At 39.8% G+C, this 144179-nt stretch overlaps 3 protein-coding genes across 5 annotated transcripts in view; 2 read left to right on the plus strand and 1 right to left on the minus strand.

Moving 5' to 3' along the window:
• The window catches only part of IFIT2 (interferon induced protein with tetratricopeptide repeats 2), a 7338-nt gene extending 4383 nt beyond the window's left edge, over positions 1-2955 (minus strand). Inside the window, exon 1 of the mRNA XM_003903975.4 lies at positions 2752-2955. Coding sequence (XP_003904024.2) covers positions 2752-2756 — 5 coding nt within the window. The 5' untranslated portion in view covers positions 2757-2955. The remainder of the gene's footprint in view (positions 1-2751) is intronic.
• Positions 2956-39957: 37002 nt separating this feature from the next.
• Positions 39958-77551, plus strand: LIPA (lipase A, lysosomal acid type). 3 transcript variants are annotated; one of them, XM_009214939.2, is made up of 10 exons: positions 39958-40274; positions 44032-44143; positions 45881-45998; positions 63624-63822; positions 65022-65131; positions 67104-67240; positions 68488-68634; positions 69741-69812; positions 75094-75165; positions 76054-77551. In XM_009214939.2, the coding sequence occupies exons 2-10, from the start codon at positions 44033-44035 to the stop codon at positions 76285-76287; spliced, it is 1200 nt and encodes a 399-aa protein (XP_009213203.2). In that variant the 5' UTR covers positions 39958-40274; position 44032; the 3' UTR covers positions 76288-77551. The 3 variants fall into 3 exon arrangements, with proteins under 3 accessions (XP_009213203.2, XP_009213204.2, XP_017818585.2); XM_009214940.3 differs by having other exon boundaries at positions 40108-40304; XM_017963096.3 differs by lacking the exon at positions 39958-40274 and adding an exon at positions 40372-40880.
• A 5368-nt stretch (positions 77552-82919) lies between these two features.
• Positions 82920-84296, plus strand: CH25H (cholesterol 25-hydroxylase). The gene has a single exon (XM_003903977.5). It carries the CDS (start codon positions 82942-82944, stop codon positions 83758-83760), a length of 819 nt encoding a protein of 272 aa, XP_003904026.1. The 5' UTR covers positions 82920-82941; the 3' UTR covers positions 83761-84296.
• Positions 84297-144179: the final 59883 nt, after the last annotated feature.

Below are 144179 nucleotides of genomic sequence, written 5' to 3' on the forward strand. Positions count from 1 at the left end.
TATGGCTTCTTATACAACCAATAGATATCTGGAATGTCATGCAATGTGGCAGGATCACTTTTGAAATATATGTCTAGATAGAAGATTATGTGACCTCTCTTTCTTTTTTTTTTTGAGACGGAGTCTCGTTCTGTCGCGCAGGCTGGAGTGCAGTGGCCGGATCTCGGCTCACTGCAAGCTCCGCCTCCCGGGTTTACGCCATTCTCCTGCCTCCGGAGCCGCTGGGACTACAGGCGCCTGCCACCGCGCCCGGCTAGTTTTTTGTATTTTGTAGTAGAGACGGGGTTTCACCGTGTTAACCAGGATGGTCTCGATCTCCTGACCTCGTGATCCGCCCGTCTCGGCCTCCCAAAGTGCTGGGATTACAGGCTTGAGCCACCGCACCCGGCCTATGTGACCCCTCTTTCTAACTGCCCCTCTCTCTCCTACTTTTTATACCACTCCTTCCCACTCCCATTTTGATTGGGAATCTTCCTGTAACCTCACTAAGAATAAAAACAGATCTGTTTGGACATGAGCTTTTCAACGGGAATGCTGCTGCCATTAGGATGCCTGATACCAAGTCAAGCACTCCCCAGGGCTCCCGCCCCTGGGGTTAGTTACATTAAGAGGCTTAGACAACCTGACTCTTTGCTAAGACCTATTTGGAGCTTTGAATGAAAGGCGGGTCCTTCCTACAAACTCCTGCGTATTTTCCATCCTATTTTTGTTTGTTTGTTTGTTTATTCTGCTTGGGATAGTTAAGTCTCCACTTGTTCCAAGAAACAGAGATGAGCAGGAATTGATTTAAAGTTCCTAGAGTGCCTCGCAGGACCATTGGTAGAACTGCAGTGACCCCAGGAGGATCAGAACAGGACACTGGGGAGCTCGGAAGGCTCAGACCCTGTGTTTTCTCCATGTGCATCCGTATCATACTCTCTACTGTACTGCATTCATTACAGAATATGGTGAGTCCTACAGAATACGGCCACTCTCAGATCCCAAGCATGTGCAGCACGCATCCTAACACCTGAAGACTCACTCTAGCTTCCTTGCTCCCTCTCAATTCCATTTCCAACTTCCATTTGAGTTTGACACTGAGTGTAACACATACACTCCTTAGCTCCTTTCTCATTTTACAAAAGAAACAGAGAGAGTAAATAGAATTGAGATTATCTCCACCATAGAAAACATAAAGTCCATTGTGCATTTGCAGGATAGAGACATTTAATATACACACTTATGTAAAATCCCTTTGAGCAGCCATTTAAAAGGCATCCAACTTCACTGCTTGATTTTGGGTTCTTATTTTCACTGTTAAGTTAGAGAAGTCGGTCTCAGACACTTGCTTCCTGGGCTCTGGCTTCTGAGGACCTATTCTCCTGATTCCTATAGAAGTTCCAGTTGTATACACAACAACAACAATTTCTTCCATTGCCTCTTATCTGGATAAAAGCAGCAGTGACATTATCAACCAGGCTCAGAACTAACGCTACCACCACAGTTTCTTGGAGCCGTCTCAGAATCACGGAGGAACCTTTTAGAAACACACATCCTCAGACTCCACCCCCTCCCACTAAATGAGAATCTCTGGGGAATTGACCCTAGAACTCTGTCCTTAATAAGCTGGCCAGGCAATTTTTATGCATGCTCAATTTTGAGAACCACTGTCTTAGAGCACAAGAGCAATGCCCAGTGAAAGTCACGATAGATAAAGAATAAGGTAAGCAAGAAGGAGGGATGGGTCTGTATCATAATGGGAAAAATTCTAAGACCATGCTAAAATTCTAACAAATAAGAAAAGGGTTCTATAGATTCTGGGTGACTACAAACAAAGAAATCTGTAAATATCACAAATCTTTTTTTTCTTTTTTCTTTTTTTTTAAATCAGGCAGAACATTTAAACTAGCAGGAAATAATATTGTTTCAAGAAGGGAAATCAGGGACCTCACAGAAGTAGGGCAAGGTGTCTCATAGGAAGTAAGCACTGGGGTTGGTAACACGGGATTCCAGAGCTCCCAGAATGAGGGTGAGGCAACCAGGTCCGGCCACCCCACCCTCAAACTGGAGAAAATAGTTCCCTTCCTACTCAATGAGCTAACACTTCCTCTCCAGGGCAGTCTCATGTTTTGGGGATAGAAGGGAATGTTAGAGGTGAGAACTATTTTCTCCAAGCACTCCATCTCTAATTCATACTCAGGAGGACTCTAATCAATCAGTAGCATTTTGGGGTGAAAGTATTTAAGTTTACCAGCCTTTGTGCAAATCTGAAATGAAAGACTACATTAAAAGTAAATTTCACCTTAGCAGGAAGTGGGGTTTGCTATTCTGTGTATATCTTTAACAGTATCTGTTGAAAAGAAACCTTTTGTTAAATAATTGTATTATGAGCCCCCAACTTAGTCCTTTCGAATATGAAACAAAAGAGGGACCGTACACAAGAGCAATGCCCCCAGACCCATCTTTAAGTGAAGCGCCGGGGGGATGAAACATCCCTCTCTGCTGCCTTCTTTCTCTGATTGCAACTCAGCTCCCCAGGCGAGCAGTTCCAGAGATGAATTTAGGAAGCTTGCCAGCGTGAAGCAGAAGATTGTTTAGGAGGGAACAAACCAGCATTGGTAAGACAGATTTACAACCGACAGAGGTAAAGGCATAGTAAGGCCGTAAACAAACACTAAAATGGAGCTGGCCCTCTGGGAGCATAGCTACTCAGGATTTGCATTGGACAAGATGACTCAACAGCACTATCGGATACGAAGGGAAAATCTTTACCTCATGGTTGCCGTGCAATTCTCAGCTGTTCGGCAGGGCTGCGGTTCAGGCAGCTGCACTTTTCAGAAATCTTCCTCTTCTGCCACCAGTAAATGCTGAAGAAACCTATATATACAACTGGCCTCTGGTTCCTTTCTGCTTGTTTCCCTTCAGCTGACGTCGCAAAAGGGAAAGTGAAACTAGAAAGTGAAATTGGCAGGACTCTTTACAGGGAAATGAGCACTCTTTTTCCTCGGGAGCTGAGTTGCGATCAGAGAAAGAAGGCAGCAGAAGAGGGATGTTTTATCCGCCTGGCGCTTCACTTAAAGATGGGTCTGGGGGCATTGCTCTTGTGCACGGTCCCTCTCTTATTTCATATTCGAAAGGACTAAGTTGGGGACTCGTAATACAATTATTTAACAAAAGGGTTCTTTTCAGCAGATACTGTTAAAGATATACACAGAATAGCAAACCCCATTTCCTGCTAAGGTGAATTTCACTTTTAATGTAGTCCTTCATCTCAGATTTGCACAAGGTCTGGTAAACTTAGATATTTTCACCCCAAAATGCTCTTGAGTAAGAGCCAAGCCCCGCTGGGTAGTGAGTTAGAAGAACTTCCTCTTTGTGGAATGTGTTGATGACATCACGGGAGCACAACTCGGAGAAGGACATATTTACAAAGTACTCTGCCTTGTGATTACCATATTAACACATCTTTGCTCTGCTTTATACCAATATGATCCACAGGCCACTGTAAGGAGCAGTTATCTAGCCTCGACAGGTCAGGGGATTTTAGTCTGAATCATTGCTGAATCTCCAGTCCCTGCAAAACTACCTGCACATTGCATGGTGTGACAAGCATTCCAAAAGTAGTCGTTGAATAAATGAATACATGATTAGAAGCATGGGTGGAGATGTCTGTCTATCTGGATTTGAAATCAGCCCCCACTTTTATGCTATGAAACTCTGGGGAAAATTATTGAACGTCTCTGCTTTGGTTTTGTAAATTGGGAATAATACCACTACTGGTTCATTGTGGTGTTAGGAGGATGAAATAAGAGAATACATGAAATGTCCTTAGAATAATGCCTGGCAGTAACAAGTAAATGTTAGTTTCTATTATAATTATTATCTAAAATCGTTAACCAAAGTGATCAGAAGGGAAACTTTCTTTTTTTCAGGCTGGAGTGCGGTGGAAAGATCCTGACTTACTACAACCTCCACTTCCCTAGTTCTCCTGTCTCAGCCACTCGAGTAGCTGGGATTACAGGCACGCACCACCATGCCTGGCTGATTTTTGTATTTTTAGTAGAGACGGAGTTCCACCATGTTGGCCAGGCTGGTCTCGAACGCCTGACCTCAGGTGATCTGCCTGTCTTGGCCTGCCAAAGTGCTGGGATTACAGGCGTGAGCCACTACGCCCAGCCAGAGGAAATTTCAATGTTTGCTTTTTCCAGAACTTTATCTCCCCTGACATTCAACAATCCGTCATGATCACTGACCTAAGCCAAACAATTCCTAACATCTCCTTATGTTCTTGGCTTCCACAAGCCGCACAATATTTTCCCCCTTTTTATTGATGTATAATAATTTACATATTTATGGGTTGCATGTGACTGTTACATGCAAAGAATGTTTAATGATCAAGTCAGGGTAATTGGGGTATGCATCACCTTCAGTGTTCATCATTTTTATGTGTTAATATCATTTCAAGTCCTCTCTTCTAGTTCCTTTAAAATATACATAATATTGTTGTTAAGTATAGTCACCCTAGTCTGCTATCAAACAGTAGAACTCATTTTTTCTATTTAACGATATGTTTGTACCCATAACCTCACTCTCATCTTCCCACCACTCCCCTTCCTAGGGGGGACATTATTCTATTCTCAGTGTCCATGAGATAAAGTTTTTCAGCTCCCACATTTGAGTGAGAACGTGTAGTATTTTGTCATTTTGTGCCTGGCTTACTGCATTTAATGTAATGGTCTCCAGTTCCAACTACATTGCAAATTACATGATTTCATTCCTCTTTAATGGCTGAATAATATTCCATTGTGTGTATAAATAATATTTTCTTTATCCATTTGTTCACTGATGAGTACCTATGTTGATTTTATATTTTGCTATTATGAATAGTGGTGTGATGAACATGTGAGTGCAGGTATCCTTTTGATTTACTGATTTACTCATTTTTTTTCCTTTGGATAGATACCCACTAGTGTGATTGCTGGGTCTCATGAAAATTCTATTTTTAGTTTTTTGACAGCTTTCCATACTGTTTTCCATAATGACTATACTAATTTACATTCCTACCAACGGTGTGTAAGAGTTCCCTTTCCCCGCATCATTGCCAGCATTTGTTATTATTATTTTTTTAATAATAGCCATACTAACCGGGATTAGATGATATCTCGTTGTGATTTTTTACATTTCCTTGGAGTTGAGTGATGTTGAGTATTTTTTTATATGCCTGTTGGTCACGTATACCAGAGCTCCTTTGTAGGTGACGAGATGCTTTTCCTTTGCCGTCTTTAACATTTTCTTTTTGTCACTGAATTTAGATAGTCTGATTATAATGTGCCATGGAGAAGACCTTTTTGCACTGTATCTGATTGGGGATTGCTGGACCTCCTGTATCTGGATGTCTAAATCTCTTACTAGACTTGGGAAGTTCTCATCTATTATTTCATTATATAGTTTTTCAAACCCTTTCAGTTTCTCTTTGTCTTTTGGGACACTGATAATTCATATATTTGGTCACCTTACAGTGTCCCATAGATCATGAAGACTTTGTTCATGCTTTTTAATTCTTTTTTTTTTTTTTATTTTTGTCTTATTGGGTTATTTCAAAAGACCTTTCTTCAAGTTCTGATGTTCTCTCTTCTGCTTGGTCTAGTCTATTGTTGAAACTTTTTGTATATTTTGTATTTCATTCAAATTCTTCAGTTTCAGAATTTCAGTCTGGTTATTTTTGTGATATCTATTTCTTTGGCACATTTCTCATTCATATCCTGAATTGTTTCTCTGATATCTGTGTATTGTTTGAATTGTATTGGATTTGGAATTCTCTTGTATCTTGCTGAGCTTCTTTAGTATTATATACATATATACATGTGTGTGTGTGTGTGTGTGTGTGTGTGTATATATATAAATATATATATATATATATTTTTTTGAGATGAAGTCTCACTCTGTCGCCCAGGCTGGAGTGCAGTGGTGCGATCTCTGCTCACTGCAACCTCTGACTCCCAGGTTCAAGTGATTCTCCTTCCTCAGCCTCCCAAGCTGGGATTACAGGCATGTGCCACCATGCCTAGCTAATTTTTGTAATTTTAGTAGAGACGGGGATTCACCGTGTTGGCCAGGCTGGTCTCGAACTCCTGACCTCAGGTGATCTGCCCACCTCGGCCTCCCAAAGTGCTGGGATTACAGGTGTGAGCCACCGTACTTAGTATCATAATTTTGAATTGTTTTTCCTGGGTTTCCTAGGTTTCTTTTTTATTGGGATCTGTTGCTGGGGAATTGTATTCCTTTGAAGGTATCATATTTCCTTGCTTTTACATGCTTCCTGTGTCCTTTCACTGATATCTGAGCATCTAGTATAATAGTCACTTCTTTCAGTTTTTGAATTTGCTTTTGTAGGGGAGGACTTTTTCCTGAAGATATATCAACTATATTGGTTGAGTAAGGCACTTTGACTTTGATTCTGAATGTACATGGTAGTGTAGTCTCTGTAAAATTTATTTGACTGTGATCAGTGATATATGTTATTTCCTTGAGTGTTTAGGGTGGGGTTATTAGTGGAGGCTATTGTGACATTTTACTGGGAACATGGTTGCCATGTGGGCCAGTCTTCAGTCCCCAGTGGTGGCAGCAGTGGGTTGAGGATGTCTGAACTTGGGCCCCAGAACAACATACACTGGCACTGGTGTTAGTGGGACCAAGTAGGCTAATTCCTGGGCCCCCAGATAGCTTGCTCAGATGCTGGTAGTTGCAGCAGTGGGCTAGGTGGGTGACTGGGTTCTCAAGTCCCTGGGCAACTGATGTGATCTAGACAATGGCAGTAGCCAACGGTGGGACAACTCCTTGGGTTCTGATAAGTGCACACTGATGTTGGCAGTGGCTGTGGTGCAGGGTTGCCACCTATAGCCCCAGACACACAGCTCTCAGGCTCTTTCATTCTCTATAACAGCAACCCCGCAGCACTGTACAGAGAGAGGAGAGACCCTGTTCTTTATGTGTGAGCCTAGGCACAGAGGCCATGCGTCCAGTGGGGGTGCAGTCACCACTCACAGCACCAGACAGGCAGCCCTCTGGTTTCCCTGCCCCAGCCTCTCTGGTAGTAGCACCAGTGGCTGTGCCTGCAGCAGTGTGTGGAGAGCAAGAAGGGGTTCCGCTCTCTACATGTAAGCCCAAGCACCAGTGGGAGGGTATCTTACTATCCACTTGTGAGGCCGAGTACAGAGTTTGTGGTGCTGCTAAGTGTAGGGTCACTTCTCACAGCCCCAAACAGGGGACTCTGGAAAGGACATGTTTTGGTTTCCTTTGTATCAGGGGCTGTCTTTTTGGCACATTGCACCATTCTTTCCCTGGGGCGTAGTACTCCCTGTGGGCTGGGGTGCTGCGGACCCTGTATTACCTTTGGGTCTAGCCAGTGCTATGTCACTGTAGCTCACTGGGTGGACACTGGGAAATATCACTGGGGGCTCCTGGGATATGGAGATATGGGGGCTGTGGTTCCCAGGATAGGACACAATTCCATGACTATAGTCTCACAATGGTGCCGCTTAGGTCTTGGGGAGCTGAGAGACCCAGGGTGAGTTTCCTGTCTCATGAAATACCCTTGTGGGGTCTCCAAATCACCACCCATACTGGTTCCAGAGTTTGTATGGGTAGAGAAACTCTCTCATGTTTCAGATTGCCGCAGTTTGCAGGAGGGATGTGGACTGCTGAAGTTCTCTCATTTGCCCTTTCCCTGAAATGCCACGGCCCTCTGGTCTCCTGGCCAATCTCAGCCAAGCTGGTCACTTGATTCCTGCTGCTTCTATGCCTCAGGTGTTTCCCATGACTTCTCTGTTGAATTCTAGTGTTCTCTCCTAGATGTTCTATTCGAGGTATAATTATCTATTCATAATTTTGGTTCTTCTTTCTAAAGAGGGTGGGTGTCTGATGTCTCTAGTCAGTCATCCTGAACCAGAATCCCCACCATATTTTAAATCCCTGCTTGTTGCCCTGGTATTTGGCATCCCCAAATCACAATGTACAGCTGTAGTGTTTTGGAATGATAGAAGAAATGTATTTTCCTTGATTTTTCCTTATTCATACCCTTAGTGACAAAGGGAATAATCATGTATATAGACCCAAAAGAAAATAATAGTACCTCAAAGATTGAGGTCAGAAAATTACACAAAGCACAGATAGAACACATTCTCCAGCAAAACTGAGGTTGTTAAGTAGGTTATTCAGTCTTGGGAAAGGTTATTTATCATATTTTTTTCCGCCTAGGGCGGGGAAGAGGTGATGCTTCCTGAGTCTCTACCCTTTGTTGATTGGGGTTGCAGTACACTTTGATTTGGAAACCCTTACTTTTGTGTCTTACTCAAGAGCTTCAAGTTCCTTTTCTATTTACAAGTTCCTCCTCCTCCGCTGCTCCTCCTCCTCCGCTGCTGCTGCTGCTGCTTCTTCTTCTTCTTTTCTTCTTCTTCTTCTTCTTCTTCTTCTTCTTCTTCTTCTTCTTCTTCTTCTTCTTCTTCTTCTTCTTCTTTTGACAGTCTTGCTCTGTTGCCAAGGCTGGACTACAGTGGTGAGATCTTGGCTCATTGCAACCTCTGTCTACTGGGTTCAAGCAGTTCTCGTGCTTCACCCTCTTAAGTAGCTGGCACTACAGCTACCAGGCCCAGCTAATTTTTGTATTTTTAGTAGAGATGGAGTATTGCCATGTTGACCTGGCTGGTCTTGAACTCCTAGCCTTAAGCGATCTGCTCGCCTTGGGAAGTACTCCCAAAGTGCTGGGATTATAGGCACGAGCCACAGCGCCTGGCTTCTATTTACAAGTTCTATTAGGTACTTATAGAAATATATGTTAGGTTTTTAAGAAATGCTGAAATAGGAAAGTAGAAATGCTGTGGGTTTGGTTTGATTTATTTTTTGGACTCAGTATTCAAGAAAACTATTGGACAGGAATTTAAAAATCTTATGAACAAAGGTACTGGTTGGGGAGAAGCATAGAGAAAGGTTTTTACCACTGTGCTTTGAAATAGTTGAGATACTGATTCACACTTCAGAAATTTGTATGGCTAGTGCCTGTATATAATGTTACCACAGCATGCATCAGCTGATTTAGTAGCTGGGCTAGTGTGAGACTGCATGCAATGTGATTGCAAAATAGCAACTGAAAAAGAAAACCAACTTTCTCCTGGTGTTATTTCTATTTTGAGAAAATGAAACTTACTAGAAAGAGTTCTGATTTCCCTGGTTGCTACAAATATATATGTGTCTTTTTCCTGGAATATAGGCCCTGTTCATATTTCCTAGGACAATAGGTTTCATTTATATATAATATAGATTTGCTTCCTGTTTCTGGAATGGGTTACATCAACTACAGATGGTATAACGCAATAATTCTCGTATTGCAACTGGCCACCAGCCGTATCAGCATCACCTGGAAACTTGTTAGAAGTGCAGATTCTTAGGCCCCATTGTAGACTGATAAAATCAGAAATTCCAGTGTGGGACCCAGAAATCTAGGTGTTGATATGCCTTCCAGATAATTATAATGCATGCTAAAGTCTGAGAACCAAATAATATATTGAATGTAGGCAAAAATACTTTTACTTCTATAAAATGAAACTCTATGCTTTTTCCTTGAGATTTTTTGTAAAAATCGACCCTCTTTTTGTTTCGAGTCTATGTTTAACTGTAGTTTTGTCCACCTAGAAGAGGTGGTGACTAGTTCAATAGTATTCACACTTATTAGAGGAATACTTAGGTAGACAGTGGGTTCTCTTGATCACCACAATGGGCTATAATTTGGAAACAGTGTGTTCCCACCTATATAACATTCTCTTCTGTACTCATTCACAAATATACATGTTTAAAATGATCTTCCAAGTGAACTTCAAAAATATTGATATGGTTAATAAAATAGCTCCCCATTCTTTTTTCCTTTCCTTTCCTTTCCTTTCCTTTCCTTTCCTTTCCTTTTCTCCTTTCCTTTTCCTTTTCCTTTCTTCCTTTTTTCAGGAAGTCTTGTTCTGTCACTCCAGATCTGAGTATGGCATCCAGAGCCTCACTGTAGCCTTCACCTCCCTCCCAGGCTCAAGTGATCTTCCCATCTCAGTCTCCTGAGTAGCTGGGATCACAGGTGAGTACCACTATACCCAGGTAATTTTTTATGTCTTGTCGAGATAGGGTCTCAATATGTTCCCCAGGCTGCTCTCAAACTCCCGGGCTCAACTGATCTTCCTGCTTCAGCCTCCCAAAGTGCTGGGATTACAGGCATAAGCCACAGCACTTGGCCAGCTCCCCATTCTTATTCTTTTTCAAAAATTAATTACACACCGTTTCTTCTTGCTGTGGTTTGAATATGTTCCCCAAAGTTAATGTGTTGGAAACTTGATCCCCAGTGTGGCAGTTTTGGGAGGTGGGACCTAATGGGAGGTATTTGGGTTATAGGGGCGTTGTCTCTTGAATAGATTAATGACATTATTGAGGGACTGAGTTCCATATAAAAGGATGACTACAACCTTCTCTTGCTCAGCCTCACCCGCTTTTTACCCTTCCATCATGGGATGACCAGTGAGAGGGCCCTGGCCACATGTGCCTCCTTGATTTTGGACTTTCCAGCTTCCAGAACCATGAGTCAATAAATGTCTGTTCATTATACATTACCCAATCTCCCAATCTACCAATCTGTGGTATTCTGTTACAGCAGAACAAAATGGACTAAGACATTTTTCAACATTAATTATTTAGATTGCAGTTGGGCAGTCTTTGAGTGGAAACTTGATGTGGGTAAATGACTTTACTTTTCCATAGTCCTATTCAGAAATAAGACCCCCCTAAATGAACTTCTGCTGGGACAATTTGTACCCTTATCCCTGTTAGAACACTAGGAGTGCTTGTTTCATTCATTCATTCACCATTCATTCATCAAGTCAATACTTACTGAGAATCTACTATGTGCTAGACACCATTCTAGGCACTTAAGATACGTCAGTACACAAAGATCTCTGTCCTCATGGAGCTTATATTCTATTAGGAGAGAGATGGCAATAAGCTTAACTGCTATGGACTGAATTGACTTCCCCACTGCTTTCCCAAAATTCATCATCGAAACACTAACCCTCAACATAACTTTGGAAATAGGGCCTGTGAGGAGGTAATTAAGTTTAAATGAGGTCTTAAGGGTGGGGCCCCTAATCTGATAACACTGATGTCTTCATACAAAGAAGAAAAAGAAGAGACCTCAGATCTCTCTCTCTCTCTCAGCGCACACAGAGGAAAGGCCATGTGAAGACAGAGAAAAGGCTGCCGTCTCCAGGCCAGGAAGAGAGGCCTCACCAGAAACCAAGTTGGACTTCTAGCATCTAGAACTGTGAGAAAACAGATTTCTGTTGCTTAAGCCACCTAGTCTGTGATTTTTCATTATGGCAGCCAATGCAGACTAATACAATAATAAATAAGTTAGACAATATGGGGTAAGTGAATGGGAAAAAAAGAGTAAGTGGGGGCAGTAAGAGGAATTACATATGGGTAGAGAAAAGGGGTCAGGATCTGACAGCTGCTGCTAAGTAATAGAGATGGAAACTGTGTTAGTCTGTTCTCATACTGCTAGAAAGATATTACCCGAGACTGGGTAATTTATGAGGGAAAGAAGTTTAACTGACTCACAGTTCCCCATAGCTGGAGAGGGATTAGGAAACTTGCAATCATGGCAGAAGGCAAAGGGGAAGCAAGGCCACTTCTTTACAAGGCGGCAGGAGGGAGTGAATGTAAGAAGGGGAAATGTCAGAGGCTTATAAAACCATCAGATCTCATGGTAACTCACTCACTATCATGAGAATAGCATAGGGGAAACCACCCCCATGATCCAATCCTCCCACTAGTTCCAGCCCTTGACATGTGGGGATTATGGGGATTATAATTTGAGATGAGATTTGGGTGGGGACACAAAGCCAAACCGTATTAGAAACCTTTCTGTGCCTCAATTTCTTCATTTTTAAAATGGCAATTGTGCCCAGGTACAGTGGCTCATGTCTGTAATCTCAGCACTTTGAGAGGCAGAGGCAGGAGAATTGCTTGAGGCCAGGAATTTGAAACCAGCCTGGGCAACATAGCAAGACCCTATCTCTACAAAATTGTTTTAAAAAATAGCCAGGCATGGTGTCATGAGCCTGTCCTCCTAGCTACCCAGGAGGATTGCTTTAGCCCAGAGTTTGAGGCTGCAGTGAACCAAGATTGCACCATTGTACTCCAGCCTGGGTGACAGAACGTGACTAGGTCTCTAAAAAAAGAAAAAGGAATTATGTTAGTACTTACCACATAGGGTTTTATGGAGATTAAGTGGACTACTATGTATAAAGCTCTGAGAACAGTGCTTGGCACATGGTAAATGCCAAATAAGTGTTAGTTATTACTACGTACTACTGCCACCACTACTTTTTACCATGTTTGAATACTACTTACTTCTAAGACCAGAGGTCACTCTACTGAAAGTGGTCTGTTCCTAATGTGGAGCTTTGACTATAGTATTATCAGGTATGGGTAACTGCAGCTGGGTTGCTATTTCAGATCCTCGTTTTCCTTTTATTCTCTTTGTTGGCCACAGTGAGAAACTGGGATGCTACTCCAGAAGAAGAAGAATTAGTGCCTCTGTACAAAGGGATCTTTGTGCTGCCAAAAGAGTAGAAAAGTTTATCCCAGAACCAAAAAATTTCAGAATTGTGGAAAAGCAAGGTTTGGAAACCTACTCAAAAGAGAAGAAATATTGCTATCATAGAATCCCTGAATTAGTATATGCCTAGCTGCTATAACAAAGAAGTTCAAAAACATAAATGACACTGTAAAAGAAGTTTATTTCTTGTTCACATAATTGTCCAAGGCTGCTGTTCCTGGGCACCTGGCAGTTCTCTTCCATGCAATGATCCAAGGACACAGAGTTCTTCCATCCTGTGACTCTACCATCCCCGAGAGCCTGGAAATTGAGAGTAAAGAGGGTACACCTGATTCTTAACCATCTTCACCTGGAAATGACATACATCACATTCACTCATATTCGATTTGGAAGAACTAGTTCACAGCCCACCTGGGGAAAAGTGAAGGTTAGTTCATGTAGCTGTGAAATAGGAAGCCCGCTTCCTGGTGACAACTTCATATTAAAGGGAAAACACTAATTTGGAAGGATCATGAGTTGTTTCCACCACAGTATCCTACTCTGGCCCTAAATAACCATGTATACCCTTCTTCCCAAACATAGAACATAATCAGACCTTTCCCAGGGGAGCCAACCCACAGTCAAGGAATCATTGCACTCAGCTCATGGTCAGGGATTTCTGAGCAAAGCGCTGTCCTACCTAAAGGTGTGTATGTTACTCCTTGTGGTCTGGTGCTTAAAAAAAAAAAATCAAAAAGCTAGTTAAGACTAGATAACTCATGTGTATCATGGTATCATGTGTATTGTGGTAGGTTAACTATAATAAATACTTTCAATTGAAAAAAGAAATGGAAGAATCTCAGAGGTCAGGAATCTATAGCAATGATGAAATTCTGCTGGATAGACATTTTGAAGATCCCCTTCCCTGCTAATGGCAGAAGTTTCTTAAGTAGACCCTGATTTTGCTATCTGATAAGAACTATCCAGCCATTGTTATTTTTTATTTTTTTTATTTTTTTGAGACAGAGTCTTGCTCTGTCACCCAGGCTGGAGGGCAGTGACATAATCTCAGCTCACTGCAACCTCTGCTTCCTGGGTTCAAGCTACTCTCCTGCCTCTACCTCCTGAGTAGCTGGGACTACAGGTGTGCACCACCATGCCCGGCTAATTTTTGTGTTTTTAGTAGAGGCAGGATTTTGTCATGTTGGCCAGGCTGGTCTTGAACTCCTGACCTCAAGTGGTCTGCTGCCTGACCTCCCAAAGTGCTGAGATTACAGGTGTCAGTCACCACACCTGGTCTGAGTCATTGCTCTTCATTCACCTGGCTCCATCCTCTGGGGAGGTTCTTTTTGACATTTAGTCTTTTATACTCATCCCTGCCACTAAGGGATGGGGATTTTGTTTTTACCTTGTTTATCCCAGAACCTGCTGTATTCAAATGGAAACATTGTCAATAGTATACCTTAAAAGAGAGCATTTATTCAAAAATAGATTTTATTTAAAACATTTCTTCAAAGACAGTATTTATTCAAAACATTGCAAAGAATGCCTCAAATATTTTTCAATGTTTGATTCTGAGAATAAAAAATTAAAAAATAGTTTATCATGAAAACATTGGTGAATAAAAGGGAGATGAAAAAGGTCATATAAAGGATGGTAAGGGTAGTCAGAGAAAATATGTGGAAATGTTTAAGTGTTATCTGCAAGTATATGACTTTCTGATATTTTTGAAATCAACAGCAGGGACAGCTCCACTTCTCTCATCAGCTGCTTCACCAGGTCCTTACAAACCAAGCTTCTAGGGTGTTTCAGTTTTCCATCAGACGCTGCACCCTCCTGTAGACTCCTTTTGTGCCTAGTAAAAGGATGCAGGCAGAGACCCTCCCTGCCCCCACCACTTACTCACTCAAGGCCAAGCACCACAGGCTAAAATTCCCCCACAATGACAGGGAAGATAAGTATTATTATGAGATAAAAGCCCTGGTCCCTGTCTTTCTGGAGTTTGTAATCTGATTGCAAAATTAAATTTACATACATCTAAAGAGATGGAGAGAGGAAAGCCCTTCAAAACTGAAGAGCATATGGAATGGTTGGAGCTACTCCTGCTTTATTGGTAAATGAGACAATGGAAGGGGGTGTGTGTTCTCAACCGGAGCACAGTAGCTCAATATTGTCATGCGAACTGCTATGAACCTGAGCACGATAGCATGGTATTGTACTGTGAACTGCTATAGTTAGGCATGCGCCTTTTCATTTGCTACACTCTTGTTTATCACATTACTTGACAAACACTGGGAGTCCAATAAAGGTTTTTTGCACAGAAAGTAAATTCCCTAACAGTGATAGCAAAACAAAACAAACGAACCAGAGCAGAGTATGATAGACAGAGGACAGTGGTCAGAGCAATCTTCTGGAGGAGACTAATTTTTCAGAAATACTCTTTTGAGATGGATGCAATTATGGATGAGCAAAAAGAGTTGGAGGGCATTTTGTGTGTGTGTGAAGAGGGGGAGTGGATGGCTGGTGGTAGAGATTTTCCAGGGGAGACACCTGGAAATAAACATTAGTCAATGATGTACATTGATTAGTGTGGCTTTATACACAGTAGGAAGTTTGTGGAATGGACACTAAGGTGTTCACAAACATTCTGATCTAACCAACTTTGCTTCCAATTTTGTTTTGCTGCTTACTTTGTTTGACTATATTATATATACCAACCCCCTAGTCATGGACCAGTACCTGTCTGTGGCCTCTTAGGAACTGGGCCGCACAGAAGGTGGTGAGTGGCCAGTAACTGAGCATTACCATCTGAGCTCCGCCTCCTGTCAGATCAGTGGCGGCATTAGGTTCTCACAGGAGTGCAAACCCTATTGTGAACTGCCCATGTGAGGGATGTAGGTTGTGCACTCCTTATGAAAATCTAACTAATGCTTGATGAAACAGTTTTCCAGCTGTATTTAACACCAGGCGAGGTAGTGGGAGGCGAAGGGAGAATGTACCCAGGAGACCCCTCCCCTGCCTTCTAGTGTCTCAAGGAACCTTTTCCTGCTTCATTTCCTGTTTGCCTGAGAGCACATTCAGGCAACGACTGGGGAGAGAGATTCTTCCTTTTGCTTTTTTCTTTGCTACACATTGATACCCTTAAATTTTTGGCATATGTTTTCTAATTATAAAAATAAAAATCTATATATTATAAACTCATCATTATAAACAAAATAAAAGTCTGAAGTTAAACTTCGATCATAATATCCTTTCATCACTCCCCATCCATGTTGTTTTGTAGCTGTGGTTTTCAATTCAATGATAAATCTTGGATATCTCTCCCAGTCAGTACTTATAATCTTGCTATTTTCTTCAAGGACAACATTTAATAGGCATATTTTAATGTTTAATTAACCTATTTTTGCTGGACATTTAAGTTATGTTCAGATTATCACTATTACAAACAATGCTGAAATGAATATCACTGTACGTCCGTCTTTGTACAATTGTCTGGGTTTTTCAATATGATGCATTCCAGAAATTAGAATTTCCGGGTCAAAGAAATTGACCAGATGCTTCACACCATGTCTTAAATCCTGGCCCCATTTTTTGTCCAAAATGGTATTGAGCTGCTATTTAATTCACACATGGCTACCATTTCCCACTTCCTTACTGAAGTACGGTGCTTATAGCCCAGATTTAGGCTAGAAAATTCCTCCTTGCACTGTCAATTCTGTTACCTCTCTGGGAGCGTGGGAAGGTCACTTTTTTTGTTTGTGGGTTTATATTTTCCTATTACTTTCTCAGGAAATGAATGGAGTTTTCTATCAATTGTTCTCTATCATCCCTTGTGGCTTGGCTCAAGGCCCTGCTCTCCAATCAAGGGTCATGACAAGAACTTTGTTCCTGCCAATACATTTGGAAATCTGGAATCCTTCCATAGATGCAAACCCCTTACACTCTTATCTTTCCCTATTTTCTGCCACCTGGTAGAAAGCAAATCCCTGAATGCATCTCCAAAACTCTCTTCCAGCCCTAGGACCACCCAAGGCCTCCCTCACACTCTTCATTTATCTGCTAATTCATTCTCTCTCTCATTTTCTAGAGAATAGTCCTCTTTGGCTGAACTGGTTGGAAATTAAACTCTCAATAAGGTGAGAGAGTAGGAATAAGAGGATATACCATACTATGGGCAGGGAGGGTGGTGGAAAGGCCAGGGTTCATTTCAGCTTTAAAGCACTGGAGCTCCAAATGGACACAAAGCATCACATAGAAACTCATGATCAGTGCAGCTTAGAATGCTTCTCATCTCCCTTTAGGGGTTATTCTATTTCTATTACTGTAGTCAAGAATGGTGGCTGTTTTTCTGGGGGCAGATCATTTGGTACTAACTGGTCTTTCACAGAAGCCATTTTCTCAAGTATGTTATACATTAGCTACGAGCAATTGTTGGTAAAAACCTCTTATCATTCTGTATGTTGCCATTATATATATGTCTCTGTGTGTGTGTACATATGAAAGAAGACTATATATTCTTTTTATCAAAATATATTTAGACCATCTACATTCTTTTAATTATACTATATATAAAAGTAATTTTATATTCTATATTTTAAAATATAAATATATGTAAATAAAATTACTATAACACATATGTAAGTAGCATATATTTTGTGTTCTTCCATTATTCCTTTTTTTAACCTAGAGTGAAGATTTTACATTTTTCACAATTCGATTATATTTTATGAGACTTCTTACTTTTCCAAAGCGTAAAGAACTATTTGGAGCCTGTGTTTGTAATTTTATATTTTTGATTAATATTCCAAACTCATATACCATTGCCAGGTCTTCCAGGTCTGAAGCAAAATACAGCAGCGTTTTAGTTGTGTGGCCCTGGGGAAATTGCTTAACCTCTCTTTGCCTCTGCTTCCTATCACGGATGTTTACTGTAAGGATTAAATCAGCTAAACCAAGAAAAGCCCCAAACTGCACGCTGTTAATATGTGTTACTGGACCCTTCTCCACACCTCCCTGCCACACTAAAGCAGAGAGAATTATCTCCTGAATCATGTTTACAGACCTTCTGGGCACAATGACTCAACTCCTATCTATTCTTGCCACAGGTTTTATCTCTTGGAGTCAATCCAGCCATGGAGATCACTGGTCTTGTGACTTATTTTTTCTCTTTCAGTATGAAATCATTAGAACTGAGACAATGAAAACATTCCTGTTATTACTTCCTGAGAGAAAGAAACTGAGTAACATGTTTTGGTAGAAATTGTTCTTCTTTCTCCTGCTGTGACCCTCTTGCTGGTCCCACCAGGGTTCTTGGTCCTGAGCCTGATTTATACCAGGAGCATAATCTGATGAAAAAGAGGGAAACTGAAGAAAAGAGGCAGGATTATATGACGGGTTCTCAAAATGGCAGTACATAATCCCTTATACCTCGCATTTATGTAGCCCTCTGTGTTTCCAAGTTACTTTTGTAATATAGGTAAGTGAGCATGAAACACTTAAAAAAAATACAAACAAAAACAAGAGAAGCATATTTACATAAGGAAAGAGTGCAGAGGGTTTCTTTTTTTTTTTTTTCTTTTTTTGAAAACAACAACAACAACAACAACAACGTAGAGTAAAAGTCACTAGATAAGTTCAAATACAGTAGTACTTTGTTTTCTTGGAAGATGATTGAAAGAAGGCACCTTACTGCCTCCAATCCAGTCATATCTCTAAACCCAATCATGACCAGCAGAGGTTGTTCTAAATTGTTTCCTCCAATATAGAGATAATTGCCAATAATTTTTCAGTGGTTGTTCTCTCTGTGTTCTCTGTATTTTTCTGAATGACTGAGGAAAAATTTAGGGAAGTTGAACTCAGAAAACATACTTTGTCCATCCAGCCATCCATTTATTTTTATGGATCCATCTTTATTCATTCATTAATTCACTCAGTCTATATTGAATTTCAACCATGTGTCAGACATGTTCCATGCCTCTAATGTTCTGCGTATAATGCAAGTAAAAATAAAGATAGCTTTATTTTTTGTAAAACTTTATTTACAAAAACAGGTGGCAGACTGGTTTAGGCCCATGAGCTGTAGTGTGTTTACCTTTGCTCTCTGGCCCTGTGAATTCTTCATGCTCACAGAGCATCTTGAAGAAATGAGGCCCAATAAAATACCTGGTTTTATTTCAAATCCGCCTTCTGGCTATAAATGACCAATAGCTCAAGAATATCTCAATGAATACCCACATATGCTGTCTGTCTTTACATTGGCTAAGTCCTTTGACCAGATTATGAGTAATGTCCTGTCAGTTGTGGCTTTCCTCTTTCCCTAGCAGGCTCCTCACAGTTCCCCACTTCACAATATTTTTCTCAGCACAACACTTTTCAGGGTGTCAACAATGTTCTTAACCATCAGCTCTGTTTCCTCAGAGCCTTTGTTGATGCTTTACAGAAGCCTAGGTAAATTGGGTTCCAGTCTCATGGTCTCCTGAGCTCCTGCTTCCCTGACACTGTGTTTATGCTGCTTGTGTTGATCCAGATGTGAAATTAACTTCCCAGTACCCCCAAAATAGTCACACATAGTGCTACAAATGCTTTCTCTTTCTCATCCAGCTCCCCCTACCTCTGACTCCATTTTTCCAGAGGACACCCAGCTCCTCCTCTCATCTTCCTCCTACAATGAGGGACAAAATGTTCCACTCTGACTCTAGAAAATGTATCAAGTTAATTTCTTTTATAAACAAAAAGAAAAATAAAAAAAGAATTCCTTATGCTTCCCTCCCCTCCACCAAAAGAGGAATTCTGATGTTAGCTGTTTAGTCTTCATTTCTGTGACAGGGCACAAGGTTGTAGCTAGTGTTTATAACTTCTTTCTTTTACCTGTCTTCAGAGTGACCAGACAACCTGCAGAATGGGAGAAACATTTTGCAATCTATGCATCTGACAAAGGCCTAATATCCAGCATCTGTAAGGAACTTAAACAAATTTATAAGAGAAAACAACTCCATTAAAAAGTGGGCAAAGGACATGAATAAACACTTCTCAAAAGAAGACATACATGCAGACAACAATCAAATGAAAAAAGTTCAACATTACTGTTCATTAGAGAAATGCAAATTAAAACCACAATGAAATATCGTCTCACACCAGTCAGAATGGCTGTTAATAAAAAGTCAAAAAATAATAGATGCTAGGGAGGTTGTAGAGAAAAAAGAACACTTTTACACTGTTGGTGGGAGAGTAAATTAGTTTAGCAATTGTGGAAGACAGACAGTGTGGTGATTCCTCAAAGACTTAAACACAGAAATACTATTCAACCCAACATTCCCATTACCAGGTATGTACCCAGAGGAATATAAATCATTCTATTATAAAGACACATGCGCATATATGTTCATTGCAGCACTATTCACAATAGAAAAGACATGGAATCAACCTAAATGCCCATCTATCATAGATTAGATAAAGAAAATGTGGTACACATACACTATAGAATACTACACAGCGATAAAAAGGAATGTGATCATGTCTTTTGCAGGGACAAGGATGGAGCTGGAGGCCATTATCCTTAGCAAACTAACACAGGAATAGAAAACCAAATACCACATGTTCTCACTTATAAGTGGGAGCTAAATGATGAGAACACATGGACGCATAGAGGGGAACAATGCACATTGGAGCTACTGGAGGGCAGGCAGTGGGAGGAGGGAGAGGATCAGGAACAATAACTAATGGGTACTAGGCTTAATACCTGGGTGATGAAATAGTCTGTACAACTAACCCCCATGACACACATTTACTTATGTAACAAACCTGAACATCGTGCACATGTGCCCCTGAACTTAAAACAAGTTTTTTTTTTTTTTTTTTTAATTTTCTTTTTTAAGACAGAGTCTCACTCTGTGTGCCCAGGCTGGAGTGCAGTGGTGCAATTTTGGCTCACTGAAGCCTCAACCTACCAGGCACAAGTGATCCTCCCACTCCAACCTCTTGAGTAGCTGAGACTACAGGTGCATGCCAGTATATCTGGTTAGTTTTTGTGGGTTTTTTTTTCTTTTTTGTTTGTAGAGCTGGGGCTTCGATATGTTGCCCAGGCTGGTCTTGAACCCCTGAAGTTCAAATGATCTGCCTGCTTTGGCCTCCCAAACTGCTGGGATTACAAGCGTAAGCCACTGCGCCCAGCCTATAACTTCCTTCTTTTACTACCTATTCCATATTACACTTGCCCTTGGCAAACACCGGTTCTTGTCATGACCCCTTATCTGGTAAGCTGTCCCAGACCTCATTCTTAAAGGGTCAGTGCCATTAGCAGTCCTCACTGCATTGAATTGCTTTCATTTTAATATTGATTTCAGGATATGGGAATACAAAGAGGCACCCCAGAAGACCTCCTGCAAGCCACCATACTCCTTACCCACACTGTGTGGTAGCAACCCCATTTTCCTTTCATAGCCAGGATAAATCACCCATCAGAACAATAATCACCTTTTCTAAACCTGTTGGTTAATTAGCATAGGGAGTACAAAGTGGCTGGGGACAGTTTTACCTTCCAGATTAATGGAGCCACAAATCAATGTAAATTCATCACTCTGGTCATCTCTCCTTCTAGGAACAATGAATATCCAGGTGAACCATTCAAAGCTCTTTCCACTGGGGGAATCTCCCATAACCACTGTCTTCAGAATCATCCCTAAATGTGACAGGAATACTGCATTGGCCATTTTTGGGTGATGCCAGTGTATTGTGCAGAACCATCTATAAAGTGTACCAAATAGTCTCTTCCTCAGTCAACTGGTTACATGGAACTCCCCATGAGAAGACAGATGAGAGAGAAGGGGCAATGTAGTATGCGTAGGGGTCATGGGAATCTTGCTCATGTGACTTGTGCCTTCAGGACCTATGTAAGTCTAATTTCATTTACCACTTCCGTATGATGGAATGCTGCTGTGCACACTCAACTTTAAAGTTTGATGGGTTTGATAACATCCAATTCATAGTTCAGGTCTTGGGCCATTGTTAAACATTCAGTCTCTACTAGAGCCCCAAAGTAAGTCAACACTGTTCATCAAAAGAATAGTTATCTGCAGGGGATGACATAGCTGTTCTCCAAGATCCTAAAGGTATCTTCTGTGATTTACCTGCTAAAGGTGCCACAGAGCATCCCTATCCGTCACAGACACTTTGAGCACCATCAAATCTGTTGGGTCATATGATATGAGTAGCAGAGCAGCTTGCCTTTAGCTTACAGCTGTTGCATTCTCTTGCTCTGGGCTCTACTCAAAGCTGGGAGCCTTTGCGGTTATTCAGGAAGTGGGCTAGAGGAGCAGGCCCAAATGAGGTATATGTTGACCTCCAAAGAGGTCCACTAGCATTAGTGCCTCCTTTTCAGTGGTAGAAGAAAACAGATACAGAAATGTATCCTTCACATTGGAAAGGATATATCAACATGCTCCCGACAATGGACTTCTGGAAATCGCGATAAGGTGGCAGTCCTCTGAATTTATAAGGGGTTTATTTCCCTCCCACTTGTGTCTTGCCAACGTGTCCAGAATGCGTGCTATTTCCTGCTTACTTGGTCTAAATCAGCAAATACTATCAGTATCACATTGGACCACATGATGTATTGTGAAATGGAGAAGTATAAGTTTTTGCTGGTAAAAATCTTTGCAGTTCTGGAGAATTACATATCCCTAAAACAGGACAATGAAGGTGGATTGCTGGCCCTGACTGGTGGAAGCAAACTGCTTCACCTGATCTTTACCAACACAAATAGACAACATAACATTTGTCAAATATATTGTGGCACACCACATGCTAGGGAATGTGTCAATTATCTCCAAGAAAAAGACATTTAGAATAGTAGCTACATTGGAGTGACCACCTGATTCAGTTAATAATAATCCACAGCTATTCACCAAGATCCATCTGCACTTTGCACAGACATAACTGAACAATCCTTCAAAGAGGAAGAAATTGGAGTAAAGGTCACACAACTTATGTCTGACCAGAATTCAAAGCACTCTGTCTCCAAAGTCTAAGCCCACATACCTACAACTTAAGACCTTAGTGGCTCTGTAATCTCATCAAGTTGCCACCTACAAATCCGTACCTGCAGATTCATGGTTAAAAATTAGTCTCAATTTTTAGTAAAGAATAAAGTTTTAAAAAAAACCTCATCCTCCCCCAAATTTTAAATACAGCAAAGTATGGAGGGTCAGTTATAGGACATTAACCTTTGGTAAGGAAATTAATATTTTTGAAGCTACAATTGCATTGCTGTATTGCCAATGCATCACTTTACATTTCCCCAAAAGAGGAGCACTTAAGCTTCAGAAACTCCAGCCTCTCATGTACAAACTTTCATGTCATCTTAAAGGATTATATGGCTGACTTCAGAGAAAAGTAATGATTATGTCATCAAAGTTTTATTTGTCAAATACTTTGGAGCCTTTACACAATGTTGAAGAGAAGAATAAAATAGTAATTAGAGCAGAAAAAAAAAAAATCTTTGAAGATATACCTACATTACAAGTTTTGTTTCTAGGGCATGATCCCAGTGAAATTACCATGGCTATAGAGCTTATCCTGGCTTAAAAAAATAGAAGTAAACCAAACTTCTTAAAGAATTCTTTTTTTTTTTTTTTTTTTTTTTTTTTTTTGAGATGGAGTCTCGCTCTGTTGCCAGGCTGGAGTGCAGCGGTGTGATCTTGGTTCACTGCAACCTCTGCTTCCTGGGTTCAAGCGATTCTCCTGTTTCAGCCTCCCGAGTAGCTGGGACTACAGGCATGTGCCACCTACTTTTTTTGTATTTTTTAGTAGAGAAGGGGTTTCACCGTGTTGACCAGGATGGTCTTGATCTTTTGACCTCAGGTGATCCAACTGCCTCGGCCTCCCAAAGTGCCGGGATTAGAGGTGTAAGCCACCATGCCTGACCCTAAGTATTTTTAAATAAAGTAAATCATTTAAAATATTTTTACATAAAGTAAATCATTGTAACTCCAAATGACAAAATAAGATATGCAACCATTAAAAATGATTTCAAAAAATGCTGAATGACATATTTAGATTTCTATTATTGAGTGGGAATAAAAGTGAATAATGAAATAATATATATAGCATGAGCCCATTTTTGTGAAATTATGTATCAGAGGAAAACAAGTTTGAAAGTACATACCAAAATGGTAACTATATTGAACCTACATAGTAACTAGAATCCATTAATAATCAGCAAATAATTTGGATTCATAAAAAAATTACTGTCAGGAAAAATATTTAAAAATACACAATCAACTAACATTGATGGAGTGCAAGGTGCTAGCTATTCTAGGCACTTAACACATACTATCTTGTCCAAACTTTGAGATGTCCCTAGACAATATTAATTCTATTTTACAGATGAGAAATCTGACTCAAGAAGAAGTTAAAATTCTTACACTAGTTTGCACAGCCAGCAAATTATAGATGTTGTCTTGAACGTGGGCAGCCTGACCCCTGAGTCTGCACTCCTAACTACAATCCTAGACCTCCCATTTTCCTCTTCCAAAGGAGAGTGAATAAAGATCATGTGAAGGATCTCTCACATGCAGCTGACATTGAGTATTTGGGGCACACATTACATGAACAGGAGGGTTGAAGATAATTTAAAAATAGATAATTTGTGGGAGTAGACTTGATGGTCATAAACAAAGATATTTTAAGTTTCATATTCATAGCCACCCACAGCTTATTCCCCATTTCTTATCTCCCCTGAGTTCCGCTTTCCATCATTCTCCACTCTACCCTGTAAAGTGGGAGGCTTACAGCAGACTATACTTGCAGGTTCCAGTGTCCTCCAGCTACTGGTTGGGTTTTGTTGACAGGTGGCACCTGCAGGAGATTGAAAAGAAGGAAAAAGTGATGGTAGAGTATTTATTTCTTTGGTTCTCTCCCTCCTGGGACTGCCTGGAGCAGGCTGTGTCAGTCTACTGAGGAATACTTTTCCTTTCAAGGAAGCTTCTGTGAGACTTTCTCCTTCCATTTTCCAGTAACAACCTCATCTCTTTGAGCCTAAGGGTGGTTAACAGCTGAACTGTTACTTACCTGGGGCTACTGCACTATCTTATGGTTCCCCTGCCCAACAACTGTTAAATAGTCTGTTTGCAAATCAGCTGTCTTTGAATCCTTCCATTTTGAATGCCTTGTTAGGATCCTGACATACAAGTTGTGATCCCTGCGTTCACAAAGCTGACGTTGAGTATTTTGGAAACACATCACATGAACAGGAGGGCTGAAGACAATATAAAAATAGATAATGTGTGGGAGTAAACTTGATGGTTATAAACAAAGACATTTTATTTGACATTCATAGCCACCCACACCTTATTCCCCGTTCCTGATTTCTCCGTCCTAGATAGGCTAGATACACTTTAGGAATGTTTGTAAAGTATGTTGCATGGTAATCTGGATGCACTCTGCAGTTTTACAGATGCTGCTATCTCAGAATAATTACACAAAAGCAATTCTCTCTGCAGTTCTCAGGGCAATATACAGAGCTTCTGGCAAACATAGACATTAAGTCACAGAGCATTTTATAGACCACTCTTGCTCTGGAACATATTGACCCTCTTTAATTAGAAACTGGGAAATAGAAAATAGTCAGACATGAGTAAAACATTTTTTATAAAGTCCGTTTATGTTCTACTCAAGATAACATAAAGTATAGATTGAGTATCCCTTATCCAAAATGCTTGGGACTAGAAGTGTTTCAGATTTTGGAATATTTGCATATACATAATATTTCAGGCATGGGATCCAAGTCTAAATATGAAATTAGTATGTATTTCATATACACCTTATACACATACCCTGAAGGTAATTTTGTATAAGATTTTAGATAACTTTGTGCATAAAACAAAGTTTGTGTACAGTGAGCCATCATCAGAAAGTACAGGTGTCACTCTCTCAGCCACACATGTGGACAATCTGTGGTTGTTTGGCATCACCATCATTCTTGACTCTGAATTTATATGCTACCAATACACAGTCATTTTCTTACATTAATTCACACATAAGAATTTTACAGTAAAAAAGGATATATCATTAATACAGTGAGAAAGAATGTGTTTAGGGTAACTAAACAGCACCATAGCATCACTGGCATATCTGCGTCAGCTGTCAAATGACAGCAACAACAAACAACAGCAGGCTTTCAGTCTCCACCTATGATGCTGTGTTTTGATTAAAAAGTTACTGTACAAGGTATTTTTTAATGTGAGAATCTGGGGATGCGTAGAAAACATATATCACAGCTGAAGTGGGCTGGGAGGTTCTTTCTTAGGGACGCTGAGTAAACTGTGTGTTGTCCACATGCATTTTGACTGCAACCTGTCACATGAGGTCAGAAAGGAATTTTTCATGTTGACCCAAAAATGCTTTGAACTCCACAGCATTTTGGATTTTGGATTTTCAGATAATGAATGCTCCAACTGTAATAATAACATAGCATTTTCTTTGGTTTTTAGTCCTCTAATGTTGAGGTCTCTCTCATTAACTAGTGAGCTATTTTACAAGTCTGAACACAGCAAAGATTGGAGAACTTGCAATTTAGGAGGAGCCAAAGAAAAGGTTTGTCTATAGTCAAGCACCATGGACAACATCTTCTATGAGTTTCCAATCTTTCCCAGTGTTAGACACTAGACTGCACATTATCAATACTCACTAGATATTAATTGACCCTATGAGCAACGTTTAAAAATGTAAAAGAAAAGTAAAATAATTCTAATTCAAGTCCCAAAGAACAAAAGCATCTTTTCTGTATCACTTGTTTTATGTAGTTGAAAGCTACTTATACACTGTTCAAAAATGATTTTCCACAAAAGGATATGTTTACTGATTCTGATGGCAGCAGTGGCCCATCTGGAGTGGCCTCTGTGAAGATGCCAGCTGCACCAGGGGAGATGTGACAAGGACTGTGTACTCCATGGAGCTGATGGGAGCCCTGTCTCCTTCCGAGTTGGCAGGTCGGGAGCCCCACCCTCCCAGCCACAACTACAGCTGCCCAGCTGTAGCTGCAGACCTGGTCATCCCTGCAGTTTGGGGGCCCAGGACCCCATAGCCCCCACTCCCCCAACCCTCCCACATCCCACCCCTTGCCCCTTGCCCCTGCAGGCTCAGAAGTGCCTGCTCCTACTGCCTGGCCCCTCCCTGCTCCTGGCACCCATTCCAGAGCAAAGTTGTGGCCAAGCCTGGGTGCTGTTGCGACTTGGTTAGATGTGGATGTGCTCAGGGTGGCATCAACATGCCAGCTCCCTGCTTCCTGGGCCTCCTCCAGAATTTGGGTGCCAATGAGCATGGGAGGGAGGCTAAGGAGGATGGTGCTGAGGGTTGCTTAGCATAGGCCTGCAGGCTCCCCTCAGCACAAACAGCCCAGGTGCCATGGATGACATGCAGATGGCAGCAGGAAGCAGATAGGCCCCTGGGCAGAAAGGGGCAGTTCCAGTGAAGCACCACCTTGAAGCCAGGAAGGGCCTGAAGCCTGGGGGCCAACCTGTCAGTTCCAGGTGGTGTCCACAGTCCAGAGTTAGAACTTAATGGTGCTTTTTCTGGGCCCACCCATGGCTGCTCATGGACCAATCAGCATGCACTTCCTCCCTTCTGAGCCCATAAAAACTCAGGACTCAGCAGACTCAGACAGATGTCAGCAAGACCTGCCTATGGATGGGAGCTACCCACTCTGGGTGTCCTCTCTGCTGAGGGCTGCTGCCCACTTGTCAGGACAACCTGCCTGTGAATAGAAGCTACCCACTCCAGGTTTCCTCCCTGCTGAGGACTACACACTTGGGATTACCTGCTTGTGGATAGGAGCTACCCACTCCAGGTCTCCTCTCCACTGAGAGCTGCACAGTCATTGGGACAACCTGCCTGAAGATAGGAGCTACCCAGGGGGGTCTCCTCTCCATTGAAAGCTGATCACTTGTTGGGACGACCTGCCTGTGGAAAGGAGCTACCCACTTTGGGTCTCCGAGAGCTGTACTGTTGCTCAATAAAGGACCTCTTCACCTTGCTCACCCTCCAGTCGTCTGCATACCTCATTCTTCCTAGATGTGGGACAAGAACTCAGGATCCCCTGAATGGTGGGACTGAAAGAGCTGTAACACAAATAGGGCTGAAATATGCCCCCACCACCCTGCCTGCTTGCCATGTTGCCGGTGATGAGAAGGAGAGAAGGGCAGCAGAGAAGAGCAGAGGCCCTTCCAGGAGCCCAAATCTAGGGGCTCCCCAAGCCAGGGCTGTGACACCTTCTTTGGGATTTTGTGGTTTCTGGCATCTCCAAGTCTCTGAAGGCCAGCACAGTCCCCTCATCTAGACTTGGGTGACCACAGCAGAAGCTGCTTGTGGTGCATCTTATCCAGCAGTAGGCTGGCACAGAGCTGGCTTCTGTACTGGTGCCTGCAGCTGCCCACCCCACTAGAGCAACTGGCTTGCCTGACTCTCTGCAGTGGCTGGACCCCACACTCACTTGCTCATGCACCCCTTGCCACTGTACACCTGGCTTGCCCTTGGAAGGCATGGGATCTGGTCAGTTAGCATGAGCCAAGCACAGCCTGCCAGGCCGAGTGGGCAAAACAAGCCCAGCAGGACTGAGTAAAGCTCAGGCAAAGGTGCCAATAGCCACAAAGGCTTCTGGCTGGAAAAGTGACACCCTAAGTATTTTATGACAGTTCCATATGCTATCAGAACTTCTTTGAACTAAATCTGTGCTTCTCAAGCAACTTTTGATTAATCATAACTTTCTGTGTAGGTTTTGTATTGCTTTGGCATGACACGTTTGGTAGGGTTAGAGGACAGGGGAGTTTTTACCATGGCAAATAGAAAGGATCACAGAGATGAAGTTGTTTTCCTGAACATAAAACCAACCAAAGATGCAAGCATATCAAAAGTGTTATTTGTAGTTTTCGGTAGCAATCCACCAAAAGATATCTGGTAATTTCCCACAAAATGGAGCACTTAGTGAATAAAATCCAATACCACTAACAAAACCTTCTATTGTTTTTATAATCTTTCTAAAGTCAGAATAAGATCACCAACCCTGGAGCAAAACCAAACCTGTTGTCATCCGGCAGGAATTCAGGATCTATGCATGGACCAATAGGCTCGCACTTCATTTAAGAAAGTTCACTGAGGGAGTCTTGGAGGTGGTGATGGGCAATTAGGAGGAAGAGAAGTGAAAGTCAAAGCCAAATTGGCCCTGATACCCTGATATCTATTTTGTATGTGAAGAGAAGTTCCGGGAAGAAAGGAGTAAGGAATGCATGAAGACTTGATGGAATCTCTAGTTGCCGCTCCTCTTTATTCTGCATCAGCTGCCAACAGCAACATGTTAGTATGTTTTCATAACTCCAACAACTGCACATGTGATTTGGCTTGGCAGTTTTTACTGTTCGCTTCACAAAAAGTGATTGTCAACTGCAAGGAACCCTAGATAAGGGCCCACTAGGATTTCTGAGGAAACGTGAGGAAAGGGTTTGGAATTGTTTTGATGAAATTTACTACAAATATGAAAAATACGTTTAACATATAGAATTAGAATCTTGTAAAGAGTGCTTCTCAAACTTTACTCATGGGAATCACCCCAGGATCTGATAAATATGCAGACTCTGATTCAGCAGTTTGGAGGTGAGGCCGGAATTTTGGCATTTCTTACATCTTCCCAGATGATCTCAAGGTGCTGGGCCAGGGACCATTCTTTGTATAGCAAGGTTGTAAAAAGGCTGGGATAGCCTGAGGACATCTGCAGAGTGAAGATATAAAAATGTCAAGGTTTGCTTTGCAAAGCTGTGATTCAGACAGGAAGAAAGATACTGAGTTTCCATGACCCTGTGCTCATTGTGGTGTCATTTAGGAGCCTTAGGCTGTAGGTATAGAGAGAAAAGGAAAAGAGAGAAGCCAACAAGTGCTGAATGGAGAATGCAGAGGCAAAGAGAATGGCTTGTAAACAGACTCCAGGGATGACCTGTGGCCACTGAGGGAAGACTTACTAGACACTCAATGCTGTTTAATTCATGCCTCATTGCCTGCATAGTAACTTGCCACTGTCAGATGTTATACTCTGATTTTTCGTTTTGGAAAGTTCAGTCCATTTGTGTGTGCTAAATGAGAGAACTAGCAATCGTATCCTTTCCCATAGGGAATACCAGGAGTTTACAAGTCCTCAGCACCATGGGTAACAAGAAAAATCTCCTTTTCTATTGTCTCATCTTTCCCTGATTCTAGCTTGAAGAAGCCAGCAGTAAGCATTGGGTAGGTGGGTAAGGAAAGACCTGGGAAAAGGGAAAGAGCAGATCACATACCATTTCCCATGGCTGGACTTCATCTTAAGCAGGTCTGAAGTAAAAAAGGGGCAGCACTTTGAATTGAAAAATGAGATTGGAATTGGATTGGTTACGGCAAAAAATCAACCGGGCTGTTAAGTGATAGGGAGGGGAGCTCAGAAACAGCACATTGCAGGGCAATCATAGAGAGACAGAATTTCTTAATGTATCCCAGCAAGTTCAGCCCATTCAATATAAACTAGTGTTAGATGCACAGGTCGGAACAAGGAAGAAGAATAATAAACCACAGAAGGTACAGAATGAGACGAGTTCTATTTTCCTCTGCACTGACAGGCGGCTGGACTTGACCTATGCCAATGAATTTTCCCACAATTCTAAGACATTTATTTCACCTTGTAATCAAGAGCCAGCATTCTCTCTGTTTTTCAAGAGAAGCCAGGATTATATATTTTTATGTGAGCTCTTCTGATTTTTTAAATTTTAATTTTTATTTATTTATTTATTTATTTATTTATTTATTTTTTGAGAAAGAGTCTCGCTCTGTCACCCCGGCTGGAGTGCAATGGCACGATCTCAGCTCACTGCAACCTCTGCCTCCCGGGTTCAAGCAATTCTACTGCCTCAGCCTCCCGAGTAGCTGGGATTACAGGAGTCCGCCATCACACCCGGCTAATTTTTGCATTTTTAGTAGAGATGGGGTTTTGCCATGTTGGCCAGTCTGGTCTTGAGCTCTTCTGATTTTTAACTGTTGACTACTAATTCAAATTTCTAGAACACCCAGAGGGTCCAGCTATTTTGGCAAAGGATGCATATCTGAAGGCCTCTGGCTATGACTTCTGGACTAGGCATCACATCCAATTCCTCACATTATGTGGGAGGACACTGAAAGCTTGGACTTAGTCATTTCTGTGTCCTCAGCTCCAGGCTAGTTCTTTAGTAGGTGTCCATACATGTTGTTAATAGGAATCAAAGGCAACTATGGGCTGGAAATTAAAGACCCTTAGACAATAATTTCTAGAAATTCTTCTGGTGCTGGAATGTGTCACTACTAGCTACCTTTCACCTTTTGTCATGAAACTGACTGAGAAGCCCAGCACAGGAAAAGGAAGAGGAACCCTCCTTGCTCACCATCGCGGGTCAAAGCCTGGAGCGTCCTGGATACCTGAACTCCATCTTTAAGTGCATGTTAGTAAACCTTTTATCAGCGCTTCCAAAGGAAACAAAATACAGTGGGACATGTTTAAATTGCCTCCCTTTGGGAGGCAGGGCAGTCTGCCCTGTATGTGCTCTGTAAAGCCTCTTTCCCTTTACTGAACATATGGAGATGGAGGACCTTGAATTATTAAGTACTGAAATGTGTGTGGAGGTGGGGAAAACATAGCCAAAGGCCTGTGAGACTCTGAGGCCCCAAGTACCAAAATGTGTCGGCACCTCCCAGGAGGAGGCCCAAGCCTGCATAGGTCCAGACTCGGTCTTCCTGGGGAACTTCTGCCCCCTGCTGGCAATGAAGGGTGAGACAACATTCAGTTCTAATTGGCTCAGCCAATCTCCGCAGCTACCCAACCTCTCATCCACAAGCCGGGTGAGCTGGGCCTTCCTGTTTTGAGCCTCAGGTTCCCCATCTTCTTGCTTCCTCCACTAGGCACTGAGGGTAGAAGCCAGGTATCCTTGTTCAGCTCTGAATCTCCAACCCTCAGGAGAGTGGCCTGTCACTCAAAGAACTGCTGAATGAAAATGGGTTAAATTCTTGATAGTGAAGAAGAGCTAGATCTTTGGCGTTAAGCTACTTGAGTTTAAATATCATCTCATGGCTTGAGTCTCTATATCATCACCTGAAGAAAGGGAAAACACCTCTGTTGGCTGGTTACTGATTCAACAAGATAATGAATGTAAAGTATTAGGATTCTATCTGTCATATAGCGAGGGCTCAATAAATAGTGACTATTAGTATTTTTTAAAATAGGCTTATCCAAGTATGACAGATGAAGATTAAACGGCACATATTTAAACTGTACATTTTGATGAGTTTTCATATGTGTATATACCTGTGAAACCATCACAACAGTGAAGACAGCAAATATATTTATTTCCTCCAAGTTTCCCCATGCCTCTCTGTCATCCAGCCTCCTCTCCTCTCCAAAGAAAAATGTCCCCTCTCCAGGAAACCATTAATTTTCTACCACTGTAGATTAATTTACAATTTCTATATTTTTATGAAAATGAAATGAGACATGTACTGCTTTTGTCTGTCTTCTTTCTCTTAGCATAATTATTTTGAGTCATTCATGTCGCTGTGTGCATCAGAAGATCACAATTCTTTTATTGCAGAGTAATATTCCATTGTATAGATACACAACAATTTGTTTATCCATTTACCTGTTGATGGGCATTTGTGTTGTTTCCAGTTTATGGCTATTACAAATAAAGCTGCTATGATCATTTGTGCACAAACACTTTCATTTCTCTTGAGTAAATACTTAAGAGTAGAATAGCTGGGTCATATGATAGATTTACTTATAATCTTTTATCTAAAGTGATTGTCCCATTTTACATTCCCATCGGCAATGAAAGAGATTCCTGGCTGCTTCACATCCTTGCCAACACTTTTTAATTTTAGCCATCCTGATGGGTAGATTAGTGTTATCTCATCGTGGCTTTCATTTGCATTTTCCTAATGATTAACAGTGTTGAGCATCTTTTCACATGTTTATTCATCATCCATATATCTTCTTTAGTGAAATGTCTGTCCAAATATTTTGCTCATTTTTGATTGGAGTTTTAGTTTTTAAGAAGCAGACCAAATCATTTTATAAAGTTAAAAAATACTTACTGAGATACAATCTGCATACCATTCAATTCACCATTTAAAGGGAAAAATGGCATTCAATATATTTGCAGAGCTGTGCAACTAACATCACAATTAACTTTAAAACATTTTCATCACCCTAACACCCTCTCCTCCCCATCTTTTAGCCATCAACCCACCATCATCCCTAGGCAACTGCTAACCTACTTTCTGTCTGCAGAGATTTGACTATTCTGGACATTTCATGCAAGTGGAATGGTCTTTTGTGAGTGGCTTTTTAAATCTGACATAATGTTTTCAAGATTCATCCATGTTGTAGTTTGTATAAGTACTTCATTTTTAAATTATGGAAGAATATTCCATTGTATGAACATATCAAATTTTATTTATTCATTTATTCATCAGTTGATGAACATACAGTTGTTTCCAATTTTTGGCTATTCTGAGCGATGCTCCTATGAACATTCATGTGCAAGTTTTTATGTAAACATCAGTTCTTATTTCTATTGGGTATATACTTAAAAGTGCAGTTGATGGGTCATATGATAACTCTATGTTTACCCTTTCGAGGAACTTCCAGACAGACTGTTTTCCAAAGTGGCCACACCATTTCACATTTCCAGTAGCAGTGTGCAAGGGTTCACATTTCTCCACATCCTCATCAACACTTGTTATTACCTGTATTTTTTCTTATAGCCATCCTAGTGGGTATGAAGTGGTATCTCATCATGGTTATAATGTGTCTTTTTTTAGAGAAAAAAGTTCTTTTACTTTGAAGGGGTCCAATTTGTTAATATTTTTTCTTTTATAGGTTGTGCTTTTTGTGTTGTGTTTAAACAATCTTTGACAAAACACAAATTCCTTAAGATTTTCTTATTTTCTTTCCAGGAACTCCTGTAGTTTTAACTTTCAAATGTATGTGTACAGTCCATTTTGAGTTAATTTTTCTATGACTTAAGGGTCTAGGTTCATTGTTTTGCATATAGCTATTTAAGTGTTCTAGCACCATTGTTAAAAAGATTATTCTTTCCCCATTGAATTGTCATGGAACCTTGATAAAAATCAGTTGGGGGTCTACTTCCCAGTATTCAGTATTCTTATTCTTATTCAGTATTCTTATTTGTAAAAGGCAGCCTTAATTTAGGGCTGATCTTGCTCCAATACTGAGACAATAGTGTTATGAATTTTTTATTGAGTGCGTTGTGTATTACAATGTTTTCCCACTCTGGCTGATTGTAACTGAAACCATTCCAAGTTCTGTGTGAGCCTTGGGGATCTTACTGTTTGCAGGTGGTTCCTTCTGGTAAACTAGGATCTAGCATAGTCTCTTCACATGCAAACTGTTAGTTAAAGACCTGAAGGAACCCATCTGCAGCTTGCCACAGCCTCCCTCTCTTCAGCTCTCTCTGCTCCAGTACTCTGCTCTGCAACTCTGCTGCCTTATGAGAATTCCTACTGCCAGATGAGAATGCCTTCTGAATTCTCATGTTTCTCCTCTATTCAGATCAACGGCTGGATTTTGCTTGGATTTGGCCTCCCTAAAGTACAGCCTGGAAAATCTCTCCAGGCAATTATCTGAGGCAGTGCAGGGATCATTTCACTTGTTTTCCTCTTCTCAAGGATTGCTCTTTCTTTTGAACTATTTGTTGTCCAACGTCTGAAACTATTGTTTCATACTTTTTCCACCTTAGCTGTTTAAAGTAGGAGAGTAAATCAGGTCATTTTTACTCTATCTTTGCTGGAAGCAGAACTGCTATTAGTATTGTTTCTGTCTTTAATTCACCAGTCTGGCTTATTATATAAAGTGACCATCCCAAACACACATGTGCATATATGGACACACACACACACCACTGCTACCTCCTGTTTTCTGTAAAACTTTCTTTTTATAGTTGTGAAAATTGTCAAAATCAAAATGAAGTCCTTTATATTAAAGAACTGGCAAATGGACCCATGGAAGGTCATAAAGCGAGTGTTCTCACACACATGCCTGAAAATCAGAACTATCACAAAAGACTGCCAAAAATGCAGCCTTGTACAGAAAATACTTCCGCAAGGATGTCTATTCAGCAACTGTCTGTCAGACCTTGGACCAATGCCACCCTTGTTATTGATCCTTGTAGCCAAGGACAATTGATTCAAAACAACTTATTCGTTCTTTCTCATTTTGCCTTTAAAAACTTCCCCTTGTCTTAACCTCTTTAAATATGCACATAGTATAATATGGTACACTTATTCCCATTGCAAACCTGAATCAATGTCATTTTCTTCTGTAGAGTCTCCTTTTCTCTTTCATTAAGTTTAACATGGAAAAGGTATGCGTCATCCACCAGTCATTGTGGATCACAATGGCCCAAAGCAGGAAGTAGGAGAAATCTTCCCCTACCTGGGTGAAGGAACTTTGTGGTTATATTTTCATTCATTCACTCACAGATGACAACCTGGATTCAGTTTGCCTGGGTTGTATTTTGGGCTGCATCACTTTTTACTTTTGCGAAATTGTGCTAAGCCCTCTACATAGAGTGTCTCATTCAATCCTCAAAACTACCTTTATATACCCATTTTACAAGTGAAGAAACTGAGGCTTAGAAAGGTTAACTATATTGCCCAATGTCAGACACACAGAAATGCTGCTCAATCTGTTGCTCATTTCTCAGTACTCACTTCACTTAAGCTATCATTGGCACTTGCCTGGGCTGATCATTTCCTCTTTCATGAAATTTCTTTCTTCACTTCATGTCAAGTACAACACACTCAGTTCTCCTCCAACCTCATTGTCTTCTCAGTTTTTATGTCTTCTGAATCTCTACGTGTGTTCTTTGCTACTTATGCTTACTTTACAGGGGATCTCATCCAGCCTCATGTCTTTAAATACTGTTTCTAATATGATTAGTCACAAATCATATCTCTAGCCTGGAGCTTGAATACAACATCTATATTTCCTAGTCCCTACTCAACATCTCCATGTGGATATTTTGCCAGTCTTCTCCTTTTTGTCTCCAAATGCATTCCCTGTCCTACCCCTGCTCTGCTCTGTCTTGTGGAGGGTGGAGTGGTCTGACTTCTGCAGGCTCTTGTGTCAGCCAGCTTTAGCCTGCCTAGGATCCTCAGAAGGGACTTGTGGAAGACTGAAGGAAGAAGGAAGGGAAGGTCCAGCTATTTCTAGCTCCTCTCTTTCTTGGCAAGGGGTAGTGTCTCTGATGGAGACTGCTGCTCAACTTCTGGTCTATGGTATGACACTTCCTTCATCCAATGATACTCCAGCTCTTCCCACTGTTGTTAATAATTTCTGTGGTGCTACCTGAACCCTGTTTGTCTTCTCAGCAATGCTGTGTAACCATGTCCTCTGTTTGCAATGCCTAGAGTGACTTCTTTTTCCTGATATGGCCTGAGTTGATACAGGTCTCTAACAGACATCTCAAAACCAACAAATCTAGAACAAACTCCTAATTTCCCTCTCAAGTTGCTCTTCCTGGTACTTTGTCCATTCAAATTCATGGCAACTCCATTAGTGCCATCCTTGATGCTACTGTCCCTCTCATACCTGTATTCAATCCACCAGCAAGTCCTGTTGGTTCGACGTTATAAATATACCTAGAGTTGGCTATTTTTCTCCACTTTCACTGCTATCACCATCCTGGTCCAAGTCATTATTAACTCTCGCTTGGACTATTGTGGTAGCCTTCTGATATGGTTTGGCTGTGTCTCCACCCAAATCATTATCTTGAATTGTAGTTCCCATAATGCCCACATGTTGTGGGAGGGACCCAGTGGGAGATAATTAAATCATGGGGGCAGTTTTCCCCATACCTTTCTCGTGGTAGTGACTAGGTCTCATGAGATCCGATGAGTTTATAAGGGGAAACCCCTTTCACTTTGTTCTCATATCTTCTCATGTCTGCTGCCATGTAAGACATGACTTTTGCCTTCTGCCATGATTGTGAGGCTACCCCAGCCATGTGGAACTGTGAGTCAATTAAATCTCTTTCCTTTATAAATTGCCTAGTCTTGGGTATGTTTTTATTAGTAGCATAAGAACTGACTGCAGTGAGCCAAGATCACACTACTGCACACCAGCCTGGGTGACAGAGCAAGACTCCATCTCACAAAAAAAACCAAAAAACAAAAAACAAGAACTGACTGACACGGTAAATTGATTCCAGTAGAGTGGGGTGCTATTGTAAAGATACCTGAAAATGTGGAAGTGGCTTTGGAACTGGGTCACAGGCAGAGGTTGGAACAGTTTGTTTGGAGGGCTCAGAAGAAGACAGGAAGACGTGGGAAAGTTTGGAACTTCTTAGAGAACTGTTGAATGACTTTGACCAAAATGCTGATAATGATATGGACAATGAAATTCAGGCTGAGATGGTCTCAGATGGAGAGGAGGAATATGTTGGGAACTGTGGTAAAGGTGACTCTTGCTCTGTTTTAGCAAAGATACTGGGGGCATTTTGTCTCTGCCCTAGAGATTTGTGAAACTTTGAACTTGAGGGAGATGATTTAGGGTATCTGGGGGAAGAAATTTCTAAGCAGTAAAACATTGAGATGGTGACTTGGGTGCTGTTAAAAGAATTCAGTTTTAAAAGGGAAACAAAACATACAAGTTCAGAAAATTTGCAGCCTGACAACACGATAGAAAAGAAAAACCCATTTTCTGAGGAGAAATTCAAGCTGGCTGCAGACATTTGCATAAGTAACGAGGAGCCAAATGTTAATTGCCAAGACAATGGGGAAAATGTCTCCAGGGCATGTCAGAGACCTTTGAGGTAGCCCCTCTCATCACAGGCCCGGAGGCCTAGGAGGAAAAATAGTTTCCTGGGTTGGCTCAGGTCCTCCCTGCTATGTGCAGCCTAGGGACTTGTGTCCCAGCCGCTCTAGCCATGGTTAAAAGAGGTTAAAGTACAGCTCAGCCCATGACTTCAGAGGGTACAATCCCTAAGCCTTGGCAGTTTCCATGTAGTGTTGAGCCTGTGGGTGCACAGAAGTCAAGAATTAAGGTTTGAGAACCTCCACCTGTATTTCAGAGAGTGTATGGAAATGCCTGGATGTCCAGGCAGAAGTTTGCTGCAGGGGTGTGGCCCTTAACGAGAACCTGGGCTAGGGCAGTGCAGAAGGGAAATGTGGGATTGGAGGCCCCACACAGAGTCCCCACTAGGGCACTGCCTAGTGGAGCTGTGAGAAAAGGACCACTGTCCTCCAGACCCCAGAATGGTAGATCCACTGACAGCTTGCTCTGTGCACCTGGGAAAGCTGCAGACACTCAACACCAGCCTGTAAAAGCAGCCAGGAGGAAGGGTTGTCCCTGCAAAGCCACAGGGGCAGAGCTGCCCAAGACCATGGAAACCTACCTCTTGCATCAGTGGGACCTGGATGTGAGACATAGAGTCAAAGGAGGTCATTTTGCAGCTTTAAGAATTGACTGCCTTGATGGATCTAGACTTGCATGGGGTTTTTAGCTCCTTCATTTTGGCCAGTTTCTCCCATTTGAAATGGGTGTATTTATCCCATGCCAGTACCCCCATTGTATCTAAGAAGCAACTAACTTGCTTTTGATTTTACAGGCTAATAGGTAGAAGGGACTTGCCTTGTCTCACATGAGACTTTGGACTGTGGACTTTTGAGTTAATGCTGAAATGAGTTAAGACTTGGGGGGACTATTGGGACGGCATGATTGGTTTTTGAAATGTGAGGACATGAGATTTGGGAGTTGCCGGGGCAGAACGATATGGTTTGGTTGTGTCCCCACCCAAATCTCATCTTGAATTTTAGCTCCCATAGTTCCTATGTGTTGTAGGAGGGAGCTGGTGGGAGATAATTGAATCATGGGGACAGTTTACCCCATACTGTTCTTGTGGTAGTAAATAAGTCTCACAAGGTCTGATGGTTTTATAAGAGGAAAACCCTTTCATTTGGTTCTTTCTCTCAGATCTGCCGCCATGTAAGATATGCCTTTGCCTTCTGCCATGATTGTGAGGCCTCCCCAGTCCTGTGGAACTGTGAGTCAATTAAACCTTTTTCCTTTATACATTACCCAGTCTTGGGTATGTCTTTATTAGCAGCATGAGAACAGACTAATACACCTTCTAATTAGTGTCCCTGCTTCTGTAGTTCAGAATGATCTTTCTAAACTAGATTATGCTGCCCTTCTATTGAAAATATTCCACTGGCTTCTCATCTTAGTCAGAAGATATGGTAAAATCTTAACAAGTGGATCCCAAGGTACCAAATTTCTGGGACTTCATGTTCCACTACTTTCTACTATGTACATTCTGTTTTAGCCTCAAAGACCTCACCACTCTGACTAGGACCCACCAGGAATATTCCTACCACAGGGCCTTTGTACTTGCTATTTGCACCCGGAATGTGCTTTCTCCAGTATCTAAGGCTGTTGACTACCTCCTTGCCTGTGCTTAGATGTCACTTCATCAGAGTCCTTTTCTGATTACCATATACATATCATCCTCCTTCTTATCCCTGTTTTTTTTGTTTGTTTGTTTGTTTGTTTTTTTGAGATGGAGTCTCACCCTGTTGTCCAGGCTGGAGTGCAGTGGCATTAACTCCACTCACTGCAACCTCCACCTGCCTGGTTCAATCAATTTTCCTACCTCAGCCTCCCAAGTAGCTGGGATTAAAGGCGCCCACCACCACACCTGCTGATTTTGTATTTTTAGTAGAGACGGAGTTTCCCCATGTTGGCCAGGCTGGTCTTGAACTCCTGTCCTCAGGTGATCTGCCCTCCTCAGCTTCCCAAAGTGCTGGGATTACAGGCATAAGCCACTGTGCCCAGCCCTTGTTTTTGTTGTTGTTGTTGTTTTTGTTGTTGTTCTTTATAGCACTTATCACCACCTCATGTATTATGTAGTTATTCATGATGTGTCTCTTCCCATCAGAATATACACAAGAGAACAGGGACCTTGCTTAGTTCGTTTCCATATCTCCACTATCTTACTACTGCCTGGCATTTAGTAGGTGCTCAATAAAATCTTTGTTTTAGAAAATGATTAATAAATAATATGTGCATATTGAATATTGTTTCCTCTTTTAACAAATCTTTAATAATAATAAATTAAAAGCACAAGATTGCTTTGCATCAGGCACAATGATAAACGCTTTAAATAGAGCACATGATTCACTTTCATTTATAGAGCCCACATGCTCTTTGTCAGGCGCTGAGGGTGCCAGCCCTGCAGGAGCTTCGGGGGCGGAGCAGAAGGCCGCCTAAAAGAGCCTCTGCTAAGAGAGCATGCGTAGGCGGCGCGCTGGTAGAGCTGGGGACCTGCCAGCCTGGGAGGCGGAGGACGGGTCCCATCTCTTAGGACCGCCTACAGCGCATGCTCTGCAGGATCAACTGGCTAGCTGGCAAGCGGCCGCGCTGGGCTGGGGCGGAGTCTCCGCGGCACTTCCCGGTGGCTGGCTGCTCTGATTGGCTGAACAAATAGCCCAAGGGTGGTGGGCACCCGCCCGCCGAACGAGGCCGACCAGGCCCCCTGCAGGTACCCTATCCGCACCCCGGCCCCTGAGAGCTGGCACTGCGACTCGAGACAGCGGCCCGGCAGGACAGCTCCAGGTGAGAGTGCCGGCCCCGCGGCGCTGCCAGGTGCGGGTGCGGCTTGGAAGCTGGTGCCTCCACCAAGGGGAGGGTCGCGCCCTGAGGCTCTGCCGGCCGGCAGGACCCTCTGCGTTTGAACCCGGCGAGTCTTGCCTGGGGTGCCTGCGGGTGCTTTTTCTGCGAGCGTTGGCTCAAGGCATCTGCCAATCAGAGAGCTGAAGTTGCCCACTCTTCCCTGGGCGCTGTTCACTTTCCTGGACAGGCGCGGTCGCCGGTCAGTGAAGTTGCCCAGTGCTCCTGGACCGTGAGGACAGCAGGGATGTCTGAGTCCTCTCTCTATATCCTCGTGCTCTCCTCCCATTAGCTCCTCCAGGCATCCCATCCTACCTCTCTTGTTAGCCAACGGCGTGGTCGAAAGCAGACTTGGGTATCAATCCTGGTTAAAGTCCCAGCGATATTGCTTTTTAAACAGCTGACACTTTGCTTCCAGTACTTAAGCTGGGTGAACCTCAGATTCCTGAAAAATGGAATTAATGGTACTGCCATAGGGTCGTTGGAGGAGTAATTGACATAGTAGATCAGAAGCGCTCCCTGCGGTGGCTGGCGCCTCGCTAGAGCTTAAATGTGAGTCGTAATAATTGTTGTTAGTAGAAAGCTAAATGGCATGCTGCGTTGGGGCCTTTTCTTCTGCCACTGAACTGTTGGGCTGCTCCTATCTTTTTTCAGAATTTGTACTATGCGTCCAATACATACATGGCACTTCGCTTGGTTCTGGGGGTGCAAAGCTGAGTCAGACTGAGGCTGTGCCTGTGGCCTTGGGCTGGGGTGAAATGAGGGCAGACAAGTATCTAATTGCATTGTTACAAAGTCTAGAGAACTGAGATAAAGGTGTTAATACAGCTCAGAAAAGCACACTGAATTCAGCCTGGAGGGGTTTTTTTCCCCCTCCTTCGAGATTTTCACAGTTATCTCCTTTGTAAGAATTGCTTGGCTTTGTATGTTGAGAAAAACATACTAAGTATGTAGTGTTGTGTTGGAAGGAAAACTTAACTGGGTGAGATTTTCAGCTGAGTAGATTTAGCTGTTACTCTCATGGACCTTCCTCTAGGCAGCTGGTGCAGGTTCTGTAGGAAAACTGCTGAATGAAAGCAGCTACTGCAGATGCTACTGTTTTAAATTGTGGTAATTCCTTTGATTTTTTCCCTTTCAGTTTACTCCTTGTTCTCTAGTAATGATAGACTTTTGGGAGGTTGCGTTTATGATAAAAAAAATAGCCTGTGGCTGTACAATCTTTCCTATCATAAAGAAGTACAAAGTTGTAAGTAGAAGCAGTGGCCTTGCTTTGCCAGTGCACACTGAAGGGGATAACGTTTGCCCCTTTTTAGAATTTCGGAGTTTACGGCCGGCGCGGTGGCTCACGCCTGTAATCTTAGCACTTTTGGAGGCCGAGGCCAGCGGATCACGAGGTCAGGAGATCAAGACCATCCTGGCTAACACGGTGAAACCCCGTCTTTACTAAAAATACAAAAACAAAATTAGCCGGGCGTGGTGGAGGGCGCCTGTAGTTCCAGCTACTCGGGAGGCTGAGGCAGGAGAATGGCGTGAACCCACGAGGCGGAGCTTGCAGTGAGCCAAGATCTCGCTACTGCACTCCAGCCTGGGCGACAAAGCCAGACTCTGTCTGGAAAAAAAAAAAAAAAAAGAAAAGAAAAAAAGAATTTCAGAGTTCACTAATTCTTGGAAAAAAAATAATCCCAGGAAGAATTCCATCAACAGAAGGGAGTCAGTTCACTTTTGCAATCTCCTGAGAATCAGTTTCTTAAGACTTGTGGAATATTTAGTTTAAACACAAGACTAAAAACGAACAGCTGTATTGGAGTATTATTGACATACGATAGCATGGCATATTTCAATTGTACAATTGTATAAGTTTTTACATGTGTACACACGTGTGAAACCATTGGTACATTCAATATTATGAACCTGTACATCACCCCCAAAAGATTATTTGTGCATACTCCTTTGTAATCCTTTCTTACTGCCCCTTCTCTCCCCAGGAAACCACTGATCTGCTTTCTATGAATATAGATTAGACTGCATTTTGTGGAGTTTTATATGAAGGGAATCAGACAGTACTTTTTTTTTTCTTTATTTTGATCTGGCTTCTTTCAGCATAATTAGTTTGAGATTCATCTATATTGTTTTGTGTTCATTCTCTTTTATAGCTGAGTAATAGGTATATACCATAATTTATCCAATCATCCATTTAAAGCATTTGGGTTTTTCCAGTTTTTGGCTATTACACCCAAAGCTGCTATAAACATTTATGTACAAGTCTTTGTGTGGGCATACATGCCTGCATCTTTTTAAGTGGTTCTATTTATTTTTTGAAAATGTAGAAGTTCTGGACTATAGTCATAGGTTTTTCTCTAACCATTTGTGTTTTCTTAGGAGAGGCATTTAACTTTGCCTTCAGCATCCTCAAGGTCTTTGCTGTGATTTTGAGTCATCACTGCCAGAAACCAAGATGGTCTTTGTTGATTTGATGGTTAGAGAATTTCAGAAGGAGAGAAACGGGTCAAATTTTTCCTTTCTGTTTCTTTTGAAGGCTCTATTTTCTTTCATTTCATTTTCTTTCCCCCATGAATGACAAATTTAATTGCTGACATATAATTGGGGCAAGAACAGAAGTGGTTAAATAAGTAGGAGGGAAAAGCTAATAGTGGCTGAACTTAAACATGTCTAAATCACAGGTGGAGGGCAAGAGGTGGGAAATAAGCAAGCTCAGAAATTTTGTAGCTCTTTCTTTTTCTCAAACTATCCTCTTCTAAGTCTTGCCTTTTGTTATTTCTCCATGAACAATTTGTTTTTAACTTTGGGGTTAGGAAGTGTGTGGGTACGCTGGACTCCAAAGGTCATATATTAACTGGAGGTGGTGGGTGGGAAGTTTCTTAGTTAAAAGTAATTCCTTTGGGAGGCGGAGGCGGGCAGATCACCAGGTCAGGAGTTTGAGACCAGTCTTGCCAATATGGTGAAACCCCGTCTCTACTAAAAATACAAAAATTAGCTGGGCATGGTGGCCTGCTCCTGTAATCCCAGCTACTCTGGAGGCTGAGGCAGCAGAACCACTTGAACCCGGGAGGTGGAGGTTGTGGTGAGCGGAGATCACGCCATTGCACTCCAGCCTGGGTAACAGAGCGGGACTCAGTCTCAAAACAAAACAAAACAAAACAAAACAAAACAAAAAATTCCTGGCCAGGCGTGGTGGCTTATGCCTGTAATCCCAGCACTTTGAGAATCTGAGGTGGGTGAATCACGAAGTCAGGAGTTCGAGACCAGTTTGGCCAATATGGTGAAACCCTGTCTCTACTAAAAATACAAAAATTAGCCTGGTGTGGTGGTGTGCACCTGTTGTCCCAGCTACTCGGGAGGCTGAAGCAGAAGAATTGCTTGAACCCAGGAGGTGGAGGTTGCAGTGAGCTGAGATTGCGCCACTACACTCCAGCCTGGGTGGCAGAGTAAGACTCTGTCTCAAAAAAATAAAAAATAAATAAAATAAAATAAAATAAAATAAAAATAAATAAAAAATTAATAAAATAAAAAATTCCTTATTTTCTCCTTTCAGATATGGCTGGAGTCATTTGTTTCATATTTTCCCTTCACCTTTTACTTGCCCTAAATCTGGTTCAGAACTTTTTGTGGGAGCATTAATTTACCAGAATATTTTTGTGTAGTAAAATAAAAGCAAATAATAATAGACTGTTTTATTATACAGAATGAAAATGCGGTTCTTGGGGTTGGTGGTCTGTTTGGTTCTCTGGACCCTGCATTCTGAGGGGTCCGGAGGGAAACTGACAGCTGTGGATCCTGAAACAAACATGAATGTGGTAAGTTTCTCAAAGTTATGTACTTTTAAAATGCATCTGTGACACATGTTATTTTCTCAGATCCAGTTATGTGAGCTACATGAAGCTGTACTCATACATTCATCTCTTTACAACTCCTTTGCTTTTCAATTCTCTGAATCTTTTTTTTTTTTTTTTTTTTGAGACGGAGTCTTACTCTGTCACCCGCCCACCCAGGCTGGAGTGCAGTGGTGCCATCTTGGCTCATTGCAATCTCCACCTCAGGGGCTCAAGCGATTCTCAAGCCTCAGCCTCCCGAGTAGCTGGAACTACAGGCATGCGCCACCATGCCTGGCTACCTTATTTTTTATTTTAGTAGAGACAGGGTTTCACCATGTTGCCCAGGGTGGTCTTGAACTCTTAAGCTCAGGTGATCTGCCTGCCTCGGCCTTCCAAAGTGCTGGCATTACAGGCGTGAGCCACCACAATTTGCCCAATTTCTCTGAATCCTAGATTCAGTTGGCTAGCTTTTTCTCATCAGGTAATCTGTAGTTAACAAACCTCAGTTTAATGTTATATATACTTCTTAATAAGCTAAATTATGATATTTATTAATTCATTTCATTTTTAAGTCTCAATAAGTTTGTTTAAACTATAAAAAAGTATTTAAACTTTGCAAGAACTTTACCGCTATTGAGTGATGGTTTTAGAATGCATTGAACAAAGATTGTGATTAAGAACGTCCAGGGAACATATTTCTATACAGAAGTCAAAGTATCTGAGTAAAATTTTGTTAGAACAAATATGCAAAAATAACCAGTCGACTAATTAAAACATCTGAAAGTTATTAATCTTAAGTAAACAACAAATTCTGGAAATACTTCATTTAGGCATGAAATATCAGAAAAGTACAAATTATTAAAGAAAACAGCAACTTTAAAATAGACGTTGCAGTGACCCAGCTGAAGAATCTGGCAAGCTTAGGGACTCGGAGAGAAATTCACAGTGAGCCAGGAGAGTATGACCTGATAGCAGGGTCTTAGAGTTAAGTTTTACTTCTTAGGTCAAAGCTTTTCTTTTGCCTCCCAATTTTTCCAACTTTTAAAATAATTTTTTTAATAAGAATGATAAAATTAAATTCTTTCAAGTACTTACATAAGAGAGGGTATGTGCACTTATTTACATTAAATCCTCTGGATACTTGAATTATCCATATCCCACTGAGCTCCTGATTAACAATTGTCCCATGAATCTTTTCCTGTAGAGAAGTGAATGTGACCATAATTCCCTATTTTGTTCAACTTTTCTTCCATCCCACCTTGACATTCTATGTAATCTTTTTAGTCCATTGATAAAAACAGGTTAATATTTTTTATGCTTTATTGGCCAGCAGGGGATCTCTCAAAACAAATGAAGTGTTTTATACATTGACAGTTCTAGCTGGCATATTTAGAAAAGAAAGAAATGAGCATTTATTTGTGCCTGGTAGGCAGGATGGAAACAAAGAGGCCAAGCTGTGGTAAAGTTAGACACATTTGGTATAAACATGCTAGAATGATGAAACTGAAGTTTAATCAAACATCTGTAGGTAGAATCCAAGCGTGAAACAAGGGAGGATTTACTGTTGTGATGGGCTACTAGATTTAGCAGGCTAAACTTTCAATGACAAATGCTTTCTTAAAGCCTGGAGAACATAGTTTTTCTGTTCCTTTACTTGTTAATGTGGGAGACTGTTTCAGATTCTGTCCACCCAATTTCCATTGTCCTTTTTCTCTACAGAGTGAAATTATCTCTTACTGGGGATTCCCTAGTGAGGAATACCTGGTTGAGACAGAAGATGGATATATTCTGTGCCTTAACCGAATTCCTCATGGGAGGAAGAACCATTCTGACAAAGGTATGGGAACGCTCTTAAAAGTAAAAACCAGAATTTGGCTGGGTTTTGTGTTAGTAACCAAGTTCAGATTTAACTTACAAACATTGAAATGGGACTATTTTTAGACCAGAGCACTAGCTGTGTTGCAGTTTTGCAAGGCACAGACAAATAATTTTCTTTTAAAGAAGTAAGGACAAGGGTCATCCAATTTTTTGTTCGAAGGTCAGATTCATTTGAGGATATGCTGAAATCTCTGTGGCTTTGTTTTTTTAAGGAAGCATCCATCTCGTTTAATGAACCGTTTTGAGCATTAAGTAGATGACTTTTGCTATCTAAAAATTATTTAATTTTTTTTGAATTCACATAATCTAAAAATCAGAGAATTAGAAGACATACAGTAAAATGCCTCCATTCTCGCTCACTCCCTACTTGCTGCTTTTTTGTGTGTCTTTCTAAAATAACTTCATTTTAAAATCTTTTTGTTTCCAAAAATCTCATTAGAAACAAGTACAAACACAGATTCTTATTTTTCTCTTGCCTCCATTTTAATGCAAAAGATGGCACTATTGTCTTCTTTGAATTTTTTACTTAGCACTTGGAGATCTTTCCATACAGTACATAAAGCACATCTTCCAGAGGTGCATGGTATTTCACTATATGGCTGTATCATGATTTATTTACCAAGTGTCCTATTAATGAGCATTTGTGCTATTTTCAGTCTTCTGTTAACAAATATTGCTGCTCTAAATAAGCCTTTGTGTATGCAAGTTTATGTATACGATACATGTCCAGAAATAGAATTTTTGGATCACAGGATATATGCATTTGTGATTTTGATATATATTGCCATGCTGATTTTCATGTGCACGTGTCCTGATGATAACTATCACTATGAATATATGAAAGTTCTTGTAGCTTTGGCTTAAAAAGCATATATGTACATGTATATGTATATCTTTTTTCTCTCATTTTATAACTCAAGCAAAACTGCAGTTTGCAGTGCGGATAAAGGAATTTCTAGACAGACTGATTGAAATTATTAAGCAGGTATCAGAAGAAGGAGCTAATCTTTATTCAATTAACTCTCCAGATGTAGCTTATTTATTTATTTACTTTTTTGAGACGGATTTTCGCTCTTGTTGCCCAGGCTGGAATGCAATGGTGCAATCTTGGCTCACTGCAACCTCCACTTCCCGGGTTCAAGTAAGATGTAGCTTATTCTATAACATTTTTTTGTTTCTGGAGACTTTTCTTGGGGAAATTAAAGTTTAGATTAAGGTAGTTAGGTAGCTATTCTTTAACTTAAGTGTTATACGGGCAGCAGAGCCATCTTTGCCTCAATTCCTGCCCAAATTGTTATTCAAAGCAAACTTAAAAACCCTCTGTGTTAATGTGAGCATTGTATTATTATTTGCTTTGTTTTTTCTTAATTTATCCTAATTTAGCTTTTTTCTTCCATGTGTTCTAGCTATAATAAGATTTTAATAATGTTTAGGTGGCCATGACAACCATTATTTTTGAAATTTGATTTCTAACTCTTGAGATTTTTATGGTTTACAGATATATGCCATTAAGCTTCCTTTTTATACATACGTTATAAAATGAGTGATAATTTATAGTGAGAGCTTTTAGTTTTTCCTGTGCTCAAAACACTCAAAACATATTTTACGCTAGAGCAAGCATATAATCTTGGTTTCCTTCCTTTTTTCTGCCAAAGAATAACCTCTGTATACTGATTTCAGACACTATATAAAGAAAAATGTTTTGTATTATTTTTCTTAAAATTATAGTTGATTAATTAGTAATGTGAATCACTGTTAAACGATGGTAAGAATTTCAATAAAACATGCTGAGAGCTCTCCTCCTATATCCACCTTCAGACTTTTTTCTCCATACAGTGGTTAAAACACTGAGTCACATGCTCTACCTGTGTGTATCACACTGTTGGAGGGGAAGGTGCAGTGCCCTGGAATATGAAGAAAGTGAGCATGAGTCTTGATATGCTCCCAGGTAATAGAAAGGAGACTTATGGGACCTTGGTGCTAGACCTGGGTCTGCCCCTGACTTCTTGTGTGCTTTTGTTTTTCATTTTTTTAAACCTCTGTGGGATATATTATATATACTTTATTTTATTTTTGGCAGGAGGGTTGGGGATTGGGAGAGTGGAGAGTCTAGGTCTTTAGAATGGGGGAATATAGACCGAAAGTACTTACTCTAAGCTAAATCTGTTCATAGCATTTGATCCTTATGTTCTTTCTGTATTCTGAAGAGGCCCTCCCTGTAGGGGATCACTGATATGAATGTCATACCTGCTGTGAGCTAATCTCAATGGGGAGTTTTCAAGGAAGTCTACGGTGAACAACTCAGTTCTCTAAAGGAATTGTGATTTTCCTAAGAACTGCATGGGTACTTTTCTGATGGTTTGCATTTCCACAGTCTAAAACAGAGCATGGACAGAGGCTCTTTACTGTCCTCCACTCGTATTCAAGAGCGAGGTTGTTGCCACTGGTGTTATTTCGGCTGTTTAAAGACAAATAGATAAAAAGAATGGAAAAGGCCTTTCACACCCAAAGTGAAACACGTCCTCTTCTCATGCGTCCCACTTCCCCTCCTGACTTCCTCCTCTATTATTAATAGCACCAGCATCCTCCTAATGACCTAGCCTGGAATCTGCAGAATCATTCTTGACCACGGGTCCTTTCTAGGCCACCCACATTAAATTGCTTCAGTTCATATTTTTCTTCTGTTTCCCTGATCACCATCCTACATTGGGCTCTTGTTACCACTTAACTGGGTGCCTGAAATAAGCGCAGCAGCTGAGAGAGTCTTGAGCCATTTCCCTTTTCAAGGCTCCTCGTATGTTAACAAAAAGAAATAATTTCCAAACAGGATTTTGAAAATTCAGTTTGCTTATATAGTTTAAGAAATTAATGCTTTTAATACACACAAAAATACTGCTATACATTCATACTATTTCCAAGTAATTAAAAAATATATTAAAACAGTATTCATTTTTTGGTACCACATTCCTTGTGGAACCTGAGTCTACAGCTGAATGGTGAGCATCTTTCAGTCCTGTTGCCGTAGGCCTCTTTGACTTACTGTGTAGCCTCACTTGGAGATCGGATTTTTTTTTATTAACACAGGGCTTGGCCACATGGCTTCTCTGCCCATATTTGCTTAAAAGCTTTACCTAACTGCTCTTTTCTCTGCCAGCCTTCCTGTTCTCGTTCATCCTACATGGTTTTGCAGGATTAAGTTTCTTAAAACTCAGCTATAATTATGTGAAATTGCCATTCAGCAAGCTTCAGGAGTCTCAGAAATGAAGATATATGCTGTTCCTTAAATATTCCGTCCTAGCTGGTATTTGTACTTTTCACCTCCATTCTGTATGGTAGTAGCCCTTGGCTACTTGTGCAGTATGTGCGTGTTGTTTCCCATCATTAAGCAACCTTCTTAGAAAGTGTTGAGCAACCCTTTGCTCCTGAAGGGAACTGAGATTCAGAAATTAATCCTTCACAGGGAAGTGGCTCTGTTTTCATCTGCTCAGCCTTATTTCAGAAAGTCATAGGGAGTTAGCACTAGAGGGATCTCAGATTCCTGCCTGGGCTAGGGATTTTTGTTTTTTTTAACACACTTCACTGGTGGGTTCCAAGGTAGAATTCTTGGTTTTGGCAACCTGTGTTCTAGACTAACACCCTCATTTTGTTGGATAAGATAGCCAGGTTCAAATAGGGAAAGGAATTTGCCGCAGGTCGGAGGGTCATGGTCTGGCCTGTCTAACTACAGATTCAGTGATCTTTGAACTGGAGAATGTGGCCTTACATAATAAATATTAACCAATTGATCCCGTGATACGTACAATATATATTTTATTTGACTGAAATAAGGAAATACACACTGGTCTTGCATTAAATACGTAAAACAGCAACAACAAGGCAGATTTACTTCTTGCCTACTAGGATATTGGCCAATCATCAAAACACCAAGAGTGGCACATTTGTATCTGAAAGTTACGCATCAGATTGCCAAGTGGGTGAAGTGGCGCTCTAGACTGTGAAAGCCTGGAATGACTGCCTTCAGCATCCAGAAACAGGCTTTTCAACTGTGGCCTCAGCAAAGATTCCCCAGGGGTTGCCCATTGAGATATTAAGAGTCATACCTGAAAATTCACAGCATGGCTTGTGAGTTAAGTCTTTAGAAGGAGTCTATCAACTTGTATTTTGCTTTGATTGTTTATTTTAGAATTCTGATTGATTTCTAGATTTTTCTTTCTTTATAGAAAAATCCTTCACCTCTAAAGAAACTATTTTTTGAATCACTGCAGTGCTCTAACAGGCTACACATAGGCCTTGGTGATCGGGGATGTAATTCCTCACCCCTGATGGTGCCGAACAGATGCGGGTTCATTAATCAATGCCTGAGCTTGATGACTTGGGCTGAACTCAGGCTCATGTAGCACTCTGATGGTGCGTTGGGTAGGGGATTGCATTCAGAACCTTTGCCTAATGGAGCAGCATAAGTGAGGTCAGCCGTACAGTTTGTCTCATAGGCCCAGGATGGGATCAGAGCAGAGAGCCGAGTGGAAAGGAAGACAGTACTCTGCCCTGTCCCCTTCCCTCCTCTTCCTCCTGGTTACCGCTCTGACCTGTCCTCTGTCTTCAACCTAATTTTCACATCTTCAGGGAGGATTTCCTCAGCCTCTCACAACAGATCAGGCACCTGGCTACATATTCTCATAGTTCTCTGTGTTTTTCTCCATTACAATTAAGACAATAAACAATATATTATTATGTAGATGATGATGTGTGTGACCTCTGTCATCCCCACCAGACTCTGTGGGGGTGAAGACTTTTCTGATTCTCTTTAAATGGTAAATTGCTTTAACTCCAGGCTGCAGTCTACCCAAGTATGCTCCTGCAACCCTCCTGTGACACTGCAATAGTGTCCCCTGCTCAAGGCCACACTGCATTAAGGATTTCCTACTCCTGGACTCCTAGGAGTCCACGAACACAACTTGAAAGCTTCCTGTGGTGGGTAAAACTTGAAGCTGTATTGCCTCGTGATTAAGGTGAACATGTGAAGAGCCACCAGTCATGGGTGTAAGTTCTGGCTCTACTATTTAACTAGCTGTGTGACTTGGCAATTTTCTTTACCTCTCGAAGTTTTGACTTATTCAATTATTAAACAGGAAGAATGATACTGGCTCCTTCATAGACTGTTGTGAAAATTTGATAAGGCCTGTGAAATATATTATAATAAGTGCAGGTGATACAGTTGCTTTTAAGACATTTATTTATCTAAAATATTTAAATGAATAAATAAATATTTTAAAAGTCTCGTCCTGTCTCCCAGGCTAGAGTGCAGTGGTATGATCATAGCTTACTGCAGCCTCAAATGATCCTCCCTCAGCCTCCCAAAGGGCTGGGATAACAGACATGAACCATGGTGCCCAGCCTCTGTTTTTAATTTTGAAATATCAACGTGGATTTGATGGTGGTCTTTGATATTGACTTCTTCAGGATTAAGCCCTCCATGACAGGGATGTATTCTAAATTGTATGGAAAGGAGGAAGATGCCTTTGTTTACAGTGGACAGAAGTAAGAAAAGTAAGAAATGTCATAGAACTATGTCTGGGGGGTCCGGTGACACGCACTGTGTCATCTCTAGCCCTGCGTCCCCTGAAAGTGCCTTCTTCTGTGGACCCTCTGCTCCTTCTGTTGAGGGAGCATTTTGGATGAGAGCTAGATAATTTCCGAAAATTCGGTCAACTCTGAAACTCTGGAACTCAAGTTGCTGTGCTGCAAAGCTGTCTGAGGACAGGCCGTGGTGACAGAGAGGGTCAGGGAAGACAGAAAGGCAATTTGGCATGGAGATGATGGGCACGTTTGTCACATGACCTGGGTTTGATTCCCAGCTCCATCATATACTAATTGTGTGTCCTGGGTCAAATGATTTATTCTCTCTAAGACTCAGAGGCGCCAAAGGAGGAAGAATGATGTAAATGGCCCAGCACCATCCTGGGTGTATGGAAAACTCTAATTATGACAATGTCCTGGAAAGTTCTGCAGTGAACAAGACAGACCACATTACTGCTTTCATGTTGCCTGGTGATCAGAGTGACTATTGCTAGTGGTGGGGAAAACAGCATTCTGAGGCATGGAACGGTTTTCTTCCCTGCTCTGTGATGCAGGGCGCTCTTGTTGTGTTCACTCTTGCAGGCCACCTGCTCCCTAGCAGGGTGACAGTGAAGTGTGAGTACCATGGACTGCACAGTGGCAAAGGCCATGTGACTCTCTGAATGTGTCCTGTGGACTGGTCAAGCGCTGTGCTCTGTGTGAATCATCAGGTGAACTTTCATACAATTCTAGGGTGTAAGAACTCCTATTACCTCCTGTTTTACAGATGAGGAAACCAAGGTTTATAGGGGTTAATTAACTTGCCCAAGATAAAGCAGCTGATGGGTAGTGAAGGTGGGAGTCACACAGCCCGTGACTGTTCCTGCCCACTTGGTCCTCTTCTCAGGCCTCAGAACAGCTATGATGTCCCTGATAAAGTCACACTATGGAAAGTATCTGACTTAGGTGTCCTGTATCTTCTAGATGTCCTGCTTCTGCCTACTACACCAACTCAGAGAGCTGTTAGGTGACTTATCTGAGATAATGCATGTAAAGCGCTTAAGTGCTTAGCATGGTGCCTGACACATTGTCAACATTTAGTACACTCTTGCTGTTACTATGATTATATTACCTGGACCAAAGAATACCACTTCACTTTATCCTTCTTCATAGCAGTTATGTTCTAATAATATTTTATTACTTACAGTTGACTCTTTAACAACATGGGGGTTAGGGGTGCTGGCCTCCAGAGCTATTGAAAACTGCATATAACTTTTGCATTCCTCAAAATTTAACTAATAACCTAGTTGACCAGAGGGCTTACCTATAATGTACATAGCCGATTAACATATATTTTATATATTATATGTATTATATACTATATTCTTACCATAAGTAAACTAGAGAAAGAAAATGTTATAAGGAAATCATAAAGAAAAGAAAATGTATTTACTATTCATTAAGTGGAAGTGGATCATCATAAAGGTCTTCATTCTCATGTTGGAACAGGCTAAGGAAGAGGAGGAAGAGGAAGAGTTGGTCTTGCTGTCCTATAGCAGAGGTGGAAGAGGGGGAGGAAGTGGAAGGGGAGACAGGAGAAGTAGGCACATTCAGGGTAACTTCATAAAAATACATTGTAATTTCTGACCTTTTTTCATTTCCCTAGAAATGTTTCTATAGAATAGCAATTCTTCCATCATTCGCTTTAGTTTCAGTGCCTGTGTCGTAGAAGCATCAGTGTTGTAAAGGAAGTCTTGAATAATTGCAGTTGCCACCCTTCTCCTGAATTGTCTAATATCAGTTTGTTTTCTGGTACTGTATCTCCCATGTCTTCTTTCCCATAGTCTGGTGCTGTTTTAGAAAGCACTCATCTCCATCAAGTTATCTTCTGTAAATTCCTCTGGTGTGCCTTTTAGCTCTTGATTTTATTTAAGATGCATATCTTGAAACTCTTTACCTGCTCCCACCCTCCACCTTTTTGTCATATCCACAATCTTTTTCTTGATTTCCTTGATTGGCTAAGTCATGGATATGGATTCTGTGAAGTCATGCACAACATCTGGACACAATTTTCTCCAGCAGGAATTTATTGTTTCAGGCTTGATAACTTTAACAGCTTTTTCTGTAACAGCAGTGGCGTCTTCAGTGGTGTAATTCTTCCAGACCTTCATGATGTTCTCTCTGTTGGGATTCTCTTCCATAACATTGTCCATCGTTTCCATAGTGTATGTGTGTAAAGAGCCTTAAAGGACTTTATGACCTCCTAATTTAGAGACTGAATTAAAGATGTGTTTGGGGGCAAGTAGACCACTTCGATGCCTTTGGTATTGAATTCATGGGGTTCTGTGTGGCCGGAGGCATTGTCCAATATCAAAAGAACTTTGAAAGACATTCCCTTACTGGCAAGGTGCTTCCTGACTTCAGGAAAAAAAGCATCAATGGAACCAATCTGGAAAAATAGTTCTCATTGTCCAGACCTTCTTATTGTACAGCCAAAAGACTGACAGCTGATGTCTATATTTTCCCTTCAAGGCTCAGGGATTAGCAGATTTATAGATAAGGGCAGACCTGACCATCAACCCTACTGCATTTGCACAGAACAGTAGAGTTAGCCTATCCCTTCCTGTCTTAAATCCTGGTGCTTGCTTCTCTTCCTTACTAATAAATGTCCTTTGTGGGATTTGTTTTTTTTCAGAATGGAACACTTTCATCTGCATTAAAAACCTGTTCAGGCAGACACGTTTTCCTCCAGGAACTTATATGTGGCCTCTTGGCTGGCAGAAGCTGCTGCTTCTGTTATCTTAGCATATTTTTAAAGTTTTTAAAATTTTTAATTCTTAAAATTAATTAATTTTTGGCTTTTTAGAGATGACATCTTGCTCTGTCACCCAGCTGGAGTGCAGTGGCACCATTATAGCTCACTGTAACCTCAAACTCCTAGGCTCAAGCAGTCTTCTTACTTCAGCCTTCTAAGTAACTAGGACTACAAACACGTGCCAAACATACTCGGCTAATTTTTAAAGCAATTTTTGATAGAGATGGGATCTCACTGTGTTTTCCAGGCTGGTTTCGAAATCCTGGCCTCAAGAGATCCTCCCACTTTGGCCTCCCAAAGTGCTGGGATTACAAACATGAGCCACCGTGCCTGGTCTGTCTTGGCATTTTAAAAGCCAAACAAACCTCTTTGTAAAATTATCAAAACATCTTTTATTGGCATGAAATTCTCCAACTTTAGATTCTTCGCCTTCTTTTTTCTTTAAGTTGTCACATAATGACTTTGCTTTTTCTTGACTCTTAGAGTCTAGAATCTATTCTCGCTTTATCTTGAATATAAGAGTCTAGAATCATATTAGGGCAATTCCGCACCCACATCAAAGCTGCATTTTCAATATAAGATCAAAGGTATTTCAGAAAAAGTGCAAGGTTTTGGCACTTGCTGTCATAGCTACGATGACAAATGGCTTCACAAACTTTATTTCCCCTTTTTTTTTTTAAACAGTTGTCGTTATATGTCATTTATCTTGAAATGAAGATAATTGAAGCTGCAGACCTTAATCTATGACACATATCAAGCAATCCAACTTTTTCTTGTCTGGATTTTTCTCTGCTTTTGGGAGCACTCCCAGATCACTATTAGTTCTTTGTATGGGTCCCATGGTGTTACTCAAGGTTTATGATATTGCACTAAACATGATGAAAAACATATGAGAACTGCAAGAGATCACTGTTTACTGCAATATGCATTTACTGGAGAGACGAACTGCTCACGTGGAGATGATTAGTGTCACGGGAAATTTAAGCAGATATTTACAACACTCACCACAAGAGCAACAGGAGGTGGCTACAAAATTATTACAGTAGTACACAATATATTCTAGTTAATTTTATGCAGTTATGATTTAATACCGCATCTTTACATTTGTTTACATTTCTCTTAACTGTCAATGGCACCATGTATGGTCTGTAAGTGTGTGTCTAAGTTTTGAAAATGTTAACTTTTTATACTTCGTGTATATTTATGGTAATAAATAAAAAATAGGCCAATATCTAAATATATTTTATACATTCATGACATACCTAAACTTTTAGTAACTTGTTATTATTTCTAGACTAGAGTTGGTCTGTTTTTCTCAAATTGTTGCAAATCTCCAACAAATTTTTCAATGTTTATTGAAAAAAAATTCATGTATGAGTGGACCTGTGCAGTTCAAACCTGTATTGTTTAAGGACCAACTGTATAGATTTATTATGTTACTATAAGGGACCATTATTTATTCAGCTCTACTATGTATTAACTACTTCATCATTCTCACTTTAGAAAAGAACACCTATACTTCAGAGAGAGTTGAGCAAATCCTACGAAATTTTGTAGCAGTAAGAACTGAGGTCTGCTTCATGCTAATGCCCCGGTGTGCGACCTCCTCCTTGTTCTCTGTTTTGGTTCTGCCCTGGACCTCAGCTGGTTTCTCACATGTGTTTTGGAGTGTGACAGGGTCCTGTCCGGACTCAGCATCCTGGCAGAGAAGGCCAGTGCCTTGGGAGGCAGGAGGAACTTCCCCACCCACCCGGTCATCTTCCTCCTGCGGAACTGTGGGCTCAGCACATTCAGTTTCGGAGCCTGAGTAATCCCCTCCTGGCTTCCACCCACACTGGGAAGGCAGCGTCGTGGTGGGCTGGCACTGGGCTGCTTCTTTGTCAGTTTTGTCCTATAGAGCCATGATGAACTCACTTGCCATCTCCAGGCTGAGAAATGGTCCTTTAGTCTTTTCCCTTAATCCCCAGCCCTCCTAGAGCCACCCGTAGGGCACAGCTGGGGAAGGCAGCCCTTGATCTGTCATGCTGGTTTGTCACTCAGACAAACAGGGTTTCAGGGTGCCTGAGTGCATTGAGCAGGTTGGGCCTTGGAGCAGCTGCCGGAGCAGGCGAGGCTGAGTGGGTGCCTCTCCTTTCATTCCCTATCCCCTCCATCTACTAGAGATTACTTTCTTCAAGCACTTTGTCCATATCCTCTCAAAAATAGCTTCCTGCCTTCAGCCAGAAGCCCTCAGTGTGTTCTAGAGACTTCTCTCTTGTTAACCTTCTGTCCCTAGCAAAGCGGTGAAAAGCATGGCCTGTGGTGTCAGACACACCTTGTTAGATTCCAACTCCCCCGCTTCCTAGCTCTGGTTCAGCCTTAGGCAAGTTGCTTGACTTCTCTGCCACAATTCCCTGTTCTGTTCAATGGCAGTAGTGCCAACTTCAAAGGATTTTCAGTACAGTACCTACAGCATGTAAGCGTGCAGTCAGCGCTAGCTATCATTTCAATCAGCTATTCTCAGCAAGGTGAAGTGAAATCTGAAATAGTTCCCTGGAAGATGTGAGCGGCAATAGGTTTTACCTTCCCAGAGGGAAACATCCTTTGCCAGTAAATCCTTAAATCCTTGTTTGGTGGTGGGATGGGAAAGAACCACGTTGTACCTTCCTTTCTTCCGCCTGCTGGGAGCAGGTGAGAGAAGCTGGCAGACAGTTGGCTGGGCCTGCTTCCAGCGTCCAGTCAATATCATTCCCTTTTGTATTCACCCGGTGCCAGAGGGAAGGGGCAAGCAGTTTAGCAGCCATTTTTAAAGGTTTTCCACGCTAAGATTTGGTACTATTTTCTTTGTTGAGGATCCATGATGCCTAATGGAACCGCCATCTCTGGAAGCTCAGTAAGTTATATCCTCTGCATCTCCCTCCTCAGAAGAGACTTTTTTGTTCTCGGATGAAAGGAAACTGGCCCAGCCTGGAAGGATGTGCATCCCATGAAGTCCTTCCTGTTCCCTGTGTTTCCAGGTCAGACAAGGCACTGGACTTTTCCTAGTTGTTCCCCAGCCTGGCTGCGCATCAGAATCAGGCAGGGAGCCTTTCGTGTGCACACTGGTCCCACCTGGCCAAGGCCTGGGTGCGGTGTCAGCTCTCTATTCATCTGGCTCCTATGTTTTCTCTAGAACCCTTTGTGGAAACATCTGTCTCTTACTTAGAATCCAGGTCAAATATTTGTGCCTCTGGCCAAGTAACTTTCTCCTTCTTCTGGGCCTTCCTGAGTGGTGTTCTAGCCTTCTTCTTCCTGGGCTAGACAGTCATTGTGTGTCTGTCTCCCTAGAGGATGCAGCTCCCTGTGGGAGGGAGCGGGGTTACCCATCTTTGCATTCCTAGCATCTATTAGGTTGGGGCAAAAGTAATTGTGGTTTTTGCCTTACTTTTTTATGTCTTGGGGGTGGGGGCTAATGGAATCCCTCTCTGTCACCTAGGCTAGAGTCCAGTGGTGCGATCTTGGCTGACCACAACCTCCACCTCTTGGGTTCCAACAATTCTCCTGCCTCAGCCTCCTGAGTAGCTGGGATAACAGGCACCCACCACTAGGGTTTTGCCATGTTGGCTAGGCAGGCCTCAAACTCTTGACCTCAGGTGATCCGCCCGCCTTGGCCTCCCAAAGTGCTGGGATTACAGGCGAGCTACCGCGCCCGGGACTGCCATTGCTTTTTAGGGGCAAAAACCGCAATGACTTTTGCAACAACCTAATAGCAGTGGCTGCTACTCAGTAGGCACCACTAAAGGTTTGCACAAAATATAATGTGTGTTTTCAAATCACCTCTTGATATTTTACCTTCTGGTGTACTGCTTAAGATACAGCAGATTTCCATTAAAAACTTTTCACCTGAATGTGGAGGACACAGCTGAGTGGCCTTCATTGCTCTAAAGCCATGCCATTTGTCAGACATTTACCTTTCTTCATCAGTCGCTTTCCTCATCTGCCAGCATTTCCCATGAGGAAACAGTGTGGTCTGCAGTACCCTTTGCAGTGCTTGGCCCGGATTCTCCAGATTTGAAAACATTTAGCTTGTAAAGAATAGATTCACTGTTTCCTTCCCATCTGGTGCCTCTTTTGTGTCTGTTGTTAATTGAGCTTTTGTATTCAGCTTGAAGTAGGGGATGGACGAACCCAAACAAACAAAAAAGGACAATTAGAAAAATAGTGGCTTTGACTTGTTCTTTAGAAGACTCCTTCAAAGGATAAAGTAATTCCCTGAGAAAAGTGTTGTGCAGGTGTGAATTAGGTCTGGTGGAACAAGGGTATTTACAGATGTTCTTAGAAGCTGCTCAGCCGCCCTAGGCATGGTCTCCTGGGTAGCACGTGCTCCAGCTGTCCACATGCCATTCCTTGCTTCACACTCACCTCCCAGGAAAACTGCAGTAGCTCCTCATTGCCCTTGGGAATCCAGGAGTTATTTATTGGGGATGTTTAAAGACTTTCCTGATATGTCTTCAACTTGTCAACTTCCACATTTCCCCATTCAAAGCTCCTGGAGGTTACAGAGGGAAGTACAGGGACTTCAGGGAAATTTTGAACATTCCCCATCGAGAGAAGGTGGGGAGCTGAGTCCTGGTCCCATGCACTGGCCAACATCTCCCCTCCCAGCCTCTGTCCTGGCCTGGCTGCCACACATCACCCTCCTCCTCCTCTCGCAATTATCCTTGCCCCAGGGCCCTCTCTGCTTTCAAACCATTCCTGCCTTTCTCTGGACACTCTCCCCTGAGGAGTGGACTAGGCAGCCCTGGGCTTTCCATGTTAACTACAAAGGCACAGATTGGAACAAGTGCCAAGGAATTAGGCCACCTACGAGCCTTCCTCTTGCCTCACTCTGACTCTCCATCCTGAGGGAAGACGATTGCAGTTGTTTTTGTTGGAAATGACCTGACCTGTGGGAGCATCCCGTTCCTGGCCTTTGAAAGTCAAGTCGCCTTCCTCATGGCCTAGTCCCTGATCACTCTTGGTGGGTGAAAAGTGTCTCAACATACCTAAGGAGCTGTGGCATGAGCAGGAAAGCCCCTCTTTCTAGGAAGTGTTGGGCGCCATCAGTAGGGCAGAGCCACTGCATCGTACAGCTCCCAGTCACCATTCTCACTGCATTGTACAGTTACCATGAGATGCTGCTGCTGCCTGTAGTTACACATTTTTCAACTATAATTTAGTGATGAATTAATTTTGGTAATTATTATTGTCACACTGATGTTTATAATTTTGAATTTTTAATGATCATTTTTCAGATTTTCCCAGCTGGATTGTCATCTTCTTCATTGTAGCCAAGAAGCCTGTGCATAAGACGCTGTATCTACCACAGTGCCTTCCACATACACTTTTCGTAGTAAATTTAGTCTTGTTACTATCACATTAAAATGAACCTTTGAAGGCAAAGATGAGCACATAAAGCAGCCCTATTATTGTCCTATTTGCTTTCTATTTTCTCCCCATGGGTATAAGTTCATCTACATGGCCCTGGCATTTCTATTTTGTCATTAGAAAATCACAGCAGCCAGACATGATGGCTCACTTCTGTAATCCCCGCACTTTGAGAGGCCAAGGCAAGAGAATCACTTGAGGCCAGGAGTTTGAGACCAGCCTAGGCAACATAGTAAGACCTCACCTCTATGAAATTTTTTTTAAAAAATTGGCTGGATGTTGTGGTACATGCCTGTAATCCCAGTTCTTCAGGGACCTGAGGTGGGAGGATCACTTGAGTCCAGGAGTTTGAGGCTGCAGTGAGCACTCATGCTACTGCACTCCCATCTAGGTGATAAGACGAGACCTTGTCTCTTTTAAAAAAAAAAAAAAAAAAAAGTTATGGGAATCATTTTATACTCTTCGCCTGGGGTCCTTCTATTTTAACAACATGAGGGTACAGCACCCCTAGGTTGTACAACTCCAGGGAGTACCATGTATATTTTCAGGTATGTGAGCAGTGCCTTCCAGAGTGGTCCACAGAAGCTACCTTGCAGCAGAACTGTCATTTAAAAACAATTTGCTAGTTACCAAATCTATATTAGGACATTAGCAGAAGTGAACATTTGTCAATTCACTTATAGTCTTATCATCCGGACAAATAATTCTTCTCATTTTTCCTTGGTATTTTACACTCCTATTTGGTGTACATTATTTTTGCATAGCTATAATTCAGAGTAGTCTATAATTTTGTATTTTGCTTTTTTTTTCCTTTTGCAAGGTATGTTATAAGCTTTTCTATGCTGTCACTGTCCTTGTCATGGTCGATAGATAATTATTGTACCAAGTGGATTTCAATGAATTATTTGACCACTTGACAATTAGCTTATTTCCAGTTTTTCACTATTGTAAAGAATGAGCAGAGGGCAAAGGAAGCTCTCATTTGTTTACTGTGACCTGTGTGTCAGTCACTATGCTGGGTACTTACCTCACTTATTCCTCTTAATAATTATTTTTGGAACTGAGATGCAGGCTGGTTAAGCAACTTAATTCTATGAGTTGATGTATAGTCAACTCTTACTGTGTGTCAGACACTTTGCTACCTACTTTTCATATAATATCTCATATCTCACTATGTCCTATAAAATGTGTATTATCATTTCTACTCTTCAGGAAGTGATATTAATTTTAGGAGAAGTTTCCCCAAGGTGTCACGTCAGAACTTGGAGAGGACAGAGTTGAGCCTAGGTTTGTCTGAGCTGTCTAAAACTCATGGTCAGACTGGGCATGGTGGCTCACACCTGGATGTAATCCCAGCACTTTGGGAAGCTGAGGTGGGGGTGGATTGCTTGAGTCAGGAGTTCGAGAACAGCCTGGGAACATGGTGAAACACTGTCTCTACAAAAAACACAAAAATTAGCTGGGTGTGGTGGTGCATGCCCGAAATCCCAGCTACTTAGGAGGTTGAGATGGAAGGATCACTTGAGCCCAGGAGGTGGAGGTTGCTGTGAGGGGAGATCATGCCACTGCACTCCATCCTGGGCCACAGAGCAAGACCCTATCTCAATCAATCAATCAATCAATCAATCAAATGAGTGAATAAAACTCATGGTCAGTATAATGTCAGCTCCACGGGGGTATTTGTTTTTCCTCTTGTTTTTGTTCTCTGCTGTGTTCTCAGTGCTGAGAAGAATGCCTGGCACATAGTTGGTACTCAGTGAAGGCTTGTTTTTTTTTTTTTTTTTTTTTTTTTAAAGACAGAGTCTCGCTTTGTCGCCCAGGCTGGAGTGCAGTGGCCGGATCTCAGCTCACTGCAAGCTCCGCCTCCCGGGTTCATGCCATTCTCCTGCCTCAGCCTCCCAAGTAGCTGGGACTACAGGCGCCCACCACCTCGCCCGGCTAGTTTTTTGTATTTTTAGTAGAGACGGGGTTTCACCGTGTTAGCCAGGATGGTCTCGATCTCCTGACCTCGTGATCCGCCCGTCTCGGCCTCCCAAAGTGCTGGGATTACAGGCTTGAGCCACTGCACCCGGCAAGGCTTATTTTGAATAACTGAATGGTCTCAGCAATAGGTAAGCAGCCTGAGGTCAGGTTTCTTTGGCTCCTACATCTTTGTTTTTTTTCTGCTGTATCACTGTCTCAGGTACAGGTGAGTAGAAAATAAATTCTTACAGGTAGACACAGACACATATATTTATGAATTTGTGTGTGTGAGCCTTTTTATCTATTTAACTTTTATTCAGCTTTAAAAATTTTTATTAAATTTTATTTTTTAAAGCAGTTTTAAGTTCACAGCAAAATTGAGTGGAAGGTACAGAGATTTCCCATATACCCTCTGGTCCCCACACTCCCCTGTTATGAACATCCCCTGCAGAGTGGAATTGTAATTGTTACAGCTGATGAACCTACATTCACACAAAGTCCATAGTTTATATTAGGGTTCACTTTTTTTTTTTTTTTTTGAGACTCAGTCTCGCTCTGCCCCCTAGGCTGGAGTACAGTGGTGCAATCTTGGCTCACTGCAACCTCTGCGTCCCAGGTTCAAGCAATTCTCCTGCCTCAGCATCCTGAATAGCTGGGATTACAGGCGTGCACCACCACACCCAGCTATCTTTTTTGTATTTTTAGTAGAGACAGGATTTTGCCATGTTGGCCAGGCTAGTCTCAAACTACTGACCTCAAGTGATCCACCCGCCTCAGCCTCCCAAAGTGCTGGGATTATAGGCGTGAGCCACCACACCCGGCCGTTACAGTTCACTCTTGATGTTGTATATTCTATAGTTTTGGACAAATGTATGATGGCATGTATCTACCACTATAGTATCATACAGAGTAGTCTCACTGACCTAAAAAATCCTCTTTGCTGTGTCTATGAATGCCTTCCTCCCTCCTAACCCCTGGCAACCAGGATCTTTTTTACTGTCTCTATAGTTTTGTCTTTTCCAGCATGTCATATAGAATGCAGCCTTTACAGATCTTAGTAATATGTATTTAAGGTTTCTCTACATCTTTTCATGACTTGATAGCTCAATTCCTTTTAGGGCTGAGTAACACTCCATTGTCTGGATGTAGCACAGTTTAGTTACCCATTCATTTACTGGAGCACATCTTGGTTGCTTCGAAATTTTGGCAATTATGAGTAAAGCTACTATAGACATCTGTATGCAGGTCTTTGTGTAGATGTAAGTTTTCAACTCCTTTGGGTAAAATACCAGGGAACGTGATTACTGGATTATATGGTAAGAGTATGTTTAGTTTTGTAAGAAACTGCCAAACTTTTCCAATGTGGTGCTACCAGTTTGCGTTTTCACCAACAATGAATGAGACTTCCTATTCCTCCCCATCCTGTTCAGCAGTTGGTGTTTTCAGTGTTTTTGGATGTTGCTCATTCTGATACATGTATAGTGGTGTCTCATTATGTGTGATCTTTTTCTTTCTTTTGGTTTATTTTGTTAGGAATTATTGTGAGAAATGCAATTATGAAAGCAAATTGTAAAAACATTTTACAAGTTCTTAAAAATATATTGATTTTTGTTTTTGCTGCTTATATAAGTGTGTCTTATTAGAGGACATGCAAAAAATGGTCCAGTTTCACTGCTACCTTGCCAGTGCTGTTTTAAAAAAATTCTTTACTAATGTTATATGGGAGTACATCAACACCTCAATCTTTCAATTTATTTCTAGTTCGTTATTTGCTTATGGATCTTTTACGAATGTTCTATTTAGCAAGATGTCATATTTGTTTTGAAGCTTGGTGCTACTGCCTCCTAAACGATGAATGTTTTTCAGGTCCCAAACCGGTTGTCTTCCTGCAACATGGCTTGCTGGCGGATTCTAGTAACTGGGTCACAAACCTTGCCAACAGCAGCCTGGGCTTCATTCTTGCTGATGCTGGTTTTGATGTGTGGATGGGCAACAGCAGAGGAAATACCTGGTCTCGGAAACATAAGACGCTCTCAGTTTCTCAGGACGAATTCTGGGCTTTCAGGTATATTTGAATTGATAATGGCATGCATGTATTTCCTTAGTACTCTTAAAGCAGGCAACAGGATTCCAGCAGAAGAGGCAGATAGGTGGGTAACTCTGAAGTTGTAGGAGAGGGAAAGTTGGTATCTTTTGAAAGGTTTTAAACGTTGCTAGGAATTTAATGACTAGCAGTTAGGTAAATTTTAAGCAAATGATTACATTAAGATTTACATTTAGTTAGGAATTCTTAAGTTATTTTGGCATTTCTGGTGGTGTGGGTGCTGCTGGGTAAATGTTGCTCCATAACTTTCCTGCTTTCTCCATAAATATGTAATCCAGATGTTCACGTTTCTTCTTTCCAGAAATTCTCCTTTCCTCCCTCTTACTTCTGGCTCTACCAGTTAATTGCTGTATGACACTGGACATCTTACATAAGTCTCCTGTGTCTCGGTTTCCTCATTTGTAAAATGGAGCATAAGAAACACCTACCTCATAAGGTCACTGGGGGCTTAAAGGAGAGGATGCAGAGAAGGAGCCTCCACAGAACCTGGCACATTGTGTGAACTTGCTAGGGGTTGGCTCTTCTCCTGCCATGGCAACATGCGCACACATATACCTATATGCACACTTGGGTTTTTGGTCTATATTCTGGTACCAGGTATCAGAGAAAGTCAGCAGCACTATAGCAGCCTCCAGGCTGGCTTCCCATTTTTAAAACCAGAGGCACCCCTGAGGACGTGAAACACAAGAATGAGAGTTTTTACCAAAAGGCATATACAAGAATAGGTTTATGGTCACGCTATTTGTAACAGTGAAAAACAGGAAACTACCCAAATGCATGTCGGCAGTGAATGGATAAAATGTTGTATATTTTTATAGTAGAATAAGAATGAACAACTTACAATTATATGCAGCAAAAAATGGATGAAGCCAGATACAGAAGAATACACGCTGTATAATTCTACTTACAGAAATATTTAAAAACAGGTGAAACTAATTTCTGGTGTGAAAAATGAGGACAATAGTTACCTTTGGTAGACACAACTGGAAGAGAGCCCAAGGGGGCTTCTGCGGTCCTGCTGGTGTTGTTTCCTGGACTCACTGCTGGTTTTCCCAGCTGTGTTTAGTTTGTGATAACTCATCAAACTGCATACTCAGTATGGGTGTGCTCTTCTATTTTATGTACTATTTCAATGAAAGAGTTCCTTTCTTGGATTACAGTTACGATGAGATGGCAAAATATGACCTACCAGCTTCCATTAACTTCATTCTGAATAAAACTGGCCAAGAACAAGTGTATTATGTGGGTCATTCTCAAGGCACCACAATAGGTATGTATGTAAATAAAACTAGAAGTTGATATAAATTCTTCATTACAGAGTTTGTACTTTTCTTCAAAGTGATATATAAAAAGATGTTAGTTCAAATTCCATTTGTTTTTAAATGCCAAGCAGAAATAATGAATAAGATAAGGAATTTTGGTAACATTTAGTCTTCTGTGAAAATTCATGGTATATGGTTCTCTTGAAATTGAAGAAATTAATGTAAGCCACAATATATTATATGTTTTCCTAGATAAAGCAAGATAGGGATGTGAGAGGGTAGAAAACAAGGCTTATATAAGCCTCTAAATTCAGAGGCTTATATAAAGAAAACAAGAAAATATACTGCCTTCTGAAGTTAAGTGGAATATAACTAACTACAGGTACATTTGGTTTACAAAAAATTTTGAAAAGTTATATGATTTTAATTTATGCTGATTATATAAGTAATGCATATTCACAATAGAAAAGCAGAACAGAAGATTTAGCAAAATTAAAGAAAGAAAATAAAAATTGCCCATAATTCTAGCAAGCAAGAGTTTTTGTAATTAGGGGCTAGGAACCTGTCCTATAATTTATTTAATCTCCCTTTTAATGTTTACTATGACTAACACCTTAGTGTTCCCGTCACATGCTTTCCTTAGAACATATTCCTAGAAGGAGCCTTACTATATGAAAGATATGAATGTTTTTAAGGGTCTCAAAACATGTGGTTATATTGCCAGAAAAAGATGGAGTTAGGCATTTTTCTTTATTTATATTTCTTCTTTCACGACTTGCCTGCTTGAGCCCTTTGCCCCACTGCTTCCTGAAGTGACATTCTGGGACCAGGTGGCAAGACGTCAGAGAGGGTTGTATTAATTCGTTTTCATGCTGCTAATAAAGACATACCCGAGACTGTGTAATATATAAAGAAAAAGAGGTTTAACGGACTCACAGTTTAATGGATTGTGAGCTAGGGAGGCCTTACAATCATGGCAGAAGAGCAAGGGCAGACAAGAGAGTGAGAGCCAAGCGAAAAGGGGTTTCCCCTTATAAAACCATCAAATCTCCGCTGGGCACGGTGGCTCACGGCTGTAATCCCAGCACTTTGGGAGGCCGAGACGGGCGGATCATGAGGTCTGGAGATCGAGACCATCCTGGCTAATACAGTGAAATCCCATCTCTACTAAAAATACAAAAAATTAACCAGGCATGGTGGTGGGCGCCTGTAGTCCCAGCTACTCAGGAGGCTGAGGCAGGAGAATGGCGCAAACCCAGGAGGCGGAGCTTGCAGTGAGCAGAGATCGCGGCCACTGCACTCCAGCCTGGGCCACAGAGCCAGACTCCGTCTGAAAACAAAAAACAAGAAAACAACAAAAAAGCCCCATCAAATCTCTTGAGACTTACTCACTACCACAAGAACAGTACTGGGGAAACCGCCTCCATGGTTCAATTATCTCCCACCAGGTCCCTCCCACAACACATGGGAATTATGGGAACTACAATTAGAGATGAGATTTGGTTGGGGACACAGTCAAACCACAGCAAGGGTTAAAATATATTTTAAAGCTAGGGGATTCTAAATGTGTGAGTTCCTTTGAAATCCTTGGTGGTTTATTTGAACGTGGTGTCTGTAAATTGTTCTTTGGAGGAGGGGCATGGGGGGATAAAGGTGATGGAGTAAGGCTCTTGGAAATACAGTCCATTATTTACATTGTAAAAGGAACTGGGAAGATTTTCCCCCAGCCTGGATTTCTTACAGTGCTTATCTAGGTTGAGATTTGGAACAAGCAGTAACAAATGCTTGATTTACTAGTTTAACCAAATTCAGTGTTAGGGCACACGGAAGTTCAGAGGGCGCCATGTCAAGTGTTTTGCCTCCTGCCGGTGGTGGTGCTTGCATGGGTCTCAGGCCGCCACGAGAGGGTGGGCCTTTGTGTTTCCTGAGAAGGAAATCCCAGAAGATGGAATTCCTGTTTTCTTCCCTTTGTTCTCACAGGTTTTATAGCATTTTCACAGATCCCTGAGCTGGCCAAAAGGATTAAAATGTTTTTTGCCCTGGCTCCTGTGGTTTCAGTCGACTTCTGTACTAGCCCTATGGCCAAATTAGGGCGATTTCCAGATCTTCTCATTAAGGTACTTGGACCCCTCCCATCCCTCTCCTCTCCCCACAGATTTCCTCCGAGATCTGAAGAACTGGCAAGTGGAGGGAGAATCTGCGCCTTCTTCCCCTGCATTTTGGTATCAGTGGAGCAGTGGGCTTTTCTTCTTCCGTTTACCCCTCCTTCCAGACCCGGGGTGGCCAGGGACGCCTGTCGTTCCCTGCACACTGGTGCCACGTGTACTCATGGTTAGCATGTGTCAGTATAGCTCTGCCCACCTCACAGGGAGAGCAAGGAGAGTCTGGGAGAAAATAATTTAAGCATTGGTGGAGTTTCCCTTTATCCCATGAGGGGAGCCAGTGCACAGAGGATATAGGAGATGGCAGGTAGAAAATGTTCCCAAAAGCCCATCCCTAGCTACACTGAGGGTGACCTAACAACGCTATCATTATTGTATTTTATAATACGGCTCCTAAACACAGTCAGTAGCTTCGTCAGGGCTCTGCCCTAAAGCTGTAGCACCCGAACCTCTGTTCAAGGAGGAAATAGATTTCATGAAAAAGAGTTTTAAGCCAGGTAATAGCAGATGGTCTATTATGCATGCAGTATATGTCTTTTATGAAATATATGTTTACACACACATATATGAAATCCTATATAGAAATATATACATGAAATCAGGTATAACATCTCTCATGGACCATTTAGAAGACTTTAATAGGAAAGATGGAAACTCAAGGCAGTCCTCCTGCCTTGGCCTCCCAAAGCGCTGGGATTACAGGCATGAGTCACCATGCCCGGCCAATAAAAAAAGTTTTAAAAACAAAATAAAACAAAAAACAAGCAGTGGGCTGAATTTGGCCTGCTGGCCAATAACATTGAATTAGATGGACACACCTCCGGCAGACATTACTGATCAATCATAGTCTTGACTGTTTCTTAGAAGTAACCACCAATCCATCAGTCAGATGAAAACTACTTGGGATGGCCCTGGCAAGGGTGATCATTAAGGCCCTTTCCCATTGTAGAAGTCTGCTGTAAACTTATTTTCTTCCTCCATCTCTTCATTTGGAGAATTTAAATACACCTCTGTAGTGTGTGAATTTTGCTTTGGTAAACTTCTGCAAAAGCATCCTGGTTTGATGTCCACTGGCTGCCATTCTTTCCTGAGACCATTCGTGGAGACATTGGGTACTTGTCTCTGCTTCTGAGGTAAGTCATGGAGACCTATGCACCAGCATGAAATGCTGAGATGTTCTTGGGTTTCTTTTTATTTTGTAGGACTTATTTGGAGACAAAGAATTTCTTCCCCAGAGTGCATTTTTGAAGTGGCTGGGTACCCACGTTTGCACTCATGTCATACTGAAGGAGCTCTGTGGAAATCTCTTTTTTCTTCTGTGTGGATTTAATGAGAGAAATTTAAATATGGTATGCATGTTTATAGTAAGACTTGATTTTCTTTCATCTGTGAATGTGCTTATTTGTGTTGAATGATGTGGGAGAGGCAGGAATGACCTCATCAGAACTCTGAAGGGTCTTTCATTTGAGAGGCACAAGCATGAACTTTGGCCAATGCCTAGAATATGGTACCACCTGCTGCTATCCTCAGGCTGGCTGTGGTCACCTTCTTATGTTGTACCTGGATGGAGTCTATTGAATGAGGAGATCTGTCACAAATTAAGTTGTAATATTTATATTTACTCTAGTGATTTGTTTCTTTTAGAAATTATTATAAGTGGTAGACATAAAGATGGGAACAGTAGACACTGGGCACTCCAAAAGGAAGGAGGGAGAGGGAGGAAGGAGGGAGAGTGACAAGGGCTGAAGAACTTCCTATTGAGTACTATAGCCAATATTGAGTACTGTGGTTATGGGATCAATAGAAGCCCGCATCTCAACATCATGCAAGCTACCCTTATAACAAACCTGCACATGTACCCCCCCCCAAAAAATTACTCTTAAGTATTTAAATTTGGAATGGCCATTTACATACACATATGTGTATGCTTGCAGTGTGTGTGTGTATTTATAAAAATACATTTTATAAAATGTAAACCTATTTTATTTTATAAAATGTAAACCCTTGGCCAATACTATGCTCGTGTTTCTGAATGTATTTGTTAGTTTGTCATGTGGCATTTTGAAAAAAAGGGTTAAAATCCTGGAATAAAGGCCCTAAGGAATTTAAGTGCCATTTTTCTTTTGTCTGATAATTAAAGCAAGGTGTGATTGTTATATGAAATTTGGGAAATTCAGGAAAGCATGAAGAAGAAAATGAAAATGCCCTGTAAACACAACCCACACAGTCCCGTGCTTACTATATTGTTGCACCTCCTTCTTATGGACTCCGTATGTGGTTGTATGTATTTTTATAGGACAGATTTTTAGTCAAATAATTTTTTTCTATCTCTGATCTCATAAACTTGAGATTATGGCTCTAGTTTTTAGTGCTTTGAAGGGCAAAATGCAATGTTTATTATCAATGTCACCTTAATGCTGTTTTCATTCTTCATTTCAATGTATTTATTTTGCAGTCTAGAGTGGATGTATATACAACACATTCTCCCGCTGGAACTTCTGTGCAAAACATGTTACACTGGAGCCAGGTAGGCATTCCGGGAGTGCATTTGGGGCTCATGTAAAATCAACATCAGAAAGGTCTGGGCATGAAAACCCTTCCCAAATAGAAAGACAACCTGCTTACACATCTGATCTGGTTTTCTTCCGCAGAGTCCTGGGTTTTTGTCATCGTGCTTGTGTTGCTTTTGATATCTGTAGTGGGGCACACTGTGTTATATGTGGGTTCACAAACAGCTACTGGGGTTGACATTTTTCTTTTCCCTCCTCTCCCTTCCTCAAATCTCAGGTTAATATATTCTCTCCCTTTCCTTCTCCCTGTTTTTCTTTTCCTCCCCGTTTCCTCCCCTCCATCTTTTTCTCATTGAGTCCTAGATTTGTTTTATTTGTGTGTTGCTTCATAAAGAGTGATTTTAAAGCTGTTTCGAAGATAGAAACTGCTGTTGCAACATTAACCCCTGATCGCAATATGCTTAGAACAGCAGTGAATAAACTGGAGCTAAACCAATGATAGATGTGAATGGGGGCCCCTGACTTTTGAAATACAGTTTTGATTATTTTATCACTTAAATAAGTCATGTTCATTCTAGAAAATTTAGAAACTACATGTAGAAAAAAATTATCTTAAAATAAAAATAGAATCATTCTATAACCCTAGACAGAGAGGAGATGCATATCCATAGATATTGAATGTCTCTGCATTCTATTCTATACCTCTTTTCAAAACGATGCTGTTAAAGACATGGATAGAAATAGTAGATGTAGAAATAGATTGATTTTTCTTCTGCTTACTGTTTTATAGCTTGCTTTTGTTTTTTTCACCTGACAATATGTCAGGGACTTCTTTCTACCTCAGGACATAATTTTGTGCTATTTATTTTTCAGCTAACTTCATTTTCAATATGAAACAACTCACCATTTAAGCCCTAAACCAAGATACTGTAGGTGTCTTGAATAGTAATTTCAAAAAACACCTGGCAGTCACTGCTTGCATCGGAATCACCAAATTGCTTTAGAAAGTACACCCTTTAATAAATCATTGCTTTAAAAAAGTATTGGGAGTTGGGATTATAGTGGAACTCTTGGATTGGCTACCCTCCAGGCTTATAAAACAAAGACTCCTGTGTCCCAATCATTTGGACTAGAGAATCTGTACTTTTATTTTTTGTTTTATTTTATTTTTTTGTCTGTCGCCAGGCTGGAGTGTAGTGGTGCGATCTCGGCTCACTGCAACCTCCACCTCCTAGGTTCATGTTTCTCCTGCCTCAGCCTCCCGAGTAGTTTTATTATTTTTTTAAAAAAAATTTTATTGAGGTATAAGTGACATACAGTATTTAAAGTGTACAATTTGATATATTTCAGTGTTTGTATACACCTGTGAAACCATCACCATAATCGACACAGCAAATATATCATCATCCTAAAAGGTCCCTGCTGCCCCTTTGTGACACCTCCCCCATTCCTCCCCTCCATCCCACTGATCTGCTTCCTGTCGTTGTAGCTTAGTTTGCATTTTCTAGAGCTTGTAGGAGAACAGTCATGCAGTTTATACTTGTTTTTGTCCAGCTTCTTCCACTCAGAATACTTGTTTTGAAATTTACCTCTGTTGTGTATATCAGTATACACTGGGAGCAAACCTGGTCGGCACATCCTGATACTTTCATCTCCTTCTTCAGTTGCCCCAGGAACTCTGACAGTGCCATAGTTCTCCTCTCCCTGGGTCTCATCTCTAAGAAACTAGGAAGAGCCTGGCCTCAGGCTCTTGGCCCTTTATAGTAACTAGAAGGCTGAGAGTTAAATGTCAGTCCCTCAGGGGCAGTTTGTTGTGGCCTAAAAGAGGGGCATCTGGAATGCAAATAGTTCATGACATGCTGAACAGCACATGCTTACCACTTAAGGAATGCCCCCAAACCTTCAAAAATCCTCAAATTCACAGAGATTAAGGATTTTGGTTCTTGGTTCAGGTCTCTGCTTTTCTCCTTGGTCACATTTATGCTTATAGTCACTTGTTTTCTTCATATACCCTGTCACTAGAATCCCCCTACATTTTTGAGGATGCCTAGAACCTCTTACCTAATGGACATTTTCCTAAAAGGCCCAATGTCTGTCACCTCAGCAGTTTTTGCACCCCCAGAGATGATGGAGGGTGACTGAACTGCCTGGAGGCAGATCCTGAGCTTTCCCACCAGCTTAGTGACTGCCAGCAGCCCACGCGCAGTACACGCCAGGCCTCAGCAAAAGACAAATGGCCAACAGACCTGGGATGTCAGAGGCCCTTGGGAATGTTGAAACCAAGGCTGTCCTAGACCAACTCTATTTTATATTACAGACCTGTGTTGCTTCACCCTTCTGTGTCTTGGGCCTCCACTGAGCATGGGGCTCATTTTGTTATATATGTAATACGTTTTATGAAATTTTAGAAAATATGTGAGTGAAAGAAAAATGACTTGTACATCTAGCACCCAGGAATAGCCACTATTCATATTTTGGTATAATCTTACAATTTTGTAATATAATCATTTCCATTACAAAAATCAGATCATACTACATCTGCTTTTAAGTAAATATTCATTTAATGAAATGCCATTATATTTGTTAGATACAAGCTTAGTTGTTGTATTAGAGACCCTAAAATACACCTCATAAATAAAGAGTTTCTTTCTTTCTCATAATAAAGTTTAGAGAGCAGTGTCCCAGACTGATGACAGTGGGGGGTTTGGCTATGTTCCATGAGGCCGTGCAGGGACCCAATTCCCTCCAGACTATAGCTCTGCCATCCTTGGGGTGCTGTTCTCTTCTGCCCGGTTGCACCTGGGTCACCTCCATGTCTCTTCCAACTCACGGGAAGGCAGGGGAGAGGGAGCTCAGGGCAAGTGACTGTGTGTGAAGGAGACAGCTCAGAAGTGAGCGTTATGGCCATAGACTGGCTGCTCGCAGGAGGATGAGGATGTGGTTTCTATCCTGGCAGCCATGTGCTTAGGGAAAGCTTTGGGGATTGTTACTGAAAGGAAGAAGGCAAGAATGGGCATGGGGACAGTCTCTGTCCCAATTAAAAATGCCTTTCCAGGTCAGTAACTAAATTTTTAAAATATTTGTCATAAAGGGCAGTTTTCTGTTGCTTGAATTTTATTATCTTTTTTTTTTTTTACAACGATAGTTGTTTTGCAGTCATAAGTCATCTGTCCTTATATGTTAGTGAGAGTATTTTCTTAGGATGATACATTCATAGTAGTAGACTTAGTAGGGAGAGGGTAGGCATAGCTTTAACACTTCTGATACATATTGTACTTTAGAAAAGTTGAACCTGTTTACATTTTTATTACCATTCAAGACCTAAATACAATTTTTTAAATTTCATTTTAAAACCATTTATCCTAACACTATTAAGTGTTTCCTCCTGATCATTATCTACATATAGTCTGTGATATGATTATCACAGAAGTATAACCTTAGTGTATATTCAGTTTCATTTTCTTTTTCCACTTAGTATTGTTTATGAGATTATTTATAAGCCATTTTCTGTTTCTATTTTATTTGTATTTATGACAGTGGCATACTCCTTGTATATATTTCTGTAACATATTTACCCAAATATCTATTATTGGGCTTTAGTTTATTTCCAGGTTTTTGTTACTGTAAATCATCTTAATACTTTTCTTTTGAAATACCCTTTCAAGTGGATAGCTTGATGTCCTAAGTGACTCTGAGCACAAAGTCAAAGTTAGAACTTCAGTCTGAGCTATAGGCAAGTTTCAGCTTTGTATTCTGTGCTCTCGCTGGTGCTTCCTATAAATGCTGAAGGACATGTGACAAAGTGATGAACTGCTATCTGCGTTCAGTGGCAGAATAGTTTGCATCAATATATTTTCACTGACAAAGATGGGGAACAGATGTACCAACAGGTGCTGTGAATCCAAATTTTGTTTTGCTTGTTAAATATGCCACAGGTATTTAATATCTGTCATTTGCAATGGCAAAAACAGATGCCAAACATTTGTCCTGTAACAATCCCCTGTAGTGTATCATCTCACTCTGTCTTTTATTACATCAAACAGTAGCATTGTATGTAGTTGATAAGAACAGACTTCACATAAATCAAAAGCAGTTTTGACAAAGAATGTCTGGGCATTTCTTTTTACCAGGCGCCACCTTGTGACCAAAACTTACTATTTCCAATTCATCAGGCTTGCCAATTTTTGAGTTTAATTCTTGACATACATTTAATTTGAGAATGTAGAGGAAATATGGATTTGCACTATTTTGAATTTTAAAAATAAATGACTTTTTGCTAATATTTTATATTATACTGTTTTAAATATGAATAAATGTAAATTTCAATACAATTTCAATTTCATGGCTCTAGTATCCCTAACTAGTTAGAATTGTGCTGGCATGCAGTACTACTTGGTGATTATACTGGTACCAATACTCAAGAAAAAGTGTTTAATCAATACGATCATTAAAATTTGACTAAGTAATATAACTAGACAAGTAGAATGGGTACACAGAAAATATACAGTTGTCCCTCAAGTATCTTTGGGGACTGGCTCCAGACATCACCCCCAAACCAAAATTCAGAGATACTCAAGTTCCTTATATAAAATGGTGTAGTATTTGCATATACCCTATGCACATCCTTTCATGTGCTTTAAATCATCTCTAGATTACTTATGATGCTTAATACAATGTAAATGCTATGTAAGTAGGTGTTATACTGTGTTTTAAAATTTGTATTTTTTATTGTTTTATTGTTACCTTTTATTGTTTTTTCCAAATATTTTCAAACTGCAAAATATCACTTGGTTGAATCCACAGATGCAAAACTGTGGATATGGAGGGCCAATTGTATATTACAATTATTTTATCTCTATATATCCATCTCTCTCTCTCTATATATGTATATATAGATGTATGTATGTAGATCTGTATCTATCTGTCTACCTATATTTCTCAAGTAAAATCACTAACTCTTTGAAAAAGCTTAGGATGCAAATTTCAGCAGAAAATGTCAGCCTAAAGTTCCCCTAGCAGGAGCAACTGTTGATCTAGTATAATTGACAGCATATGTGCATAGCTGCTTTCTTGTGTCAGGTGGTGGCTGCTTAACAACCATACAGTGAGAAATTGAGTCATTCAGTAAAGCAGAACAAAACCATGCCATTTCATTTAAAATAACGCCTTGGAAATCAAGAGTAAATCTGGATATTGGTATAAAGTTGATTTCCGAGGTCGTGGCTAGCTCCAGCAACCTAGGATGTTATCTCTAACTTCGGTGTCAGATAATTCTTTCCTAAATTATCTTCTTTTTAGGCTGTTAAATTCCAAAAGTTTCAAGCTTTTGACTGGGGAAGCAGTGCCAAGAATTATTTTCATTACAACCAGGTAAAGTTTTTGGTCTTTTCATTAAAGGGGGCCCTGAAAACTCATCAAGAAAGCCAGCCTGGCCTATCAGGATTCTGGCTAGGCTCGGGTGCTGTGGGAAATGTTTGGGGGGAGTTGACTAGTGTTTGTTTTTCATCAGTCCATTCAGAACAATCCTAGCTTTGTAGCTGATATTGTGGGCTGGGCCTCCTCTCTGTCTTGTCCCCAGCTCTAAATAAGAATCATCACTGTTATGCATTATTCAGAGTAATCACGAACACAGCCTGTAGAGTCAGATAGTACTAGGTCTGTTATCTGGTAGCTGTGGGGCCTTGGCCAGATTACATTGCTCAAGCCTCTTCTTCCCTGTACTAATAAAATTAGCATTTTTGAGCACGCTAAATACACGGAAGTGTGAGACACTTTGCTCTGTTTTTTAAATTTAATTCCCAGAACATCTCTGTGACATAAACATGATTATCTCTGACTTAAACATGAGGACAATGAGGCTTAGAGAATTTCTGTGACTTGTCTTACACCCAAAGGGAGGAAGTAGGAGGGCATGACTCCAAACTCTTTCCAGCCACTTGGTTCTGTTGCCTTGCGTCTACTACCTATGGAGTACAACACCTTCCTTGCCGGGGATTAAACATTCATTTTGGTGCCCAGCCTAGGGTAGCAGCTCCACAGCTAGTGGCGATTATAATTAGCATTCTTTCATTTGGGGTTAGATTTCTTTTTTTGTGCTGGTGATGGTAACTTGAAAAGATACTCAAAGGGATTTTAAAAATTTAGTTTGTTATTCTTAGTCAAACTTATTACACAATGTTTAATGGAGATTGTGCTTATTGTGATTTTGAAAATTAAAACAACAACAACGAGGCTTTCTGTGGTTCCTTTTCATTGTAGAGTTACCCTCCCACATACAATGTGAAGGACATGCTTGTGCCGACTGCAGTCTGGAGTGGGGGTCATGACTGGCTTGCGGATGTCTACGACATCAATATCTTACTGACTCAGATCACCAACTTGGTGTTCCATGAGAGCATTCCGGAGTGGGAGCACCTTGACTTCATCTGGGGCCTGGATGCCCCTTGGAGGCTTTATAATAAAATTATTAATCTAATGAGGAAATATCAGTGAAAGCTGAATGTGAGCTGCGTACCACCAAGTCAATGATTATGTCATGTGAAAATGTGTTTGCTTAATTTCTGTAAAACATTCGTTTTTCTTTCCCAGGCCTTTTATATTTTTATATCCAAGAAAATGATAACTTTGAAGATGCCCAGTTCTCTCTAGTTACAATTAGACACATACTAGCTATTTTTTCTTTGATTAGGACTGGAATAGGTAAGCCAGTGTCTCAACCATTGTATTGTCTCTTTAAGTCTTTTAAATATCATTGATGTATGAAAAGGTCATTATATCCATTCTATTTTAAAAATTTAAAATATACTATATTGACTTTTTGCCCTTCATAGGACAAAGTAATACAAGTGTTGGAATTTTAAAATTGTGTTATTGGTAAATCTGTCACTGACTTGAGCTAGGTATAAAATTATGCAGTTTTCATGCCCTTGCCTTAAAGAGTGCTCTAGTCTAATGGTCTTGTAGTTAGAGATCTAAATGACATATTATTATGTTTTCCTGCAGTAGGTGCATAGTCAAATCCAGAAATAACACAGCTGTGCCAGTAATAAGGATTCTACAATTAATTTTATGAAACCTAACTGTGACAGCTGTGATTTGACACATGTTTTAATTGCTCAGGTTAAATGAAATAGTTTTCTGGAGTCTTCAAAAACAAATTGCACTGATAAAAAACCAAAAAAACTATGTTTTAAATGCTTGAAGACCGATACACTCAACCATCTATGTTCATGAACTCTCAATTTCATGGCAGGCCATAATTCTACTTATCTGAGAAGCAAATCCCTGTGGAGACTATACCACTATTTTTTCTGAGATTAATGTACTCTTGGAGCCAGCTACTGTCATTACTGATCACATCTGTGTGAAACCAAAGCCCCGTGGTTGCCCATGAGAAGTGTCCTAGTTCATTTTCAGCCAAATGAAGTGTGAACGTGATGTTTTCAGATGAAAGCTCAGCTCAGGGATTCATTTTGTGTCTTAGTTTTATATGTGTCCTTATTTTTAATATGCCTGCTTCACGTCTCTATGTTGGGAAGTCCATATTTGTCTGCTTTTCTTGCAGCATCGTTTCCTTACAATAATGTCCAGTGGACAAAATGACAATTAATGTTTTTCTGATACAGTTACTTTGGCTGCAGTAACAATACAGTGCTTGTTATTGGCTAATACAGGCAGGCAGAATACTACTTTGTAACTTTTAAAGTCTTACTTAAACTTTTCAATAAAATTGAGTGAGCCTTATAGGCCCAAAGAATTGTGTGTATGTTTTTTCTCTTTTATTTAATAGCCGTCTGGTTCTCCCCTTTCTCTGGTGGCAGGACTTGGAACTGTTCTCTAAGGTAATGTGTTTACTCTGGGAAATGAAGGGCTACCAAGTAACTAGTGATTTTTAAAAATCATTTTTTTGTTTGCCACAAGAGGGCACTCTTGGCTTTGCTTGCAAATCTTCCCACGCTCCTTTCCCTCACTACTTTTTCTAAGATTTTCTCCAGCGTTCTTCCTCTAGGGAAGGTAGAGGACTTTGTTGCTTTATGAGCGGGTTGGTAATTTGATGGTCAGCCATGGTAGTATTATTTCTGTTCAGGAGTATAATTAACTATTGCCTAGTGGATAACATCTGGCAAACCTTCTCAAGGAATAGCTGCCCCTCAAATGTAAACTGAAAATGAAAATTTGCCTAATAGGTAAATGAGTGATCAGAACTTCAGATGTGGTTGGGGGATGGATGGCAGGAAAAGGTTTTAACTCAGGCCTCACACTTATATAGGACTGAAATTTAGACTAGTGACATCCCCAAATAATGATTATTTTGTGTTTGTGGGTATTAAAGGTGTTAATCTGTTAAATGTAAACATTAAAAATATACTGTAATTTGATCTCTTGTCATTTAGTTTTTAATGTATTAAGAGATTTTCAAAAGATAAGTCACCCTGATATGTTGTGACACTAAAAGTCACCTTTGAATAGTAATTCTGATTTTTAAAAAGTTACTCAACCAGTACTTCATTATGTTGTGCTAGGTGCAGATTTCAAGCTCAATTCCAAATTAAGTAAGCAAAACTCTTTCTCTGTCAAATTGTCTTAGCATTAATAAAAATAATACTTTGTATTTTGCATTGCGCCTTGAGGGGTTTCAAAGCCTTTTCATAAGGCTTTGATATTTGCAATAACCCCTTTGACGGGTGAGGCGAGTATTTGTTTCTCTACAGGCAAGGGAATGCCTTTTTAATGGGGATGATTTTATATGCCTTAAACGTTTCAGAGAGGTTGGTGAGAGTTTCACCAGTATGAGTGAGTAGAAGCGCCCAGTTATATGTGACATGTACGTGGATCAAAATATGAAGTGTTTAAAACCAAATATGCACCAGTATTTGGACTAATAGGAGCATCAAGGGAGTGTCTGGAGGAAGCTGACATCCCCACGTTCTTCATCAGCATCTCCTATTGTTTTTGGCATGACTAATTAATGTTTTCTGAGTCTTTTGTAAGATGTCACACAAAAGCAGCTTCAATGACCCCTTCCGACACCAAACTCCTCCTGAAGAGATACCTTGGAACCAACACTGGCCCTTTTCTGCTCAGTTTGGCTGTGACTTGCTTTTTAACCCTAGTTAGTCTTGTCTTGACTTTTCCAAGACTGAATTTTTAATCTTTAGTCCTTAAAATGAAGGATTAGATTTTGATATTCGAGATCATTCCACCTCTGTGAGTCTTCCGTGTTACACAACACTATACATCTCTAATATCCAGGAACAGTTTTGGTTAGACAGATGCCCACATGGCTTTACCTAATTTGAGAAAGAAAAAGAAATCATAAAGGTCATTTTAAAAAAGGGATGATGTGATTGGTGACAGGCTTTGTTACCTACATGTTCTATTTGCTGGGGGAAGGGGAGCAGTGTCCGCAGTCTTTTGGTAAGTTGGTGCCATATAACTTTGAGATTGTGATTAGTGTGCACAGACTTGATTGTTGTACTCTCAGAAAAGTGACTTGACTCCTGTGATAAGCAGAAAATAAAGGATTCCTGTCCTCCAACCCTGCCAGAAAAACCATGCCAATACAAAAATGATACGCAGGAAGCCATGATCAACTGGAGAAGAGATGGCATGGCCAAAGTTCTAATGCTACCTGTCAGAAAACACCCCCTTTTGCGGAAAACCATCAACTGGACAAGAAATGGTGTGGGCCAAAGTTCTAATCAGAAAACACACCGTTTTAGGGAAGACCATCTTTATAGGTGAGTAGATCCAAACTACATCAAGCAGCACTCCAGAAAAATTTAAAAAAGATTTTATTTTATAGCCTCAATTTACAGCTAATATTCTTTAAAATGAATCTTGAGTCCACAAATATCTTTTGAACACTCATTATATAAAAGACGCAATGCTTGGCACTGTGAGAAGTCCTAGAAGGTACACCCGGTGCTCTAAAAAGACCTATTCATCTAGCAAGCTATTACATGCTTGTGCAAATGAAAACTGTTCAAAGGTGCAAGTGTGCCAAATTCAAGAAATGATACCATCTTAGTCAGCACTTGATAGTGTTCAATTTTATTTCGGTCCATTAAGTGATACTGTTTTTGGTTACCTGATATATTGTTCAGCATTCCACATGATATAGAGTGGAGAACTAATACGACTGTAATTCATCAATTCCCCTGGGATGTTTGCATTTGTATGTTAGACCAAAATTTCTGTCCTGGTCAGCTGCAAGTGCAGAGATGGCAGAGAAGCTTAGTTGCAATTCTTCAAAATGCCACAAAGTCAGCGGGCAGAGTCTGGACAAAGCAGGCTGAAGCCAGAGCTCTCAAGTTTTACTGTTCACAGCTTTCTGTAATCAGTACATGGACACTATTCTAACAGCAATAGACGATGGATGCACCAAAGCAGAAAATGAATGGGTTGGTTGGGGCTGGGGGCTCAAAGGAGACAGTCTTGACAGCAAATCTAGCAGCTAAATCCAAATTAAGCAAACCTGCCAATCCCACTCACTTAAAAAAAAAAATCTGCAAGAGCAACCAAAGCACCCAAGCATGATAACTGAGACCACAAGAAAAGGACAATGTGTGCTGAAAGGAAATTTGAGGGCTAACTTCTGTTGAGGGTAAATTTGAACGATATTTTACTTATGAGCAGAAACCCAATTGTAAGGCTGAGAAAGTGAGCTCTAATGGTCCCTTTGGAGCAGTGAGAAGGACGCTCTTCTCTGAAACACCGCATCAAGGACAAGACCACATCTAGCAGGAATGAGAAAGAAAAGTTTCTGGGTTGCCCTAAAAGTGAACTGAAAACAGAACTGGGGAAGGGAGAGGATGGGGGGGTGGTGGTGCGGTGGAGGTGGACAGCCTAGCAAGGACAGGTTGTTTAATTGGAAGAAACCAAGGGCCTACATTATACCTATTTTCTGCTATCATAGAGAAATCAAAGCAGCAGCATCAGAAAAATTCAACCTCGTTCCCTTTTTGCATTGGCTGTCAAGAAACTCAATGCTGCTTCTGGACCTTTATCTCATCAACAGCAAATATGTCAGCAGAATATAATAACATTTTCATGGCACACTGGGTTAAATAAAAAGGCTACTGTAGGGCTGGAGGCTACTGCTGAGGGCTCCTGGGAATGAGCATCTAAGGAATGTCAGTATTCCATCAGTGGCAGTTAGTGGACACACACCGGTTAGGAGATTCTGAATTACAAATTGGCCTATTATATGCATCTATATCCTATACATTATATATTATGAATTGGCCTATTATATATATCATATGTATGCATATATACCATCTATTATCATAGTTTTAGGTCCATATTTTGGTCCATATTTTTGTAGTATTTGTTCTTTCCTCATAATAGATTGCTTTATATCTTTTATTTCTCTTTACATAACCTTACTTGATTTTAATTTCAAACTTCTCAGTTATTCTTTAGGTAACATGTGGAGTACAAACTTAAAATACCATGCATATTACTTTGTGTGTTTTCTGTGTGCTAGGGCCTATGATTTTACTCCTGTAAACCCACAGCAGTGATAATAATCCTACTTCTCGGCAGGGTGAGGAAGTCAGCTCTTTTGAGGATTGGATAAAATCTATTCAAATAAAACATTCAGCCAATCTGTGGCACCTAGTAAGTGGGTTTTACACGGTAGACATTATTTTTCCATTTAATACTCTCAATTTCCCTTTGTGGGGAATCGGGGAGAATAAGAAAATGCAAGCTTCAAGGAGTGAAGGGCTGGACCCAACCACATAGATACAAGACTCTAAGCAAGAATCAGGAGTGCTCCTCGGCTTCAAAGCTGGTGTCCAAAACGTCTGTCCTCTAAGGCACCCTTGTGTCGTGTCATGTGTCAGACTCTGGGTTGAACGCGACGATTTTTGTGCTGTTTCCAGGGTCTCCCAAGAGCTCTCCTTGTACCTACCTCTTTGTGCTGGGTGGCCCCTGGCCGGAGGACCCCAGTTGGGTGGCGGAGAAACGCAGGGGATAGAGACGAGCCCCGTAGCCCGGCTCTGTGGACTCGAGTGGACTCAAGGAAGGGAGGCGGAGGGCAAGGGCCAGTTGGCCCCGCAAAGCCAACAAGAGGAAGGGCAGGGTTCAACAGCCTCCCGGGAGGCTTCAGTAACGCACATCTCTTTCCCTTGATGAACAACGCAGGTGGTTTGCTGAATTAAGTGTTCCCACCCCAAATTGAGATACAATGGCTTTTTAGCCAGATTGGCGCAGACTGGGCGTTAAATCCAGCATTTGGGCGTTAAATCCAGCATTTACCCGGCAAAGCGGAGCCTGGCTGCCGCGAAGCCCTCTTTCCGCTGTGTGGTGCCTCCCGGCTCCGATCGCTGACCTAGCGCCCCGGGACGAGCAGCTGAGGGTAGCTCAGCGGCCGGGCCGCGGCCCCTCCAGGAGAGCCTGCGTGCGGGGTCTCTCCAGCTTGCTGACCGCCGGCCGGGAAAACTCTCCGGAGAAGCTGGAGCTGGCGGAGGTTCCCATCTGGCCACCCGTCCCGTCTGATTTCCTGAGCTGACCGCCACCGCCGGCGGTCGGGAACCAGCGGTTCCCTGTGCGAAGGGCTTGTTTCCCGATCGCCGCTGGACAGACCGCAACCGGGTTTGCATACAGAAAACACCCGAGCTACAGACTGCATGTCGTTTTAAAGTTTTTAAAAATGCGATTATGCTTGCGTCTTTATGAAAGCACATGGATGCAGTTATACGTGTGCATTAAAAAATACAAACTATTCTGCACTGATTGCAAAGGAGCGCTTTCTGGTGGCAATGGAAACGGTCTAGTTTGGGACCTGTGATGACACACGTGAACTGAGTTGCCAAACTCATAGAAACTCCACACGGTAGATCTGTACATGAACACATTATCGTGTGTTAATTGTAGTCAACTGAAAAATCAGAACTTACGTGAAAAGCACTAAGTGCCACTGCACACACGCACATTTAAAACCCGATAAGATGCCGTTATAGATGAGCACATTTACAGCAATCAAGCGCCACTCTGCCGGGCTGCTTTCTTATTCAAGCTTCGTATCGCCGGGAAAGGCATGGAAAGGCAGCTGACATCACTTGGGGCGGGGCCGCGAGTCCTGTGAAAAGTCGGTGGGAAGCGAGCAGCAGCCGCAGCTGCCTGCACAGCCTCGTCATGAGCTCCCAGAACTCCTCCGACCCCCAGGTCCTTTGCAGCTCCGAGCAGCTGTTCCTGCAGCCCCTGTGGGACCACCTGAGGAGCTGGGAGGCCCTCATACAGTCGCCCTTCTTCCCGGTCATCTTCTCCATCACCACATACGTGGCCTTTTGCCTGCCCTTCGTGGTTCTGGACATCCTGTGCTCCTGGGTGCCCGCCCTGCGGCGCTACAAGATCCACCCCGACTTCTCGCCGTCCGCGAGGCAGCTGCTACCCTGCCTGGGGCAGACCCTCTACCAGCATGTGATGTTTGTGTTCCCCGTGACGCTGCTGCATTGGGCCAGCAGGCCGGCCCTCCTGCCCCACGAAGCCCCCGAGCTGCTCCTGCTGCTGCACCACATCGTGTTCTGCCTGCTACTCTTCGACACGGAGTTCTTCGTGTGGCACCTGCTGCACCACAAAGTGCCCTGGCTGTACCGCACCTTCCACAAGGTGCACCACCAGAACCCGTCCTCGTTCGCGCTGGCCACGCAGTATATGAGCGTCTGGGAACTGTTTTCTTTGGGCTTCTTCGACGTGATGAACGTCACGCTGCTCGGGTGCCATCCGCTCACCTCCCTGACCTTCCACGTGGTCAACATCTGGCTGTCCGTGGAGGACCACTCCGGCTACAACTTTCCTTGGTCCACTCACAGACTGGTGCCGTTCGGGTGGTACGGGGGTGTGGTGCACCACGACCTGCATCACTCTCACTTTAACTGCAACTTCGCTCCGTACTTTACACACTGGGACAAAATATTGGGAACGCTGCGGACTGCATCTGTCACAGCGCGGTGATGTGGCTGCGGTGGGTGCCCCGAAGACGTGGGACTGCTGTGCCTTTCACACTTGAATCAAGAGAAACGCCTGAGCTATAGATATTTTTTACGGCAACTAACTTATTAACCGATGAAAACCACAGATAAAACCTGATGTATTTTTGTAATGTGACAAAGTAATTTACATACTGTTTGTGTATCAATACAATTTTGTGTTCTTGGTATTCTTAGTCTAGCTCACCGCAATAGCCTTGAATCCTGGATATGAATTAGACATTCATCACTGGCATATTTAGAGTATCTCTAAAAGGACTTGTTTGTAGAATAAGGAATTTTCTATGTTTCAAAGTGTTCTAAAACCTGGCTTAAAGAACGTATTTTTATGGGTGGTGTTGACTTCTGACTCTAAAAACAATCAAACATGTTTCTGCTGGACAGTGACCAAGATTATAGTACGTTTTAATATTTTTTATAGAACTGTATATTTATTTGGAAAGAAATGTTATTCGTGCTTTAAAAAAAAAAAAAAAAGAACATGAATCAAATAAGTATTGACTCCCATTTCACTGGCATTTTGACTGACAAAAAGGGAAGAGGGAGTGGGCATACCAAATGTGCTTCTAGGCCTCCATCAGCCTTACCATGGAAAGAGAGGAATCTGGGTGTAGGGTGTTCTGTCGGGGGTTGTTGGAGAAAAGGAGGCAGGAGAAGGGGGTCTGTTTGTCGTTGTGCTCTAGCAATTTCATGGAGGAAAAAAATGCTAATGCTCCTAATGCGTTTCAGCTGATTTCTGCATAAATGGCAAGTGATAGGATTACTCTGTAAAGTTTCATAAAGAGATTAACACTAAGCAATCAATCATTTTATTATTTGTAAGAAAGGACTGGGGGAGGAACAGAATCGGAGATGTGCCTTGCTTTGCAGAACTGGTGAGTCAATTGCATACACTAGAGCAGCTGATAGATGCAGAAGGCGATTCTGAGGAGGCTCCTGTTTCGTGAAGCCATCCGTAGCTACTGCAAATGAACCTCAAAGCATTGCTTCTGAAATCTGGAATTTTTGTATATTCAGTTTTCTTAATTAAAACACACATGCGGCAGGTACAGCCCTTTCTAAAAGAAAGATAAAGTGAAATTTGGCCCTGGATCCCTGGTTCCTCATCTGGAAAAGGAGGAGGTGTCCCAGATGTTCTTGCAGATGACAGTAAATATTCTTATTACTAACCACACATCCATCACCCATCATGCGCCCCATCTAACTCCTGCCTATTCATTTTAATTTTGTTTTTGGAATATAGTTTATATAGTGTAAAGTTAAAAATCAAGACAATTTCGACAAAATATAAAGAATGGCAGCTTTGTGTGTAATTCTTGGCTCATTATTTTTTAATCAAACTGTCATGTTTAAAGGTAAAACATCCATTTAGAGACCTGGTCTCCACAGTCTGCCAAATGAGACTCCCAAGAAATATGGTTAGGGCCTCCAAATATTTGGCAGAATGCCCCAGCGTGTGGAGCCTCACAGCCAGTTTTCCCATGTTCCCTTCAACGTGTGTATTCCTTTAGCTTCTTGACTGAAGTTACCTCCTCCTCTGTCTGTATCAGGACCAGACTGGGATTTAAAGATGGTATTGATTTATAAAAGTGAAATCCATGAAAAGAGGAAGTGTGATGTGAGGAGAAAATGCTACATTGACGGTAGAATATTATTATCATGATGCACGTGGCGCCTGGAGTAAGAAGAGAAGAATAAACAGGCAGATGTGGAGTCTGTGGTGCAACTATTAGTTGTAAGCAGCTGTAGGCACGCAAAAGCTGTCCTGTAAATCATGGATAATGACAATTTATTAAAGCTTATCCTCAGAGAATTGTAAAAATGTATCATGTTGCATCACTGCATAAGGGAATTTTAGGTTTGGGTCAGATTATACACATGGAAAGTGCACAATTTGGATTTAGAAACACTTTCTCACAATCGAATGTCTTAACAGTTTTTAATGCCTTGGAAGGTAGAACTGGGGAAGTGGAGAGGGTGAGCAGTTTTTCAGATAGCTTGAGAACCTGTTAATAAAAATAGTAAAGAAAAAGTTCATATGCACGTGAGCTTTCACACAATTTCTCACTTGCTCGTTTCAACAACACCATAGGGATGTAGAATAATAATAATTATTATTCTCATCATCATCCTATGTTATGGATAGAGGATTGGTACCCACACAGGTTAAGTACATTTTTCCAGGTTACAAAATACGAGGAGTGGGAGCCAGTTCTACTAAACTTAGGTCTGGTAGTGTATACTGTGCATCTTTTCTGATAATATAACTGCCAGAGAGCTGCAAACCCTGCAACACCAACAAATGGCCTCCCTCTGTTCCTCCTTTGTTACTACCCCTAAAACAGTGTCACCCTGGCCCACTACTTCACTTCCACAAGGCTGCCAAAGCCTGTGCCTGAGTAGGGGAGAAAGCCAGGGGAGGTAGATCAAGGCCAGTCTAAGCAGGCACTGGGAGAGCAGGAGGCAGTTCAATAACTGTGTTTTCTGCATCCTTCATTGCACCTGTGCTACAAACGCAACTACTGCAGCCAGATTACCTGGGTGGTAATCTGGGTTCTGGGACTTACCAGCTGAGTGACTTTGGATAAGTTGCTTAACCTCTCTGTGCCTTAGCTTCCTTTTCTATTGATCACAGACCGTCCCTTGCTGAGTTGTTGTGAGGGATTTTTGAGTTACTAGACGCAAAGTGCTAGATGAATCCAAAATCCTGGCTGTAGTCATGTTTGCAGTGACTGATGCTTCCCAATGTGAGTGCTAGGACTGCAGTTCAGAATGCTAAAAGCTTTTGTTCACAAACATGCTTGTGCTCTCTCATCTTCGGGGAATCAAATAAAGCCAAGTTGTTGGTTCTGCTTCCATCACAAGGTACTTCTCCCATCATCCTTTCAAGGCAAAAGTTTTAGAAAGAGACAGAAATCTGTTTGTTTGATTCTACTTTCTTACCTCTGAGTCATTCTACTCCCACTCCTCCGGAAACTTTTGCTCTGGGTTGCCTACTAATTTCCTAATTATCAAATCCAGTGACATTTTCCCCCTTGGGTTTCCATTTCCTTGACTTTCTTTCTTCTTCTTCTTCTTTTTCTTCTTCTTCTTCTTCTTCTTCTTCTTCTTCTTCTTCTTCTTCTTCTTCTTCTTCTTCTTCTTCTTTTTCTTTCTTTCTTTTTTTTTTTTTTTTTTTTTGAGGAATTTGATTTTTAAACCAGCTCAACTTAGAATGTGGTTCTTGCTTGGCTTTAGTGAGGTTTCTCTCAACTCCTTTCCATTTTCATTCTCCAGCTGTTTCTTCTCTCTTCAATGGCTCCTCTTTCGCCACAATAGAGAGGCAAGCCTCAAGGTGCTTCTCATTTTACTAAAATATACCTGTATTGTTTATAATTAATATCCTCCCTACCATCTCCCAATATACTCTATAAATGTCCTACTGCATAGCATTCTAGTAGATACACACAATGTATGTATGCATGTATATTCACATACACCGTGTATATGTGCATATACATGTAACATGTAAAAGCGCTATATATGTACACACTATACACAAAAACTCTATGCCTATATGCTATTATGTGTACACATAGATGTATTTATAGCCTGTGTACATATGCTGTATATATGCACACATGTATAAGCACACTATATACTATATATGCGTACACATTATATGTACACACACTATCTATGTAAACATGTACAAACTTGCTATCTTTGTACTAGATGTGTACACACACACACTATGTCTCCTCTTCTCTCTCTCTTCACATACATAAACATAAACACACAACTATTTTTGCCCTATCTACCATTTATCTCTGCCTCTCGTACTATGCCTAGTTCTTAATAAACATTGGTTCAGTGTTGCATGAATCCTGGAAGAACTAGAAACACACCTTTGCCATTAATCGTGCATTTCTCAAACATTCCTTCTTGTTCTTCTCCATCTTCCATCACTAGTCAATCCCAGATTTCTAACTCAGGCCATGATCACCACTCATAATCTCTGTTCTAGAGGAGGTCACACTCTACTGGGAGAGTCAGGCAAGCGAATGCATTTAATCTAATGTGGCCAGTGCTGTAATGGAGGATGTTAACAGGTTGTTAAGGGAGTTCAAAAAGAGATGGGACATTTGAGCTAAATCAAGAAGGATTTTTGTGTCTTCACTAAGCAGGGTAAAGGCATACCTAGCAGAAGAAACAGCAGTTGCAAAATTAGAGAGAGAGATGAAAGAATTTGACATTCTTGAAACATGGCAGGAAGCTCTTAGCACTGAATGAACAAGGAAGAAATGTGTCTGACACTCAAGGCATATGTCTAACAAGGCACTTAGGGCCTAGGATTGGGTCCCAGCAACAAACATTTGCTGTCTTGCCTCTTCACGAGCCGTTGAAACTCACCTGCTTATGTCCCAGGGTTTTTGAGAGATGTAAAATTGCTTTGAAACAAACGTTAGAGCTTCTTGTTATCTGTTGATTTATAATGAATAGACAGATAAATGCATTGAAACCTGAACTTGGGCAATTGAGGGACTAGGAAGGGTGGTCCACAGATTTCAAGCAAGGAAGTGATATGAGATCTGGTTCAAGAAGTTAACTGGCAGCAGGGAACAGCGGCAGTGATTCCAGTTAGGCGACTGTTGCAAGTTCTGCCTGGATTCCAATCCTGGCTCCACTGTTTATAAACTTTTTGACCCTGAACAAGTTACTTACTGGCTCTTGCTGAGTATTAAGAATGCAGTTATGGGACACTACTTAGAAAGTGCTACAATCAATATTCTTTGCTAATCATTTGCATAAACCCAATATAAATAGCTCTGCCGACCTGTAGCAACTTGAGTGAAGTATTTATTTCCAATTTTGCTAAGATCTACCCTGCCACATATTTTTGTGGGTACTTAGTGTGAATATTTTTTTAATATCTGTGAACTCTGAAAAGTTTTGTTTAAAAAATGTTTTAAAAAGCATTCACACAATGGAATATGACTCAGCAATAAACAGAAAAAGATGATTAATACATGCAGCAATAAGGTTGTGTCCTAATTATGCTGAGTAAAAGAAGCCAGACAAAAAAGATTATTTACTATATAGTTCAATTCATATAAAATGCCAGAAAATGCAAATGAATTAATGGGGACAGAAAGTAGACCAGTAGTTGTTTGGTGAAGGGAAGGGCAGCAAACATGAATTACCTAATGGGTCGGAGAAAACATAGTAATGAGGGATATGTTCACTATCTTGATTGTGGGGATGGTTTTACAGGTGTTCACAAATGCCAATAATTACCAAATTGTATACTTTAAATATGTGTGGTATATAGTACGTCAATTAGACCAAATGTTGATGGTGATGACAATTTAATCTAGGACCTCATGTTCTGAGTTTTAGCTTTGAAGCTAGTTTACCATGAACACACACACATACACAAACACTCATACACACACACACACACACACACACACATACACAGAGTCTATAATCCATCCTTTGCTCATCCTTTCTCCTGACTTACTGGAGAAAGCCTCTCAGGAAGAAGAAGGCATGCATGTCTGGGAGTCTGCAAAACCCAGACCCCTTTCTTTAATAACTTCCTCAACCCCCATTATGCACACGCACAAACACAGATTGGGTCCCTGTATCTATCGTTATATTATATGATCCCCACATCATGGCCACAGCTTTCTGTACCATAGTTGGAAATCTGATCCACCTAGGAAGAATTAGGCTGTTTTCCAGGCATTTAGGATATGTAAACCAGCAGATCCAGGTGACCGTTTTGGGGCTGCCATTTGTACTGTGTGAATAATGATGCCAAGAAAGCCCATCTGTACATAGAATGAAAGGAGGATGAGCAGATTTTCAGGGAGGGGGAAATGAGAGACACATACCCCTAGAAGGAGAGGAAAGGGGAATGGCAGTTCTGGGAGTAGACCACTGACCTGGTTTCTGGAAGAAGCTGTATAGGCCCAGGTTCTCGACCCTAAACCTGCTACACTTTTTGCCTTTGGGTTACATGACTTTCTAATAGATTCCTCTTCTCCGGCTGGTTAAATACCTTTCTGGTTCTTGTATGTAAAGAGGACATTGGTTAAAACCTAAGGGTTCTGTGGTGTCCTTTTGCCTTTAGATTGTAGGAGGAAGCCCTGTAGCGCAAACCACTATAGGAGGTTTTTTGTGGTTGACGTCAGTGGACAATGAATAGCCACATCCTAATTCACAGGCAGAGTCTGTGGTGCCCCACAGGCCAGGAAGGGAAACTGACTATGTGTGGTTGTTAGGGGCCAATGTGAAGAACAAAATGAGTGTTCTGACATGATTTAGTACCAGCCAACTCCATCTTGACCTTCTATTACCCAAGGTGAGCAAGTGCTATTTTATAGCAATTTGAGTACAGAGTTTATTCCAAATGTTTGCCAAAGACATCTCAAGTCTCATAAAAAAGACTTTGAACCTAAGCCTAATTGGAAGCCCAAACTTTACCTCAATCCTATCCTTCCTATAGAGGGCATATCCTTATTTCCTAACAGGCCTCTTATGGGTAATGGGTCCTATAGTGCCACACTGTGTTCCCCAAGGGTTTGAGGTCCCAGCTGATGCTAGCAGCTTTCTAACACACATCTTGACTTCCTCTGTTGGGCTAACTTTCCATTTGACACATCTTGATGCCACTTGGTATTTTTCCTGTCTCTGCGTGTTTGTTTCCAGCTGTGTCTCTTTTGCTGCCTTGTTCTTTTGTTTTGTTCTTGGCTGACATTTATCAAATGCTTACTAGGTATGAGATTCTCTCAACTCATTTTATGTCTAGTAACTCATTTAATTCCTAACAGCAACCCATGAATGACACAGAGACATTCAGAAACTCACCTCGTATCTTTTAGCTAGTAAGTGGCCGAGCCATGGTACACACCAGGCACATCCTTCTGGAACCTGCCTTTATCACTTGTCATCACTGGACTCTGCCATCCCCTCAGGAGCTCAGTTTTTCTTTGTCTCATCTTCTTCTCATGATCTCATAGAAAAATGAGCCAAAGTTTGCTTAGAAGAGTTTTGTCTTTGAGAACTTGTTCCTTTTTCTGCAAGGAAAAGGTGAGTTGCTACAAGAGCAGATTATATTTTCATAATGAGAAGCTAGACTGTGAATCAATCCATTCAAAGGCATATGTCCTTAGGCAGCTTTTTCCATATAACCCACTACTGTACTTGCTCATGGGGATTTTACGAGATTGGATGGAAGGACTAGTGTTCATTAATGAAAGAAAAAAGTGGACCATAAATGAAAAAAGTTTGCAAAACACAATTTGTGTACAGTTCAGGTATAACATGCATTATTCTGGTGAGATGGGGTGGAGACCTCCTGAAGGGCAATGAAGAGGTATGGGAAAGGGACTGCAGAGGGGGGTTTCAGATCTGGTAGCTGAGCAGCCAGCCAGTTGTGCATCCAGCCAGGAGCTGTGGTCTGGTTGTCCAAGGTTGGTGCTTCTTTCTGGTTTGACCCTCCTAGTGGGCTGCTCTGATTGAGGGCTTTGACCACGTTACCAGCACAGAGCCCAGCACATCAGTCTACTCAAGACTACTCTATGTTGCCTCCCTGGCATAATGCTCAGCACTTCAATTTAACCAACAGCTTAATGAGCACCTACAGTGCAATAATAAATAATCATGATAACCGTAACAAGAATAATGATAATAATGGCTATTATATAACAATTGCTGACTATGGCTCAGGTGTTGCGCTAAATGCTTTGCACGTATGATTCCTTTTTATCCTTAAAGCAACCTTCTTTGCCTTTTTTTTTTTTTTTTAGATGGAATCTTACTCTGTCAACCAGGCTGGAGTGTAGTGTCATGATCTTGGCTCACTGCAACCTCTACCTTCTGGGTTCAAGCAATTCTCCTGCCTCAGCCTCCTAAGTAGCTGGGATTACAGACATGCACCACTACGCCCGACTAATTTTTTTATTTTTAGTAGAGATGGGGTTTCACCATATTGGCCAGGGTGGTCTTGAACTCCTGATCTCAGGTGATCTGCCTGCCTTGGCCTCCCAAAGTGCTGGGATTACAGGCATGAGCCACCATGCCCGGCCAAAACAATCTCATTTTCAAAGCTAACAATCTGCTTGGTTAAGTAATACCTTTATTAACTCACCTCAAAGATCCACCCCAGATGATAAACAAATACATAAATTAATTTCAGATTATGTTAATACTATGAAAAACAATGAACTGGTTTGATATGATGGAGAGGACCTGGGAGGTGGGGAGGGTTCCTGCAGAAGGGGGATAAGGGAACGCATCTTTGAGAAAGTGATGTTTAAGAGGAGACCTGAATGACAAGAGGGAGCCAGTCAGGTGAAGTACGTTGTGTGTTCATTCCTATTTCACAGACAAGAAGGAAAATTTAAAGTAATTGCCTAAGATCAAATAGCTGTACACGAAAAGCCAGAGTTGGGGCCCAGGTTGGTCCTATCATTTTGCTCCAGTCTCTTCCAATGTGTCCACTCAGCATGTCATGCTCTCTTTCAGCTGCCATTGTTTCACCTGTCCAAGGGTTCTTCATTGTTTCTGGCTCTTGCCATTCAAATTCCTTTCCTGTTATCCATTTCTCTCTGACCTCTGATTTTCCAGGTTCAAGCTCATTAGCCCGTTGTTAAGGCAGGTTTTAACCTTAGATAAAGATTATCTTCTAAAGTGGTATCCGGCCTCTGTAGTAACTGTGGGCTAGGGTTGTACATGCCTTGTACAGAGGCAGTGTGTCTGTAGGATGCCCTTGGGGCTGAAGAGTTTCCATTCCATCCCAGATCCCAGCCTGCAGAATAAAGATAACTAAACTCTGACAGGTTGGGATATGGAATGGAGTGGAAGTAAATGGGATATGTAGTGCAAATAAAGTGTGTATGCAGATAATGACATTTTACTCTTCCTTTTCGATCTAGATGCCTTCCCCCCCTCCCTCCTTTTTCTTGCTTTCTTGCTCTGGCTAGAAGGCTAGAACCTACAGTAAAAATTGAATAGAAGTAACATAAGAGAGGATATCCTTGCCTTGTTCTTAATCTTAGAGAAAAAACACTCATTGTTGCACTGTTATGTATGAAATTATCTCTAAATTTTTTGTACATGCCCTCCATCAGATTGAATAATTCCCTTTTTATTCCTAGCTTTCTGAGAGTTTCAAATAAAAAATGGATATAATGTTAAAAATAAAATTTTCTTATTATCCTTGTAATATCTGTAGAATGTATATTTATCTCACCTCCCCATACCTAACATAGATAAGTTGTGTCTTTTTTCCCTCATCACTTTAAATAGAGGCTTATCAATTTTACTGGTCTTCTCAAAGAACGTGCTTTTGCTTTCATTTACTTTTTATATTTCACTTATTTCTATTTTCATCTATAGTATTTCCTGTATTCAGCTTACTTTGAGTTGAATTTGCTCTTCTTTCTGTAGGTTCTTAAAACATGAACTGGGTTGATGTATGGAGAAGAACTGGGAGGTTAGGGGGAGTTCCTGCCCAAAGGGTAAGAGGGAAGTCCTCTTCCAGGAAGTGCTATTTAAGAGGAGAGTGAAAGTTGATGTCATTGCTTTAATATTTTCTTTTCTAGTGATATAGATATTTTAATGCTATAAAGTTTCCTACAAGTACTGCTTTGGCTGTAACCTAAAAATTTTGTTACGTTGTGTTTTCATTTTAATATAATTCAAAATAATTTCTAATTTCACTTTTATTTGTTGTCCCATAACCATGTCAAGTATGTTATTTAGTTTCCAACATTTGGAGAGCTTCCAAATATCTTTCTGTTACTGATTTCTAATTTAATTCCATTTTGTTCAGAGACCATACTTTGCATGTTTTTTTTAAAAAATGAGATACAATTTACATAACTTAAAATTCACCATTTCAATTACTTTAACGTGCCCAACTCAGTAGATGTTAGTATATTCACAAAGTTGTGTTGCTGTCACCACTATCGAATTCCAGAGGATTTTTATCACTCCCACCCAAAAATCCATACTCCTTACCAGTTACTCCTCATTCACTGCTCCTGATAGTTTCCAGTAGGGAACACTAATCTACTTTCTATCTCTATGGCTTTATTTTTTCTGCCATTTTATTAAAAATATTATAATTTAAATATTATAGCTATTTTGATGGGGCAATAGTATCTCATTGTGATTTTGATTTGCATTTTCTAATGACTAATGATGTTGAGCATCTATTTATGTTTTTTTTTAAATTTTTTTTTTTGAGACGGAGTTTTGCTCTGTTGTCCAGGCTGGAGTGCAATGCTGTGATTTTGGCTTACTGCAACCTCCGCCTCACAGGTTCAAGTGATTCTCCTGCCTCAGCCTCCCAAGTAGTTGGGGATTACAGGTGCTCCAAACCACATCTGTCTAATTTTTGTATTTTTAGTAAAGACAGGGTTTCACCAGGTTGGCCAGCCTGGTATTGAACTCCTGACCTCAGAGGATCCACCCGCCTAGGCCTCCCAAAGTGCTGGAATTACAGGCATGAACCACTGCCTATTTATGTTCTTACTGATAAAATAGTGTGGAACTTCAAATATAATGTTGAATAGAAGTGATGAGATTAGACATCCTTGTCTTATTATTAGGGAGAGCACTTACAGTCTTTCACCATGGAGTGTGATGTTATCTGTGGGGTTTTTATGCTCCTTATCATGGTGAAGAAGGTCCCTCTGTTCCTAATTTGTTCTGTGTTTTTGACAAGAAAGAGTGTTTGATTTTTGCCAAATGCTTTCTCTGTATATATGGAGATAATCGTGTAGGATTTTTCCCTTTTATTCTATCAATTTAATCTGATTGAGGTTGAAGCACAATGGAATAAATTCCACTTTGTCATGATGCATAATCGTCCTTTTAATATGCTGCTGGATTTGGTTACTTAGTATTTTGTGGTGTATGTTTACATCTATGCTTATAAGGGATTTTGACTTGCAGTTTTCTGTATTGACTTTGGTATCAGGGTAATTATGCTGTCTTTCTAGATTGAGTTAGAACATGTTCTCTCCTCATCTATGTTTTGGAGTAGTTTGAGAAGGTTTGGTGTTAATTATTCTCTGAATGTTTGATAGAATTCACAAGTGAAGCAATTAGAACCTGGACTTTTCTTTATTGGGGTATTTTGATTACTAATTCATTATCTTTAATTGTTAAAGGTTTATTCAGATTTTCTATTTCTTCTTGAGTTAGTTTTGATAGTTTGTATGATTCTAGAACATCGTTCATTTCATCTAGGTCATCTAATTTGTTGTCATAAAATTGTTCATTGTATTCTCCTATAATCATTTTTATTTCTGTAAGGTTGGCTGTAATATCTTCATTTTTATTTCTTATTTTACTTACTTTAGTCTTCCCTTTTTTATTGATCAACAGAGCTCAAGATTTTTCAATTTTATTAATATTTTCAAAGATTCATCTTTTGGTTTCATCAGTTTCTATTTTTTTGTTCTTTTTAAATTCTCCATTTCATTTATCTCTATTCTAATTTTTATTACTTCTTGTCTTCTGCTGGCTTTGAGTTTTGTTTGCTCCTCTTTTTCTTGTTTTTGAAGGTGTAAAGTTCTTGATTTGAAGTCTTTCTCCTTTTATTTTATTTTTTATTTTTTTATTTTTGGAGACCAAGTCTTTTTCTGTCACCCCAGCTAGAGTGCAGTGACACAATCTCAGCTTACTGCAACCTCCACCTCCTGGGTTGAAGCAATTCTCCTGCCTCAGCTTCCCAAGTAGCTGGGACTACAGGTGCACACTACCACGCCTGGCTAGTCTTTCTATTTTTAAAATGTAGAAACTTACAGGTATAATTTTCCCTATGAGCACTCTTGCTGCCTCTGATAACTTTGGCATGTCATGTTTCCATTTTTTTTTTCCATCTCAATTAATTTTCTAGTTCCCATGTGGTTTTTTCTTTGACCTATTGGTAATTTATAAACATTATTTAATTTCCACATATTTGTGAATTTTTAAATTTTTTTGTTATTGGTTTCTAATTTAATTCTTTTGTGGGGAGAAAATATATTTCACATAACTTTATTCCTTGGAAGGTAGAGGGAGGGAAAAAGACATTCCATGCAAATGTACACCAAAAGCGAGCAGAAGTAGCTCTTCTTATATCAGACAAAACAAACTTCAAAGCAACAGCAGTTAAAAAAGACAAAGAGAGACATTATATAATGATAAAAGGCCTTGTCCAACATGAAAATATCACAATCCTAAATATATATGCACCTAACACTGGAGCTCCCAAATTTATAAAACAATTACTACTAGACCTAAGAAATGAGATTGACAGCAACCTAGTAACAGTGGGGGACTTTAATACTCTACTGATAGCACTAGACAGGTCATCAATACAAAAAGTCAACAAAGAAACAATGGATTTAAACTACACCCTGAAACAAATGGACTTAACAGATATTTACAGAACATTCTACCCAACAACTGAAGAATATATATTCTATCCATCAGTGCATGGAACTTTCTCCAAGATAGACCATATGATAGGTCACAAAACAAGCCTCAATAAATTTAAGAAAATTGAAATTACATCAAATACTCTCTCAGATCACAGTGGAATAAAGCTGAAAATCAACTCCAGAAGGAACCTCCAAAACCATGCTAATACATGGAAATTAAATAACCTGTTCCTGAATGATCACTGGGTCAACAATGAAACCAAGATGGAAATTAAAAAATTCTTCCAACTGAACAATAATAGTGACAAAACCTATCAAAACCTCTGGGATACAGCAAAGCAGTGCTAAGAGGAATGTTCATAGCCTTACGTGCCTACATCAAAAAGTCTGAAACAGCACAAATAGACAATCTAAGGTCACACCACAAGGAACTAGAGAAACAAAAACAAACCAAACTCAAACCCAGCAGAAGAAAGGAAATAACCAACACCAGAACAGAACTAAATGAAACTGAAACAAACAAACAAATACAAAAGATAAATGAAACAAAAAGCTGGTTCTTTGAAAAGATAACTAAAATTAATAGACCATTAGCAAGGTTAACCAAGAAAAGAAGAGAGAAGATCCAAATAAGCTCAATTAGAAATGAAACGGGAGATATTACAACTGACACCACAGAAATACAAAAGATCATTTAAGGCTACTATGAACAACTTTATGCACCTAAACTAAAAAACTTAGAGGTGATGGATAAATTCTTGGAAAGATACAATCCTCCTAGCTTAAATCAGGAAGAGTTAGAAACCTTGAACAAACCAACAACCAGCAGCGAGATTGAAATGATAATAAAAAAATTACCAACAAAAAAAGTTCAGGACCAGATAGATTCACAGCTAAATTCTACTAGACATTCAACGATGAATTGCTACCAATCCTATTGACACTACTTCACAAGATAGAGAAAGAAGGAATTCTCCCTAAATTACTCTATGAAGCCAGTATCACCCTAATGCCTAAGAACATAACAAAAAAAGAAAACTACAGACCAATATCCCTGATGAACATGATGCAAAAATTCTTAACAAAATGCTATCTAACTGAATGCAACAGCATATCAAAAAGATAATCCACCATGATCAAGTGGGTTTCATACCAGAGATGCAGGGATGGTTTAACGTACACAAGTCAATCATTGTGATATACCACATAAACAGAATTAAAAACAAAAATCACATGATCATCTCAATAGAGGCAGAAAAAGCATTCGACAAAATCTAGCATCCTTTTCTCTAGAGGGACAGAACTAATATATATGTTAATTTATATATAAACTCCCCTTTATATATATACATACACCTATATATACATATACACATATATGTACTTTATATACATATATACAAAGATAAGTAAAATTGATAGACCATTAGCAAGATTAACCAAGAAAAGAAGAGAGAAGATCCAAATAAGCTCAATTAGAAAAGAAACAGGAGACATTACAAGATATTACAACGGGAGAAAGATGTAGGCTGAGAGGCTAAGCCAGTCTAGTTTTTTCACATTCTTCTGCCTGCTTTTTATTCTGGCCGTGCTGGCAGCTGATTAGATTGTGCCCACCCAGATTAAGGTTAGATCTGCTTTTCCCAGCCCACTGACTCAAATGTGAATCTCCTTTGGCAATACCCTCAAAGACACATCCAAGATCAAAACGTTGTATCCTTCAATCCAATCAAGTTGATGCTCAGTATTAACCATCACAGTTTATGACTGAAATCCTCAGCAAAATCGGCATACAAGGGGCATCCCTCAATGTAATAAATGCCATCTATGACAAACCAACAGCCAACATAATACTGAATGGGAAAAAGTTAAAATCATTCCTTCTGAGAACAGGAACAAGACAAGGATGCCCACTCTCACCACTTCTATTCAACATCATACTGGAAGTCCTAGCCAGAGCAATCAGACAAGAGAAAGAAATCAGGGGTATCCAAATCAGTAAAGAGGAAGTCAAATTGTCGCTGTTTGCTGATTATATGATTGTATACCTAGAAAACCCTGAAGACTCCTCCAAAAAGCTCCTTGAACCAATAAACAAATTCAGTAAAGTTTCAGGATACAAAATTAATATACAAATCAGTAGCTCTGCTATACACCAAGAGCAACCAAGCTGAGAATCAAATCAAGTACTCAACTCCTTTTACAATAGCTGCAAAAGAATAAAATACTTAGGAATATACCTAACCAAGGAGGTGGGAGACCTCTACAAGGAAAACTACAAAACACTGCTGAAAGAAATCACAGATGACACAAACAAATGGAAACACATCCCATACTCATTGATGGGTAGAATTGATATTGTGAAAATGATCATACTGCCAAAAGCGAGCTACAAATTCAATGCAATTCCCATCAAAATACCACTGTCATTCTTCACAGAACTAGAAAAAACAATCCCAAAATTCATATGGAAGCACAAAAGATGTTGCATAACCAAAGCAAGATTCAGCAAAAAGAACAAATCTGGATGCCGAGACCAGCTCGGTCGGGGAAACCCTAACCCAGTGGTGCTAGAGGAATTAAAGACACACACACAGAAATATAGAGGTGTGAGGTGGGGAATCAAGGGTCTCACAGCCTTCAGAGCTTCGCCCCAAACAGAGATTTACCCACATATTTATTAACAGCAAACCAGTCATTAGCATTGTTTCTATAGATATTAAATTAACTAAAAGTATCCCTGATGGGAAACGAAGGGATGGGCTGAATTAACTGCAGCAGGAACATGCCCTTAAGACACAGATTGCTCATGCTAATTGTTTGTGGCTTAAGAATGTCTTTAAGCATCTTCCACCCTGGGCAGGCCAGGTGTTCCTTGCCCTCATTCCTGTAAACCCACAACCTACCAGCTTGGGCGTTAGGACCATTAAGAATATGTTATAGTGCTGCAGAGATTTTATTTATGGCTAGTTTTGGGGCCAGTTTATGGCCAGACTTGGGGGGGCTTGCTCCCAACATCCGGAGGCATCACATTACCCAACTTCAAACTATACTATAAGGGCATAGTCACCAAACAGCATGGTACTGGCATAAAAATAGGCACATAGGCCAATGGAACAAAATAGAGAATCCAGAAATAAACGCAAATATTTACAGCCAACTGATCTTTGACAAAGCAAGCAAAAACAAAGTGGGGAAAGGACACCCTACTCAACAAATAGTGCTGAGATAATTGGCAAGCCACATGTAGGGAATGAAACTGGATCCTCATCTCTCACCTTAAAAAAAATCAACTCAAAATGGATCAAGGACTTAAATTTGAGGCCTGAAACTATAAACATTCTAGAGGAAAACATGGAAAAACCCTTTTAGACATTGGCTTAGACAAAGATTTCATGATGAAGAACCCAAAAACAAATGCAATAAAAGCAAAGATAAATAGGTGCAACTTAATTAAACTAAAGAGCTTCTGCATGGCCAAAGGAACAGTCATCAGAGTCAATGGACAACCCACAACCCACAGAGTGGGAGAAAATATTCATAATCTATACATCCAACAAAGGACTAATATCCAGAATCTACAAGGAACTCAAACAAATTAGCAAGAAAAAAACAAACAATCCCATCAAAAAGTGGGCTACGGACATAAATAGACAATTCTCAAAAGAAGATATACAAATGGCCAACAAACATGAAAACATGCTCAGCATCAGGAATGATCAGTGAAAAGCAAGTCAAAACCATAATGCAATACCGCCCGACTTCTGCAAGGATGGCCATAATAAAAAAAAAAAAAAAAAAAAAAAAAAAAAAAAAGATGCTGGCAAGGATGAGGTGAAAAAGGAACACTTCTGCATTGCTGGTGGGAATGTAGACTAGTACAACAAAGAACTAAAAGTAGAACTACCATTTGATTCAGCAGTCCCACTACTGGTTATCTGCCCAGAGGACAAGAAGTCATACAGAAAAGATACTTGCACATGCATGTTTATAGCAGTACAATTGCAAAAATGTGGAACAAGCCCAAATGCCCATCAATCAATTAGTGGATAAAGAAACTGTGATATATATATGTGTGTGTGTATATCTATATATAGATATAGATATAGATATATTTAATGGAACACTACTAAACCAGAAAAAGGAATGAGTTAATGACATTCACAGCAACTTGGATGGAATTGGAGACTGTTATTCTAAGTAAAGTAACTCAGGAATGGAAAACCCAGCATTGTATGTTCTCACTCATGATTGGGTGCTAAGCTATGGGGATGCAAAGGCATAACACTGATACAAGGGACCTTGGGGACTCTGGGAGGGGAAAGGGTGGGAAGGGGGTGAGGGATAAAAGACTACAAATTGGGTTCAGTGTATACTGTTCAGGTGATGGGTGCATCAAAATCTCATAAATCACCACTAAGGAACTTAGTCATGTAACCAAATACCACCTTTTCCCCCAAAAACCTATGGAAATAATTTTTTTAAAAAAGGTAATAAACCCTGCAACATATTAAAAAAGTCTTCTATTTCCTTGCTGATCTTCCATCTAATTATTCTGTCCATTATCTAAAGTGGGGTTTTGAAGTTATTGCTAAACTGTTTCTCCCTTCAATTCTGTCAGTTTTTGCTTCACACGTTTTGGGGATCTGTGCTAGGTGCATATGTGTGTTGAAAAGCTGTATCTTCTTGATGAATTCAATCTTTTATCACAATACAGTCATTTTTGTCTCTTATAAAAATATTTGTGGATTTTTTTTTTTTGAGACAGCTTCTCCTAAACTTTTCCTTTCAATTCTTTCCTCCCAAGGTTTTGGTTGGTTAATTGCTTGCCCAACTGCTATCTATTGCCCAAGCAGCAGCACTGGGTAAGTTCAAATTAGATTAGATAAAGGCAGGTTTTTTGGGCTTATCCTCCAGGTGGACACCAAACTGGTCATAACAAATGACCAAAGTTCTTTGGAAACGAAGTGCATTCTGCTCCTGGCAGTACCAGTACCTGTAATAAGAATGCAGAATGTTATCTTTAAGGCAACTGTTGAGACGGGAAGTGGGGCATGAAGCCAGGGTAAATTAAAAAGACAAAAAGTTCTCTGTTCTTATTGAGAGTCAGCCAAATTTTATTCATTAAGCATTTTCCTGGTTCTTGCAAGCTTTTGTTTAGTTTCCAATGTTCCAATGAAAGTTGATTCTGATAGTTTTTGATAGTTTTTCCGGTACCTTTAAGAAGGGATAATTTTTTCAAGTTTCTTACCCTCCATTTCAACTCCTACTTTGTATGTTTTGAATAATTTAAAATTTCTGAAGGCTGTTTGTGGTTGAGAATATGATCTATCTTGGAAAATGTTTCACATGTGCCTGTATAAGTCAGCTTGGGCTGCTATAACAAAATACTACAGACTGGCTGGCTTAAACAACAGACATTTATTTCTCGTAGTTCTGGAGGCTATGAGGTGCTGGACAATTCAGTTTCTGGTGAGGGTTCCCTTCCTGGCTTGCAGACAACCACCTTCTCAAGTGATGCTGAGAGGGCAAGCAATGGTCACTCTTTCTCTTCTTAGAAGAACACAAATTCTGTCATGGGAGCCCCACTCTCATGACCTCATCTAAACCTAATTATCTCCCAGAGGTCCCACCTCCAAATACTATCACACTGGGGGTTAGTGCTTCAATATTTAGGGCTCCAAAATAATTCTTTTTTTTGTAGTGGAAACAAACATTCAATCTATAATAATATTTGCAAAGAATATGCATTCTCTTCTTGGATGAAGTGTTCTATAGTTGTTAAGTACATCAAGTTGATTGAAGTGTATTCCACATTTCTTATATCCATATTTTCTTTCTACTTGTTCTATCAATTATTGAAAGTGGGTTTTGGAAATCTCTGATTATAACTGTAGATGTGTCTATTTCTTCTTTTAGTTTTATCAATTTTTGCTTCATTTATTTTGAACTCTATGAGGTATATTTTTATATGAGGCATAACAAAATTTAGGATCATAATGCACTCCTGATTTACCAAGCAACTACTGTGTGACAAACATTCTTCTACTTGCTTTTTACATGTAAACTCCTTCACTGTTAAAGCTTATTCAGTAAATGGCATCTTATTTTTAAAGAGGAGAAAAAAACGGAGGCACAAAGTGGTGAAGAACCTCACACAAAGTTTTATATAGCAGAATAAAAACCCAAACATGAGGCTGCAGTGCTCTCAATTTTAACTAGTATGTTATTTTAGGTGTGGAGTGAGGATTTGAACTTAGAGTAAGGTCAAGCAGAGGAATATAATCAAATTGCAAGCTTCCCTGGAAACTGAGTCTTTGTTGTAGTAGTTGTTGAACTGGTTCAAATCATAGCATATCAAGTACATCTATTACTAGATGAAATCACAAAACATATTTTCTTGCAAAATAAAAGTAATTTAGCTTGGGGCCATCATTTAAATTTCACATATTTCTGTTTCTCTCTTGGTAGGTATGTGTGATCTTAGAGCTGATCTCTCTTTTCCTATCCCTGGGTTATACAAAAGCAGTCCCAAGGTGGCCGATGAGAAGAAAGGATATATCTTTAAAAAATTTTAGTCCTGTAAAAGCCATTGCCAAGGAAGCTCAGTAGTCAACCCCAGTTGGCCAATAGGGCTTTATTCAAATGCCTCCTACAACCTCCTCTGTTTCTTGTTAAATCATTTAGAGATAGGACACTGGACTTCTAATGAAAATAAGAGATTTGAGTTTTAGCTTTTTCACCTACTAACTTTGTGACTATGAAAAAGTGACTTAACTAATCTGTACCATCAATCTACTATACTACCTACAAACAAAAAAGGTTATTTTGATGCTAATACATAAAGCACTATTTAAATATGGGGCATTTTCCTTATTCTTATTTTTCTTCTTTTAAATAAAGGATGCCTGCTTCCTCCAGTATCTGCTTGGCAGTCTGTAAGTCATTACAAATAAATATTATTTAATAAGTTCCTTCCATTTATCAGGCACTTTCATCTACATCACCTCATTAAGCCCTCATTAACCCATCAACCTTATAGAATCTTTTTCACAATTGCCAGAGGAGGAAATTGAGGTTCAGAGAGATTACATGACTTACCTATAACTACCCAGAGTGTATGTGGAAAACCAGGATACAAATTCAGTTTGTAAGTAAAGCCTTTTTTCCCCACCCATTCCCTTCTCTCCCCTCCCTCCAATAATATGCTCTCTGGGTCAGCCATGTACAGCCATACAGGTTGTACATTGAACAGCTCCAGGGAGTGCCATTTCTTTAGGTGGTAGTGTGAATGGCACCCCCTAGAGGTGTGGAGTGCTCAACTTACAGAGCTGTATAAGGAGGCCCTGGAGCCTGTAATGTGTTTTGTTCAGAGTTAAGATTTTATTGACAACCATATCTTTACCCCAGCCTTCTTTCAATCATTCTGGAGTTGCTTTCAATGCTTTTATAAGTCTGAGTAAATCACCTAAAGGAATCTATCTGATCACACCACCTCTCACTATGTGGTGGGACTTTCTCAATGTTGTGGTAATTCATATGCCTGCATTTGTTCTATTATTTGAGTGTTTGCTTTCCACATGTTTCTACCTGCCTGCCAGCTTCCAAAAATTACCGTGAAAGAAATTGGCTAGATTTGGCAGGAAGAGGCCAAAACAGGCAAAAAGTGAACTACTGTCTTTGAGTTTGCTTTGACAGGTTGCCTTAATGCACTTGTGAGTGTTTAAACCATTAAAGGACTTAGAGGTACTGTTCAAAGAAAGAAGCTCTTTCATGTCTTATTTTCCAGAAAATGCAGATTAGCACCACTCTGTGCTTTTGGCTATGAGATATGACTTCATCCATATATGGGAGGAAGTATGAATTAAGGGATAAATTAGAGAACATGAACACTTATCATTTGGGCACATTTCTTTCCTTTCTAGGACAGCTCCCTAAATGCTATGGTATAGAGGCCCTTCCTACCAGCTAGGTTTTAATAAAGGTGTTTGTACTCAGGGGAGTGCAGGCAGTAGAAGCACTTTTGGTGCAACTGAGAAGGGTTTAGGGTCTGGGTTAGGCCCAGTTAATGATATGGTTTAGTTACCTCAGTAGTAGTTACAGAAATATTATATTTCCCTTACCTTTGTAAAGGGTTTTATAGAATGCTTTCCAGTCAGGAATGTTTATATATATTATAACCTTGTGAGTTGGGATTGATAGACAGTTTTTCATCTAGCAAACAAGTCATCTGGAGCCTGAAGCTGGAGATGTCAAACAAGATGTCCAAGTTCATAAAACATTTTCACTTTCTCTCCAGGATCCCCATAGCAACTGCTGTATCCATTTGGAGGTCATGGAGATTTAAATCCTTTGCTTTCTCTAGTCCTAAACCCAAAGATGGATAACATTTAAAACCTCTCCAAATTATTACAGTGATTCTAGACTAATTATACTTGAGTGACCATTCCAGTAGAGTAAATCCATAACAGTGTAAGCAGCCTTATCCAGAAACAGCCCCTTCTACAATAACAGCCCTTTATCTCAACAGCAAGTGCCAACATAAACAGTAAGTGGGAGGAACTCCAATCACTGTCTATTGATAATTGCTTCAACAAGGACTACCTCAAGACCAAGCAGATATTCATACCCCAATGTAAACATGGGGTGTTTACATTGTTACCCTGGGATATAAATAGAGGTGTGATAGGAGCCCAATGTAAACTTTACATTGCACTCCTGTAAACTTTACATTGGCCTCCTATTGGCCTATGGAGTTACAGGTAGCTAGAATGAAGACAGCCCAGCCTGTTGGTTGTCATGCAGCCAGATTATGATGCTATTTTCATCCACTGGGATTTGGAAATAACCATCCTCTCCAGGAAACCTGTGTTTACAACCCCGATTGGTCTCCTCTACTACTCCTATCTTAAACTGTGGTCTCCCAGGAAGCACGGGTCTTCTGTGTCTAAATGTGTATGTTGATAGAAGCATACATATTTATACATGATTCATTGATGTCAAAGAGGCTGTCATTCTTTTTCAACATCTAGCTTCCTGTGAACAACTGAACAAACTTGAGGCTAGGCTCTTGATGTGAAAGGCAAACATTATTTTGGAAAATGAAAGTTGGTGTTGATTCATAGTTCAATACAGAGTTAAGCAAAGAGATTGGCCTAGACCAAGAAAAACTGGAGCAGGTTGGAAGGAGAGAGATAATTCAGGACATGGGAAAATTAACGTTGGTAGTTTCAAGTATCATCTGTGTGGCTTGACATGGTTCCAAAAACTTCTTCTTCCAAGTAATATAATATAGGACAGTCTTTTCCCTGAAAGTTAAGATTTCTATTGCTTCCAGCTCACTTGAGGGCAAATACCTTTATAAAGCTTAGCTGGTGGGGAAAGAGGTTTTGCACGTAAGCACCAATTTGAGGCATATTTTCTCCGATTTGCCAGAAACACTGAAAGAAGGCAAGAAGGGGAGGGCTGAATACAGAGTTGGAAACTTTGTTGGAGATAAATATTTGAAAATGTGTCAATTCTACACTGTTGTTTTATAAACTTTTTATCTCGTCTTAGCTGAAATCTTGTGTGGAAATGTAATAAAAATAAATATAGAAAAACAGAGCTGTTGTGGTTGAATGGGAAGTAGTTGTACAGAGTCTGCTTGACCTGCCACCCACACATCCCCACGGGAACATTGAGGCTCCTCAGAACTCTAAGGAACACAGTGAAAAACCAGTGAACTAGGAGATTTCTAGAATTTCTTTGTTTGGAATAAAGTGTTTGTTCTCCAGCCATTGCTGGAGTGGGGACCAGGAAGAAAGGATCCGATTCTAAACTCTTTGATGGGAAGCATCCATTTTCATTAATCTCTATGCTGTTGTTGACAAGTGCAAGATCCAGGTCTTGTCAGGGGCTGATTAATAGTTGTCGAATAAATGAATTCATCTTTAAAACTATGCATTTGAGTGACCAAAGGTATCTAGAACCAAGGGAGCACAGGAAAGTGAGTATATTAAAGAGAAAGAATGTGGGTTTGATGTTGCCTTGATGTCCTCATGATTTCCTTCCTACTTGGTCCTAATGAAGAATGAAACACATGACATTAATGCATCTTCCTACTTAATATAGCTTGACATTGACAAATTATCAGGTCTAGTTCATATTGTGCCCTAGCAGTCAGGCTTAAAGAATTCATCAACTATAATTCTCAAATTTTAGAATGCATAGGAATCACTAGGAGAAACTGCAAAAACAAAAACAAAACCAAATCAGCACACTGTAAGTGTGATTCATGGTCTGTAACTCCATAGGTTCTGCTTCAGTGGATCTAGGGTAAGGACCAAGAGTTCTTAAATAAATGGTTCACGGGCCACAATTCAGGAAATCTTGACTGCACTGGATGAAACGTGCAGGAGATGAAAAGTAACTGCTTGTTCTTTGAGGTGACAACTGCATTTCCAGATTGTGTGAATTCTCGGCCAACCAAAAACCCCAACATTAACAATGAGGGCAGCCCTAGAAATACCCCCATCTCCCAAGAGTTTCTCAGAATGGTAGCTTCCACCTTGCAGGTTCCCAGCTCCCATGCTGTGGTAGGGCTCGCAGGGGTGGAGGCCTGGGAAGATGACTCCAATTGTAGCTGAAGCCTAGAGTTGACACATTTCTTTCCAAAGTTTGGAACAGCCTCCAAAAATACCAAGTAGTAGTCAGAATGAAGCCAAAATAATGTGGAAAGAGTGACAGAGCAACTTTCTCTGTAATCACATTCTTACAGAGAAAGCCATTCTTACAGAGAGTATATTCAAATCCATCAGTAGACAGAATGGCAAAATGAAATTCCTTTGTGATTACAATATTTCCTGGTTTCTAAATATTATGACTATAAAGGCATACATGGTAAAAACAACCTACACTTGTATACAGTGTGTTAACAAAGGACTCTTTTAATCAGTCCACAAAGAAACCTTGAGAAGGGAGGTAAAGGCAGATTTGACTTTAGATTATCAAGTGTATTTTTAAACAAAGAAATCTCATTTTACATGGTTTTGGTTTTATAGTCAGTTCCAATGTCAAAAAGTTTTTCAATACATTGGAAAATGGTTAAAATACTATATAGCAGACAAAATCCTCTGAAGGTAGTTTCGAGAGAGAGATAGAGAGAGAGAGAGAGAGAGAGAGAGAGAGATTTCCTAGAATATTCTGAGCAACAGTGGCATCAGAATAGGAGGTGTAAATTAGTCCCATCAGGTGTCATTGAAATGGATCAGTTATGGTATGCTTGTTTGAACAAAATAGGGAATAATCAGTCTTGATAGCCAAAATATTTATAGATTACTGCTGAAGTCTATCATCTCATCTATCCCTCAATACTGTCAGTTTGTACTCAGAGATAGCTGCATGTGAAACTGGCACATAGGTTGTAGCTGGTTGCAGCAGTACTCTTTGCAGACAGTGGGGGTGTAGGTGTGTGCACACTCTGATGAGGACTGAGTGATTCTTGCCCTTTTAAGAATACTTGGACTCGGGAAGGGGAGCATCACACACCAGGTCCTATTATGGGGAGGGGGGAGTGGGGAGGGATTGCATTGGGAGTTATACCTGATGTAAATGACGAGTTGATAGGTGCTGACGAGTTGATGGGTGCAGCATACCAACATGGCACATGTGTACATATGTAACAAACCTGCACGTTATGCACATGTACCCTAGAACTTAAAGTATTAAAAAAAAAAAAGAATGCTGACTAGCCTGTCATCCCGCAGCTGAATATGAGCCTCCTGATATGATGGAAAGCAACTAAGGAATAGGCTGATAGTTCCGTGGGAACAGGAAAATGGCAGGGAAGAGTCACAGGACAAGTTCTTTCTAAATGATTCTTGGTATTTGTATGAAATTTGGCCTTTACCTACACCTGTCTTCCAATTCTTATAATAAATATGCTACAGATGAACTGCACATTGAACAAATTATTACATTAAGGAGTCACTAGGAAATCAATAATTTTTCTCATCAAAGAATTGCATTATATATTTTTCCCATTAAAATTACATTCAAATGCTTATAACATTTGTAGATACTTAAAAAAAGTAGAGAGTTGTAATACAGTCTAAAAAATATACAACAAAATTTTAAAAGAGGTAGTCTCTGGATAATAAAGTTATAATGGTTTCTTTATGTGTTCTTTTCTTATATTTTCAATTTTTCAAAAAACACAAGCATATATTACTTATATATTAAAAGAAATATAGATGTTGTATAAAGACAATTTAGTAATAACTGCTAATAATTGTCAACTTTATCTGCGTCAAGCTCTGTGCTCAGTATTCTACACATTGTCTATTTTTAACCCTCCCGCAAAGACATTTTGAGAGTAGAACTTGGTTTGTCCACATTCAACCAATTAAGGAACGGGTTTATCTAGGTTCAGTGACTTACCTAAGGTTGAATATGTGAAATACATGGCAAAGCCGAGATTTAAACTGTGAGACAAAGTAGCAAACGTAAGAAACCATGTTTGTTCATTTCTGCTCTCCAGCATAATTTCACACAGCCCCTGACTCTATGAGCTGCTCTATGGAAGAATGCTCTGAAGACAAAACAGGATAGAGCACCTGGCCCCTCATGTCTCTTTCTCAAGTCACTACATCCTTAAAAGATATATAACTCTAGTCCTTGCCTTTTCCTACACATAAAATAATTTCTGACAGAGTTAGTGACTATGCCTCTGTAATCTGTAACCAGATGTACTCTTGCACCTAAACTTTAGGTGATTATGCTTTAATGTAACTTCTGAACAAATTTGATGTAACTTCTGAACACATACTGAACTTCCACTACCTTTTTGTAAGCTGTGAGCTGGAATACTGTGTCAGAGCCATCTGACAGAACCTCTATGATAGGCACTTCCAGGGCTGTAGTTCTCAATTGATAGCCCTCAAGGCTTCCGAAAACAAACTTGAATGAATAAACACGTTAATTAATTAATTAATAAAACATATGCTAATTTTTAAAAACCTTGCTATTTTCTTTAGTCAACAGAGAATTCAGGTTTCTTGTGATCCTAGGGCTTTTGTCCTTGATTCTATTAATAGAATCAGAACACCTCTTCAACTTTTATTGTTGTCAAATCCTAATACCCTTTATGGGATATCTCTAAAATATCTCTACAACATGATAAATTCTGAATTATTTTAAGCATCAGAAATTTCCTTCACATTTTACCATCTTACTCCTCTTTTTTTAAACCTAGAATATCAGGAGATTAATCTTTTGAGCAAATGACAAGAAAAATGATTCTCAGATTCATTCTCATTTGTCAGGACTTTTTACGTGGCCTAAGAGGCTGGCTGAAAATTAATGAATGTGAGAAAATTAGTTATTTTCCCAAATTTTTTATTTTGAGTTTTCTTGTGAGTTACCTCTCCCTTTCTAAAAGGAGAGAACTCACATACTTTTCATTGAATAACGGTTCTTTTGACATGTTCTGTTTAATGGAAGCCTTATTATATTTCCTACGGGAGAGAAGTCAATGAGATATTTATACACAAAGGTGATATTAAAAATATCTAACATCAAACACAGCACAGGTACTAAGCAATCAGAATGGTGGTCTTCTGCATTTTAGAATGCAAAAGCTCTTATAGGCTGCTGGGTTAAAACTTACATTCATAGATTAAAGCTTCATTGAGTTCATTTAGCATAAAACTTTAATCCATAAATCTCTTTCTTTTCCTTTTTTTTTTTTTTTTTTGAGACGGAGTTTCGCTCTTGTTGCCCAGGCTGGAGTGCAATGGTGCAATCTTGGCTCACTGCAACCTCCACCTCCCGGGTTCGAGCGATTCTCCTGCCTCAGCCTCCCGAGTAGCTGGGATTACAGGCATGTGTCACCGTGCCCGGCTAATTTTGAATTTCTAGTAGAGACGGGGTTTCTTCATGTTGATCAGACTGGTCTCGAACTCCCGACTTCAGGTGATCCTCCCGCCTTGGCATCCCAAAGTGCTGGGATTACAGGTGTAAGCCACCACACCCTGTCTCATAAATCTCTTTCTTAACAGATTTAATTGAATTCTGCTACCAACTTCATAGTTCCTTAAGCTCTGAATTTTGATTTGGATGCTTACATTGACATCTCGAATCCACTTCAAAACCACTTTTCTCTCTAACTTGGCTGTAAACCTCATTGTGGGGGAAGGACCATGTGTGCCATCTTTACCATGGAATCTCCAGTGACTTGTACAAAACAAACGAATGTAGTCACTTAAACTTCAGTGTAAAGATTCTATTCTCAGGTCATTCCAAAACTGGTTAAGCAAATCTGAGTCTGCCTTCCTTGACACAAAGTGGTTACTCGTCACACATTCTGAGTCTTCTCAATCCAATCAACCTTGAGATTTTTATTACTCCCTGTCCGCCCCTTGTCATAGCACTTAATACACAATGTTTTGTGTTATTGTGATTTGTGTTCACTTAGCATCTCCTCTTCAGTACTATTAACACTTCAAAGGCAGGAATCATGTTTCAGTGGCCTTCCGCTCCCACGATAGTCCTCAATGCCTAGAATGTATGTAGGTATATTTTCACTAATTTATTAATTCATTCACCAAATCAGCACCTACCATGGGCCAGACACTGTTCTAAACACTGTAATATAGTTGTGAATTAAAAAACATTCCAGCCTTCATAGAACTTACATCATAGTGGGGGAGACAGGCAATAACCAAGATGAATGTGTACATTTCACACTATGTTACAGACTACCTAATATTAAGGGGAGTAAACAGCAAGGGAGGAGTAGAGGACTGGTTGGCCATGGTGGTGGGGTTGTCACGCAATTTCATGTAAGGAGCAAGGGAGGGAAAGCTTCCCCAAGCAGGTAATATTTAAATAATACCTAAAAGAAGTGAGGGAACCACGAAATTAACAGGAGGGAATCCTAGTTAGAGGGATCCCAAGGGTAATAGTTTCTGAGGTGAACACATGCTCAGTGCTGTGAGGAACAGAAAGGCTGAAGTATACAGAAGGGGTATATAGAAGAAGAGTTCAGAGAGGACAGATCATATAGATCCTTGTAGATATTATGAGGACATTAAGGTTCATCCTTGAAAAGCCATGGAGGGGTTTGTGCAAAGGCATGTCATACTCTGACTCTTTAACATGCTCACTCTGGCTGCTGGGTGGAGAATAGACTACAGAGGCAAGGTTGGAATTAAGTAGAGAGTTGGGAGATGGCTTGCACCAGGGTATAACTGTGAAGATGGTGAGAAATACTGTGATTCTAGATAAAATTTGAAGGTAGAACAACCAGAATTACAGGGTCGACTGAATGTAAGGTATGAGCAAAATTGACGAGTTTGTCATGAGAAGGTGGAAGAATAGGATTTTGGGTTACTAAGATGGGAACATCTATAGAAGGAACAGAATTTGGGAGAGGTGAAAATATAGAAGCTCAGCTTTTGATATATTAGGTTTAAGATGTCTATAGAAATCTAGATGAAGATTTCATTTAGGCAGATGAATACAAAAATCTAGGGTTCAAGGGAGAAGTGTTGACACAGAAATACAAATTTGAGACTAATTAGCATATAGAAAGCATTAGAATCTATGAAACTCAATGTGATTCACAAAGGAAAGAACATAAATAGAAAAGAGAAGACTTCATTTTAATATTTACTGTGAGGAATGAACAGAAGAAACTGAAAAGGAATAGATGGAGAGATGGGAAGAAAACCAGGAGTGAGTGGTATCTTCAAAGCCAAGTGAAGAGAAAGTTGCCAGAAGGAGTAGGGGAGCTGCCAGCCAAATGCTACTGATAGTTTGAGAAGGAAGGCAATTGAGCACTGACTGGATTTCATGGTATTGAGACTCTGGTGGTCAGCAAGAGTCATTTTGGCTGAGTGGTCAGAGTGAAATTCTGATTGGAGTGAGTACAAAGGATAAGAGGAGAAGACAAATTATAGACAATTTTCACAGATACTTTTCCTGTAAAAGGAGAGAAATGAGAAAAGTGAAGTGAAAATTTTTTAAAAGATAGGTAAAGTAACAGCACATGGCATGGTTATGGGAATTGTTGGTGGAGGAAAGTGGAGAGTTGTTAGAGCTGTATCCGTGAGGAGGTGGGATGAGGTGGGACCCAGTGCACTAGTGGATGTGCTGGTCTTTGCTAGAAGCATGGGAAATTCTTCCCACAATAATGGGGAGAAGGAAGCAGTATGTATATCCATGCAGATCAGTGGGTAGAGGTGGTAGTGGGTACTTGTGGAAGTTTATGATTGCTTCTATTTTCTCAGTGAAATAGCAATCAAAATTATTACCTGAAGGAGAACATAAGGGAAAAGGGATTGGGAGTTCAAGGAAAGAGGAGAGGGAATAAAATAATCATCTAGGAGAGTGGGAAAATGAATGAACTACGGGAATAAAAGAGTGTGAGTGACAAGCAACATTACAGTCCCACCTAGGGTGAGTGACCATGAGTTTAAAGCATAGGCAGTCAGCATGATTGTGTTTTTTCTCCAGTTCAAGCAGTTGTGTGGGGGCAGGTACAAAATAGGTGGAGAGCTGGATTTAACAAGGCTTAGGGTTTTGCCAAGCAGCTATATCAAACAATAGAAGGTAATAAAGATGGGGGGAATGATTATAATAACTAACCATGACATTTAACCTTGGAAAGGAGGAAAGTGAGAATACAACTGGTGAGGCCACTGAAAAGTGAGAAGAATCTATGAGTTAGGGTGAGAAGATTGATGAAGCTGGAATATTAGGAAGAATGAGGTGCAAAGATAGGTAGTGGGGTGGTCAAAAATGAAATGGTTAAAATAATATTCTGGTTGGAAGTAGTTATTGATAATGACAATATCTTGGTACGACTATGAGAGTGAGTGACTCAGATTGATCTTGTGGTGGACAAGATCATTGGAGCACAGCAAGTAATAAAATTCAAAGATCGGGGAATTGCAAAGATAATTTTTTTGGTGAATATTAAAATCATCAAGAATTTTTGACAGAATGACAGTAAGCCAGGAGCTAAAATCTTCAAGCAATGAGAGGAAGTAACTCAGGCATCTTTAGAAGGCTGAAACAAGGATGGATGGAGAATGTTATAATCCGATGACATGATAATCAAAGCTAGTTGATTTTAAGGAGGAGGAAGGGAAAATGGTTGGAAGAAGCCTTAAAGAGCAAGAAAGACTCCTACTTCCTCATCTTCAGATCCAGTGTACAGTGTGGGTGAGACAGGATGGCATTTAAGAGGCCTGGGGGGAAGTAGTATCCTCAGTGGGGAGCCAAGTTTCAGGTAGGACATGGAGGTGAAAGGAATCCTCACAAAAATATTTGCAGATGGGGAGATTTTGCTGATCCGTCTTAGACAATGAGTCTGGGAGCTGATTTTCATTTTGGTTACAGGAGATGGAGGGAGGTAGGAGATGGGATCAGAATAGGCAGTGGGGATTATAGCACATCTTTTTTTTTTTTTTTTTTTTTTTGAGACGGAGTCTGGCTCTGTTGCCCAGCCTGGAGTGCAGGGGCCAGATCTCGGCTCACTGCAAGCTCCGCCTCCCGGGTTTATGCCATTCTCCTGCCTCAGCCTCCCGAGTAGCTGGGACTACAGGTGCCTGCCACCTCGCCTGGGTAGTTTTTTTGTATTTTTTAGTAGAGATGGGGTTTCACCGTGTTAGCCAGGATGGTCTTGATCTCCTGACCTCGTGATCCGCCCTACTCGGCCTCCTAAAGTGCTGGGATTACAGGTTTGAGCCACCGTGCCCGGCCGAGCACATCATTTTTAAGGCGTGAGTAACTTGCTTCTTTTTGGATTATCCCTAAAGTTCTCCATCTTGCAACATACCATTTAGTCCTGTTTTGATCAAAGTCTCCTGCTGCCTATTCAGCACACAAAGCTAGAACTTCAGTCTCTACATTAACAAGGTAGCCATCAGAAACAGCACGAGGGATTTGTGGCTGCAACGCTTTTCCTCTACCCCGAATCTGTGTTCTCAATTTCCCCTCTGTGGGACAAGACTTCTGCTTTCTGACGTGATAAGATACTCATTCAATTCAAATATTAGTATGTATTGACTACCACCAAGTGTCAGGCACTCAGCTAGACACCATGTGGGATGCACACCAGCCAAGGACACTTATATTTTATACTTATTTTATACTTAAATGATACGTTTTCTAGAAAATTACCCATTTCGTATTTTCTTAGAATTCTACTAATTTTGGTGAGAGTTGCAAATTTACTTGCACAATTTTTAGCAAAAGTCTCTCATGATTGTTTTAATTTATTGTTTCTGAGTTTATTTTCTCTTATGTTATATTTTGTCTATTAAATACGAAATTTGTCTATTAAACACTCCTTTTCCCTATGCCCATACTTTTTGTAGAGTAGATTTGTTGGTGGTTTATTTTATTTATTTTTCCTCTTTTCCTAAAATAACTAGCTTATATATTTATTATTTCTATCTTTTTGGTTTTCTAATTTATAGATTTCTGGATTTATCTTTATTATTTCCTCCTGCTTTCCTTTGATTTATTATGTTGTTATTTTTTCTAAACTTTTATGGTAGAGGCTTTATTTGGTCTGATTTTTTACTATTTTTGTGTTTTTGGAAATTTGGGGGTTATAGTCAATTTTGTGACTATCCTAAGGACTCTTGAAAATAAAGAATGTTCTCTAATTTTAGAATATATGTATATACAAACAACATTATTGGTTACCGTTTAGATCTTATATATGTTGTCTTACTTTGAATACATTTACTTTTCATGTACTGAAAGAGATGAATTAATGTTTCTCACATCTATCAAATTTCTATTTCTTATCATATTTCCTATATCTTTGATTTATGAATGTTCCTATATTATTTTACTTACAGATATTTGTAATTATTATATATTAATTATGAATTATACTTTTTAGCATTATAAAGTATTCTTTTAGTGTCTCCTTTAGTATTTTTCAACCTGAATTCCACCAGGCTTGATCTCCTGGTGTGCCTTTGCTAAGACCCTTGGTAAAGTGCCGTATTAGGGTGAGAGTTACCCAATTTTCCAGGTGTTGTGTGTTTCAGTTTCCCTTGGCTAGGAAAAGGAATTCCCTTCCCCCTTGCGCTTCCCAAGTGAGGCGATGCCTTGCCCTGCTTCAGCTCTCACTGGTTGGGCTGCACTCACTGACCAGCACCGACTGTCCAACACACCCCAGTGAGAAGAACCTGGTACCTCAGTTGAAAATGCTGAAATCACCCATCTTCTGTGTCGCTCACGCTGGGAACTGGAGGCTGGAGCTGTTTCTATTTGGTCATCTTGGGTGCTCCTCCAAGATCAATCTGATCTATTTTCAGTCTTTCTAATTAGCTTTGTTTTAGGAGTGACTTCTATTTAGCTTAGAGTTGTGTTTTGTGTTCCCCTCCAAAATCCTTTTCTTTTAATTGATGTGTTAAAAAATGTATATTTATTATTTTACAAATATATTTGATCTTAATCTTGCCATATTACTTTACATTATGCTTTCTGTTTTCATGATTTCTTTTAAAATTGTTGACTATTTTGTCCTTTTTTGTTTTTAGTTCTTTTGATAGTTAAAAACAGTTGAATTTTTGTTTAGTGATTAGCCATATACATAGTAATTTTAGAGCTCTCTTTCCTTAGACATTATATATTAGTTCCCATCACATTGTTTTAGTCAAAATTATTTTTCTTAGTGTTTTTGTTCATAATGTTAATATGTTACCACATTTACGATCGATTTTGTCAGCTTTAAATATCTCTGACTCCCAAGTTTTGCAGATGAGGCAATCAGCAAATTTACTTATGTAATTTACTTATGTGTTCCCTTCTTTCTACTGCTTTCCTAATTTTTTGTAGTTTGCTCATTTCTACATTGTCAGAGTCTAGAAAATTTATATTCCATTATTGCCAAGGTCTAGAAAACTTACATTGCACCTACTACATTTGTTTTATTTTTAGTTCTATAGCAAAATATATTCATTATCACTAATCATTTTTCCTCTAGTTTACTCAGTCATCCCTTGTTTGGATAAAATTTGTCATCCTGTGGTTTTCTCAAGAAAGACTCACTAGAAAACTGTTCCTTGAGTTCTCCCACATTAAAATAGACTGGTCTGCAGACTTCATACTTGGAAGGAAAGTTTGAATGGATATAAAATCCTTGGTTCACATTCTCTCGAACGTCTTATAGTCTTGGTCTACTTTTTTTTTTTTGGAATTGCATGTAGCTATGGACAAATCTGAGGTCAACCTGATTTTCTGCCACTTAGTAATTTGGCTTTCCTGCTTGGCTGTCCAGATGATTTTTAAAAAAAATCTTTGAAGTGCATAACTTTATTAGGATATGTCTTTATGTCTAAATACATTCTAGGTCATTTTTTCCAGGGTAAGTTGTACTCTTACATTATGAAGATTTGTTACTTCTTTTATTTCAGCAATTTAAAAAATTATAAATTTTATAATCTATCTTTGTTTGTAAATGTTTCACACTTTCATTCTTTCTGTCTTCTTTGGATTTTTTTTTTCCTATTTCTGTATTGGTTTATCCCTCAACTTTTGTTGAAAACTAAAGTTTGTCTTTCAAAATGGTCTCTTCTCTTTTAGAAAATTTATTTGCTGGCACATTCTAAGATCTGCCACTACTAGCTCTCTTATAATTCTTTATGCTTCTTCTTGATTGGCTTCTTCCCAATCTTACCACATTTTGACATTCTATCCATTGTGGAGTGTTTTTTACATCTCTTTCCTGGCTTTACTGAAAATATACTTTTGTTGTAGTCATTGTTCTCCTCCTCCTCCTTCTCCTCCTCTTTGTTTTCCTCTTCCTCTGCATGCTTTCAAGAGTGAAAAAAATGCTGACTCAAAACCATTTTTATGTGGCAAGGTTGTGTTAATTTAAAAATAAATTATGTATGTAGAGTTATCTTTTAAAAATGCCAACTATGGGTTTACTTTTCATATTTTAATCTTCTAGAGATACTTGTTAATAATTGTGTCTCTTATACTGTGGCCTCTAACATCACAAGTTTCTCTTTTCTTTGCTCTTCTAAACCCTCTTTCCTCTCCTTTCCTCTGTCTGCAAATACCGTAGTAGAAACGCTACGTGGCTACCATTGTTGTTTGGCCCCCAACTGTCATTCATTCCTTAAACCCCTTTTGTGTATTGTATACTTCTTGCTAAGAAGTTAAAAAATTCTAAATGCTTCTCTCACTCTCTCTCAGCAGATGCAAATTATTTTTATAATGAGCTGACCATGGCAGTAGAGGGGAACTCTCTGATCTTTCCACAGTTGTTTCAATTTAAATAAAAATCTGAAGAAAATATGTAACCCATATATGATTTCAATTTGCTTTACTCTTTTGATCCTTTTTTTTTTTGGCAAATAATGAGCATTCTCCTTCTTCTTGTATACTAATTATGTGCCACAAGGGAATATTAATCAAGATAGTCCTGAGGACAAACTGCAACATAGGAGTGAATGATGTTATACACACACACACACACACACACACACACACACACACTGCACCCTGCCTCTACCTTTTAACTTCCAGAGACTACCTTCTACTCAAATGGGCACCTTCTTCCTAATGCAGCCATTCTCTGCATTTCATCACCATGAGGATGATGGGGAAGACTCAGATATTAGAAACAGAATCTTGACTTTGCCATGTACAAGATGTTTGACCCTATTCAAGTTTACTTGACCTCTCTGAGCATCAGTAATACTGAATTCCTAGGGTGAATCTGAGCATTAAAGAGACAATGTCTTTAAGCAGTCTGGCACTTAATTGCTACACAAAGGTTTTTTTTCACATAGAGTAGGCAGTGGATGGGAAGAGAATAGTGAAAAGATAGTCCACAGATGAACTGGGTGTTCTGCATTCTGTAATACTGACTTAGATGTCTGGTAGGTGTGCTCCCTTGTGCTCTGGTGATCCTTCTGAGAACATGGAAGGATCACGGCTGCCTCTTTGTCTGTGCCCCAGAATAAACACACATGGAAGAGACTTGAACCAAATGACAGCTTGAAGCCAAGCCTAGTCGAAGTATAGCCTGAAGCAGAGCTGCCGAGACAAGTCCATTCAAAATTAGCCCAAGTATGGATTACCTGCAGACTCATGTGCTTGAGAATAATTGCTTGTTGTTTTAAAGCCCTAAGTTTTGGGGTGGTTTGTAACTCAGAAATCTTAAAGGAAGCCTTTTCTGAATTAAATGGCATTCACAAAATTATTGGCATAAAGGAGAGTCAGAACTAAACTCTCTCTCCCTCATCAATTTTAGGAGACTTTAGAGAAAGCTCTTGTAGAGGCAGAAAATAAAGACAAAGAGCAGAAAAGACATCCCCGGGAATTTGTGGTTGCAGACTGGCTTTCATATGGATCTGCATCTTGGGTTCACACAATCCACACCTGCCAGGGGACATTGAGCAATGAACTTGACTTGAGGTTGTCATCAGCTGCAAACAGCAGAGATGTCTGGCAGAAGCAAATGTAAGGACTTTCTGAAAGAGGATATACTCAACGTTAGCCCTCAGGGATCACTCGCAAATAATTTTTTTTTTCAAGAGCAATGACTAGCATGCAGGTAAATTTAGCAGGTATGCAAGGAGACATGGCTACACGGCTGCTAAGCAACTGAAACAACAGACATAGGAAAAAGACTCTTACTGACTTCAGGCATTGGAATTTTAGAGGCAGACTGAAAAAAAATACACTTACTGGGTTTAAAGAATTCATTGGGTTTGGAAATATCTGCAAAGAACAGGCCACTAGAAAAACCACAGAGTAAATTTGGAAAAAGTATAGATATGGTAAACAAATAACTAAAATGGAAACTTAGGATATGGCACAGATTGGACATTAGAGAATAGAGAATTAGTAAATTAGAAGATAGAAAGAAGAAATTATCTGGATTATGGCACAAAGAGACAAAATGTTGAAAAATATAGGAAACAGTAAGAATATGGAAAATACTTTAAGAATTACTAATGAATAAAGTACAGAACATGTACAGAAGGACTAATGCATGTTTGATTAGTGAAAAAATAAGGAAAAGGCAAATTTTCAAGAGATAACCAAAAACTTTCCAGAGCTGTTGGTACCCAACCATTCATAAGCCTATGTGAGCAAGATAAATGTTTAAAAATCTACATTTAAACATCATACATGTAGAGAAATACAAAATCCAGGAGAAAGGTTTTGAAAGAATCCAGAGAAAAGACATCTTACTTTCAAAGCAATGACAATTAGAATGATGGCTGACCCAATGAAAACAACAGTGGAAGGTAGAAACCAGTGGAATGGTATCTTTAATGTGTTGATTAAGAAAAACTACCGACCTAGAATTTTTAACTCAGTTGAAATATCTTTAAAAAAATGAAGATAAAGTAAAGGAATTTTCAGAAGAATTGCAAGTGAGAAATTTAGTAATCAATAGATTACGGAGTTTCCAGGTTTCTGGTTTGCCTTGCACACTTAGGACTTGCCAATGTCCACAACTACATGAGCCAATTCCTTAAAATAAATCTCTATAAAGACATACTTTCTTCTTGGTTCTGATTCTCTGGAGAACCCTGAAAGATATAGAGATCATACCACATCTTTTCCTGACAGTGACAATGGGTTTTACATGAAAGTCATTCAGATAAGTTCTCAGGTATTGGTTTACTAGGGATGAGAAGAAGCAGGTGATAGGGGATGCTTCATTAGACTTGCCTCATGAAACAGAGGCACAGTATAATAGCTTCATTTGGAGGAGATTTCAAAACCAAATTCACCCAAGGTACACTGACACTTAGAAGAGTAGCAGTGAGGTCCTAAAATGCTTTTTCCCAGATTATTTATTTATTTATTTATTTTGCCATAGCTCAGTACATAACCCTTGAAGCATAGCTAGTATACCTTGATGCCCTGCAAATCTTCAAACATATTCATTATTTCCTATATTAATTTATTCATTCATGAACTACTTATTGAATAGGGCAGGGACTCTCTTTGTCCTGTTTACTACTATATTACCAGCATATACCACAGTGCCTGGGATATGGAAAACATTCAAATACTTGTTAGATGAATGATGTATAAATTGCCTATTGGTGTGTCAGTTGCATAAATAAGTAAACCATAACATCGGCAGAGGGTTTTCAGCTTCCTAGTTTGCTCCACGCCTAAAGTATTTACAATTACCTGCCTTATTTATTACTGCCACATTAGAAACCTTTTAAGTGGAAGGCACTTGGCTCCTGTCTGCAGGCTAATTGGGACTCCGCTTTTGGGACCAGTGATGTTCTGGAAGGCAACACTTGAGAAACTTTTACTCTGCAGTTTTGGGTAATCAGAAGGCATCACTCATTCCTGAGCATGCCCTGACTTTAGACTTCTGCACCTGTGCTAGGCACTTGCATTTCCCTTGTTTAGGGCATGCTCCCACTTTTTACTCCAGATAATTAATGCTATAGTAGATCCTTCTACTACAAAAGGGCAATGTGGTACAATGTCAACAGTCATGGGCTTTGAACTGCCTTGCACCTGGGTTCAAATTTTAGTACTACCTTTTATTAGCTTGAGCCCTTTCTCCCTCATCTGAAGAAATAAACATGATAATGCCCCTCTTGTACAGTTGTTTTAAGTATTAAGTGATGGTATAAGCTCTACCACGGAAAAGCGCAGAAGGGTCACCCTATTAATATTGATTTCTTCTCCCACATTCTGGGATTTAAACCTATCTTGATTTTCCTTGTGCTTCCAGAGGATGCCATGACTTGGGCAAGCCAATTTACCTCTGTGGGCAAACATTTCCCCACCTATCCAATAAATGGTTGAAACCAGATCTTATTTTCCAAACTATATTTTGTGAAACAACAGATGTTTTTTGAACAATTTATCACGAACAGTTTTTGAGTGCTAAATTTGTTTCAGGCACTTCTGTGTGCTGAGGATACAGTGGTGAACAAAGAAGAAAAGATTCATGTTTACCTGGAGTTTTTATGTAACATGCAGAAAATTAGGCATCACTGAAATATAACAGAATGGACTAATGGCGAGTTTAAATTTGGTATTCAGGAACGTTTCTCTGAAAAGGTGCCATTTAACCTGAGATTCCAATAACAAGAAAGGGGCAGTCATGTGATGATTAGAAGGAAGATAATTTGAGGCAGAGGGAACTGTTCATTCAGAAATCCTCATGTCATATATTGATCTGATCGAAAGAAGACCAACGCAAGGCAAGCACAGAGATTGAGGAAAGAGCCTTTTATGTGCTTTTGTGAAATGGGAATCTTCAAGGAGATAATTTGGTTTTCAACACTTTTCCAAGTTTATTGGACACAGAATTGTTTTTGCATAGTTAATATCTCTTGGCAAAGAATATTGCAACACCAGCTTCTGATTTATTTCTGGTTTTGTTTTTGTTTTATTGAGACGCAGTCTTGCTCTGTGGCCCAGGCTGGAGTGCAGTGGCGCAATCTCGGTTCACTGCAACCTCTACCTCCTGGGTTCAAGCGAATCTCCTACCTCAGCCTCCTGAGTAGCTGGGATTACAGGCACACCCCACCATGCCCAGCTAATATTTGTATTATTAGCAGAGACAGGGTTTCGCCATGTTGGCCAGGCTGGTCTCAAACTCCTGACTTCAGGTGATCTGCCCACCTTGGCCTCCTAAAGTGCTGGGACTACAGGCGTGAGCCAGCATGCCTGGCCTATTTCTGCTTTTACACTTTCCTACCCACCTGCAGTTCTGGCCGAACATCTCTTTGAAGAGAAATCATGTGATGCCAGGCATTGAACAAATTTTGTGTCTCTCTGTGGAAGGTGCTAGCCCCAGTTTTGGTAGCTGAGTGTTCTGGTTTTGGTCCAATCAGAAATCAATACCGGTTTCTTTCACAAATGCAATGACAAGGCATTTCTTTCTTCAGCATGACAACGGCCTGCTAGAGATTTCTTTCCAAGTAGAGATTAGTTCAAGGGATGGGCTGGGCAAAGGTTGTAAGTTGGGAGAGGCTTAATTGAATCTCTGCTGTGGTAATCCACCCTCCCTCTCAGCGCCATGCCTTTGCCCAGACTCATTCTCACAGCGAACTGTCTAACAGAGAAATGTGCTTATTCCTTTATACATTTTAATTCTTATTCTCATTTGTGTAAGGAAAATGGTTACTTCAAATTGGAAAGTCAATTAGGTACATACTATTTCTAGATAAAGAAATCCTCAGCAAAAGTTACAGTGCCACAGAATGAAGGAGAGAGGCTGTAAGCCAGGACTTTGAATTACAAAGTTTATTTTTCTTTACATGATAAGATGCTACTTTCTTGAAATTAAGAATTGTCTTCCCAATCAGATCCATAGTGTGGCCCTAGTTTGCAAACCCCTTTTAATGCTTCCACATTATTCATCTATCCAACACATACCCAGCAGTAACTTTCCATTATTTTCATTTTACTATTTTTATTACACAAAATAAAGGGAGAAGGCATACTTTCCTGGTGGGATTGTATCAGAATCCCAGGGAGCGCAAGCCCCTAGTGTTAATCCCTGGTGAATCCAGTTCATTTTCAATATTCAGTCCCTAATACTGGAATTAAGAGATGTCTAAATAGAGTGCATGGCTACATTTTTTGAAAGCTCTGTGAGTCAGGAGAGTGAAATCCGGCTTCTTACGCCTGACTCTGGTGGGTCATCAGTGCCTGGGAGCCTGGGAAACCTTAACCAGATTTAACCACTTTTGAGGGTCTTGGTTATTGTGAGGATGTTGCCAAGGAGGAAACTAGCTGCCTGTGAAGAAATCTTACAGCACAAAATTGAATCACAAGCTCCATGAGAATAGGATCTTTGTCTTGTTCTTTATTCTCAGAACCTGGCATGATGCTGGATATACAGAGCTCAATATTTTTCAAATAAAAGTGGATTCAGCATTGTGTAGCATCCAGTACACAGTCCAGACCCTGGGCTCAAACTGCAAACCCAGATTACTAGCTTTACTGGAAACTCCCATGAGTTAATTAGTTCATCAAACAAACAAACAAACAAAACAACAACAACAACAACAAAACTAACAGGGAAGGACTTCCTTTATCCACGATGCCCAGTTTTTGGTATTTCAGCACCTAAGAAGCTGAAAGCTGGACTAGGTGCCAGGTGGTAGCTACCTCCACCATGTTGGTTCTAGTAAGCCATCCTCACCTCATCTTTGCTTCTCGAAACTGCATTTCTCTAAGTTCTCAACCTTATTCATTGCTAAATTCTTGGCTTACTTGAATTATTATTCCTCATTAATATAGATAGCTATTCCCACTGAGGTAGTGATGTTTATGGATTTATAATATTTTCTTCCTCTTCATCCTAAAAGTCCATTCTCAAAGGGCAACCCTAATTTCCCTTATTTCTTAGCTATTGGAGAGAATGGGACTGTTGTACTCATGTATCTCCAATATTGCCCTGAAGGAACTATCAATTTTTTTCATTTTCAGCATTAATCAGAGATCTTTTCTTATACAATTTATTTCTTGGCTCTATAACAGTGGTACTCTTTGGTCATCATTGTTATAATGGTCCTCAGACTTTTTTCCCATGATTTTGTTTTGTTTTGTTTTTTGTTTTTTTGTTTTGTTTTGTTTTTAAAACAGAGTCTCATTCTGTCACTCAGGCTGGAGTGCAGTGGTATGATCTCGGCTCACTGCAGCCTCTGCCACCCGGATTCAAGTGATTCTTGTGCCTCAGCCTCCCCAGTAGCTGAGATAACAGGTGTGTGCCACCGTGCCTGACTAGTTTTGTATTTTTAGTAGAAATGGAGTTTTGCCATGTTGGCCAGGCTGATCTTGAACTCCTGACTTCAGGTGATAATCCCAGCCTTGGCCTCTCAAAGTGCTGGGATTATAGGAGTGAGCCACCACGCCCAGCCTTTTCTTAGGAGTAAGTGTAGCTTCTGAGTGTCTTTCTTTCAGGCTTATAAGAAAGCATTCATCAGGAAAGATGAGACTCGTGTAGGAGGATAGGGCAGGTTGCTTTGTCCTCTGAGTCATCTTGACCATGTTGTGTTAGAACAGCCTGAAGATACTTTGGGAAAATGAAAAAGACCACTCCATCTATTTGAGTCATGCAGGCATGAAATTCATTTTACTTGCTTCATAAATTTAAACTCAAGCAAAGGTACCAAATTTCATATAGTTACACTTGGCTGAGATGTCATGCTACATACAAATTAGTGTAAACCATATCAAAAACATAATGTTCAGTATCAATCAATCTAGGTATGATGTTTATCTTTACACACTTGAGTTGTTAAACCCAGGTGTGGGAACTTACACTTTCATTTTGCATTCTCTGAACTTTAGTCAGCCTATTCCTCTGGCTAAAATCTTTTTGGAACCTAATGCTGCCATCGTTCACAGTCCTAAACTTCGCTTTTTGTCTCATACATTTTGATATTCAGTCTCTTTCTAACTGCATTTAAGTTATTGGGGGGAAAATGTAAACAGGGTAACACTGAGGACAGATCCCTGCAATGGATCTCCCAATATCCACTACCACCTTTAGAGCAGCTATTCCCATCAGATTTTTCCTTTTGATTTCCAAATGCCTGTAGGCAGAAATAAGGAAAACAAAACCTCTTTTCAACCAGGAGGAAGAAAGGAAACAAGTATTTGTTGAGTGACTGCTACACATCAGGAGCTTTTGGGCTAGATGGTTTGTGGTAATTATTGCTATCTCATTGAATTTAATCTTCATTACAATGCGAAGAGAATGCTGTTATTGTGATAGATTTATAGGTAGGTAAACTGAGACTACAGAAAATGCAATAATTTTCCAAAGACCATTTGATGATAATTGAAGGAACTAGGATTCACACCTAGGTCACCAGGTGCCATGTTGGTCCTCTACGTCTCTTTAGCTCATTCAGCTTCTTCCCTTCAAACTTCATTGTCCCTCAGACCCTTCTGAGAGAGTTATCTACTCCCTGACGCAGCAGAAGAGAGCAGTGAGATAAGGTTCAGGTAGCGCATGTACACTTGCTCCAGTAAGACATCCCTAGTGGCCACATCAGGACTCCACACAGCTGCTACCATTCCCACTGCAGGACTTTGCGTACCAGGACCTGGAAGTGCTTGGGATCCTCCAAGCACTTCTATTGCTTTGCATTTTTTTCCATCTGGAGGATGAGCCTCATGTCTGTCATGATATTCTGTAAGGCAGAGTTTATTCTTGCTTCTTTTCTTTGAAGCTGTTTTTACTTCTCCTCCTCCTCCTCCTCCTCATTCATCTCTTATTCTCAGCCTCCTCTTGTCACTCCTCCTCCTTCTCCTCTTTCCTCTTCTTCTCCATTCACCTCCTCCTCTTCCCTTCCTCTTCTTCCTTATCATCCTCTTTCTTCATTTCTTTTCACCCTCCTCTCCTTGCTCCAACTCTTTTCCCTTCAACTCTTCCTCCTCTTCCTTCTTGTTGTTCTGTATCTTCTTTTACATTCCCTTCATCTTTGGCTTTGATGGTCTTCAGTGGCATCATCGCTATTGTGTGTAATATGGGACACTGTTTATTCATTAATTCAACAAATTCTTCCGAGGCGCTCATTACATACCAGGATTTGAGCTTGGTGCAAGTGTTATGACAGTGAGTGAGGTCCCAACCATGTCCTGGTAAATTTTTGACACTTGTGGAAAGAGAGACAAGTAAGCCGATGATTAGGATGTTGTGCAATGCAGGCTATAACAGGTGAAAGAGAAGGTGCTACTTGAACACACACAATGACTCTCTAAGCCAGTGTTGGGGTGTAGGGGAAGTAGTGAAGGCTTCCTAGAAGATCTGATATTTAAAGTGAGACCTAAGCATGCAGATGTTTCCTCTGTGGAGAACTGTATACTTACTGTTACTTAGTTCTAAAGACACAGCTTCCTTTTTCTAACACTCTTGTCCCAGCTTTGGTTCCTTAGACGTTATAAGATTCTTGACATCTTATTGTATTGCCTCTAACCCTGCTACAAATTCTTCATTTTTTCCAATGAGTCTAACTTTGGAGAAGCATCCCTCTGTTCACTCCGCTTCTCCTTGAATACAGCATTGAGTTGCATTATCACATTATTGCAAACAGAGCTGGTTCTGATTTTTCCTCCCACCCCCTAATACGACAAATGTAGTGATAGAACCACAAGTAGAATATCCAATCAAGAACTCTCTATTAGATGACACTGAATCAAACCTAACAGTGCTGTCAATTAAAATTCATGTACCCTGTTGCATAAACAGGCGATTACGTAAGTTGTGTGCTGACGAAGCAGTGTTGAGACATGCTGTCTGGCAATTGGTCTCTCCTATTTGGTTGCAAGTTTCAGTTTCCTGGCAAGTCTTGTTTCGCCGTCCATCTGGTACAAGTGAGCTCAGCAAGACAGCCAGGGTGAGCAGAAAGCCCACAGATACGGGAAAAGGTACTTAGCTTGCAGGTGATGTCAGTTCTTTCAGACAACTAGTCACTTTTTCCTTTCTGAAACTAGATTATAACCTATTTGTCTTTGGGGAGTTGACTGCTAGCGACACTGAAATTCTGGCTTAATTTGCAGACTGGGATGATGAGCATCATTTTAGTTTCTCAGGGACATGCATAGAGCTGCTTGTCTTGCTTGGCACAGGACCTAGTTCTACTTTACATAAAGGAAACCACTAAGATTGGCCTTACCAGGAAGGAAAATAGAAAGTTGCCTCTGAGACATGCCAAGCTGAGAGCCACACTTACTACATTCTATCCAGGACTACTCCTACCTCAGCCACCAGCCCCAAGGTTACTATGGCCTGAGTTCAGGTCATGTAATTTCAGTCTCTTCGGCAGTTCATTAATTCTGAGCTCAACTTCTTCATCTGTGAAATGAGAATAATAACATTTACCTTGCATGATTGTTTTAAAAATTAAATAATTTCAGGGCATACATTAGATGTGCAATAGACATTCTATTTATTATTCATGGAATGTTTATTGAGCATCTACTATGAGCCAGGTACTGTGCTAGGTATGGAGTCTTGCACTTAATGTGACTATAGGTAATCTCATGGAGGAGACAACAATTTTTTACAGATAATTCTACTAAGAATGCAATAGTTACAATAAAAATTAAGAAAACAAGCAGAGGAAATTAGTTGCTGCCACCTCTTAACCTTAGGTTCACTGCTAAATTCAAAATATATTAGAATTTGTAATCTCTCTAAATATAATATGAGGCAAGTAACATCGCACATTGGCAGTTCATTTCTTTGCAGCAAATTGGAGCCATTACATAATGGGTTTTATGATATGTACCAGAAAAGTTCAAAGAGGAGTCTGGTGGATAATCCTTTGTTTTGCTTACATCCAAACCAAACAAAGCAACTAGTTAGCAACAAATCAACCAACCAACAGACATAAAAGAATTAAACAGTAAGATGTTGTTAACATTACAGAAAACAATTGCCTTGACCTTTATTACAGAATCAAATAAAAATGATGAGAATAACTGATAAATTTATTTTTCATACCCCAACTCCATGCCAAGCAGTTTCCTAGATGTTCCTATTTATGCTTCACAATTCTTCCGGATATAGTTTAATATTCATATTTTAGAGCTGAAAGAGTTAGTTAGAGAACAACTTGCCAAAAGTCACATTATATAAAAGAGGCAAAGCAGGGATTCAGGTAAAGATTGTTATAACTGGAAAACCCCGTGCTTTAACCAGAACACTACAAGCATTTATCTAAAAATAAAATTACTTATGAACCAATTTCAGAAAATATTAAATTCTCACATTATGAATAAATTCCAGATAGGTAAAATATCTCAACATAAAATACAAAATCACAAGAAAATATTAAAATAGAAGAGAATTATTTTTTATACAAATATAGTGAGTGAAGAAGCCCTTTAAAGTATGGTATAAAGCCCAAAAATCATAAAAGAAAGTAATGACTGATAAGACTAATTAAAATGTTAACTTTATTTACTTCAACAAAGTTAACTTAAGTAAACTTAAGTTTACTTAAATAAACTTTATTCACTTTAATAAAGTTAAAGGTGAAATGATAACTGAGAAAAAATGTGTAATCTAGATAACAAAGGATTAATATCTATTACATATAAAAAACCTAAGTTAATGAAGAAAACAATGAGCTAATAAGTTAGTAAAGAAAACCAGTTAGAGTAATAATAAGAATATAACTATCATGGTAAAACCATTAACTTTACTGACAAATAACAAGTTACAACCATAAGGTTGTATTGCATGAAGTAGAGAAAAATAGAAAAAATGAACAACAGAAGATTGATTAAATAACTTGTGGTGTTTCATATGATGGACTTTGCAGCCATTCAAAAAATAGGTTGACCTATGTGTTCTGATAAGAAGAATGTAATTTATGATACAACTAAAAAGCACTTTGCTGGCTGGGCACAGTAGCTCACACCTGTAATCCCAGCCCTTTGGGAGGCTGAGGCGGGCAGATCACAAGGTCAGGAGATCGACACCATCCTGGCTAACACGGTGAAATACCGTCTCTACTAAAAATAAAAAAAAATTAGCTGGGCGTGGTGGCAGGCACCTGTAGTCCCAGCTACTCGGGAGGCTGAGGCAGGAGAATGGCATGAACCTGGGAGGCCGAGCTTACAGTGAACCGAGATTGTACCACTGCACTCCAGCCTGGGGTGACAGAGTGAGACTCCGTCTCAAAAAAAAAAAAAAAAAAGAAAGAAAAGCATCTTGCTGAACAGTTTTATTCTATTTGTGTTATAAAACTGTGTTTCTATATATTCCGAAAAAGAGCCTTGAAACATAAGTACTCAGATATCATTAATAGTTACCTCTGGGGAATAGGAAGGATAGAAGAGGCTTCAGTATCTCTTTTTATATTGTTTAAATTTTTCAACACACATACACATATATACACATATATTTCTCTAAAAGCCTTAGAGAGGCATCAGAAATAAAACACTTAGTTGTTTCATAAAAGAAAAAAGGAGAGATTGTTTATTCAAGAGACAACTGGTCAAAATATGATTTTAGGCTATGGATGGTTGGATGGTCACATTTATACTCTTCTGATATAGCTATTTTGGGGAATGCCTGAAGATTGCTTTCTTATTGTTTCTCAAGATTCCAAAGGTCTTTTTTTTTTTTTTTTTGAGATGGAGTCTCACTCTATTGCCCAGGTTGGAGTGCAGTGGCATGATCTTACTGTAACCTCTGTCTCCCGGGTTCAAACAATTCTCCTGCCTCAGTCTCTCAAGTAGCTGGTATTACAGGTGTGCACCACCATGCCTGGCTAATTTTTTAGTAGAGATAGGGTTTCACCATGTTGACCAGGTTGGTCTTGAACTCTTGACCTCAGGTGATCCACCTGCCTTGGCCTCCCAAAGTGCCAGGGTTACAGGTGTGAGCCACCCCGCCCAAATTGCAAAGGTTCTTTTTTTTTTTTCTTAATTTCAAAAGTTCTATCTTGCTTTTTTTTCTGAAAAAAATTAAAAAGCCATATTTATCAGATTGGTGATGAGAACAGGTCTCTTGTCCTGGAGAGGTGTGTCTTTAAGAAGGAGCCTTGTTCATGCTGCAAACACAGCCAACCACCCTCAGTGTTGAGGCTGCTGTTTGCACATATGGTTATGTCTCTAATTTTTCTTCATCTTACCTCCCAGTGGAAATTCCTGTTCTAGTTAGCAGCTCCCAACTTTTAATTGCCAAGCCTGAGAGAGAGGAGTCATACCATTTTAAGTAGATAATGTTGCTCATTAAAAGACAATAGTTTGATCAACTCTGAGCTGGATATTCATCAGCTAGGCTATGAAGTTCTCATCCCAGAAGTGTTACTATTTCACCGGCCACAGGGGCACTCAAGACCTTCCTAGAAGGAAGTCATTTTAAGACATCTTATTATTATGGTCAAGGTAGTATAAGTAGTTTATGAAACAAGAAAAGTTGATGGAATTTGGATAGGATGAATGGCAAAAGGAGATGATTAATAAGTAGATCAATACCAAATTGGAGGGAGGTCTCTCATACTGTGCCATATAGATTCTACTCTTGGATCTACCTTGTTTTATATTAGTCAGTAACTTAGAAAAATCCATAAATTTTGATGATTGGGTTTGAGTATGACGTGAAACTGAGAAGAATGTGAAGTTCATTGGTAGAAACAGTGTTGGAAAATCTCTTAGCCACCTAACATGGTGGAAAAGACAACTGGGCTAAAAGTAAGATCTGCTCTGAAATCCCAAAAGGCATATGCACAGATTCAGTGTGGAGGAATTTGTGGTTGAGAAACAGTATCTGTGACAATGTATTGTGATCAAAATCTTTCAAAAAATGTGACGTGGCTACCGAAATAGCTCATGATATCATGGGCTACTTTAAGACAAATATAGGTTCTAGATAGATAAGTTTTCAACTGTAGCCACCATTTGAGTCACCTGGGAGCTTCAGTGAAAGTCTGATTTAATTGGTTTGGGTAGAACCAAGGTATGGGATTTTTTTCTTTTCTTCTTCAAAATGAAGTGGGTAGAACAATGGCAACCCTTTTTTCCTTGGCTCTCATCTATTACACATACAACATAGTAGAAACAGGTCATCCAGGAAACACACAGGCATTATTTAGAATTATACAACAATTTATAGCATGCTAAAAAACCATACATTTGAAGGAGGTAGAATAGTACTGACTAACTGGTCCCGTTCTCGCAAGGATTAGGAAAGAAGAACATTGGCATTAGGCAGCTTAGTTCAGGTCTCGATTTTGCAACTTAACTGGCCAAGTGACCTTGAAAAAATTATCTACTCTCTCCTAGGTTTATCTTCAACTTTAAGATAAAGTTCCTTCTAAAAGCTATTCATGGAGTTGTAAAAACTAAATAATATAAATATATTATATATTTAATTATAATGTAAAGTGTTCTTAGTATATTTAGTTTTACTTTTATTAATATTGCTGATATCTTTGGATCCAATTACTTTGATGGAGTAATTGGTGGATTATAGTCCACAAAAGGTTGAGATCTACCATAGAGTTCATTCTTAACTGTTCCTAAATCATTTTGTTTCATTTCTAGTTGGCTTCTTTTTTCTTTTTCTTTTCCTTCTTCCTTCACTTCTCTCCTTCTTTCTTTGCCTCCTTCCTTCCCTCCTTTCTTTCTTCCTTCTTTCCTTCCTTCCTTACTCTCTCTCTCTGTTTTTTTCTTCAAATATCAATTTGTATAAAGATCCAAAATTTTAAATGTATATGTGAAAACTGGCCATAACCATATTATGACATGTATACCCATGGGAGGGTGCATAGTTTCTTGAAATCCTCTTCATCTACCTGAAATCCACTTGTTTAAATATATCAAAATGTTCTTGCAGCAGTCAGTCATTTCTGACTGATCAGTATAACTGAGTCTTTTTTCATTACAGTAGTGTCCACAGTCCTAATGATTTGTTTTCCTTGAAGCCATGAGTCTTACAGATTTTATGTAAGTAATTGGTCTCATTCCTGCTAGAATCAGAAAAGCCAGATTTGTTAAGAAGTGGAATCCAGATTACTTTCTGTCTAGCTGATCTCCCTGTGCTGTAAAATGTGTGTGGTTTTTTGGAAAGCAATGAAAACCACATGCTATGTATTTTCAGTTTTATTGCTTTGAAGGCTCATGAATCAGTTTTCTCATTCTCTTTTTTTCTTCCCCCCAAATAAAATAAAGCTATTTTCCCGTAAGTAGGCCCATTTCCCCAAGAGTATTACAAAGTCTAAATGTTGGATATAGCTGTTAAATATGGAAACCATTAAAGAGCAAGTCAATTTAGTTATGTTAGTACTTGTGATTTTTATAAAACAAAAATGAATCACATAGTAAAATACATATATAAAGGATTCTCATGCCAATTATTCTTTCTAGAGTTAATAAATGTATTTTCACATTTATTTTCTTAATCAAAAATCTTGATTAAATTGTCAATAGGATTTATCTTGAGGTTAGAAATATATGGAGCCCTAGTATCTATTACACTAATTTTGGAATCAAGTCTCAAATAAAAAAAAAATAGCCAATAAAATGGCTTAGACTTTATCATTGCTTAATTCTAATCTGTTTAAAGAAATATTTTCAACATAGATTTTTGCTATCAAAAGATTCCTTTCTTATTGAGTTAATCATTGTTAATTTAAATAAGATCACACTTTCGAACTCTTCGTTTAAAGAAGAAATACAACAATCTTAGATTTAATTTTATTTTTTAAACTTCAAGCAGTGTGGGAGGCAAGAGAATTTCAAATTAAGGTTCTGACTTAAAGATAACTCAAAGAATTTATTTTCTTTTCAGGTGACAGAAATATAAATTTAAATATCACTATCAGGGCAGAATATTATTAAATAAGACAACCAATCAAAATTACAGACTCTTTTAGAAGTTACAAGGTTAGTTCCTCAAGATATTGAAACACCCTTGAAGTCTGGTATTTATACAGTACTAGTTATCACAGTTAGAGACAGAGAGATGCAGAGAAAAGTGGGGGATTCTAAGATAAAAACTTGCAATCTGGGAAAGAAAAGGGCAGAATAGAAGATGAGTAAATGAGCTGGGTGCAATGGCTCATGCCTGTAATCCCAGCACTTTGGGAGGCTGAAGTGAAAGGGGCGTTTGAGGCCAGGAGTTTAAGACTAATCTGGGTAACAGTGAGACTCCTTCTAAAAAAAACCACAAAACTTTAGCCAGGAATGGAGGCAGATGCCAGTAGTCCTGACTACTTGGGAGGCTGAAGTGGGAAGACTACTTGAGGCCAGGAGTTCAAGGTTACAATGAGCCATGACTGTCCCACTGCACTCCAGACTGGGTGACAGAGCAAGACCCTGTCTCTATTTTTTTTTTAAAGAAGTTGAATAAATGAAGCAATGAGCACGTAATATTTTGTGTCTACATTTCTGAGTCCCAACTTTTGCTGAAGATGCATGAAATAAAGACACAACTTCCAAGTGATTACAATAATATTCTTTAAAAGTATCAATTTCTACATTTAATAACAAGTATAGAACTACATATTATTTGAGAAAAACTTCTTAAATATAAGTTTAAGATCATTAATTAATTTGAAAAATTCCATCAAATGATGTTGCAAACTTAGTAACAAAAATGTTAGTATGTCACTGGCAAATGTTTTTACTCACTACTAACCTGAAGAGGGTGTTTAGGGCTGACCAGTAATCCTTCTATCTTTTCTTTAGTCCAATCATTTGCCAAGTGTCTGAAGTGCCTCTCCTCACTCCTTGAGGTTCAACACCTCCTCCACTCTTCTTATCTCATCTGAGGACCTTTTCTCTTACTTTTCTGAGAAAAGGGAAGCCATATGGACAGACTTTTCCTGTAGTCCCATGAATATACCTCACTGCCTAGACTCTGCTTTTCCTCCTTCTAAGGATGAGTGGTCATGTCCCTATCCAAGCCAATTCCTCCATTTGTCTCCTGGATCCCATATTTCTCCCACTCAGAGACATGGCTCTTGCAATTGTGTCCTCTTATTTCAGTATCACTCATTTTTTCTCCTTTTATAGGATCACTCCATTCAGCTTTCAAACGTGCTTTAATAACCCCCACATTTAAAAAGTAAGATCATATCTTAATTCTCTGCTTCCCATTAATTCCCCCTATTTCTCTATTTGTGGCAGAACTCCCTGAATGTGTTGTCTAAACTCAGTGTCTCCAGTTCTCCTTCCTTCTGCCTTGAATCTATTCAATGAGGCTACATCACCACTCCTTTGCCAAAACAGTGGTTTTCAAGGTCACTAACAAGCCCTGCAAGCCCTACATTCAATGATTAGTTCTCAGGCCTCACCTTACTCTATATACCGACGTAGAAGGTTTATTTTCTTCTTTTGGAAACCTATTCATCTCTTGGCTTAAACAACCCACTCTCACATGGGACTTTTCCCACCACACTAGTAGCTCCTTTTCATTCTCCTTTCAGTTCTTCATTTTCTCAAACTCTAAACTTTGAAGAACTTAGGAGTTCCATCCTTAAATCTCTTCACTTCTCTATCAGCACAGATCTTTTAAGTAAACCTGTCTATCTCTGTGGCAGATAACTTCCAAATTTGTATCTCCAACCTGGACCTCTTCTTTGACTTATACTTGTATATCCAAATACCTAATCAATATCTTCACATTAATGTCCAATGGGCATCTTCCACTATACATATCCAAAATTGAACTCTTCTTTGTTCGCCTTTTTTCAGTCAAGTCTGCACCTTTCCATGGTCATTTCTGTCTCCGTAACTGGCATCTTCATTTTTCTACTAGCTCAGTTAAAAAAAAATCCTTGATGCTTCTTTTTCATTCATAACACATTAATATGTCAGTAAATTCTATCAGCTCTTCTATCAAAAACATTTCTATGACCTCACCACTTTTGGCTCAGATTTAAATTTAAAATATAAATTTTAAATTTATAATTTTAAAATTAAAATTATAATTTTAAAAATTTAAATATAATATTTAAAATTATATCTTAAATACTTGTAAAATATAATTTTTAATTTTTCTGTTCATGTTGGAAATAGTCCTGGCCCTCTATAACAAAGCTGCTGGCATCCATGGATAGAAGATAACATATTCAGTATTTACAGATTATTTTACACAGCATTAGCTCCCAGGAAGAGTGACCAGGCAGAAGATGAGCTAGGTTGTACCTTCTTTCTTCCTGTTTCTCAGTTATTCTTTAATGAGTCTTCTACTTCCGTATTCCTAGGGTTGCCTCATCCTGCCCCTGACAGTTCCAGGGTCTCCATTTCACTCTAATTCATTGTAGAATTTAGTCCGTCCAGGTCCTACAGTTCACCCCACCTCCACTTTCTTATCACTGGCCTTTATTCTTCTTCTTTCCTTCTTACATTCTTAGACACAACTGAAAGTAGATGAAATGCTCTCTTTAGTCCTCTCATTTCTCTCTCTAGGGTAACTCCTTCCCCTTTTCTGGTACCCAGAGACCTGTTGGTCTTTTCCCCTAGAATGGTGAAGACATAATGGTGAAGGCTTTACTGTACCACTTATTAGATGTGTGGGCTTGGGAGTAAATTAACTTCTTTGTGTCTCAGTTTCGTCACCTGTGAAATGGTGATAAAAGTAACACCTACCTCATAAAATGTTAGTACTTTGAATCAGGAGTGATTAGCAAAGTTTTGTAATGCAATTGAATGAATCATCAACATCACACAAGTGATTGTATCACATTGCAAATGTCAGATGTGCAACTAAAATATGTGATAAGACTACTGTGAATATATTATGTATTAATAATACAACATATCTGGAACTCACATTTTGTTGCACAACTATACGTGAGAAAAGTAGATGTGTCTGAACCTTGTCTAACATTTACTTGAATGCTGAGAGCTATCACACAGTATCATACTCAACTAGTAATTTTACATGAACAGATATGCATCAGCCTGAACTCCTCAAAATGCCATAAAATATTTCACTTTCTTAACAATGATACACTTCCAAGAAGTACAAATATATTCATGAAGACAGTGAGAGAAGCTTTATTCTAATGCTTGCAAACAAAAAAGGAAAGAAAGACAAGAATCAGTTTGGCTGCATGGTGCAAAAGAATAAAAGACGAACATTTATTGATAGCTACCATGTGCCATGGACTGATCTACATGATTTACATTCACTCTCCAATTCACTCCCAAAACCACCCTAGAGATGGATACTACTTTTTAAAATCCAAAAGATAAGCATTTCATTTTTCTTAGTTTAAAAAGTATTTTATACTACAACTCTATAACCCCAAAAAACAGTGAAAAATGGGCAAAGGATTCAAATAGACATTTCTCCAAAGAAGATATACCACAGTTATAGGACAGATGCTCAGTATCACTAATTATCAGGGAAATACAAATCAAAAGTACAATGAGATACCACTTTATACCGGTTAAGACGGCTACTATCAAACAACCGGAAAACAACAGGTGTTGGAGAGGATGCGGAGAAATGAAACTCTTCACACTGGTGGTGGGATTGTGAAACGGTGCAGCCTCTATGAAAAACAAAATATAGGTTTCTCCAAAAGTTAAATAGAACTACCATAGGATTCAGCAATCCCACTTCTGGGTATATAGCCAAACAAATTGGAAACAGGACCTCATAGAGATATTTGCACACTAATTTTAATTGAGCATTATTCACAATAGCCAAGATGTGGAGGCAAACTAAATGTCATTGGATGAATGGATAAAGAAAATGTCATATATACAAACATACATATATACATACATACATATATATATATACACACACACACACTTAAACACACAAATAAATGGAATATTATTCAGCCTTTTAAAATGAAGGGAAATTCTGTCACATTGAACCCGGAGAACATTGTGCTAAGTGATATAAGCCAATAACAAAAAGACAGATACTGCATGATTCCACTTATAGGAAGTATCTAAAATAGTCAAACTCACAGAAACAGAGAGTAGAATAATGGTTGCCAGGAGCTGGGAAAAAGGGAACATGGGCATTTGCTGTTCAATGGATACAGAGTTTCAGTCATGCAAGATGAAAAAGTTGTAGATATGTTATACGACAACGTGCATATAGTTAACAATATTGTGCTATACACTTAAAAATTGAAGAGAGTAAATTTATGTTATGTGGTTTTTACCAGAACAAAAATTTCATTTTCAAAAGGAATTAAAATTAAATCATTTAATGTGTTACAGATGTCTCATTTTATTTTTGAGGAAATGAGATCACAAGAGAAAAATGACTTGGTTCAATTCACATGGCTAAATAGAAAAAACGCTGGGGAAAGAACTCCAATCTTGGTGCCTTCAGTCCATTGCCCTTTCTGGTGCAACATCAAGTCTAAGTTAAATCAGTGGGCCCCAGAGGGCAAGCCCAATTCTGACACATTTGGAAAGAGTGATTTCTCTAAATATTTCTCTCCCTTAGGCTTCACAGGTAGCTGGCATTCAGCTAACCCAATCTGATGTGCCAACAGGATTAGATTTAACATCGATAACTGGTGAATGTCTCATCCACCCACAGCTTCCTGTATTTCAGGATTTTCCAAAATTCACAGGTACGTATAGCAGTATCATGTTCTGAGCTGGTACCATTTCCAAATGAGAGTTCAAGGCAGCACACAGTGTTATGGAGTTAGATATGGTAAGGTGAGTATGTGTGAGGGAGACATAGTCAAGTGGCTGCAACTGTGTATGTGCATAATTCCCTTTATTTTCTTTCACAAATGTATAAAGGTATTACATCTAATAACTTTTTTATATTTTATATATATATGTATATTTTAGATGGAGTCTCACTCTGTCACCCAGGTTGGAGTGCAGTGGTGCACTGCAACCTCTGAACATCTGCCTCCCAGGTTCAAGCAATTCTCCTGGTCTCAAACTCCTGACCTTAAGCGATCCATCCACCTAGGCCTCCCAAAGTGCTGGGATTACAGACATGAGCCACTGCACCCAGGCCTATATGCGATAACTTTTATTGATAAATGAACACGCAAGTACATGTTTGAAAACCTATGTATTTATTATATTCTTTAGATTGGTATTTCCCTATCTGGATCAAGATAGGAGAGCTCTCTAAATTCTCTGCCATAGATGCAGAGGGACAAAGGAGTGGGCCAGGGCTGGATGCCTGGGCCTGACACAATCAGAATTTACCCCAGTGCTTTATGGGCTGGAGGTAGAGAAATGGTGATCTGGAACTTGATTTCCTTCTGAAATAGAACGGAGCCTTTGGATTAGACAGTTCTGCATTCAATTTTCAACCACTCTGCTTATTTGCTGTGTGACTTCAGGAAGGTTACTTGATATCTGTAAGCCTCCTTTTCCTCTTTTAGGAACCACAGTAAGGTTTTCCTCCTATGGGATCATCAGGTGAGTTGGGTGAGACAATACATGTCAGGTTCCAATCCCAGTGTCTGGGATTGACTTCAAAGTCATTTTCACTCCAAAGCACACCACAAAACATAAAAGCTAAGTCCTGATGAATAAAATCAAGCTATCCATTACTTACCGAGCTCTTTGTATGTACAATTATGCATATACAACTAGCGGGGCTCCTGAGAGTGACCTGGGAAAGAATGGTTGTGGTGTCCAGTTGGTGACGCACTACTGAGCAGGATGTTTGGAATTACCGCCTTGCCCCATAGAGATTTTTCCCACTTTTAAAACTCATTTATACAAAATGTGTGATTGATTTTCTACTCTGTCTTGCCACTATAATTATTTGCTCTGGGAGACAATTAGCATTTTATATGTGACTCATATAACGATTTGTTTGAAACTCACCCAATGGCACTGATCTCATAGCTGCTTCATTTCTAACTCCAGCTCCCTCATCCTTGTTTAATCTTGCAAGAAAACATCTGAGGTGTATTTGAGAGTGGAGAGAAAAAACTGCGTACATGATTATAGCAATATTGCCTTAAAATTTTCTTGAGTCGTCCTTATCTCAATATGTCTCTGTCTTCAAAACTCTCCTTTCCCCTTCTCCTCATTGCTCCTCAATTTTTCTAAACCTCCAGCACACATAATGTTTGTCTTTTTGCCTGTCCACCTGTCTTCTTTCCTTCTTTAATAATTAAATGTAAATCTCACCTTTATGTAAGTAATTATCTAAGTAATACATATACTCTTCACATTACAAAAATTCAGACAATTCAGGTAATCAAAATGGCACTGCAAGTGTCAACCCTTAGTCTCAGTCTGCTTTCTGGAGATAACCATGGTTATTAGTGGTATGGCCTTTGATATCTTTTCCTCTGTAATTGTTGTTAGATAACATAAAATTGCTGCTTTTGTAGGACACAAATGACCAAATATCATTGTGCATAATTATGTTTATTTTCTTTCACAAATGCATAAAGGTGTTACATGCAATAACTTTTTATTTTATAAGATTCATCTATCTATCTGTAGAGGTGTAGAGTGTCATTTTGTGGATTCAAAAAACATAAATAGAATCACATTACACATATTTTATTGCAATTACACATAATTTATGTGCAATTTCCAGCACAGGAATATATCCTGGATATCATCTAGGTCAGTACATGTATCTTTACCCTATTCTTTATAACAACTTGTCAAACTCTTTTTTTTTTTTTAAATTATTATACTTTAAGTTCTAGGGTACATGTGCATAACGTGCAGGTTTGTTATATATATGTATGTTTGTGCTATGTTGTTGTGGTTGCACCCATCAACTCGTCAGCACCCATCAACTCGTCATTTACATCAGGTATAACTCCCAATGCAACTCCTCCCCGCCCCCTTCCTCATGATAGCCCTCGTGTGTGATGTTCCCCTTCCCTGAGTCCAAGTGATCTCATTGTTCAGTTCTAACCTAAGGAGTGAGAACATGCGGTGTTTGGTTTTCTGTTCTTGTGATAGTTTGCTAAGAATGATGGTTTCCAGCTGCATCCATGTCCCTACAAAGGACACAAACTCATCCTTTTTTATGGCCGCTAGTATTCCATGGTGTATATGTGCCACATTTTCTTAATCCAGTCTGTCACTGATGGACATTTGGGTTGATTCCAAGTCTTTGCTATTAGAATAGTATGTAAATAAACATACGTGTGCATGTGTCTTTATAGCAGCATGATTTATAATCCTTTTGGGTATATACCCAGTAATGGGATGGCTGGGCCATATGGTACATCTAGTTCTAGGTCCTTGAGGAATCGCCGCACTGTTTTCCATAATGGTTGAACTAGTTTACAATCCCACCAACAGTGTAAAAGTGTTCCTATTTCTCCACATCCTCTCCAGCACCTGTTGTTTCCTGGACTTTTTAATGATCGCCATTCTAACTGGTGTGTGAGATGGTATTCATTGTGGTTTTGATTTGCATTTCTCTGATGGCCAGTGATGATGAGCATTTTTCATGTGTCTGTTGGCTGTATGAATGTCTTCTTTGAGAAATGTCTGTTCATCCTTGCCCACTTTGTGATGGGGCTGTTTGTTTTTCTTGTAAATTTGTTTGAGTTCTTTGTAGGTTCTGGATATTAGCCTTTGTCAGATGAGTAGATTGCAAAAAATTTTCTCCCATTCTGTAGGTTGCCTAATCACTCTGATGGTAGTTTCTTTTGCTGTGCAGAAGCTCTTTAGTTTAATTAGATCCCATTTGTCAATTTTGGCTTTGGCCGTTGCTTTTGGTGTTTTGTGACATGAAGTCTTTGCCCATGCCTATGTCCTGAATGGTACTACCTAGGTTTTCCTCTAGGTTTTATGGTATTAGGTCTAACATTTAAGTCTCTAATCCATCTTGAATTAATTTTCGTATAAGGAGTAAGGAAAGGATCCAGTTTCAGCTTTCTACTTATATTAGCCAATTTTCCAGCACCATTTATTAAATAGGGAATCCTTTTCCCCATTTCTTGTTTCCTCTCAGGTTCACAAAGATCAGATGGTTGTAGAAGTGTGGTATTATTTCTGGAGGACTCTATTCTGTTCCATTGGTCTATATCTCTGTTTTGGCACTATACCATGCTGTTTTGGTTACTGTAGCCTTGTAGTATATAGTTTTCTGAAGCCAGCTAGCGTGATGCTCTAGCTTTCCTCAATAAAATACTGGCAAACAGGATTCAGCAGCACATCAAAAGCTTATCCAACATGATCAAGTGGGCTTCATCCCTGGATGCAAGGCTGGTTCAACATTCAAGCAAATCAATAAAAACATAATCCAGCATATAAACAGAACCAAAGACAAGAACCACATGATTATCTCAATAGATGCAGAAAAGGCTTTGACAAAATTCAACAGCCCTTCATGCTAAAAAACGTCAATAAATTCGGCATTGATGGAACGTAATTTCAAAATAATAAAGAGCTATTTATGACAAAACCCACAGCCAATATCATACTGAATGGGCAAAACTGGAAAAATTCCCTTTGAAAAACTGGCAATAAGACAGGGATGCCCTCTCACCAATTCTATTCAACATAGTGTTGGAAGTTCTGGCTAGGGCAATTAGGCAAGCAAGAGAAAGAAATCAAGGTATTCAGTTAGGAAAAGAAGAAGTCAAATTGTCCCTCTTGCAGATGACATCATTGTATATTTAGAAAATCCATTGTCTCAGCCCAAAATCTCCTTAAGCTGATAAGCAACTTCAGCAAAGTCTCAGGATACAAAATTAATGTGCAAAAATCACAAGCATTCGTATACAATACACCAGTAACAGACAAACAGAGAGCCAAATCATGAATGAACTTCCATTCACAATTGCTTCAAAGGAATAAAATACCTAGGAACTAAACTGACAAGGGATGTAAAGGACTCCTTCAAGGAGAACTACAAACCACTGCTCAGTGAAATAAAAAGAGGACACACAAGCAAATGGAAGAACATACCATGCCTCATGGATAGGAAGAATCAATATTGTGAAAATGGCCATACTGCCCAAGGTAATTTTATAGATTCAATGCCATCCCCACTGCTACCAACGAGTTTCTTCTGGCACAGAATTGGAAAAAACTGCTTTTAAAGTTCATATGGAACCAAAAAAGAGCCCACATCTCCAAGACAATCCTATGTCAAACTCTTTAGAATGGATCACTTATTTAATCTACCTATCTACCTACCTACCTATCGATTTATCATCTATCTATTTATCTATTACTATTTTAAATCCTACAATACTTGACTATATCTCCTTGCTTACATGAGAATATTAAGCACTTATTTTACAAAGCAAATGCTTAAAGACACAAATTAGAAATAGGTTAGGTGTCATTCCCTATAGAATTAGTACTTGACATTGTCCTGATTATTAATAGTGGATATTTGCCTAGAAGCACCCTATCTTGGTTTAATGTGTTTTGATCTGGCTTTGGGACACACCTTCCAGCTTTGTGTGTCTCTGCTATTTGGCTGTTAGAAGCTCTCCTTGGGATAACCATCTTTCTTATAATAAACACAGAAACATAATCCTAGAAGCCAGATTCTATGCTTCTTGAATACATGATCTGCTCCATCATGCTGTAGGATTTAAATGACTGACCTTCATACTTCAAACTTTTATATCACAAATGGCCCACCTTTTGTATTTTTCCTAACTGCAGACACTTCAGAATTTAAAAGATTTCTTTTTGGCTACTAAACAGAATATATTAATCAATATATTTGATTTTATAAATACTTACCATAGGTACAGAAATATATAAATCGGTCTGATTGGCATGAGTGAACAAATGTGTTGCACTGAGTTACTACGAGTCCAGTTCAAAGTTAGGAAATGTCATAGTTGTGTCTAACTCAGATCCTTATTGAAGGTTAATCTACTATTTCATTAGGCTATTCAAAAGATGAAAGAAAAGCTCTGGGTCTCGCTACTGATTGTGCTAAGTAAATAAAAGCTGGGGCTTCTCATAGCCTAGCATGGAATCTCAGTCAAAGAAACACAGTCTGCTAAATGAAAGGGATTCAAGCATTTTCCATGTTTTTAAAATCTCTTTTAAAACATCTATGAGGACAGAATTTATATCCCACAGCAAAATTTTCATTTCCCATTCCTTTATAAAATTGTATTTTCTGTTGGTTCAACATATCCAAATCAATAAACGTGATTCACCACATAAACAGAATTAAAAACAAAAACCACATGATCATCTCGATGCAGAAAGGGTTTTTAATAAAATTCAACATCCTTTCATGTTAAAAACCCTCAACCAATTAGGTGTTGAAAGAACATACCTCAAAGTAATGTGAGCCGTCTATGACAAACCCACAGCCAACATCATACTGAACAGGCAAAAGCTAGAACTATTCCCAGTGAGAACCAGAATATGACAAGAATGCCCACTCTCACCACACCTATTCGACATGGTACTGAAAGTTTTAGCCAGAGCAATCAGGCAAGAGAAAGAAATAAAAGGCATCCAAATAGTAAGAGAGGAAGTCAAACTACCTCTCTTTACAGATGACAAGATTCTAAACCTAGAAAACCCTAGTCTCTGCCAAAGGGCTCCTGGAACTGATAAATAATTTCAGTAAAGCTTCAGGATACAAAATCAATGTGTAAAAATCAGTAGCATTTCTATACACCAATAATGTTCAAGCTGAGAGTCAAATCAGGAACACAATTCCGTTTACAATAGCTACACAATGGACAAAACACCTAGGAATACACCTAACCAAGGAGGCAAAAGATCTCTATGATAAGAACTACAAAACATTGCTGAAAGAAATCAGAGATGACACAAACAAATGGACAAACATTCCATGTTCATGGATAAGAAGAATCAATATTGTTATGACAGCTGTACTGCCCAAAGCAATTTACAGATTTAATGCTATTGAAGTTACCAACATCATTTTCCACAAAATTAGAAAAAAGCTATTCTAAAATTCATATGGAACCAAGAAAGAGCCTGAATAGGCAAAACAATGCTATGCAAAAAGAAGAAAGCCAGAGGCATCACACTGCCCAACTTCAAACTATACTACAAGGCTACGGTAATCAAAGCAGCACAGTAGTGGGAAAAAAAAAAAAACCAGACAAGTAGATCAACAAAATAGAATAGAGAACCTAACAATAAAGCCACACACAACCACCTGATCTTCAACAAAGCTGACCTTTTATAACAAACAACGGGGAAAGAACTCTCTATTCAATAAATGATGTTGGGATAACTGGCTAGCCATATGCGGAAGAATGAAACTGGACCCCTTCCTTTCACTATACACAAAAATTAACTCAAGATGGGTTAGAGACTTAAATGTAAGACCTAGAACTATAAAAACCCTAGAAGAAAATCCAGGAAATGCTATTCAGGACGTTAGCCTTGGCAAAGAATTTATGACTAAGAAGTCCCCAAAAGCAATTGCAACAAAACCAAACATTGACAAGTGGTATCTGAGTAAACTAAAGAGCTTCTGCACAGCAAAAGAGACTATCAACAGAGTAAAAAGACAACCTACAGAATGGGAGAAAATATTTGCAAAATGTGCATCCAGTAAAGTCCTAAT

Source organism: Papio anubis, chromosome 11, assembly GCF_008728515.1.
Source record: "Papio anubis isolate 15944 chromosome 11, Panubis1.0, whole genome shotgun sequence".
Lineage (NCBI taxonomy): Eukaryota > Metazoa > Chordata > Mammalia > Primates > Cercopithecidae > Papio > Papio anubis.

Bases quoted from the DNA above. Each gene is read 5' to 3' on its own strand.
- LIPA (XM_009214939.2), top strand. From the start codon at position 44,033: ATGAAAATGCGGTTCTTGGGGTTGGTGGTCTGTTTGGTTCTCTGGACC. The intron at 63,823-65,021 runs GTATATTTGAAT...CTTGGATTACAG, and splicing joins GACGAATTCTGGGCTTTCAG to TTACGATGAGATGGCAAAAT. The intron at 69,813-75,093 runs GTAGGCATTCCG...TCTTCTTTTTAG, and splicing joins ACATGTTACACTGGAGCCAG to GCTGTTAAATTCCAAAAGTT.
- CH25H (XM_003903977.5), top strand. From the start codon at position 82,942: ATGAGCTCCCAGAACTCCTCCGACCCCCAGGTCCTTTGCAGCTCCGAG.